Source organism: Mesoplodon mirus (genome assembly GCF_964341445.2).
Source record: "Mesoplodon mirus genome assembly, chromosome: 4".
Taxonomy (NCBI): Eukaryota; Metazoa; Chordata; class Mammalia; order Artiodactyla; family Ziphiidae; genus Mesoplodon; species Mesoplodon mirus.
The window spans coordinates 69,969,789-70,113,967 of NC_138979.1; the positions used below are offsets into that span (position 1 = coordinate 69,969,789).

Sequence of the window (144,179 nt, forward strand, 5' to 3'; positions counted from 1 at the left end):
TGATATTTAAAGGACATTCCATCCAAAAACAACAGAATACACTTTCTTCTCAACTGCTCATGGAATATTCCCCAGGACAGATCATATCTTGGGTCACATATCAAGTCTTGGTAAATTTAAGAAAATTGAAATTGTATCAAGTATCTTTTCTGACCACAAATCTATGAGACTAGATATCAATTACATGAAAAAAAACTGTAAAAAATACAAACACATGGAGGCTAAACAATACGCTACTAAATAACCAAGAGATCACTGAGGAAATCAAAGAGGAAATCAAAAAATACCTAGAAACAAATGACAATGAAAACATGATGACCCAAACCTATGGGATACAGTAAAAGCAGCTCTAAGATGGAAGTTTATAGCAATACAATCCTATTTCAAAAACAAGAACAATCTTGAATAAACAACCTAACCTTACACCTAAAGCAATAAAAGAAAGAAGAACAAAATTCACCAAAGTTAGCAGAATGAAAGAAATTATAAAGATCAGATCAGAAGTAAATGAAAAAGAAATGAAGGAAATAATAGCAAAGATCAATAAAACTAAAAGCTGGCTGTTTGAGAAGATAAACAAAATTGATAAACCATTAGCCAGACTCATCAAGAAAAAAAAAGGGAGAAGATGCAAATCAACAGAATTAGAAATGAAAAAGAAGTAAAAACTGACCCTCCAGAAATACAAAGGATCATGAGAGAATACTACAAGCAACTATATGCCAATAAAATGGACAACATGGAAGAAATGGACAAATTCTTCAAAAAGCACAACCTTCTGAGACTGAAACAGGAAGAAATACAAAATATAAACAGACCAATCACAAACACTGAAATTGAAACTGTGATTAAAAATCTTCCAATAAACAAAAGCCCAGGACCCAATGGCTTTAGAGGCGAATTGTATCAAATATTTAGAGAAGAGCTAACAAGTATCCTCAAAGTCTTCCAAAATATAGCAGAGGGAGGAATACTCCCAAACTCATTCTACAAGACCATCATAATGCTGGTACCAAAACCAGACAAAGATGTCACAAAGAAAGAAAACTACAGGCCAATATCACTGATGAACATAGATGTAAAATTCTCAACAAAATACCAGCAAACAGAATCCAACAGCACATTAAAAGGATCATACAACATGATCAAGTGGGGTTTACCCCAGGAATGCAAGGATTCTTCAATATATGCAAATCAATCAATGTGATACATCATATTAACAAATTGAAGGATAAAAAACATATGATCATCTCAATAGATGCAGAAAAGCCTGTCGACAAAATACAACACGGATTTATGATAAAATACTCCAGAAAGTAGGCATAGAGGGAACCTACCTCAACATAATAAAGGCTATATATGACAAACCCACAGCAAATATCATTCTCAAGGGTGAAAAACTGAAATCATTTCCTCTAAGATTCGGAACAAGACAAGGTTGCCCACTCTCACCACTATTATTCAACATTGTTTTGGAAGTTTTAGCTGCAGCAATCAGAGAAGAAAAAGAAATAAAAGGAATCCAAATTGGAACGAGAAGTAAAAGTGTCACTGTTTGCAGATGACATAATACTATACATAGAGAATCCTAAAGATGCTAACAGAAAACTACTAGAGCTAATAAATGAATTTGGTAAAGTAGCAGGATACAAAATTAATTCACAGATATCTCTTACATTCCTATACACTAATTATGAAAACCTGAAAGAGAAATTAAGGAATCACTCCCACTTAACATTGCAAGAAAAAGAATAAAATATCTAGGAATAAGCCTACCTAAGGAGACAAAAGACCTGTATGCAGAAAACTATAAGACACTGATGAAAGAAATTAAAGATGATATAAAAATATGGAGAGATATACCATGTTCTTGGATTGGAAGAATCAACATTGTGAAAATGACTCTACCACCCAAAACACTACGAATGGCATTTGTCACAGACCTGGAACAAAACATTCACAATTTGTATGGAAAACTCAAAAGACCCCGAATAGCCAAAGCAATCTTGAGAAAGTAAAATGGAGCTGGAGGAATCAGGCTCCCTGACTTCAGACTATACTACAAAGCTACAGTAATCAAGACAGTATGGTACTGGCACAAAAACAGAAATATACATCAATGGAACAGGATAGAAAGTCCAGAGATAAACCAATGCACATATGGTCACCTTATCTTTGATAAAGGAGGCAAGAATATAAGATGGTGAAAAGACAGCCTCCTTAATAAATTGTGCTTGGAAAACTGGATAGCTACATGAAAAAAAAATGAAATTAGAACACTTCTTAACATCATACACACACAAAAAAAAAAAACCTCAAAATGGATTAAAGACCTAAATGTAAGGCCAGACACTATAAAACTTTTAGAGGAAAACATAGGCAGAACACTCTATGAAATCAATCACAGCAAGATCGTTTTTGACCCACCTCCTACAGAAATGGAAATAAAAACAAAAATAAACAAATGGGACCTAATGAAACTTCAATGCTTTTGCACAGCAAAGGAAACCATAAACAAACCCAAAAGACAACCCTCATAATGGGAGAAAATATTTGAAAATGAAGCAACTGACAAAGGATTAATCTCCAAAATATACAAGCAGTTCATGCAGCTCAATATCTAAAAACCAAAAAAAAAAACAATTCAAAAATGTTCAGAAGACCTAAATAGACATTTCTCCAAAGAAGATATACAGATTGCCAACAAACCCATGAAACGATGCTCAACATCACTAATCATTAGAGAAATGCAAATCAAAACTACAATGAGATATCATCTCACACCGGTCAGAATGGTCATCATCAAAAAATCTACAAACAGTAAATGCTAGAGAGGGTGTGGAGAAAAGGGGACCCTCTTGCACTGTTGGTGGGAATGTAAATTGATACAGCCACTAGGGAGAACTCTATGGAGGTTCCTTAGAAAACTAAAAATAGAACTACCATACGACTCAGCAATCCCACTAACGGTCATATACCCTGAGAAAACCATAATTCAAAAGAATCATGTACCACAATGTTCATTGCAGCACTATTTACAATAACCAGGACGTGGAAGCAATCTAAGTGTCCAGCGACAGATGAATGGATAAAGAAGATGTGGCACATATATACAATGGAATTTTACTCAGCCATAAACAGAAACGAAATTGAGCTATTTGTAGTAAGGGAGGTGGACCTAGAGTCTGTCATAATGAGTGAAGTAAGTCAGAAAGAGAAAAACAAACACCATATGCTAACACATATGTATGGAATCTAAAAGAAAGAAAAATGTTCTGATGAATCTAGCAGCAATACAGGAATAAAGATGCAGATGTAGAGAATGGACTTGAGGACACAGGGAGAGGGAAGGGTAAGCTGGGACAAATGGAGAGAGTAGCATTGACATATATACACTACCAAATGTAAAATAGATAGCTAGTGGGAAGCAGCAACATAGCACAGGGAGTTCAGCTCGGTGGTTTGTGACCAGCCAGAGGGGTAGGATAGGGAAGGTGGGAGGGAGATGCAAGAGCGAGTGTATATGGGGATATATGTATACATATAGCTGATTCACTTTGTTATAGATCAGAAGCTAACACAACATTGTAAAGCAATTTTTCTCCGATAAAGGTGTTAAAAAATGAATGAAATTCTGCCATTTGCAATAACGTGGATGGATCTAGAGTTTACTATGCTAAGTGAGATAAGTCAGAGAGAGAAAGATAAGTACTCTATACTATTACTTATATGCGAGTCTAAAAAATAAATGAATGAACATAACAAAACATGAACAGACTCAGAGATATAGAGAACAATCTAGTGGTTACCAGTGGAGAGAGGGAAGATGTTAGTGGCAAGATATTTGTATGGGATTAAGAGATGAAAACTACTGTGTTTAAAGTAAATAAGCAACAAGGATATATTGTGAAGCAGAGGGAAATATCTGAAACATAGAGTCCTAAAACTTCTTTTTCCTGAATTCCAACACACTGAAGCTAGATGAATTGATATAAACACCAGGGAAGACACAGCAACAGATCATTCATGTGCAACCTTCATGCTCACTGCTATGTGGGTCACTCAGAAAGTTCACTGGAACACCTGATGCCATCACCACAGACATTCAAATTACAAAATAGAATATCAATTGAATTCCTTGACTCCATCATCTAAAGATGCTTTGAGCCCAACATGTAGAAGTCTGAAATGATTGCCCTCTGGAATCAGAAACTGAGTTAACTATAAATCTTTATTTTTGTTTTATTTTCATAGTATCTCCACATCATTAAATACTTGAAAATACCCACTACAGCCAAATCTCAACAGATGATTAACCAGATTCTTAATGAACAAAGGGCAACCCAAAAAGAGTTGAAATTAAAATGTTCAAAGGGAAGAAAGAAAAAAACGTCTTGTTGTTTTTTCTTGGACTTGAGGTGGGAAAATGACAAAGATTCTTTGATTGGCCTAACTTTAGTCAGGGTCCTGAACCTACTCCGAGGCACATGTGTGCACTTCCTAGTAATATCTTCAGCAAGAAAGCTTCTAAGTGAGCTCATCAATAGTTCCTCGTCCTCCATATCTGATTGCCCTAAATATCTAATCAGAATTCTTATCCTCCTCCTTCCACCAGGTGATGAATGATCTGCCTGGCCTCTCTTCACAACAATCCAGTTAGATTGGTTTAGCCAGAATGCTCTTTACCCTTACTGTTTCCTATTAGCAATTTTCTAAATAGTGGCCTCTACCAGGCTCCTTGACTATATATTCACACTTACAAATTGTTCATTCATATTTGAAACTGGTTCTATACTGAAGTCTCCTTCCGCCATTACAATAGTTTTTAATAAACCTATTTTTTCTGCTTTAATGACTGTTGAGCTACATTTTTTCTCTAACAGTAGTCAGAGTGAATCACTCCAGATAGCACAGTAAATTTCCTGTTTACCAGTTGATTCAGAGGCATGAGGAGAAGAAAGTGGCCATTTGGCAGTCTTAACTTCCATTTCAGGGGAATCATTGTTTTGTCTACTGGTGGAAGCATTTGTTCCTCTGGAACTAAGACTTCTAGATCAACAGAGCATGAGATTAGAGGAAAAGGAGGGAAAAATTTGCTAGTAGGTTAGTAGAGGTAGGAGGTAATGGTGTCATTCCCATTGCCAACCTTCATTTCTGGACCCATGAATCCAGGGTACCAGAGTAACACCACCATATGTTGAATGTAATTCAGAGCATATACAACCTCTTGGAGAGCCCTGCTACAGCATTCCAACACATTGTCACCCACTTGGCACTGAAACTGAGTCTTCAAAAGGCCCTGTCTCTGTTCTATCAAGTCAGCTGCTTTAGATGGTGGGGGTCATGGTAGGATACTGAATTTAATGAACATGGGCCAATTGCCACACTCCCTTTGCTGTGAAGTGAGTTTTTTAATCTAAAGTAATGTTTTTTGGAATGCTATAGTAGTGAATAAGACATTCTTTAATCTACAAAATGTAGTTTTGGCAGTAACGTTGCATGCAGGGAAAGCAATTTCATACCAAGTATAAGAGTCAGTTCCAGTAAGGACAAAACAATCACCTTCCTATATGGAAGTAGCCCAATGTAATCAATCTACCCCCAGGTAGCTGGTTAAACACCCCACGGAATAGTGCCATATCAGGGACATAATGTTGATGTCCCCTACTGGCAGACTGGACACTTGGCCTTGGTAAATAGAAGTCCAAGTGGCTGAGCCTATGCATGACTTCCATCCCTGCCACTATGGCCTCTTTCTTTATTAACCTGCTAGGAAGTAACAGGGTGGTGAGGGAAAGAGGCTACTGGTATCCACTGTTGTGTCATCCTATCCACTTGATTATTAAAATCTTCCTCTGATGATGTCACACTTTAGTGAGCATTCACATAGGAAACAAAATCTTCATGTTCTTTCCCCATTGAGAGAGAATTATCCATGTACATCTTCATCAAATTTCATTGTCACCAATTTTCCAATTAATTTCCTTTTAAGTCCTTGGCAATAGCACCAAGACATTGGCCATAGCCAATGTAGTGGTACATAATTATACATTACTAATTTCTCCCTTTCAGTAAAGTGAACACCCAGGTGCACTGTCCAAAGTTCTCACTGGGAGGACTTCCTTCTACCATTATCCTTCAGGGATATCTAAAGAAGGGCTGTAGTCCTGCAAACTGTCTACTTTCAGGTGGTGCTTGCAATGGAAGAGAACAATCTGTTATCTAGGCTCACCTCATTTCTTCTTCTGTCAACTGAATTCAGGGAGCTGCTAGTGTAGGCTAGCTTTTTTTTAGGACTTAGTAGTCCTGATAACACCCAATACATGATAAGCAGTCCAGTCCTATGGAAATTTGATGGCCCATGGTCAAGCATTCACTCCCTGGTAAGAATCATAGCAAGCCAAGAGCTGTTCTCTAAAGGAGAGTAGGTATCTGAGGATGACAGCAGTACCTTGCACCAAAATCCTAAACACCTATGCTGCTATTCACCTAAAGGCATTGCCAAAGCCTCCATATAACATCCCTATCTGCCAGTGAAGCTTCAAGAACCATTGGGACTGCTGGACTATATGGCCAAAAGTTGTAGAGGAGTTTTCACAGCTGCCTAGACCTTTTGAAGAGTCTTCTCTTCCTCCAGGTCACACTCAAACTAACAGCTTTTTGGGTCACTCAAAAAATGGGCCAGTGTAACACACCCAAATGAGAAATATATTACCTCAAAAATCGAAAGAGAACCACCAGGCAATGTTCCATTTTCTTGGTTGTAAAAGAGGCTAGATGCAATAAATTATTCTTCACCTTGAATTAGATATTTGGGCATGTCCTACACACTGGACCCCTGGATATTTCACTGAGGTAGAATACCCCTGAATTGTCTCATATTTATTACCCACCATCTGCCATATGAACTCATCTCACAGTACATAATACCTTTCTTTCTCAATCAATGCCGCACCTCAACAGTAAACACCCTGGTAGAATTAGAATTCAACTTGCATTAACTTTTGGCAGTTCCAGTTGTATTTTCAGCAATTTCAGCCCTAAAAGGTGGTAAGTCTGTCTCTTAGGGCACACCTCAAAGCTCTTAGGTCATTTATACAACCCTGAAGCTGAGAATTTTAATCCCTAATCTCATTCTTTTCTTCTACTACTTTGTCCAGCAACATAAGGAGAAAACAACCAACATCATTATATTCCATAGTATTTCAAAAAATGTTTGAGAGTATTATATATAGAGTTACTTAACTCCATCCTTCTTATAAGTGGCTGATTAAGAATATCCAATGTAGCTATTTTGTGTATCTCTAAAAATGTTTCTCAACATGAACCACCAATGCTCTATTTACTGTTGGAAATAGAGTCATCAGAGTCCTTTAATCTAGTGAGATTACAGAGTCAATTCCAACATCCTTAAATTTATTTTCAACTAGAACCACTTTTGGTACCAAAATTTATGTAAGTCAAGGTACACCAGAAAAACAAAACAGACAGGATATGTAGGTAGGTAAGTAGGTAGACAAAAGGACATTTATTATTTGTAAATGTTCAGGCACTTATGGAGACTTAGAAGCTCCACAAACTGTCACCTGCAACCTGGAGAACCAGGAAACCAGTAAAGTAACTCAACTGAAGCCCAAAATCTGATAACCAGGTAGCCCATGGAATAACTTCTAGTCCCAACCAAAGGCCTGAGAACCAGGGACCCATGGTGTAAGTCCCAGAAACAAAAGACCCAAGAGCCAGGAAAAGATGAACTTCCCAGCTCAAGAAGAAGTGAGGGATTTGACCTTTCTTCTCCTTTTTCTTCTATTGTGGCCTTCAACAGATTGGATAATGTCTGCCACATTAGTAAGAGCAGATCTCTTTACTCCACTGAAACAAATATCAATCCCTTCCAGAAACGTCATCACATACACACCCAGAAATAATGTTTTAACACCTGTTTGAGCTTTTTATTAGCCAGGACAAGTTGACACAGAAAATTAACTATAACAAGGTCATCCATGACAACTTGATAACTATAAGCATTGCATTAATCCATAGGTAATTCCAAATAAAGAAAATTACTAGGACAGAATCTACTTGACATGATACAACTTCCTGCACACACACACACACACACACACACACATCCTTTCCCCAGAATAGGAGGTAAAATCTTCAAATAATGTTTAATCTTCTTCTACATATCCCATAACAATTAGTATAATATAAAATTAACAATAGTTAAATATATGATATAAAGTCAATACATCTCATATTGCATGAAAAGGGAATAAGAGAGCATTAAAAAGATATTTAATATATGTATATATACACAGAAACATATTTATAACAAACTAGGGAGAAAATACAATTATAGTCTTCAGTTTTATAAGTGGTCACAAGTTCAAAGCTGGATTTATAATTACCTTCTGCTACTACGCATTCTGTATTTCCTTTGCATCAGAAAGCACATGAGATACTGTAGAGGTGATTTAAACCTTCATTCACGATGGGTCTGGGTTACTACTAGTTCTGCTCTGATTGAGATGTTGTAGTTTCCCATTAACCTTAATGGGAATTGTAATACTAAGAGACACCTAATGGAGATTTTGTATTCCAGACATACTCCTCATCACCTCCTTTATGGAATAGTTTCCCAATCCCCCTTTGGAATTCACAAAACTTCTTTGCTTGACCAAACTTTATCAAGCTCTTGAACCTTCCCCTAGGCCCATCTGTGCACTTTCCTGTAAAATCCTTAGCATGAACCCTGATAACTCAGTTTTGCAAGATGTTTCATTCTCCATGTCTGATCGCCCTCCATATCACCCTCTCATCTTCACCATTCACAAAGTGACCTCTGATCCACCTTGCCTATCTTCAGCAAGAATCCTGTTAGGTTGGTTTAGCCATTTCCCCCTTTACTCTTGATGTTTCCTCTTATATTATTTCATACGACTCCTACCAGTCCTCAGCTGTAAGTTCTGACTCTCCAATGCTGTATTTGGAATAGAGCCTGGTTCTATACTGAGGTCTTGTCCCCTATTGCAACAGTCCTGAATAAATTCTGTTTTTACCAATTTAACTACTCCCTACCTATGGATTGTGTGTGACATTTATGGTGTTACTACTCACATGAGATAAAATTCATCACTGGTCCCTTGGACCCCACACTGAGGACCTTAATAAGCACCTTTGAAGGCTTTGTCTTTACAACTGACTGATTGGTTGGTGATTCATTGGATTCCTTCCTAAACCATTGTTCCAAATAAATATCCTTTGAAGATGGTAAGAACAGATTTTCAATTCTTAAGAGTTTGAATATACTCTAGAACCTGGGTTAGAGTCTCAGACAAACAGAGGCAGGTTTAGAGCATCAAATTTCTCTGTTCATAAGCATAATGTTACCATTAACTAAGAACATGGGAGTTCCTCAGTGTACTTAAAACCTTCTTCTTGAACACTTTACTTTCCTTCTTGTTGTCATGATTTTACTAACGATAACTGGAACTTCAATGGCCACTTTGGGAAACTTTGATCTTCCCAAACTGGTTACTTTAAAACTTCTCCCTTCCCATCACAATTGTTCACTCTTCCGGCTTTCACAGTTTTAGATCTTTCCTCCAGTTTCATTTAATCCTTTGATATGTCACCCTTCTTCAATCTCCTACGTTCTCCTTCTGTCCACCATGTGTGACACTTCCACATTAGCTCCTTACTTCCCTAAAGTCACTTAAATTTTAGGCTACCTACTCTTCATCAAGGGCTCTGAAGGGAATAAAGGAACTCCAAGAGCAATGACCAAAGATAATAAGTGAACAAAGGGCTATTTGCAAAAAGAACTGGTTGTTTCATCCACTCAGTGGGTTTTGGACATATCCAGACAGTTGCTAGATATATCCTCAGTCACTGGGCCAAAATGGAGTCTACAGCCTCCACTAGATTACATAGCAGGACAAAAGAAAATCTTAAGAGTCTCCCCAAGAAATATTGATAAATAATTAACCTTAAATTATCCCATTTGCCAGAATCACAATTCAGATAAAACTATAAAGTGGAGATAAACCAGGGAATTTTATAACAATTTTTACTGACCTAAGGCTAAAATTTTAGGGTAAAAGCTATAAGACATTGTTTTCATGTGTCTGTATGTTCACATAGGTTTATGTATGCATGTATTACCAATTTATTTCATAAAAATAACTTTGGCAAGATCTGTACAGATTGGCTTAGAGATATGTGTTTCTATAATTAAGTATTCCTAAAACTATCAGAAATATAGAAATAAATCCAATTATTTAAAGTTTTATAATCTGAGACCGTCTTTGGTAAATAAAGCTAGTTTTTTAACTTGTTGGTAAAATTAAAACAGGCACATCTTCAGAGTTGCCAGTATTAAATATAAGGCAGACATATATTTCTTTCTACCTAGGTTTATCTGTCAAACAAGCTTAAGTTATCTCTCCTAGGTGGTAATAATTATAAAACTATAAATCCAACCTAAAAATGTACAATGAATTGAATTCCTTGATGCATGTCAAGAACAGGATTTTTAAAAGAAAAAATCAAAGTGAGAGGTACCATATGTTTAATTTTTAAAGTTCTGGGTTTCTGTGATTTGGGGGGTGGAGGGGTACATGCTATATTTGCCGACTTGAAAAATAACTTAAGATGATGACTAGATTTGTTTATTTAACTCAAATATTTCTATGATCAATTTAACTATAATTTTAAGAACAAGTGATTTGAGTATATGTAAGTGGGATAAAAGTTTATAAATGTATCTTTAAACAATAAATGTTTAGTATAGGTCTACAAAAAATAGCTCTGCAGGCGTTTTAGTAACTTGAAACTTTATGTACTAAACTAAGATAAATAATAGATATCCAATGAATATCTAGATCATTCCCAAATAAAAAAAAATTGAAACACAAAATTGCTGAACAATAATTTTTTTCCTTAAAAATTAGTCATTTTAATAATGAAAACATGGATTCATAATATTATACATAAGATCTCAGGTTTGGTTTGATATCTTCATAGCACTTGCTACAATTGTAACTAAGTAACTGCATATAATTAATTTAATGTTTTTATCCTCAGATAGACTATAAACCTCAAAGGCAGGGCTCATGACAGCTAATCTCACCTGCAGTGCCTGGCACAGTGGTTGGCTCATAGTGTGGGCTCAAAAAATCACTGTTGAATGAATGAATGGCTTACTCCTCTAGTCTCATGGTTCCAAAACCTTCTTTTTAATTGTTGGATCCTTTATTCAAATTAAAGCAGATAAAAGAAGTGCTGTTCTGCTTTGAGGGGGCTTAGGGGTTTAGACTCCAGCTTGCTGCACCTTTTCCTTGCCACATACTGTGGTTTTTCAGGCACCAAGTGGAGTCACTAGGCCTCCTCAGAAAATCCTCTGTGAACCACTGAACCAGTCTAACTGCTTGGATTCTTTTCTGTAATATTCGTACCAATTAATCATCTAACGGAAGCTTAAATCGTCTAACTCTGCTGAATTCACTCGGTTCTAAGAATGCCTGTTTCCTTGTTGGACTGCCTCTAGATTAAGATTCTTTATTAAATTAACCTGAAATCTTTTCTTTAGTCTTTAGGACTATCATCTGGGATTGACAAGGACAAGTCACTTTTCTTCCACATTTCAAAATTCTAAGCTCACTATTATAGTTGTTTGTTTGTTTGTTTGTTTGTTTACATCTTTATTGGAGGATAATTGCTTTACAATGGTGTAATGGCTTCTGCTTTATAAAAAAGTGAATCAGTTATACATATACATATGTTCCCATATCTCTTCCCTCTTGCATCTCCCTCCCTCCCACCTTCCCTATCCCACCCGTCTAGGTGGTCACAAACCACCGAACTGATCTCCCTGTGCCATGTGGAAGATTCCCACTAGCTATGTGTTTTATGTTTAATCGTGTATATATGTCCATGCCACTCTCTCACTTTATCACAACTTACCCTTCCCCCTCCCCATATCCTCAAGTCCATTCTCTAGTAGGTCTGTGGCTAAATTCCCTTCTTACCCCTAGGTTCTTCATGACATTTTTTTTTTCTTAGATTCCATATATATATATATGTGTGTGTGTGTGTGTGTGTTAGCACACGGTATTTGTCTTTCTCTTTCTGACTAACTTCACTCTGTATGACAGACTCTAGGTCCACCCACCTCACTACAAATAATTCAATTTTGTTTCTTTTTATGCCTGAGTAATATTCTAGTGTATATATGTGCCACATCTTCTTTATCCATTCATCCAATGATGGACACTTAGGTTGCTTCCATCTCTGGGCTATTGTAAATAGAGCTGCAGTGAACATTTCGGTACATAACTATTTTCGAATTATGGTTTTCTAAGGGTATATGCCCAGTAGTGGGATTGCTGGGTCATATGGTAGTTCTATTTGTAGTTTTTTAAGGAACCTCCATACTGCTCTCCATAGTGCCTGTACCAATTCACATTCCCACCAGCAGTGCAAGAGTGTTCACTTTTCTCCACGCCCTCTCCAGCATTCATTGTTTCTAGATTTCTTGGTGATGGCCATTCTGACTGGTGTGAGGTGATATCTCATTGTAGTTTTGATTTGCATTTATCTAATGATTAACGATGTTCAGCATTCTTTCATCTGTTTGTTGGCAATCTGTATATCTTCCTTGGAGAAATGTCTATTTAAGTCTTCTGCCCATTTTGGGATTGGATTGTTTGTTTTCTGGTTACTGAGCTGCATGAGCTGCTTATAAATTTTGGAGATTAATCCTTTGTCAGTTGCTTCATTTGCAAATATTTTCTCCCATTCTGAGGGTTGTCTTTTCATCTTGTTTATGGTTTCCTTTGCTGTGCAAAAGCTTTGAAGTTTCATTAGGTCCCATTTCTTTATTTTTGTTTTTATTTCCATTTCTATAGGAGTTGGGTCAAAGAGGATCTTGCTGTGATTGATTTCATAGAGTGTTCTGCTTATGTTTTCCTCTAAGAGTTTGATAGTTTCTGGCCTTACATTTAGGTCTTTAATCCATTTTGAGCTTATTTTTGTGTATGGGGTTAGGGAGTGTTCTATTTTCATACCTTTATAGGTACCTGTCCAGTTTTCCCAGCACCACTTATTGAAGAGGCTATCCTTTCTCCACTGCACTTTTCCGCCTCCTTTATCACAGATAAGGTGACCATATATGCATGGATTTATCTCTGGGCTTTCTATCCTGTTCCATTGATCTATACTTCTGGTTTTGTGCAAGTACCATACTGTCTTGATTACTGTAGCTTTTTAGTACAGTCTGAAGTCAGGGAGCCTGATTCCTCCAGCTCCGTTTTTCGTTCTCAATATTGCTTTGGCTATTCAGGGTCTTTTGTGTTTCCATACAAATTTTGAAATTTTTTGTTCTAGTTCTCTGAAAAATGCCAGTGGTAGTTTGATAGGGTTTGCATTGAATCTGTAGATTGCTTTGGGTAGTAGAGTCATTTTCACAATGTTGATTCTTCCAATCCAAGAACACGGTATATCTCTCCATCTTTTTGTATCATCTTTAATTTCTTTCATCAGTGTCTTGTAGTTTTCTGCATACAGGTCTTTTGTCTCCTTAGGTAGGCTTATTCCTAGATATTTTATTCTTCTTGTTGCAATGGTAAATGGGAGTGTTTTCTTGATTTCATTTTCAGATTTTTCATCATTAGTGTAGAGGAATGCCAGAGATGTCTGTGCATTAATTTTGTATCCTGCTACTTTACCAAATTCATTGATTAGCTCTAGTAGTTTTCAGGTCTTTAACTTTAGGATTCTCTATGTATAGTATCATGTCATCTGCAAACAGCGACAGCTTTACTTCTTCTTTTCCGACTTGGATTACTTTTATTTCCTTTTCTTCTCTGATTGCTGTGGCTAAAACTTCCAAAACTATGGTGAATAAAAGTGGTGAGAGTGGGCAGCCTTGTCTTGTTCCTGATCTGAGTGGAAATGGTTTCAGTTTTTCACCATTGATGACGATGTTGGCTGTGGGTTTGTCATATATGGCCTTTATTATGTTGAGGAAAGTTCCCTCTATGCCTACTTTCTGCAGGGTTTTTATCATAACTCGCTGTTGAATTTTTTCAAAAGCTTTCTCTGCATCTATTGAGATGATCATATGGTTTTTCTCCTTCAATTTGTTAATATGGTGTATCACGTTGATTGATTTGCATATATTGAAGAATCCTTGCATTCCTGGTATAAACCCCACTTGATCATGGTGTATGATCCTTTTAATGTGCTGTTGGATTCTGTTTGCTAGTATTTTGTTGAGGATTTTTGCATCTATGCTCATCATTGATATTGGCCTGTAGTTTTCTTTCTTTGTGACATCCTTGTCTGGTTTTGGTATCAAGGTGATGGTGGACTTGTAGAATGAGTTTGGGAGTGTTCCTGCCTCTGCTATATTTGGGAAGAGTTTGAGAAGGATAGGTGTTATCTCTTCTCTAAATGTTTGATAGAATTTGCCTGTGAAGACATCAGGTCCTGGGCTTTTGTTTTTTGGAAAATATTTAATCACAGTTTCAATTTCAGTGCTTGTGATTGGTCTGTTCATATTTTCTACTTCTTCCTGATTCAGTCTTGTCATATTGTGTTTTTCTAAGACTTTGTCCATTTATTCCAGGTTGTCCATTTTATTGGCATAGAGTTGCTTGTAATCATCTCATGATCTTTTCTTTTTCTGCAGTGTCTGTTGTTACTTCTCCTTTTTCATTTCTAATTCTATTGATTTGAGTCTTCTCCCTTTTTTCTTGATGAGTCTGGCTAATGGTTTATCAATTTTGTTTATCTTCTCAAAGAACCAGCTTTTAGTTTTATTGATCTTTGCTATCATTTCCTTCATTTCTTTTTCATTTATTTCTGATCCAATTTTTATTATTTCTTTCCTTCTGCTAACTTTGGGGTTTTTTTGTTCATCTTTCTCTAACTGCTTTAGCTGCAAGATCAGGTTGTTTATTCGAGATGTTTCCTCTTTCTTAAGGTGGGATTGTATTGCTATAAACTTCCCTCTTAGAACTGCTTTTCTTCATCCCATAGGTTTTGGGTCATCGTGTCTCCATTGTCATTGGTTTCTAGGTATTTTTTGTTTTCCTCTTTGAGCTCTTCAGTGATTACTTCGTTATTAAGTAGTGTATTGTTGAGCCTCCATGTGTTTGTGTTTCTTTCAGATCTTTTCCTGTAATTGATATCTAGTCTCATAGCGTTGTGGTCGGAAAAGATACTTGATACAATTTCAATTTTCTTAAATATACTGAGTCTTGATTTGTGACCCAAGATATGGTCTGTCCTGGAGAATTTTCCATGAGTACTTGAGAAAAATGTGTATTCTGTTGTTTTTGGATGGAATGGCCTATAAATATCAATTAAGTCCATCTTGTTTAATGTATCATTTAAAGCTTGTGTTTCCTTATTTATTTTCATTTTGGATGATCTCTCCATTTGTGAAAGTGGGGTGTCAAAGTCCCCTACTATGAATGTGTTATTGTCAATGTCCCCTTTTATGGCTGTTAGTATTTGCCTTATGTATTGAGGTGCTCCTATGCTGGGTGCATAAATATTTACAATTGTTATATCTTCTTCTTGGATCAATCCCTTGATCATTGTGTAGTGTCCTTTGTCTCTTGTAATAGTGTTTATTTTAAAGTCTATTTTGTGTGATATGAGAATTGCTACTCCAGCTTTCTTTTGGTTTCCATTTGCATGAAATATCTTTTTCCATCCCCTCACTTTCAGTCTGTATGTGTCCCTAGGTCTGAAGTGGGTCTCTTGTAGACAGCATATATATGGGTCTTGTTTTTGTATCTATTCAGCCAGTCTGTGTTTTTTGGTGGGAGCATTTAATCCATTTACAATTAAGGTAATTATCGATATGTATGTTCCTATTCCCATTTTCTTAATTGTTTTGGGGTTGTGGTTGTAGATGTTTTCCTTCTGCTGTGTTTCTTGCCTAGAGAAGTTCCTTTAGCATTTGTTGTAAAGCTGGTTTGGTGGTGCTGAACTCTCTCAGCTTTTGCTTATCTGTAAAGGTTTTAATTTCTCCATCAAATCTGAATGAGATCCTTGCTGTGTAGAGTAATCTTGGTTGTCGGTTTTTCTCCTTCATCCTTTTAAATATGTCCTGCCAATCCCTTTTGGCTTGCAGAGTTTCTGCTGAAAGTTCAGCTGTTATCCTTATGGGGATTCCCTTGTGTGTTTGTTTTTGTTTTTCCCTTGCTGCTTTTAATATGTTTTCTTTGTATTTAATTTTTGACAGTTTGTTTAATATGTGTCTTGGCATGTTTCTCCTTGGATTTATCCTGTATGGGACTCTCTGTGCTTCCTGGACTTGATTAACTATTTCCTTTCCCATATTAGGGAAGTTTTCAACTATAATCTCTTCAAATATTTTCTCAGTCCCTTTCTATTTCTCTTCCTCTTCTGGGACCCCTACCATTTGAATGGTGGTGTATTTAATGTTGTCCCAGAGGTCTATGAGACTGTCCTCAGTTCTTTTTATTCTTTTTTCTTTATTCTTCTCTGCAGTAGTTATTTCCACTCTTTTATCCTCCAGGTCATTTATCCGTTCTTCTGCCTCATTTATTCTTCTATTGATCCCTTTTAGAGTATTTTTAATTTCATTTATTGTGTTGTTCATTGCTGCTTGTTTCCTCTTTAGTTCTTCTAGGTCCTTATTAAATATTTCTTGCATTTTCCCAAGATTTTGGATCATCTTTGCAATCATTATTCTGAATTCTTTTTCAGGTATACTGCCTATTTCCTCTTCATTTGTTAGGTCTGGTGGGATTTTATCTTGCTTCTTCATCTGCTCTATTTTTTTCTGTCTTTTCATTTTGCTTATCTTACTGTGTTTGGGGACTCCTTTTTGCAGGCTGCAGGTTCGTAGTTCCCATTGTTTTTGGTGTCTGTCCCCAGTGGCTAAAGTTGTTTCAGTGGGTTGTGTAGGCTTCCTGGTGGAGGGGATTAGTGCCTGTGTTCTAGTGGGTGAGGATGGATCTTGTCCTTCTGGTGGGCAGGTCCACGTCTGGTGGTATGTTTTGGGGTGTCTGTGGCCTTATGATGATTTTAGGCAGCCTCTCTGCTAATGGGTGGGGTTGTATTCCTTTCTTGCTAGTTGTTTGGAATAGGGTGTCCAGCACTGTAGCTTGCTGGTCGTTGAGTGAAGCTGGGTGTTGGTGTTGAGATGGAGATCTCTGGGAGATTTTTGCCATTTGTTATTACATGGAGCTGGGAGGTCTCTTGTGGATCAGTGTCCTGAAGCTGTCTGACCCACCTCAGAGACACAGCACTGACTCCTGGCTGCAGCACCTATAGCGTTTCATCCACTTGGCAACAAACTGGTCCCGACATGCAGGCCCTGGCCTGTTCTAGGTGGATTGCCGCTTTGGCATGCCACAACCTTGCAACCTCATGCCAGACCCTTAACAATAATTTGATGTACTTTTGGAATCATTTTTATACCATATGAAGGAGGTAAATATATTTGACCTGTTAGTAAACATGAGAAATTATATTATGAAAATGCATATACAGAAAAAATTCTGAACAAAATATTAGTAAACTGAATCCAACAACACATAAAATGTTCATAGACTATAATCAAGTTGGATTTATACCAGGATCACAAGAATGGTTCAACATAGGCAAATCAATCAATGTGATATATCCCATCAACAAAAGAAAAGACAAAAAACTACATGAACATCTCAATAAATGCAGAAAAAGCATTTGATAAAAAATTCAACATCCATTCATGTTAGAAACCCTTAGGAAGGTGGGTATCAAGGGAACATATCTCAACATAATAAAATCTATTTATGATAAACCCACAGCCAATATAATACTCAATGGTGAAAAGCTGAAAAACTTTCTACAACATTCTGGAACAAGACAAGGATGCCCACTCTCACCACTTCTATTCAACATAGTATTGGATGTCCTAGCCATACCAAGCAGATAAGAAAAAGAAAGAAAATATATCTTAATTGGAAATCAGAGGTAAAACTGTTATTTTTTGAAGATGACATGATGCTATATGTGAAAACCCTAAAGACTCCACACAGAAACAACTAGAACTGATAAATAAATTTAGCAAGGTATCAGGATACAAGATTAACATACAGAAATCAGATTCATTTCTTTACACCAACAATGAAATATCAGAAATATAAACTAAAAATAAAAATTCCTTTCTAAAATCTAATCAAAAAGAATAAAACATTTAGGAATAAATCTGACCAAGGATGTGAAAGACTTATTTGCTGAGAACTATAATACAGTGATAAAGTAAATTAAAGAGGATTCAAAGAAATAGAAAGATATCCCATGCTCTTGGATTGTAAGAATTAATATTGTTGGGACTTCCCTGGTAGCACAGTGGTTAAGAATCTGCCTGCCAATGCAGGGGACACGGGTTCGAGCCCTCGTCTGGGAAGATCTCACATGCTGTGGAGCAACTAAGCCTGTGCAGCAGAACTACTGAACCTGCACTCTAGAGCTCACGAGCCACAACTACTGAGCCCACGTACCACAACTACTGAAGCCTGCATGCCTAGAGCCCATGCTCCACAAAAAAGAGAAGCCACCATAATGAGAAGTCCATGCACCACAACAAAGAGTAATTCCCACTCACCACAATTAGAGAAAAGCCTGCACTCAGCAATGAAGACCCAACACAGCCAAAAATAAATACATAAATTTATTTAAAAAAAAAGAGTTAATATTGTTAAAATGGCCAAAACAATCTACAGATTTAATGTGAGCTCTATCAAATTACCCTTGATATTTCTAACAGAACTAGCACAAATAATCTTAAAATTTATATGGAACCATAAAAGACCCAGAATTGCCAGAGCAATCCTGAGGGAAAAAACAAAACAAAACAAAAAACATGGGCCTCCCTGGTGGCACAGTGGTTGAGAGTCCGCCTGCCGATGCAGGGGATACGGGTTCGTGCCCCGGTCTGGGAGGATCCCATATGCCGCGGAGCGGCTGGGCCCGTGAGCCATGGCCGCTGGGCCTGCGCATCCGGAGCCTGTGCTCCGCAACGGGAGAGGCCACAACAGTGAGAGGTCCGCATACCGCAAAAAAAAAAAAAAAGATACATGCCTCTCAATGTTCATAGCAGCACTATTTACAGTAGCCAAGACATGCAAGCAAAGTAAATGTCCATCGACAGATGAATGGATAAAGAAGATGTTTAGATAGATGATAGATAGATAGATGTAATGGAATGCTACTCACCATATAAAAAGAATGAAATAATATCATTTGCAGCAACATGGACCTAGAGATTGTCACACTAACTGAAGTAAGTCATACAGAGAAAGACAAATATATGCTATCATTTATATGTGAAATCTAAAATATGACATAAATGAATTTATTTACAAAAGAGAAACAAACAGAAACAGACTCACAGACATAGAAAACAAGCTTATGGTTACCAAATGTAAAAGGGAGTAGAGGAGGAATAAATTAGGAGTTTGGGATTAACAGATACAAACTACTATATGTAAAATAGATGAGCAACAAGGTCCTACTGTATAGCACAAGGAACTATATTCAATATCTTGTAATAACCTATAATGGAAAAAATATGAAAAGTATATATATATATGCAAAATTAACATATAATATATACGTATATATTATATATATGAACCACCTTCCTGTATACCAGAAACTAACACAACATTGTAAATCAACTATACTTCAATTTAAAAATGCATATACATATAGAAAAATATAAAATGATGTATTCATAAACCTGCTACAGAATGATAGTGTATGACAGCTTAAAGTTGGTTACATCTTACTTTTCTCTATAAAAATAAAGGTGTCTAGTGGTTACAAGTTCTAATCAATATAGATAATGACACTCTGAGACTAATAAAGTTAAAGAAAAGAACCTGTGTGTAAGAAATGAAAGATGTGTTTTTGATAAGAAAATGGATAACGAATATCTTTGTTAGGGACAATAAGAGAGTCATTTTGATATAGAGTAGAAAACTGGTTGTTCAAGATTGAGAAACATAAGGAAGTAGGAAAAAAGTGAATGGACACTTTTAAAATTTTGTACAAAATTTGTGAGAAGGGAATTTTGGAAAAGGAATCTTGTCTAGCCGGATCTAGCTAAGATTAGATGGATATATTTATAATGTTTTTTTTAATTGGCCCAAGAATACTATAATGATACAAAATAGGAGTTTAGTTCTCTCTAGTGTTGCAAAACATTTTTCAGAGATTATTAGATGTCTCTAATTAGAAATTGTGTTAAAAATTTTTTTTTTCTTTACCTTTCAAGGAATCAGCCTGGGAAACCAAGATTTTGTATCTTTAAATAATTTCCTGTGCTTCATGTTGCCTTTATCAGGTCTTTAAGTACTTAAGAAAGTGTTAACAAAGATGAACCAATTCTTTTTCTCCCTAATTATCTTCCAGAATTTGAATACTCTTAGTGAATATTGTTATTTCAAGGAAATATATTTATTTACAGATATAAATATAATCTATATATTAGATTATATTATAAATATAATTTATAATATATAAATATATTAGCAGATTCAATAGAACCTGCTATCCTTGTAACAGGACATAATTGGAAACTGACTATATTACCAAAGTATTGACTGGAATGTCATATTTGAGAATGATGTGTATTGAATCAAACATGACAAGATAGATTTAAGTGACTAAAGGGGCTAATGCCTATAATGTTCCCTTTGTAAAACTGGCTTTAACCTGGCTAAATATGTTACCCATTTTAGAGGTAAGGATGGCATCTTAATGGTAGACCCTGGAACCACAGGGCCTACCATTAAGATGCCTGGAACCACAGGATATTTGGGGGAACTCAAGATAGAGGAATTTGCTTAAATCTGTAAGTATTGCCAGCAAAATCTGGTGGTAAGTAATATGCTCTGCTTCCTAGCCTAAAGAGGGGTTTTAAAGCCTAACCTGAGATTCCTTAAGAAAAGTTCCAGCATGCAAATTCAAAATACCAATGTGGCCAATCATTGTCCTTGCTGCCTTAGGTAAATAATTAGGCAAAGTTTAGTAACAGTAGACTTATTTTGAAAACAAATTCATCTGACTTTGATTCTCTCAAATTAAAAAATGTGGTGATTATACAGAGAAAAATTATGTCTCAATGAAATACTCTAATGTACCCTTATGGGTTCAGGCCTACATATTTCGCCAGTCTTTGATAAACCTGAATTCCTCTAGTATTATCCAATCTCTGGTTACAAGTCACCAAATTAATGTTTCCATTTGCTTAAACTGACTTGGAATCAGTCAGAAATAAAGGAGTGGGATAGGGAGGATGGGAGGGAGGTTCAAGAGGAAGGGGATATGGAGATATTTGTATAATTACAGCTGATTCACTTTGTTTTACAACAGAATCTAACACAACACTGTAAAGCAATTATACTCCAATAAAGATTTAAAAAATTGAAAAAAAAAACTGCCCATTTCCCAATCCCTACAAGTTGAATCTGCATGACTTGATATAAACTTCATGGAAATATCTACAACAGATAACAAATGGGCACCCTTTGTGCAAGCTTCTGTGTGAGCCACTCAAAATTTCACCAGAACACTTATGCCATCACCACAGACACTCAAAGTACAAACCAGTAATATCATGTATTGTTTCTGCTGTCCTCACTCCACCATGTAATGATGATTTGATGCCCAAATCTAGACATCTTCTCCACTGGTTGCCCTCTAGAACCAGAAAATGAATTTTAACTTTTATTCTTGGGTTTAATTTTCATAGAAACTCCACTAATTAAATGCCTGACATCTAGCACCAAATAGCATACCCTCCTCTGTCAAGTCTCAACAGATGATTCAGCTGGTCCTTAATGAACAAAAAAAAACAAACAAGAAATGGGCTTATACTGTTTAAGGAAAGAAGAATATCCCCTCTTTCCTTTGAACAATAGAAGGCTGACAAAGTTTCTTTCTTGACCAAACTTTATCACACTCTTGACCTTCTCCTAGGCCCACCTGTGTACCCCCTTGTAAAATCCTTAGGAAGAACCCTACTAAGTCATGTAGAAGAAATATACCATCCTCTTTTCTGATTACCCTTGGTATGTGATGGAGCTTCTCACCCTACACCATCTACCAGGTGTTGTCTGATAAGGTTGGCTTGTCTTCAGCAACAATCCTGTTAGGTTGTTTTTGCCAAAATCCCCTTATATTTGATGTTTCATCTTATTAGTCTTTCATTCACTGACCACCATCAGGCTACTCAGCTATAAATACATAATTGCCTGTGATGTATTCAGATTCAGATTTGAGCCCCCTTCTATATTGAGAGTTCCCCCCACCATTGCAATAGTTCTGGAAAACAATTGTTTTTTTCTACTTTAACACATCTGCAAGCAGATTGGGCACAAGAAGTGATGAGTGGAATCCCATGATGCTGAGCCCATGGATAACTTCATCCTGCCACCATGGTCATTTTGTTGATCCCATTGAGCAGTTAGAGGATTGGCTAGGAAAGAAACTGAACAGCATTCACACGTGTCTTCCTAACCATGTGATTACTGAAATCATCTACTGAGGTGGCCTTAGTGATCATTCACATGGAACACAAATATTTTCTTGTATATTTATATATTGAGAGAGGTTTATCCATATAGTTTTTCCCCAAAGTTTATTGTTACCAATTTTCCAATCATGTTTCTTTCAAACCCCTGACTAACCATTGGTAACAACTTGTGAATCAACATATAATCAAATATCTGGTCATTTAGGTCAACAAACAGGTACATTGCTCAAAGTGCTGCCCATTAGGCAAATTTCCATTCACCATTGTCCCTCTAGGATAACCCAGAGAGTGGCTCTAGTGCTGCAGCTGTCCAGATTCAGGTTGTGCCTATATATTGTGCAGAACCATCTATAAACAAGGTTTTAGATATTTTCTCTTTCTCTGTTAACTAATAGAGAGAACTCCCAATTATGGACTATGTGAAGGCTGAGAATGATAAGGCAATATAGCAGGGATAGGGACCATATTCACTCATGACAATGTTTCATGTAACTTATTTGTGTTTTCTTTGTGGGCCTGGACACACACCACCCATTTGATGATGGAGATTTGCTGTCCAGGGCCAACTTTATGACTTGGTGGGTCAGATAACATTCAGTCATAATAGAGAGCATAGGTCACATGGGAACTTGGTGGCCTATTGTCAAGTATTCAGTCTTATAAACCCAGTAGCAAGTCTGGAGCTGTTTCTCAAAAGTGAGTAGGTATCTTTGCATGATAGAAATACTTAGCTCAAAATCCTAAATGCTTGTGATGCCATTCACTTATAGGAGCTGCCAAAGTCCCAAACAGCATCTCTATTTGCCAGTAAAACTTTATGAACCATTGAGTGTGCTGGAATATATGGCCAGCATTCTGGAATGTTTGCAGAGCCTTCTCTGGTTCTTGGCCTCATTCAACACTAACGGCTTTGGAGGGCACTAGATAAATGGGACATTGTAACACCCTTAGATAAAAAATATTTTTTCTCCAAAATCCAAAGAAGCCCACCGGGCATTAAGCCTGTTTCTTAACTGCATGAGGACCAGAAGCAACAACTTATCCTTAACCTTAAAAGGGATGTCTGAACATACCCCAACCCAGACCACAGGACCCCAGAAATTTCACTGAGGTAGAAGACCTTTGAATTTTAAACAGATTAATTGACACCCTCTGCCACATAAGTCTCTTACCAATATGTCTCGAGTAGTTATTATTGTTCACTAGGTCTAATCAGCATAACAATCAGTGTAATGGACCAGTGTAATATCTTGTGTAAGGGAAGGGCAATCAAGATCCCTTCAAACAAAATCATGACATAGTGCTGGAGGCTTGAGATGCCCCTGAAGTAAGAAAAGGGAGTTGTATTGCTTGCCTTGCCATCTGAAACAAGTCAGCTATAAGTGGGCCTTCTGGACATTTATGGAGAAAAAGACATTTGCTAGGTCAATAACTGCATACCAAGTACCAGGTGACATGTAAATTTACTCAAGCACTGGTACAGCAGCTACAGTTAGAGTAACTACTAGGTCAAGCTTGCAAAAACCCACTATCATTCTCCAAGATGCATTTGTCTTTTGCACACCTAAATAGAAGTGTTGAATGGGGATGTGGTAGGAACCATACCCCTGCATCTCACAAGTCCTTCCATGGTGACATGAATATCTGCAATACTTCCAGGAATTAGTATTGCTTTGGATTTACTATTATCTTAGGTAGAGGCAGTTTTAATGTCTTTCATGTTGCCTTCCTCACCATAATAACCCTCATTCTGCAGGTCAAGAAGCCAATGAAAATATTATGCCATATGCTAATTATCTCTATTCCAATTATGAATTCTAAAACTGGGAATATAACAACAAGATCAACCTGGTGACCACAGGGACCACTGTAAGATCATCTTAAGCTAAAAACCAGAGACCATCTGATGCTCAAAAGCTCCCACTTTGAATGGAGGGCAACAGTAACATTTTGGGTTTCCTAGAAACTATGTCAGTTCAGTTCAGTGTACATGAAAGTTCTGATTATTTTCTTTCTGCCATTGCATATACCTCCACCAAATGCTGTAGGTCCCTTTGGGGAAATCTAGAGAAAGATTAACATGATAAACTTTTGGTACTGTACTAGGGTCTTTCCTCAATGGGACATGGACTCTCCTTCATTGAAGTAATATCTGGGTCTGTAAACTGAGTCAATTCTGGGAATTGATTAATTGGCCCTGACTCTCATTTTTATGATTCAAGTTAGACTATAGTTCACTTGCCCTACATATCAAGGAAGAATTTAGTAGGCTTTCTATTTCTTTCACTTCTAGGAATATTATGTATAAATAGACCATAAGTCTGTGCAATTCAGAATATTCTGATTGCTGCTTTGACCCTGAAACTAAGCCTACTTTGCCTCAGTAGATAAGCAAAGCCACCTTATCACTGCCACCAAAGGATCCAACTACTCCTGTCACATTTAGATTCTCCAATTGAGTAGCTGTGGTTCTCATTCTAAGTTCTGGCCTAAAGAGAAGAACATCATGGACTCTTCAAAGATATTGGAACTCCACTCACTAATTTATTTCACAAAGTATTAGTGAAAGATGTGTCTTCTACACCTTCCCATTGTGAATTAGTAGGTCTTAAATCCCAAATCCACTTTAACATTCTAATGTTCTTAAGCTTTGGAAAATCTCCCTTTTTATTAAACCAAGGGAAATTGGACATATCTGTTTAACTTAAGGTGGCCCATTTTTTGATCCATCTTTCAGCCAACCAATCCCCCAAAATAATATATCCCTTTTTATCTCTCTGAGAATCAATATTAAATGCTTAGTGGCTCCATAGCAATAAATTTGGCCTAATTCAACTTTATGTAACTTCTATTATTATCCAACAGCTTTAATATTCTTTCCCACACACATCCCCCCAAATTCTGATTGTATAAATTTTAAAACTCAAGCAGTTATTTTGAAGTGTAATGCAACTCCTCATAGTCTCACTTTGTACCACACCTTTGGGGACCTCGAATCTAGTCATAGGTGGCAACTGTCTCAGAGGAGACCATTACTTTTTTCTCAGGCAATGTAAGGTCAACTCCCTCAGATTGAGGTGGAAAAGCTGATACCACCGTGAGTTAGGAGTGTGCTATCATTTGGGTGGGGATACCACTATAACTGAGGTTGACAAGGCCACTTTTGCTGGGGTTAAAGAAACCACTTCCATGGGCAAAGAAGACTCATAATAATTTAGGGACTAAATGTTCCTGGCTTCATCAGGGTCTTCCCACAAGTACCCACCCGATTTGCAGGATCCCATTCTTTTTGAGTCAATGTCCTCACTCTAAGAGTAGACACATTTTGAGCCTGGGATTTCAATGTGCCAAATTCAGCAAATTGAAATTTAATTTTCAGCAATTTCAGCCCTGCCTGGAGATGAGTCTCCCTTGGGCACACCTAGAATTTCTTAGGATATTTGTGCAATGTTTGAGATGAGAATTTCAAATTCTTTAGCTCATCATTTTCTTTGACCATTTTGTCCAACTCCATTAGAAGGAACCAACCAACTGTTTATATCCCTTAGTTTTCAAAAATATGTTAGAAATTATCATATATAGAGTTACCTAACTCCTTGCTTCTTATAACTCGTCCATTAGAAGTAGACTCTGTAGATATTTTGCATATGTCTATGAAAAATTTCACACCCTGGACTATCAGTGCTCTGCTTACTACTGGAAATAGTCAATAGCATCTTTAAATCTAATCAGATTCCAGGAACCAAGTAAGTAATTTTGAAAAATAATACTTAAAATTTTGTTACTGTAGAGCCACTCTCCTTACCAAATTCTATATTATGCAGATTTATCCCCAAAACAGAATCAATAGGGTATATACACATATAGAGGAAGAGTGAAACAGAGAGAGAGAGAGATGCATAGACATATGTAAGAGGAGATTTAATACAGGAATTGCTCAGACATTATGGAAGTGCAGAAGTCCCATAATCTGTCATCAGCAAGCTGGAGAACCAGAAAATCTAGGGGAATAAGTCAGTCCAGCACTGAAGGCATAAAAAAAGAGACCACTTGTGTAAGTCCCAGAGCCCAAAGACCCAAGAAAGTAGAGTACTGATATGCTAGGGTAAGAAAAGATGTACATGGAGCTCCAGAAAAGAGATAGGAATTTCCCCTTCCTTTGATTTTTTTATTCTATTCAGGCTCTCCATTTGGATTGGATGATATTTGCTCACATTGGCAATGGAGGATCCCTTACTCAGTCTACTGACTCAAATGCCAATCCCTTTCAGAATAAAGTCTCACAGACACACCCAGAAATAATATTTTACCAGCTACCTGAACTTCTCTTAAGACAAGTCAAGTTGACACATAAAATTATCCATCACATTTCACCCACCCCTTGTCAGCTTGACCCTATACATATAGACTTAAACCATATTAATCTCCAAAAAAAATTAAATAATGAGGTCACAATTCTATCTAACATAATCCAACTATGCTGCATACAATAAAAAATGCACTAACTCCTTCTCCAGATGAGAAGGGGAAGTTCTTAATGAATGTGTACTCTTTATCCTGCACCAAATAATATGATGTAAAATTAACAATATTTAAATGCTATGGTATATAGTTAATATATCTAGTGTTACCTGATAAGGCAATAGAAGAGGATAGAAAATAAAGATATTTGCTTAATATATATTTATACACACACACACAAACATATTCTTAAGAAAATAGGAGAAATATTGATGGCAACAGTATATATACATATACATGTACACACAAAGGTATTCATAACAAAATAAGGAGGACATACTCATGACAATTACAGTCCTCACTTCTCTAACTGGTCGTTAGGTCAAATTTGGTATGTATACCTGCCTACTTTTGGTGGGAAGACCCAAATATACATTACTGAAAGGTCTGGGTAATTACTAGTGTTGCTTGAATCGGGTTGTTGTCATTTCCCATTGATCTTAAACATAGGTTATAGTAATCCTGAGAGACATCTTAATGGGTATTGTATACTCCAGATGTACTTTTTCTTTCCTTCATTGAGTTAGTTGGCTAAATTCCCTCTGGTAGGGACAAAGATTTTCTGCTTCACCAAAAGTTAGGCAAGTTCCTGAACATTCTCCTAGAACCATCTATGCACATCCTCACAAAATCCTTAGCAAGAACTCTGCTAAGATTGTGTAGCAGGAGTGTCTCTTCATATATGTCTGATCATTTTTTAATATCTAATCAGGTTTCTCACCTTCTACCCTCTACCGGTCTATCGGGGATGTCTGATCAGACTGGCCTACCTTAAGGAAGAATTCTGTTAAGTCAGTTTAGCCATAATCCTCCTTACCCTTGATGTTTTCTCTTGGTAATTTTCCATCTATTGATCCCCATCAGGCTCCTTGGCTGTAAATTCCCACCTAGTCTTCCTGTATTTGGAATTGAGCTCAGTTCTATACTTAGGTATTTTTCTCCCATTGCAATAGTCCTGACTAAAATCTGTTTTACCAATTTAATTGTTTTCCATTTCTACTTTATATTTGATACCATGATGCAACTTTGATAGGATCAGTTTATCATTCGAGCCTCAGACACTCATCCAGGACCCTACGTGCACACCTTTGAAGTCTTTTCTTCATTCCTAACTGATTTATCAGGTATCCATTAGTGAGTCTGTCCCCTAAATCAATGACCCAGACCAATTTCCCTTGTAGCTGATAGGAACAGATTTTGAATCTTAAGATTTTGATTAAACTCTAGAAGCTAGTTTAGAGTCCCAGACAAACATGCTGGGTTATAGTTCAAGGTTTTTCTCTTTGTAAGAAACTGGGTTAGTGTCCCATGCAAAGAGAAGCTGGGTTAGGGTTCTAAATTACACTGTTCATAAGTATATAGGTATCATAAGTTATGAACTTGGGAACTTATCAGTGACTGGAAGCCCCCTTCTTGAACCCCTGCTGTTAATGTGCTTTGCCAATTGTGTCTGTTTCCTCTCTTGTTGGCATGATTTTACTAAGGATAATTTGGAACTTTAATGGCCTCTTTGGGAAAAACAATGTCTTTGCAAACTGGCTCCTTAAAACGCTCCCTTCCCAACACAGCTGTTCCTATTTTCTCCTTTTACTGCTTTAGCTCTTTCCTCCAGTTTCCTGAATCCTTTACTACATCCCCCTTCAAACCCTTCAAACCCTTACCTCCTCCATCCCTCCGTGAATCCTGCCAGGTTTTCTCATCCTACCTCAGCTCCTCAGCTCCCTACAAGTCACTTGAATGTTAGGCCCCCTACCCTCCATTGAGGGTTCTTAAGGGACTTAGGACCCCCACAAGCAACCACCTGAGGCTGAATAAAGAACAAGATGTTATTTGGAAATGGAACAAGAATTTTGTCCACTCAGTTGGGTTTTGGAGACATCCAGACACCTGCTAGATATCTACTTAGTCACTGTTCTGAAATTTGCTCCACAGCCTTTAATAGGGTATATATCAGGGAAAAAGAAAATCTTAAAAGTCTCCTCCACAAATAGTGGTAAACATGAAGTCTTAACCTGTCCCATTTGCCACAAAAACAATTCAGATAAAAATATAAAGTTGAGATAAGCCAGTGGCATTATATAATTATGTTTTATTGACTCAAGGCTGAAATTTTAGAATGAAAGCTCTGAGATGTCTGTTTGCATCTGTCTGTATGTTTATGTATGTATGTGTGCCTGCATGAATGCATGAGTGTTATATATATCTTACATTCTTCTACTTCTGGATATTACCAAATTAATTTATAAAATCTCTTAAGAGAATTATATTAAAATTGGCTTAGAGATAAATGAGTGCTTCTATAAATTAAGTATTTCTAAAAGATTCTCAGCTCGGCCTTCCCTGGTGGCACAGTGGTTGAGAGTCCGCCTGCCAATGCAGGGGACATAGCTTCGTGCCCCGGTTCAGGAGGATCCCACGTGCCGCGGAGCGGCTGGGCCCGTGAGCCATGGCCGCTGAATCTGCGCGTCCGGAGCCTGTGCTCCGCAACCAGAGAGGCCGCAGCAGTGAGAGGCCAGTGCACCGCAAAAAAAAAAAAAAAAAAAAAAAAAAATTCTCAGCTACATAGAAACTAATCCAACTTTTTAGGTTCACATGATTTGGGATACTCTTTGACAAATAAAGCTAGTTTTAAAAAAATTGTTGGTAAAGTAAAAACTGGCCTATCTTCAGAGTTGTCAGCATTAAATATGACATGCAATATTTTTGTACCTGAGTTTAGATGTTATCTACCTTATGTTATTTACCTTACGTTTAGAAAACATACACAGTCAAACAAGTGTATGTTATCTACACTACATGTTTAAGATTATAAAACTATAAATCCAAACTAAGAGCAAAATTTACAATAAAAATGAATTTTTGGTACCTGTCAAGTGTGTTAGTAAGTTTTTACAAAAGAAAAGTAGAAAGGAAGAACCATATGTTAAGCTTATTAGGTTCTCTGCTCTGAGATTCTTTTTTATTGTTACCTAAATTGTAAACAAGAAAAATAACTTAGAATGATGACTACATTTGTTTGTTTAGCTTATGAAATTTTCATGATCAATTCAAACATAATTGATAAGCACAAATGATTTAAATAGATGTAAGCAAGCTAACATTTCAGTAATTGTGTTTTATAATATAATTCTCTTTTATACTCTTCCATTGGCATTTATTTTTCATAACCTCAGTTTTTTTGAGATATAATTGCTATGTAACATTGTATTAGCTTAAGGTGTACTACAAAATGATTATAAATATATATGACTACCACAAAAAGTTTAGTTAACATCCATCTCCTCACATAGTTAAAAAGTTTTCTTTCTTATAATGGGAATTTTAGTTCTATATGGTTAATTATAGATATAGATAGATGATAGAGGATAAATAGATAGATAGATAGATGATAGATAGATAAACTATAGTCACCATGCTCTATATTATATTCCCAGAACTTATTTATCTCATAATTAAAAGTTTGCACCTTTGACCTTTGGATATTAATCCTTTATCAGATATATGACTTGCAAATATCTTCTCCCATTCTTCACGTTGCCCTTTCACTTTGTGAATGGTTTTATCTTCTGTGCAAAACATTTTAGTTTGATGTAGTCCCACTTCATTATTTGTGCTTTTTTTCCCTTTGCTTTTGATTCAATATTAAATATCATTTCCAAGGCAGATGTCATGAACATTACTCATGAGTTTTCTACTAGGAGTTTTATGGCTTCAGATCTTACATTCAAATCAAGTCAAATTATAAAATTTATAAACATACTTATCAATCATTGTGATTTTTAGTATCTTATTTTTATAACATGTTTTATAATAATTATGTTTTATAATATGTCTACTTAAAAATAGTTTCACTAAGCTTGTTGGTAACTTGAAACCTTAAAGCTGTACTAAGTTAAGACAAAAAGTGTGTAATCATTGAATAACTAGATGGTATTCAAATAAGATAAAATATTAAAACATTAATTGCTGAACATAAGTTTATCTGCACTTGTCATCTTGTATTATATAGTATAGAGGAGCTTAACATGTTTGGATCTATTTTTGTTTCTGGTTTTGTTTTCGGTTTATTTGTTATTTTTATTGAAGTATAGTTGAGTTACAATGTTGTGCTAATTTCTGCTGTACAGCAAAGTGATTCATTTCTACACATACATTATTTTTAAAATTCTTTTCCATTATAGTTTATCCCAGGAGATTGGATATAATTCCCTATGCTATACAGTAGGACCTTGTTGTTTATCCATTTTAAATGCAATGGTTTGCATATAGTAACCCCAAACTCCCAGCTCATCCCTCTACCTCCCACCCTCCAATTTGGCAACCACAAGTCTGTTCTCTATGCCTATGATTTCTGTTTCTGATTTGTAGATAGGTTCATTTGTGACATATTTTAGATTCCACATATAAGTGATATCATATGGTATTGTCTTTCTCTTTCTGACTTACTTCACTTAGTATGATAATCTCTAGTTGCATCCATGTTGCTACAAATGACATTATTTTGTTCTTTTTTATGGCTGAGTAGTATTCCATTGTATATATGTACCACTACTTCTTTATTTATTCATCTGTCAATGGGCATTTAGGTTGTTTCCATGTCTTGGCTATTGTGAATAGTGGTGCTATGAACATAGTAGTGCATGTATCTTTGTGAATTATAGTTTTGTCCAGGTATATGCCCAGGAGTGGGATTGCTGGATCATATGGTAGTTCTACTCTTAGTTTTCTGAGGAACCCCCATACTGTTTTCCATAGTGGCTGCACCAATTTACATTCCTACTAACAGTGTGTGAGGGTTCCATTTTCTCCACACCCTCTCCAGGATTTATAGTGTGTAAACTTTTTAATGATGGCCATTCTGACTGTTGTGAGGTGGTACCTCATTGTAGGTTTGATTTGCCTTAGTGATGTTGACCATCTTTTCATGTGCTTACTGGCCATCTGTATGTCTTCTTTGGAGAAATGTCTATTAAGGTTTTCAGCCCATTTGTTGATTGGATTTTTTGTTTTGTTGTTGTTGAGTTGTATCAGCTGTTTGTGTATTTTGGAAATTAAGTCCTTGTTAGTCACATCATTTGCAAATATTTTCTCCTATTCTTTAGGTTGTCTTTTTTAAAAAATGGTTTCCTTTGCTATGCAAAAGCTTGTAATTTTGATTAGGTCCCATTTGTTTATTTTTGTTTTTATTCCTATTGCCTTGGGAGACTAACCTAAGAAAACATTGGCATGTTTCTTGTCAGAGAATGTTTTTCCTATGCTCTACTCTAGGATTTTTATGGTGTCATGTCTTATGTTTAAGTCTTTAAACCATTTTGAGTTTATTTTGTTGCATGGTGTGAGGGTGTGTTCTAACTTCATTGATTTACATGCAGCTGTCCAACTTTCCCAGCATCACTTGCTGAAGAGACTGTCTTTTTCCCATTTTATATTCTTGCCTCCTTTGTCAAAAAGGCACACACATAGGTGTGTGAGTTTATTTCAGGGCTCTCCATTCTGTTCCATTGATCCATTTGTTTGTTTTTGTACCAATATCACACTGTTTTGATTACTGTATATTGTAGTATTGTCTGAAGTCTGGGAGAGTTATGTCTCCAGACTTCTTCCCCACCCCCCTCAGGATTGTTTTGGCAATCCTGAGTCTTTTATGGTTCCATATAATTTTTTTGGATTGTTTGTTCTACTTCTGTAGAAAGTGTCATGGGTAATTTGATAGGGATCACATTAAATCTGTGGATTGCTTTGGGTAGTATTGCCAATTTAACAATATCAATTCTTCCAGTCCAAGAGCATGAGATATCTTTCCATTTCTTTGAATCCTCTTTAATTTCCTGTATTAACGTCTTGTAGTTCTCAGCATATAAATCTTTCACCTCCTTGGTCAGGTTTATCCCTAGGTTTTTTGGGGGGGGTTTTGGTGCGATTTTAGAAGATATTGGTTTTTTTCATTCCTTTTCTGATACTTCATTGTTAGTGTAAAGAAATGCAACTGATTTCTGAATGTTAATCTTTTATCCTTCTACTTTGCTGAATTTATTTATTAGATCTAATCATTTTTGTATGGAGTCCTTAGGGTTTTCTATATATAGTATCATGTCATCTGCATATGGTGACAATTTTCTCTCTTCTTTTCCAATTTGGATAACTTTTACTTCTTTTTCTTGTCTGACTGCTGTGGCTATGTCTTCCAATACTATGTTGAATAGAAGTGATGAGAGTGGTCATCCTTGTCTTGTTCCAGATTTTAGCAGGAAGGCTTTCAGCTTTTCACTGTTGAGTATTATATTAGCTGTGGGTTTGTCATAAGTAGTTTTTATTATGTTGAAATATGTTCCTTCTACACCCACTTTGGTAAGAGTTTTTATCATGAATGAATGTTGAATTTTGTCAAATGCTTTTTCTGTATCTATTGAGATGATCATGTGGTTTTTTTACTTTTCTGTTGCTGATGTGGTGTATCACATTGATTGATTTGCCTGTGTTGGACCATCTCTGTGACCCTGGGATGAATCCAACTTGGTCATGGTGTGTGATCTTTTTTATGTGTTCTTGGATTAGGTTTGCTAATATTTTTTTGAGAATTTTTGCGTCTATAATCATCAAAGGTACTGGCCTGTAATTTTGTTATTGTTGTTAATGCCTTTGTCTGATTTTGGTATCAGAGTGATGATAGCTTAATAGAATGTTTTGGGAGTGTTCCTTCCTCTTCAGTCTCTTGGAAGAGTTTGAGAAGTATTGGTATAAGTTCTTCTTTGTATGTTTGGTAGAACCCCCCAGTGAAGCCATCTGGTCCTGGACTTTTGTTTGTAGGGAGTTTTTTTAAATTACAGATTCTATTTCACTTCTACTGATAAGTCTGTTCAAATTATTTATTTCTTCTTGATTCAATTTTGGTGGGCTGTATGTTTCCAGAAAGTTTTTCATTTCTTCTAGGTTGTCAAATTTGTTGACATATAATTGTTCAGAATATTCTCTTATGTTTTTTTGCATTTCTGCAGTATCAGTTGAGAGTTCTCCTTTTTCATTTCTTATTTTATTTATTTGGTTTCTCTCTCTTTTCTTCCTGGTGAGCCTAGCCAGAGATTTGTCAGTTTTGCTTACCCTTTCAAAGAACGAGTTCTTCATTCCATTGATTTTTTTCTTTTTTTTTTAATCTCTCTTTTATTTATTTCTTCCCTGATCTTTATTATTTCCTTCTTTCTGGTGACTTTAGGTTTTATTTTTTCCTCTTTTTCTAATTCTTTTAGCTGATATGTTAGTTTGTTTACTTTAGATTTTTCTAATTTTTTGAGGAAGGCTTGTGTTGCTATAAACTTCCCTCAAAAGCTGCTTTTGCTGCATCCCATAGATTTTGTCTGGTTGTGTATTGTCATTTGTCTGAAGGTATTTTTCTTTTTAACATCTTTATTGGAGTATAATTGCTTTACAATGGTGTGTTAGTTTCTGCTTTGTAACAAAGTGAATCAGTTATACATACACATATATCCCCATATCTCTTCCCTCTTTCATCTCCCTCCCTCCCTATCCTACCCCTCTATGTGGTCACAAAGCACCGAGCTGATCTCCTGAAGGTATCTTTTAATTTCCATTTTTATTTCCTCATTGACCTGTTGCTTTTTAGTAGCATGTTGTTTAGTCTCCATGTAATCATTTTTTCTCATTTCTTTCCCTGTGGTTGATTTCTAGTTTCATGCTGTTGTCATCAGAGAAGATGCTTGAAATAATTTCTATATGCTTAAATTTGCTGAGTCTAGTTTTGTGCCCTAGTATGTGGTCAATTCTAGAGAATGTTCCATGTGTACTTGAAAAGAATGTGTATTCTGTTTTTTTTTTTTTTGGAGGGGGATGTAATGTCTTAAAAATATCAATTAAGTCTAACTGTTCAATTGTATCATTTAGGATCTCTGTTGTCTTCTTGATTTTCTGTCTAAAAGGTCTGTCCACTGATGTGAGTGGGGTGTTAATGTCTTGTACTATTATTGTATTCTCATCAATTTCTCCCTTTATGTCTGTTATTATTTGTTTTATGTACTTGTGTGCTCCTATATTAGGTGGATATATGTTGATGAATGTAGAATCCTCTCCTTATATTGATCTTTTTACCTGGGTCTATTTTTAAGCATGAGAAATTGTACTGTGAAAAAGTCATATGCCTCTAGAAAATTATGAAATGTTGTATTTATAAATCTGCTACAGAATGATAGTACCTGCCAGGGAGTTAATAATTGCTTACATCCTGGTTTTCTCTGTATAAAAAGGAGAATATTGGTTAAAAACCCTAATCAATGCATGTAAATGAAACTACTAAGACTAATAAGGGTAAAGGAAAAAAATGTAATGCAGAGAAAGTAAGGCATGTTCTTAATAAGAAAAGGTATGAAGGATGTGTTTTTCTAAAGAGAAAAGGAGTAACTTTTTCCTAAAGTGAAAGAATGAATGGTTGTTCCAGGAAAAGAACAAAGATAAAAGTAAGAGAAAAACTGAATAGACATGAGGAAAAATAAGTTGTGTAAGGATTATGAGAAATAAGTCTTGGTAAAGGAATTTTATTGTGTGTGCTCAAATCTGACTAAGATTGGGACAATTTTTTTAATTAGCCTTAGAATTAATACTACACTGATGCAAAACTATATTTGATTCTCTCTGCTAGAACATAAAGATTTTTATATTATTATTCTCCTCTTACTAAGAAATTGTGAAAAAGTTTTCCTTTACTTATTAAGTATTCTGACTGGGAAACCAATACTTTGTGAGTTAAAAATAATTTCCTTTGTTTTATGTTGTCTTTATCAGGTCAATGATTACATAAGAAAACTATCTTCTCAATATTAATAGAACCGAATGTTTTACAGGTCTGTAACTTTCTATATTTGTCTTTGAAATCTTCAAAATGGCACTTTGGTTAAATGGATACAGTTTCACAGTGACCCATTATCCTATTTAATCAAGTGTTCAAACTTGACATTTTTGATAACTTCCCCAAACCAAATTCTAAATGGAGTCCTTTTTATTTCAAACTAACTTTTATATTTCCCAGAGTACTTCTGGAAATTATCAAAAGATATGTATCTCACTTTATAAAAGGGATATGCTCAATTAATCAATTTTAATTGAAGTATAGTTGATTTACAATGTTGTGTCAATTATTACTGTACAGCAAAGTGATTCAGTTATACATATATATATATTCTTTCTAATATTATTTTGCCATTATTGTTTATTATAGGATATTGAATATAGTTCTCTGTGCTATACAGTGTGACCTTCTTGTTTATCCATTCTATATATAAAAGCTTACATCTGCTAACCCCAACATTCCACTACATCACGCCTCCAACCCCCTCTCCCTTGTCAACCACCAGTCTGTTCTCTATGTCCATGATTCTGTTTCTGTTTCATAGAAAGGTTCATTTGTGACATATTTTAGATTCCACATATAAGTGATATCATATGGTATTTGTCTTTCTCTTTCTAACTTACTTCTCACTTAGTATGGTAATCTCTAGTTGCATCCATGTTGCTGCAAATGGCATTATTTCACTCGTTTTTATGGCTTAGTAGTACTCTACTGTATATATGTACCACTACTTCTTTATCCATTCATCTGTCAATGGACATTTAGGTTGTTTCCATGTCTTGTCTATTTTGAATAGTGCTGCTGTGAACATGGGGGTGCATGTATCTTTTTGAATTATAGCTTTGTCCAGGTGTATGCCCAGGAGTGGGATTGCTGGATCATATGGTAATTCTATTTTTATTTTTTTGAGGTACCTCCATACTGTTTTCAATAGTGGCTGCACCAACTTACATTCCCACCAACAGTGTGTAAATGCTCCCTTTTCTCCACACCCTCTCCAGCATTTATAGTGTTTAGACTCTTTAATGATGGAAAATCTGACTGATGTGAGGTGGACCTCACTGTAGGTTTGATATGCATTTCTCTAATAATTAGCAACATTGAGCATCTTTTTCTGTGCCTCTTGGCCATCTGTATTTCTTCTTTGGGGGAATGTCTATTTAGGTCTTCTGCCCATTTTTGTATTGGGTGGTTTGTCTTTTTGTCATTGAGTTCTATGACCTGTTTATAAATTTTGGAAATTAAGCCATTGTCAGTTGCATCATTTGCAAATATCTTCTCCTAGTCCATGGGTTGTCTTTTCATTTTGCTTATGGTTTCCTTTGCTGTGCAAAAGCTTGTAAGTTTGATTAGGTTCCATTTGTTTATTTTTGTTTTTATTTCTATTGCAACAGGAGACTGATCTAAGAAAACATTGGTATAATTTATATCAGAAAATGTTTTGCCTATGTTCTCTTCTAGGAGTTTTATGGCATCATGTCTTATGTTTAAGTCTTTATATGCTCAACTAATTAGATTCATTTAGCATGTTAAGCAGGAAATATTAAGAAATAAGTAGTGATGATAAACCTTTTTATGTTATATATGTGGGAGGATATATATATTACTAATACAGGTATTTCAAAATTTTATGAAGTTCATAGAAACCTGTCAGTACCATTGTTGTCCAGCTATTATGCTTAAATGTTGAATGCCAAAGAAATAATTAATTTTCTTGTCCATGAACTCTCATCAGAAGTTTAATCTTGGCCTTTATAAGTCATTTGCTATTCACATTTTTTGTTTCAATTCCTCTAAGTCTTTAAAATCAGCTATGGGTATAAATGCTTATGATAGCATAACTGTAATAACTTTGAGACCATGACTCTGGACTGAGTAAGAACTTCCAGAAATAATAAAGAAGATATTGTATTCAGAAACTACTAATCTAAGATCTATTAGAACAAGAATTAATTACATGGGACTTAATGAACTGATAAGGATGATTATACTTTTTAATAATTTTGAATAAACATTGCTTTTTTTTTAAGTTTTTCATGTATAAGGAAAACTTTTTTCTCTTAAGCTATTTAACTTACTGAAATTTGGTAAAGTAGAACTTTGTGAACAAACATGAAACAATTGCTTTTTCTCCCTAACTCCTCCAGAATTTGAAGACTCTTAATGAGTATTCCTATTTTTATGACAATATTATTATTTGCCTAAGTTCAGTAAGACTCTGTTATCCCTATAAAAGAACCCAACTTGAAACTTTGGTTATATTACCAAAGCTTTGAATGGCAGATCAAATTTGAGAATAAAGTGCATGTAATGAGACATGACCATACAGCTTTAAGGAAGCTAGGTTGACTTTAAGGAGCCAATGCTTATTACCACCCCACTTGAAAAAAAAGAAAAACACAAAAAAACAAAAAACAGCCTGAACTTTTCACATAGGGTTCTCTACCTTAAAAGTCAGTATAAATGTCACTTCCTGGCAGGATCAGAAATCTCAGGATAATATTTGAATCCCTAAAAGAGAGAAATTCACATAACTCTATAGGTATTGCATGAAAAAATCTGATGGCAAGTTTCTGACTTGGTTTCTTAGCCTTGAGAGACTGAAAAATCCAGTCTGAGATTCCTTATGAAAAGTTCCAAAAAAACAAACACAATTGACCCGTGTGGTTAGTCACCATCTTTGCTGCCCTTATGTAAACAATCACACTAAGTTAAATGAGTCTGGACTTATTTTGAATAAAAAAAAAAGCCTTACTTTAATTATCTTTGATTGAATAGTGATAACTATAGAGAGAAAAATTATGTTTCAATGGAAATCTACAATGTACCCTTGTGGGTTCCATGTTGCACATTTTACCAGTCCTCTACAAATCTTAAGTCATCTAGTTTCCTCCAGTATCTGACAACAGCTCTCCAAATTAATGTTTCCATGTTTTCTCCTTTCTGACTTGGAATCATTGAGAACTAAAACTTCCCTTTTCTCAAAGTCCTTGAAGCTGAAGCTCAATGACTTGATGTAAATGTCAAGAATATCACCACAACAGATTTTATATATATAGGAAAACTTCCCACTTGTTGTTGTGTGGGCCACTCAGAAAGTTCACCTGGAGACCTGATATCATCACCATACTCAAACTGCAAACAAGGAAATCCATTATACTGATACTATTGTACACACCACCACCTAATAAACATCCTTGAACTCAACATCGAGAAATCTCAACAAGCTGCCCTCTAGACTCAGAAATTGGGTTTTAAATGTCAATCTTTGTGCTTTTTTTTTCATAGAAACCTCCTATTACTAAATGTCTGACAGTTTGCACCATACAGCATACCCACTACTACCAAGTCTCAACAAATGATTAGGCTGGTGCTTAAATGAACAAAAGGCAACTAAACAAGAAATGGACTTATATTGTTCAAAGGAAAGAACAATGTTTTTCTTTCCTTCTTACAATAGGGGGAACTGACAAAGATTCTTTGCTTAACCAAACTTTAGTCAGGCTCCTGAACGATCTCATGGTTCCATCCGTATACTTCTTTCAGCAATAACCCTGCTAATTCATATAGCAGAAGTCCCACATCCTCTATATCTTCTTGCCCTCAGTATCTAATCAGGTTTCTCATTCTCCACCATCCTCCAGGTGATTTCTGGTCAGCCTGGCCTGGCTTCAGCAATAATCCTGTTAGATCTGTTTAGGCAAAATTTTCTAACAGTTGTTTTATATTAGTAATTATTAATCCACTGACTCCCTCAGGATCTTTGGCTATAAATAACTACTTGTCCATACTGTATTCAGAATTGACACTGGTTCAACACTGGACTATTTTAACCTGTTACAGTAGTCCTGAATAAATCTGTTTTACCACTTTAACTATTTTCCAGCTATGGATTTTCTCTGACAGTAGTCACAATCACCCTAACCTGCATCAAAACTCCCTGCCTTACAAGTTGATTCAGAGACATGAGGAGCTCTGTGTGGCCAGGTTTCAGTCTTAAACTTCATTCAGGGGAATCGTTGTTTTATCTCCTGGTAGAAGCGTTTCTTCTTCTAGAACTAAGGCCTCTAGACCAGCAAAGCATAAAAACACGGGAACAGGAAGCAAAAATGGTGTCGCTCCCATTTTCACCACTTGATACCTGAAACTATGAATCCTTGATATAAAAGAAACAGCATCATATATCAGAAGTTTATTCAGAAAATATACAGTTTCCTGGAGAACCTTGTTACAGAACTGCAAGTAGCAGTGTCACCTAACTATTGCCACCTAACTACCTCTGTATCTGAGTCTTTTAAAGGCCCTTACCATTCCATCAAGCCAGCTGCTTCAAAAGTGTAGGAAATATAGTGTGACCAGTGAATCCCATGAGCATAAGCTAATTTTCATACTTCTTTTGCTTTAAGTGATTTTCTTCACCTGAAGCAATGCTATGTAGAATACCTTGGCAGTGGATAAAGCATTCTGTAAGTACACAGATGGTTGTTTTGGCAGAAACATTGTATGAGGGGAAGGAAAATTCATATCTAGATTAAGTGTCTATTCCAGTAAGGACAAAAAACTGCCCCTTCCATGATGGAAGTAGACTAATATAATCAACCAGCCACCAAGGTAGCTGGCTAAACACCCAGTAGAGTGGTCCTACATGAGAGACTCAGTGTTGCTATCCAATGCTGACAGATTGACACTCAGACTTGCTGAATAGAATTCCATGTTTCTAAGCCCACGCATAACCTCCATCCCTGCCATCATTCCCTCTTTGTTCACGAGCTCTTTGGGAAATGACAAGGGTGGCTGGGAAAACAGGCTAACTGGTATCCACAAAACTTGTCATCCTGTTCACTTGATTATTGAAATCTTCCTCTGTGAGGTTACACTTTGGTGGGCATCACATGGGACCCACTCTTTTTTGGCCCAGTGAGAGACATGTCCATATATTTCTTCCCCAAACTTTATTGTCAACAGTTTTCCAAACATGTTCATTTCAAGTCCCTGACCACTGATCCAAAACATTGGCCAGAGCCCATGAATCAGCATATAATCACATGTCTGACCACTTCTCTTTCCAGTAAAGTGAATAACTACATGTACTGCCCCAAATTCTGCCCATTGGGTGGGTTTCCCTTACCCACTGTCTGTCACAGATGTCCCACAGATAAGCTGTAGTGCTACAGCTGTCCACTTTCTGGTGGTACCGCCATATCATGCAAAACATCTGTAAACCAGGTCTGCATCTTTCCTTTCTCTGTCACTAGATAAATTGTATGGAGCTTCCCATAAGGCTACAGGTAAAGGATGAGAGAGGGGGATATTATATAGCAGTAGGGACAAGGAACATTTGGGCTACAACTTCCTGTAACTTACTTGTACCTTCAGTGCCTGCCCAGGTCTGATCATGTATGTATTACTTCCATTTGATAACGCAGTAATCCTGTGCATGACCAACTTTATGACTTCATGAGTCAGATAACACCCAGGTCATGATGAACAGCTGAGGCTGCATGGTAACTTGATGGCTCATGGTTAAGTTTTTTTTTTTTTTTTACTTTATTTATTTATTTTTGGCTGTGTTGGGTCTTCATTGCTGCATGCAGGCTTTCTCTAGTTGCGGCAAGTGGAGGTTACTCTTCACTGCGGTGCACGGGCTTCTCATTGCGGTGGCATCTCTTGTTGCAAAGCATGAGCTCTAGGCACATGGGTTTCAGTAGTTGTGGCACGTGGGCTCCACAGTTGTGGCTCACGGACTCTAGAGCACAGGCTCAGTAGTTGTGGAGCATGGGCTTAGTTGCTTCACAGCATGTGGAATCTTCCCGGACCAGGGATTGAATCTGTGTCCCTTGCATTGGCAGGCAGGTTCTTATCCACTGCACAACGAGGGAAGCCCCTGTGGTTAATCATTCATTCTCTGAAACCAAATGAAAGACGTTGGAACAAATCACAGCCCATTATGAGGGGCAATGACAACCGCTTATTCTAAAAGCCTGCCCCTCCCAGGTGGGCCACCTTTGGGCTTCAGAGGGATTGGAGTCAGCCTGTGATGCCAAGCTGGGCCTCAGTCTTAGCTCAGATCCCTTCCTGCCCCCAGGTTCCTGGGGAGCAAGGATCTAGGACTATAGCCCTTGGAGCCTTAGCCTCCAGGATCCCTCCTTCCTACCCAGCTCTCTACAATCCAGTGAACCATGGGTATAAATTTTGCCAGCCTCTGGACCCAGTTCCTGCTGCTGTTCTGTAACTCAGGAGGAGGAAACATCTCAGAGGGGCTTCAAAGCCCTATAGTCAGTCCTCCATGCACTGTCTCCAACATGATACTAAAGCAACAAATGAGGGGGACTCGGTTCCTCATTTTTTGACTGGAGATGCTTTTGGAGCCTGGTGATGGCCCATGGTTTCTCCACTCATGTGACTGCATTATCAAGAAAGACCTTTGTTTGCCAAATAAAGATTTGACTCTGAGGGAAAAAAAAAGACCAAGAGTTGCAAGAGTTGTTACTCAAAAGGGCAGTAGTTATTTGTGGATGATAGCAAAGCCTTCCTCCAAAATCCTAATATCTGCACTGTGATTCACCTACGGATCTGCCAAAGGCCCCAAACAGCATCTCTATCTGCCAATGAAACTTCCAGAACTATTAGGTCTGCTGGAATATATGGCCCAAGCCACAGAGCAGCTTGCACAGCAGCCTAGAACTGTTATAGAACCTCTCTTGTCCTGGACCCCACACAAAACTAGCAGCTTTTCAATTCACTTGAAAACTGAGCCAAAGTAGTAACCTCAGATGAGGACTAAGCTGCCTCCAAAATCCAGAGGAGCCCACTAGGCACTATGCCTCCCTCTTGGTTGTGGGAGGGGCCAGATGTCACAACTTATCCTTCATCTTGAAAGGGATACCTGACATGCTCAACACCACTGACCCCTAAATATTTCATCAAATTAGAAGGCCCCAAAATTTTAGTCATATTTGTTCTGCACCCTTTGACACTCAAAAGTATATCAAGTCTAGTATTGTACTATTCCCACTCACTCTGTCTAACCAGCATATTATTATCATTGTAATAGAACAGTGGGATATCTTGTGGAAGGGAAAGGCAATCAAGATCTCTACAAACTAACCTGGGATATAAGGATGGAGAGTTGATAAATCCATGAGGTAGGACAGTGAAGGTGTATTTTTGGCCTTACTGGTTAAAACCATATCTGGTATAGAAGCTGCAATTGGAGCTGTCTGTAGGTTAAGCTTGTGATAATCCATTGTCATTCTCCAAGTTCCATCTGTCTTTTGCACAACCAAATAAAGAGGTGAATGGGGATCACCACTCCTGCATCTTTCAAGTCCTTCATGGTGACACAAATCCCTGCAATTTATCTAGGCATGTTGTATTGCTTTTGATTTACTATTTTCCTAGGTATACGCAGTTCTAATGGCTTTATTTAGCCTTTCCCATCATAATAGCCCCAACTTCTCAGGTTCGGGAACCAATGTGGTGATTTTCTCTACTGCTAAGTATGTCTATTACAATTATACATTCTAGAACTAGGGAAATAACCACATGATGGGTCTGGGAACCCACTGTGAGACAGACCTGAACTAAAATTTCATTGGTCACTTGACTCTCAAAAGCCCCAACCCTGAGTGTAGTGCCACAGTGACATTTTGGGTCTCCCAGTAACAATGTCAGTTCTGAGCCAGTGACCTGTAGTCCCTGAATTGTTTAATTATTTGCTTTTCCCCAGTACACAGTTACCCTGGTAAAAGGGTATCAGTTCCTTTGGGGAAGGCTGGCAGTAAGATTTTAAGAATACTCTTTAAGTTTTGGTAGTGTCAGGGTCTTTCCTCAGGTGGATCTGGTCTCCCTTTCATTCAAGGGATTCTGGATCTGTAAACTGGTTCAAGTTTGGGGATTGGTTAAGCGTTGACTTTATATTTTTTGTGATTCAAGTTACACCATTGTTTGACTTAGACCACTTCTGCTTAGACAGATCAAGTAAAGATTTGGTGGGTTTGCTATCTCTTATACTTAATGTAACACCATGATTAAATAGCCAATACCATAGGCCTGTGCCAGACTATTCTGATTGCTGCTTTGACTTTGCTGTTTTCTATAGAGTAACTTTGTATTTGCTTTTGACTTTGTATAGAGGAACTATACCTACCTAGAGTTTAATGGTTGGGCAAAGCCCCTTGGATCTGATTACTCCTATCACATTTAGATTTTCCAGTTGAGTGTCTGCAGTTCCAAAAGCAAGGTCTGGTCCACAGAGAAGAACAGTCATGGTGCTCATCATGGATGCTAGCATTCTACACACAAATATATTTCTCAGTGTATTGTTGAAAGGTATGTCTTCTGAACACTCCCAGAGTGGTGAGTAGAACTTAAACAAAAAACCCACTCTAACATTCCAATCTCCCTAAGCTTTGAATCCTTTTATCTACATTGAATCAAAAGAGATCTGGCATTTAAATTTCACTCATAGTGGGCCATCTTTTGATCCACGCTTCAGCCAATTATACCCGCAAACTGTTAGAGCCCTTTCCAAGGACCCAAGATGCAACAATAAATGCAGAATCTCTGCTTAGTTGGCCCAAATCAATAAATCTGGTCTGACCCAACTTTATCCTACATTGTTAACCAGTCCCACACTTATTCCATAGTTTTCTGCTTGTGTAAATTAGAAAACTCAAGGATTTGCTTTGGAGTGTATCACACCTTCTCAAGGGTTATGCTTTGATCCTCATCTTTAAGGACCTGCTGGGACTTGAGTCTAGTCATAGGCGGCAACTGCCTCAGGGAAGACCGTTATGGTTTTCTCTGACATTTCAGGGTTAATCCCCTCAGTCTGAGGTGGAGAGGCTGATTCCTCTGTGCACAGGAATGCTGCTACCCACTTGGAATGGGCATGCTGCTGCCACTGAGGGTGGGGAGACCACTTACACTGGCAACAAAAACTCATCAGAACTTAAGGGCTCAATGCCCCTAGCTTCATCAGGGTCTTTCCACACACCTTCATGACACATTACATGATTCCATTCTTTCCCAATCAGTTCCTTCACTTTAATAGAAGACACCCATTGAGCATGGGAGTTCCACTGGTCTTGAAATTCAGCCAATTACAGTTCATTTGCAGCAGTTTCATCCTTACCAGGAATAAAGCTCTCTGACAGGGCACACTGACAAGCTCTTAAGTCATATGCAATGCTTGAGTTTAGAATTTGAATCCCTGAGCTTATCCTTTAATTTGTCCAAAGACATTAGGAGAAATCAATGTCATCATATTCCTTAGATTTCCAAAGTGTTTGAAAGTGTCATATAGTTACTTAGTTCCTTGTTTCTATAAGTGGCTAATTAGGATTATCCAATGAAAATATTTGTGTATCACTATAAACTGTTCAGACCATGAAACATCAGTGTTCTCTTTACTACTGAAAACAATTATTAGTGTCTTTAAATCTAATCATAATTAGAGAGCCACTTCTAGAATCCCAGAACCAATTTAGAAAACACTTAAAATTCTCTTCCTCTAGAACCACTCTCCATACCAAAGTCTATATTAGTCAAGTTTCTCCACAGAAATCGAAGCAAGTGTATATATATAAAAAGATCTACATAACAGGAGATTTATTACCTGTTTAGCTCAGGAGTTTATGGAGGCCAAGTTGTCCCATAATCTTCCATCTGCAAGATGGAGAACCAAGAAAGCCAGTGGTTGAATTCAGTTCTAGCTCAAAGGCTGGATAATCAAGAGTTGTGATCTGAAGGCAGGAAAAGATGGAAGCTCCAGCTCAAGAAATGTTGCCCTTCCTTGGCCTTTTTATTCTAGTCAGGCCCTGAAGGGATTGGATGATGCCTGACCACACTGTTGAAGGGAGATATCTTTATCAGACTACCTAATCAAATGCTAATCTCTTAAAGCAACACCCTCCAGACATACTTAAATATAATATTTTACCAGCTATCTGGGCATTTCTTAGCCCCGTCAAATCAACACATAAAGTTAAACATCACACTTATTCTATTTAATTCTATGCTAATTCCATTTAATTAAATATCCAAACATTTTGACATTTTTAGAGGACTTTCCGAAATAAAATTATAAATAAAATCTTCTTTACTTTGAACTGACTTTGAGATTTCCCATAGGGCCCATGGAAGAACCCAAAGGATTTGTTCTCTCACCTTATAATAAGAGAGATATTAAACTAATTAGATTTATTTGATATATCAAGTTGCATGGGAAGCATTGTCAAAAAAGAGAGACAACCTTTCCTAGGTTACATTTGTATGCATAAGTTATTATTTCTGAAATTGTATAAAATTCCTATAAATTTGTCAGTGCTCTCACTATCTATGATATTTCCTTATATAATAAATCATAATTTTAAGTATTTAAAATATTATATATCACAAAACAATATTTTATATCACAAAACAATAAAATTTCCTTGTCAATTGTGTTATTTGGAAATGGACACTTATCAGATCTTTAACTATGGCTACTTCAAGTCTTTTGTCATTCACAGAGAGTGTTGTTTTACTCTGATGCTTTCCTAGCATCTGGTTGAATCAACTAGCTACAGGTTAGAGTACTTCAACAAAAAGAAACTGTCTTGGAAACCAAAGGAAAAGAACTATGTCAGGCATGCTGGTATACAGGCTTCGGATATCATTATTTAAATAAAGTTGATATCATAACAATGTGCTAAGTCAGAATTTCTGAAACTCTAATATTAAAAAGTTAATATGTTCATAAAGCTGCTAACCTAATGTCAAGTAAAACAAAATTAATTACATGAGACCGGGTAAGCTGATAAAAGTTAATTATACTTGTTATGGTTTTTGTTTGAAATATCACTGACTCTTTAAAGTTCTATGTTCTAGGTGTAAGAAAACCCTTTTTCCTTTTCTCTTAAGCTATCTATGACACATAACAATGTAGTAAATTATATTTTTGTAAACAAAATTGAAACATTTATTTGCTCTCCCTGCCTGATTCCTCCAAAAATCAGAAACTATTAAGTATTCTTATTTTCATAGTGATACAGTTATTTTCATAGATTCAAGAAGAATCTGTCCTCCTTGTGATAGGACACAGTTGAAAACAATGGTTTTATTGCCAAGGCTTTGACTAAAATGTAATGTTTTAAAATGATGCACAAAATCAGACATGACTAGACCGTTTTAAAGAATTAAGTTTGACTTTATGAAGCCGATGACTATAAAGCCTGCTCAGGATATATGGCTTGGTACTTGGCATGCAGGCTTCCTATCTTTACAAATGAGTTGGGGAGGTTACTTCCTGGCAGGTCCAGGAAACTTAGGGTATTTTGGAGACCTCAAGCAGAGAGAATTCACTCAAATCCATAGGTACTGCTGATGAAATCTGATTGACAATTATTAGCTTGGCTCCCCAGCTTTGAGAGGCCTTTAGAAGTCCAATCTGAGTTTCCTTATAAAAAGTTCCACAAAATAAATTTAAAAGGCCTCTATAGTCAATTACCTTTCTCACTTTCTCAATGAACTTATGTAAATAAGCCAAATTTAATGAGGCAAAAATTATTTTGTAATCAAGAATAACCTTACTTTGATTATATCTGATCAAAATGAGTGATGGAGACAAATCTTATGGGTTTTTTTCATAGTTACATTTTTTTGTGGTGAGAACATTTAAGATCTATTCTCTCAGTAAATTTCAAGAATACAATACAATATTGCTGACTATAGTCACCATGATGTACATTAGATACCCAGAAATTATTTATCTTATAAGTGAAAGTTTGTACCCTTTGACCAACATTTCCCCAATTTCCCCACTTCCCAGCGCCTGGCAACTACCAATCTACTCTCTGTTCCTGAGTCAACTTTTTTAGATTCAAGATATAAGCAAGATTATACAGTATTTTTCTTTTGGTGTCTGACTTATTTCAAACAGAATTAATATCTTACAGAATTATCCATGCTATTGCAAATCAAGGCATTTTTTTCTTATTTACATTTAAATTTAAAAAGTATAAACCACCCTTTTGTATAATAAGATCCTAATCCTATTTATTTTATTTGAGATTTTATTACCTTCCTGTAAATAGAACAGAATTCTGCCATCTTACACATTTTGTCAGCATTTATCAAATCCTCAGTCCTTCTAGTTTCCTTCAACATCTGGCTATACTCTCCAAATGAATGTTTCCAACTTTTCTACCTCCCTCCTGGCTTGGCATCACTGAGAACTAAAACCTGATGGCCAAGATCATTATTGTGACTCCGGTGATCTTGTAGCTGTTCTTTCTTCCCAGGATATGGAAAAGTTCAGCAAGCAGAAACTGAATATCTTGATATAACTTCAAATAACTCATCACCACAACAAATCATGTGTTGGTAACCTCTGTTCTGAAACTGCTGCTACATGCATGGGCCATTCAAAAGTCCACTTGAAGTCCTGCATTTTCCATGCTCTGTTCCAGAAAACAACCAACCACGACTATGACACTGATATTTATGCCATCACCACAAATGTTCAAACTATAAGCCAAGAAATCCATCATATTACCACTGCTGTCCTCACTCCAGTATCTAAAGATGCTTAGAGCTCAATGTCTAAAAATCTTCTCAACCAGATGCCTTCTGGACTCAAATACAGGGTTTATAATCTTCTCCAAACATTAATCTCTTTTTCCCCTTTCTGTGTTCATATAGATGCTCTCATTAAATGTCTGACTATGCACACCATCCAGCAAATATCATTTGCTACCAAGTATAAACATATGGTTCAACTTGTCCTTAATAAAAAAGAGGTGATTGAAAGAGAAATAGTCTTATACCGTTCAGAAGAAAGAAGAATGTATCTTCTTCTACCCAGGTTCCTCTGAAATCTCTTCTTTACTAAGTCTGAACATTGGCCTATAAAAACTTGAACAAATAATAATATAGTTCCTAAAAGCTTAAGGTAGCATTCTTATGAGGACTTAAACTCTTTTAAGGTGCTTGCCTGAGAAAACCCAAGGCTACCAAGAGAATTTTCTGTTTGTTCCAGCCTATACCTGAAGGTAGGCCTCCCGCCTCCCCATCTCCCTGTCTCTGTGGGAAGGTAAGAGTGCCAGTTAACAAACTCAGATGGGTTTCACATGGACCAATCCCTTCCTGCTTTTTGTAATTTTTCACTTTCCTGACTCTACTGAGCCCCCTCTCATGCCCCTCCCTATTCCCTCATTCCCCCCCCCTTTTTTTTTTGGCCATGCTGTGTGTCTTGTGGGATCTTAGTTCCCCCACCAGGGGTTGAAAGACAGTGAACGCACCAAGTCTTAACCACTGGACCAGCAGGGAATTCCTTCATTTTCCTTTTAAAATGTCCAGTCACTTCTGAGCAAACCCAAGTGGAGTTCAGTTCACACTGGATTCTTTTCCTTATAACAGTAGTGTGTTTCTGACTAAAATCTGTCCTCACCTTTTTACTAGCATCCAACCTTGTTTATCTTTGACATATCTTGCTACCTTGCCACAGGCACCTATCAGAATGTTACTGTTTTATGTATCAGTTTCACATTTTTTAAACTTTTTAATTGAAGTATAGTTGATATACAATATTATATAAGTTACAGGTGAACAATATAGTGGTTAAGGTTATATTTCATTTACAGTTATTATAAAATATTAGCTATATTCCTCATGCTATACAATATATCCTTGCAGTCTATTTTATATATGTTTGTACCTCTTAATCCCTATCCCTATATTGCCCCTCTCCCCCTTTAATTGTTTACTTTAATTGTTGCCTTTTTTTACCTTATCTGCAAACATGCTCTCAAAGGGTGACTCAAATTTGTCACCACTCTTCACTTATATGTAAATGACCACAAAAGTGTCACAGTATTGAGTTGGGGGTTAAAAATAAATTGTGGGAGTAGGTAGATTTGCAAATACTGAATTTACAAATAATGAGGATCAACTGTCTCAAAACAATATGAGGTGTGAACATTAGTTTCTGAAGTAGCATAATGGGCAGTTAATTCTCAACAGGTGAATACTACATAACCATACAAAATCTATGGGATGCAGCAAAAGCAATTCTTAGAGTGAAATTCATAGCAATACAGGCCTTCTTTAAGAAACAAGAAAAATCTCAAATAGACAAACTAACCCACCACCTAAAAGAATTAGAAAAACAAGAACAAACAAAACCTAAAGTCAGCAGAAGGAAGGAGATAATAAAGATCAGAGAGGAAATTTTAAAAATAGAGATTAAAAAACATTAGAGGGACTTCCTTTGTGGTGCAGTGGTTAAGACTCCACACTCTCAATCCAGGGGGCCTGGGTTCGATTCCTGGTCAGGGAACTGGATCTCATGTGCATGCTGCAACTAAGAGTTCTCATGCCACAACTAAGGAGCTGGTGAGCTGCTACTAAGGAGACTGCAAGATGCAAAAAAGGAGCACACATGCTGCAACTAAGGAGCCGGTGAGCCACAACTAAGAGCTGACACAACCAAATAAATAAATAAATAAATAAACAATAGAAAAAAATCAATAAAACCAAGAGCTCATTCTTTGAAAGGGTAAAAAACATTGACAAACCTCTGGCCAGTCTCACCAAGGAGAAAAGAGAGAAGACCCAAATAAACAAAATAAGAAAGGAAAGAGGAGAAATCACAACTGATACAGTAAAACTACAAAAAAAATAAATAAATAAGAGAATACTATGAACAATTATATGCCAACAAATTCAACAACCTAGACGAAAAGGACAACTTTCTGGAAACATACAGCCCACAAAAATTGAATCAAGAAGAAATAGATAACTTGAACAGACTGATCACTAGAAAGTGAAATAGAATATGTATTAAAAAAAAAAAACTCCCTACAAACAAGAGTCCAGGAACAGGTGGCTTCACTGGGGAATTCTACCAAACATACAAAGAAGAAGTTATACCAGTCCTTCTCAAACTCTTCCAAAATATTGAAGAGGAAGGAATACTTCCAAAACATTCTATGAAGCCACCATCACCTTGTTACCAAAACCAAAGACACTAACAAAAAAGAAAATTACAGGCTAATATCTTTGATGAATATAGATGCAAAAATTCTCAAAAAAATATTAGCAAACCTAATCCAAGAACACATGAAAAAGACCACACACCACAACCAAGTTGGATTCATCCCAGGGTCACAAGGATGGTCCAACATAGGCATATCAATCAATGTGATACACCACATCAATGAAAGAAAAGACATGATCATCTCAATAGATGCAGAAAAAGAATTTGACAAAATTCAACATCCATTCATGATAATAACCCTTACAAAAGTGGGTATAGAGGGAATATATTTCAACCTAATAAAACCTATTTATGAGAAACCCAAAGGTAATATAATACTCAATGGTGAAAAGCTGAAAGCCTTCCCACAAAAATCTGGAACAAGACAAGGATGCCCACTCTCACCACTTCTCTTTAACATAGTTTTCACAGTCCTACAATAAGAGAAGAAAAAGAAATAAAAGATATCCAAATTGGAAAGAAGAGGTAAAATTGTCATTATACGCAGATGACATGATACTATATATAGAAACCTCTAAAGACTCCACACAAAAACTACTAGAACTGATAAACGAATTCAGCAAGGTAGCAGGATACAAGATTAACATAAATAAATCACCTGCATTTCTTGAACTAACAATGAAATATCAGAAAGGGAATGTAAAAATCAATACCTTTTAAAATTGCATCCATAAAAATAAAATACTTAGGAATAAACCTCACTAAGGAAGTGAAAGACTTATATGCTGAGAACTACAAAATGTTAACCCTAGGAGGCATAACCCTCCCAGACTTCAGACAATACGCTACAAAGCTACAGTAATAAAACAGCATGGTATCAGCCCAAAAACAGACATATAGATCAATGGAAGAGAATAGAGAACACAGAAATAAACCAACATACCTATGGACAATTAATCTTTGACAAAGGAGGCATGAATATACAATGGGGAGAAAACAGTCTCTTCAGCAAGTGGGGTTGGGAAAGTTGGACAGCCGCATGTAAATCAGTGATATTAGAGCACATCCTCACACAATACACAAAAATAAACTCAAAATGGCTTATAGACCTAAATATAAGACATAACACCATAAAACTCCTAGAAGAGAACATAGGCAAAACATACTCTGACATAAATTGTACCAATGTTTTCTCAGGTCAGTCTCCCAAAGTTATAGAAATAAAACCAAAAGTAAACAAATGGGACCTAAGCAAACTTATAAGCTTCTGTACAGCAAAGGAAACCATAAACAAAATGAAAAGACAATCTATGGACTGGGGGAAAATATTTGCAAATGATGCGACCAACAAGGGCTTAATTTCCAAAATATACAAACAGCTCATACAACTCAATAACAAAAAAACAAACAACCCAATAGAAAAATGTGCAGAAAACCTAAATACACATTTCTCCAAAGAAGACATACAGATAGACAATATGAACATGAAAAGATGCTCAATATCGCTAATTATTGGAGAAATGCATATCAAAACTACAATGAGGTACCACCTCACACCAGTCAGAATGGCCATAATTAAAAAGTCTACAAATAATACATGTTGATGAGAGTGTGGAGAAAAGGGAACCTTCTTACACTGTTGGTGGGAATGTAAATTGGTACAGCCACTATGGAAATCAGTAGGGAGGTTCCTTAAAAAAAAAATAAAAATAGAGTTACCATATGATCTATCAATCTCACTCCTAGCCATATAGTCAGAGAAAACCCTAATTCAAAAAGATACCTGCACCCAATGATCATAGCAGCACTATTTACATTATCCAAGACATGGAAGCAACCTAAATGTCCATCACATCAACAGATGAATGAATAAAGAAGATCTGGTGTGTGTGTGTGTATATATATATATATATATATATATATATATATATATATATATATATATATATATATATATATATGTATATATAATGGAATATTACTCAGCCATAAAAAAGAATGAAATTTGCAGCAACATGGGTGGACCTAGAGATTATCACACTAAGCAAAGTAGCTCAGAAAGAGAAAGACAAATACTATATGATGTCATTTATATGTGGAATCTAAAACACTACACAAATCAACATGCTATGAAACAGAAACAGACTCATAGACCTAGAGAACAGACTTGTGATTGCCAATGGGGAAAGGGAGTTGGGGAGGGAAGGATTGGGAGTTTGGGATTAGCAGATGCAAACTAATATATATAGGATGGATAAAAAATAAGGTCCTACTGTACAGCACAGAGAACTATATTCAATACCCTGTGATAAACCATAACTGGAAAAGAATATAAAGAATAATATATATGTATATATATGTATAACTAAGTCACTTTGCTGTACAGCAGAAATTACACAACATTGTAAATCAACTATACTTCAGTATTTTTTAAAGGTGAATAAAGATTTTCAGTGTACAGAGTAAGGAAAGGAAAGAACATGCAATTGGAGAGGAAAATTTGCAAGTGTAATGAGACCAGGAGGAGCATGGCGCACAGACAAATTCCAAAAGGATCAAAATGCTCTGTTCATAGAGTTGTTAATGAAGGTTTGGAGGAGGAGATGAGACCAAACAGGTAAGGTAAATTGATGTCATTTTACCTTGATGCAATTAGGAGAAACTGAGGAATCATAATGTAGGAAAAGGTCTAATAACATTTTTCAACTTTAGGGTGGTGTTACTTAAATGCTAAATTGTGCCTAATTGGGAAAAGGGAAGATGGCTATAAGGGAATTTTTGCATGTGTACGAACAAAATTTAAATGGCAACCATGTGGCATGTACTTTGTTATATTTAGTGGATGAACAGGTGAATGAAAAATACAGCTTTCCTCCTGTCATCAATGGAGTGGAACTCAGATAAATGAATAGGCAATTAAATTGTGGGTAGTGACAGGGTTCAGGATACACTACCCCAAAATACAGTATCCTGGTATATTGAGCATTTTAAGCTGAAGTAATTCGAGAAAGGAAATTTGCTGGGAGGATTCTCTGACCTTCTTCCCTGAAGCAGGTGATAGGAAGGCTCAAGTGAAATGTCTATTTAGGTCTTCTGCCCATTTTTGGATTGGGTTGTTTGTTTTTTTGTTATTGAGCTGCATGTAAATCTTGGAAATTTATCCTTTGTCAGTTGCTTCATTTGCAAATATTTTCTCCCATTCTAAGGGTTGTCTTTTCCTCTTGTTTATGGTTTCCTTTGCTATGCAAAAGCTTTTAAGTTTTATTAGGTCCCATTTGTTTATTTTTGTTTTTATTTCCATTTCTCTAGGAGGTGGGTCAAAAACGATCTTGCTGTGATTTATGTCATAGAGTGTTCTGCCTATGTTTTCCTCTAAGAGTTTGATAGTGTCTGGACTTACATTTAGGTCTTTAATCCATTTTGAGTTTATTTTTGTGTATGATGTTAGGGAGTGTTCTAATTTCATACTTTTAAATGTACCTGTCCAGTTTTTCCAACATCACTTATTGAAGCGGCTATCTTTTCTCCACTGTATATTCTTGTATCCTTTATCAAAGATAAGGTGACCATATGTGCATGGGTTTATCTCTGGGCTTTCTATCCTGTTCCATTGATCTATATTTCTGATTTTGTGCCAGTACCATACTGTCTTCATTACTGTAGCTTTGTAGTATAGTCTGAAGTCAGGGAGCCTGATTCCTCCAGCTCCATTTTTCATTCTCAAGATTGCTTTGGTTATTCGGGGTCCTTTGTGTTTCCATACAAATTGTGAGATTTTTTGTTCTAGTTCTCTGAAAAATGCCAGTGGTAGTTTGATAGGGATTGCATTGAATCTGTAGATTGCTTTGTGTAGTAGAGTCATTTTCACAATGCTGATTCTTCCAATCCAAGAACATGGTATATCTCTCCATCTATTTTATCATCTTTAATTTCTTTCATTAATGTCTTATAATTTTCTGCATACAGGTCTTTTGTCTCCTTAGGTAGGTTTATTCCTAGATATTTTATTCTTTTTGTTGCAATGGTAAATGGGAGTGTTTCCTTAACACATGAAAGAATGCTCAACATCATTAATCATTAGAGAAATGCAAATCAAAACTACAATGAGATATCATCTCACACTGGTCAGAATGGTCATCATCAAAATATATAGAAACAGTAAATGCTGGAGAGGGTGTGGGGAAAAGGAAACACTCTTGCACTGTTGGTGGGAATGTAAATTGATACAGCCACTATGGAGAACAGTATGGAAGTTCCTGAAAAAACTAAAAATAGAACTACCATACGACCCAGCAATCCCACTACTGGGCATATACCCTGAGAAAACCATAATTCAAAAAGAGTCATGTACCAAAATGTTCATTGCAGCTCTATTTACAATAGCCAGGACATGGAAGCAACCTAAGTGTCCATTATCGGATGAATGGATAAAGAAGATTTGGCACATATATACAATGGAATATTACTCAGCCATAAAAAGAAATGAAATTGAGATATTTGTACTGAGGTGGAGGGACCTAGAGTCTGTCATACAGAGTGAAGTAAGTCAGAAAGAGAAAAACAAATACCGTATGCTAACACATATATATGGAATCTAAGAAAAAAAATATTAATGAAGAACCTAGGGGTAAGATGGGAATAAAGACACAGACCTACTAGAGAATGGACTTGAGGATATGGGGACGGGGAAGTGTAAGCCATGACAAAGTGAGAGAGTGGCATGGACATATATACACTACCAAACGTAGAATAGATAGCTAGTGGGAAGCAGCCGCATAGCACAGGGAGATCAGCTCGGTGCTTTGTGACCTCCTAGAGGTGTGGGATAGGGAGGGTGCTAGGGAGGGAGAGGCAAGAGGGAAGAGATATGGGAACATACGTATATGTATAACTGATTCACTTTGTTATGAAGCAGAAAGTAACACACCATTGTAAAGCAATTATACTCCAATAAAGATGTTTAAAAAAATAATAAAAAATTTTTAGAATGAAGGGTCAAGTGAGAGGTTCCCTCCCCACACTGGGAGGAAAGGAATATTCTTATCTCTGAAGAAGGAGAAACACCAAGTGGAATGAATAGGCCTTGATAAATTTCCAACTCTTTACTACACTTCGCTCATATCCTTTTGTCCTATCACATTTTCCCATGCTTTTCCATTCTTCATCAAATCTCCTGTAAAAACACTGAGGTTTAACCATTTCTATGCATCCTCATTTCCTTATGGGCCCCTGTATCATGTAAAACAAATAAATTTGTATACTTTTGTCTTGTTAATCAGTCTTTTGTTACAGAGACCCTGCTGAGAACCTAGAAGGGTAGAAGGAAAAAGATATTTTTTTCCTCCCCTGCAGTAGGAATGCTGTGATTTGGATTGTGCACAGCACTGGAGGATTTCAAAGGGTGTATGGGCATGCAGTCTAGATTTAAGTGGTATGGGAAGGCTTCCTGGAGGAAGAGACATATGACAAGAGACATAAAGGGTAATTAGTAGAAACTTAAGGAAGGTAGAACAGGGAAGACAAAAATGGGATTCCTGTTCAAGGTGGGTAACAGGCTATTAAAAATGACAAAATATTTGAGGTACTGTAGGTAGAGAATATTTCATCTACCTGACAAGTTGAATACATATGCTGGGGCTAGATTTTGAGAATGACACTTCAATTACTTGATTTCATGTTTTTTTTTCTTATGCATTCATTAGCTACATTTGACATCTTCCTAGTAGGAATGCCATTGGTGTGAAAGTAAATTGAAATATTTTGGTTTCTTGGTGTCTCAAATGTTGTTAAAGTAAACCCTTGGTTTTAGAGAAAGAGTCTGTGCAGGCATAAAGGTAGAGGGTTTGACAGAGGAAAAAAAAATCCTAAGGGCCAAGAGAGAGGTCACAAGGAATTATGGTCTATAGCTTGCACCATTCTCTTCATTCACTTAGACTTTCCCATGCAGGATCCCAAATTAGTTCGTGAATATTCCATGTATTACAAGTTACTCCAGTGCCTTCATCATTTCAGAAATGGAAACTTCACTTGGTTTATAGGATTCAGGGTTGCAGCGCCATCTGGCAGCAATAAAATGAGAGGCCAAAGTCAGCCTCATTGAAAAGCTCACAGAGGGTTATCAGTAGCTGCTGGGGATAATGCTGAGTCATGATGGAAGGCATAAAGTCTCAGAATGCTGAAAGAAGAAAAAGTCAAAACAAGGAAAAGATGGGCACAAGAACCAAAAATAACTGTGTTCATTTGAGCAAGAATCTTTCTTTTTTTTAACTTTTATTTTAAAACTGAAGAAAAAACACAATTCAGAATTAATCACAGTAAAAAATTTGGGGAAGCCTGGCTCCATATCCATTTATTAATGCCACTTTCTATAGTTAACTGTTGTTAACGTTATTGTGAACCTTATTAAGCTGACTGATTTCATTTACAAACATGGGCATACAGGAGTGTGCTTCCATGGACACACATACATAGTTATACTTTATTATAAAACCTGTGCAATTGTGTTTGTCCTGTGTTAAATTCATCCTTCCATAAGTGTGTGTATTTATGCATGTCATTTTCCTCAAAAGTTGCAAGATGGTTCATAAGATGAATGTAATTTCATAGCCTAAATCCTTGGTAGATTGTTTTTTAAAAAGGTTTCCAACCTGACTGAGAAAAAAAATGACTTTAGTTTCACCTTGTTGGAGGTTCTCTAAGTGAATTATATTCTCATGATTGTTTTTCTTCTTTTGCTAATTTTTCATCAGAAGAGGTCTAGTTACTAAATTTGAATTCTTCTTTCTAACAACTGAAGTTTTTTTAGCATTTTATTTTTCCAGGCTTTTCTCTATCCACTTTTTCTCTATAGCTCTTTGAAATCTTTGTAATAGAGTCCAAATTATCAGATTTCCTACCATGCTTGAAAGGGTACTCTTAGGTCTGAAGTTAAGATACTTTCTTTGTATTGAAATTGTAACATTTGATTTAACTTTGCCATTTTATGCTCTTAGAAACGTCTTGAGTATTTTCCCCCAAGCCAACCGATTAGGTTTATTATGCTGAGATTTAGTTAAGATTTTAATTGAAATCTGTTCATTTTAAGCCAATTTGCACAGCATCTGAAAACTTAAAAGAGGACAAAACCTTCTTGAAGTCTGTGATTTTCTTTCAGTATGTTGGTACATAATAAATTTTAATTTATAACACTTTTTCGGAAGAGTCAGTTTTATGGTACCTCGCTTTTGAATTGTGTTAATTTGAAATTCTTATTTCTGAACCATCTGCAGGATATCAGATAGTGGGAAACCAGAGACTATGTGGCCACTGTCCCAAAGCCTAAAGGGCAGGGGCTGTGGTCTCGGTTCCATCAGCGATCCCCGCCTAGCACTGCTGCCAGCAAGAAAAACACTACTTGTCTGCAAGCTGGGTCACTTGGCACCTGAGAAGGTCCAGGGACTGGCCAGGAGGATTGTGTCCCGCAAGGTACCATCCCGGGAATAAACTCGTGCTGGGGGACAGAGCCAGGTGAGACTTCCCTCCGCCTCCCGGCCTCTGTCTTCCAAGCTTCTGTGGGATCCTTCAGTTTGGGGAATTTCCATCACAGACCACCAATACTGCTCGCCTAACTCCCCTACTGGTTCTCTCCTGGGAGGAGGCGGGGGGTCGGGGGGGATTCTTGTGTTGTGATTTTAGAATTTTAGCATGTAATCAGCCTTTACTTAGAAAAATAAAGTGCTATTTTTATATCCATATACTTTTTATTTTATAATTATGGTCTGTAAAAAGTCGCTTATAAACTTATTTATAATATTGTTTTCATTTCTCTTTTATCTAATTTAACTGGTCTGCATTTTCAGTGGGAATACCACTTTAACAAAGCTAAATTTTAGGTTTTGTCTTGCATTCTTGGGTATTTCCTTTTTAAAAAATTCCATAAACTAACTCAAGAACATTTGCCTGGATGGGAAAAATATTTCACCCGAGTTTCAAGATTTATGTGAAAAATGTGAATTTTGATAATTAAAAATGTTCTTTGACATGTTTTCTGTGTTTTGTCAACTTTTGAAATAAATAAGTCAGAATTCTTTCCAAAATAACTACTGATCTTCGTTTATCTTCACCCCTACTCTATGCATCACCACTCCCTTTCCTTCCTCTCACCAGCTTGCAGTGGAGCACATTTTGCTGCCTCAACATCATTGCCCAATGGACCCGTTTCTCCACTGCTGTTCTCCTTCCAGCTTAATTGCATTTTACAAAAATATGGCAGAAACTTTTATATGTCGCATTCCACTACATAAATAAGTCAATACTTCAAACTACTACAAAAATTATGAATTCCTTATTTCCTTAATGTTAATTATTTGGAGGTTGACTTTAAAATTTTTTTTAAGTAATGATTGAAAACATTAGGACTACTGGAAAATTAAGGGGGAGGCAAGGAAAAATTCCAACGCAGTAAAACTACTAGTGTCATAGTTAGGAATGATCTTCAAATATTTCCAGTCCTTTTTTTTTTTTTTAAAATAATTGGAGACATGTTGGCTGTATGTATGTATTTTTTTCCACCATGTAGACTTTATTTTTAAGGAGTGCTAATGTTACAAATTGAAAGAATAACCAATTCAAAAATTAGGAAATGAAAGTCCACCTCAGCCTTCTAAGTTCTGCAGGTAAACCTTGCAGCATGTGAATTTTGGTTTCCTTCTGCTCAGATCTACACTTAAGAGATGCCCTCATTGAATGTCTCTATGTATAGTTCATTATATACATGTGTATGTATTATACAGTTCATTCAGTGGCAACAGTGTTAAATTAGCCGGTAGCAGCATGTATTTGTTCAGGATTTAATATGCCAAGTTTGTAATATAACTAAAGAGAGGAAAATTTCCTTATATGTTCCCTTTTTTTGTTGGGGGGGTCAATGATTCAATTCCTTCTGAATCAAACACTTCTTAAAGGGGCATATGTTTTACGGTGGTGTTATGCTGTCTTAATTCTTTAAAACTTGTATTTTTGGACTCTTCTGAGGGGAAATTACTCATTACTTGATGAACTTAAGTAATTAGCAATTCCAAAAAAATTTTTTTTCTGGCCAGTGTAGCCTGCTTAGAAAGCTAAAACCATTAGAAAAGTTTCACTCGAAGATCCGCGCTTACTAAGCCCTTCCCGTGCTAGTCTTTACCAGCGAGAACAACCGGCACCGCAGCCCAGAGGAAATACTTCGTTACCGGCGCGGCTGGCTTGCCCGCGGGGCACTTTGGGAAGGTGACGTACCTAATGGGGTGAGGGGTGACCGCGGAGGTGTACCTTGTCTGTGTCTGCACGGTGTGGCGCGGGATGTCGCTGCAGTAGGCGTCGCTGCACTTCTCTGTCTTCATTTCCGCTGCCCAGGGAAACCAACACGTTTCATAATTGGGTTTTTTGTTCCTTCGTTATTATGTTCAGGATTTAGTTTTTTAAAACATGAATTCGCACCTACACACTTAGAAATGTACCCTATATAATACAGATTTTAAAAGACCTCATTTCCCCTTTTTATCTCTTATTTTCTTCCTTTAGTTTTGACATTACAAAATGTGGTTTAAAGAGAGCTTTGGATTTTATACAGAAGGATATGAAAATATTTTGCATTGATTCTATGGATATAGAAATCATCTGTGGGCAAATATGTGTGCCTTCCTTTTAAAATATTATTTTGTGCTGTTTTTAATATATGACAAATGTTTTAAATGTATTTCGGTAAACTTGATGGTTGAGTTCATTCTTTTGTTTTTTATTTTAATGAGACTCCTTTTATTTAAAAGAAAAAGAAGTATTCAGAGTTTTCTTCTGATTCTACCAGTCACTTTTCTAAGGAAGTATTCCTGCATACATACAGCAGAGACAAGAGCTTCTTAAAGAAAATTGCCACAGTATCATTTGCTTTACCTTTAAAGATCATACAGGTTTTGCAGATCATTATATAGTTTCACTTTCGTGTGTGTGTGTGACAGAGAGAGAAAGAATGGAGGAAATTGAACTTCTATAGTTTCCTCCTATCTGTATCTCCCCTTTCCAATGAACACAAAGCACATTTTTACATACTTTCAGATTTATACACTTGTATTTTGAATGAACTGATAGATTTTCTCTTTGTAATTCTCAACTTCAGCAAAATGAAGCTGAATTTCCTCTGGATATTTTGCTGCCCCTTTTTCCAGTCATGGGTGGTACTTTCTCTTATGTAAGTAGAAATCTTACATATCTCTAGCCTCTCACTGATTACCATCCACTTGCATGCACACCCTGTCTAGTCCATCACCTCCTCTATTTGTTATGGATGCTTAGAAAACTTTTCTTAATCTTAGAAACATATTTCATATTGCTAAAGCAATCATCATTTCACTTAAAATTTAATCACACAGTTTAGCCCTTTCCTCATTTTTAGATATTTGCTTTTTTTTTTTTTTTTTTCCCCCTGTGGTTCTGCTTGAGTCTTCTGTATCTCTGGCAAGGCAGTGATTTCCCCACTTGAGTGTGCATCAGCATCAACTGAGAGCTTGTTAAAACAGAGTGCAAACCCCCACCCAGGTTTTTCTAATTCACTTGGTCTGGTTTGGGGCCTGAGGATTCACATTTCTAACAAGTGCCAGGTTTGATCTGAGGACCACACTTTGAGAGAAGTAATAGTTCAAACAGTGGGACTGGGGTTCACTAACTTGGGGAGGAGAAAATCACTAAAGTGCACCAAGTCAGAGTGCAGAGCTGAAGCCCAGTTTAATATTGGACTCAGCATGTAAGCCAGTTTCTTTTTGCTTGTCCTTGTATTTTGAAGAAACCTTTTGTGCTTAACATACCTACCAGTATTACTGTTATGACAACACATGTGTGAAAATATACTTTATTTATTTTTTATTTTTATGTAGGTGTTCTGCCTTTACAAATATCAGTGTCTACCCCTAGAATACCCAAATATCTCAGTTTTTGTGGTTGAGTACTGTAATATCCTGTAAATATATCCTAAGCAGGTTTGTTTTCAACACTAATGGAAAACACCAGTGTCAGTTTTTGTTGTTGTCAGCAGTTGTATGTTTGCTGATTATTTATGACCTGAAACAATATATTTCTTCTTAGAAGACTTTTTTTTACATAAGGATGCCTTTTTTAAACAAAAGAATAAATTATGGCATTTCTATTGAAAAAAATGAGTATGCTTTACATACTCAAACTTTCTTAAGGCAAAGGGGGGAGGGGTTTTAGTCATAAACCCAACTCTGGAGGCAAAGGACTTGTTCAAGATCCCACAGCAGTTTAGTTAAAATTAGGAGTCTATCTACATCTGTCTCCCTGGCAAGTAAGCCCTTAAGCAATATGCTAGACCTTTGTTACTCAAAGTGAGGTTTGTGAACGAACAGCATTGACATCACCTGGGATCTTGTTAGGAATGCAGATTTCAGCTCCCACCCCAGGCTTACTGAATCACAACCCCCAGGGTAACAAGCTCTCTGGTGAATCCTATGATCACCAGACTTAAACTGCCTCCCAAATCTCAAGTCCCAGAAGCAGAGTTAAGCCCAGAGAGCATTTGGATGGCTAATGCTTTGTAGTTATGTTCTAAGTCAGCTGCTGTTTAAGATTTGGTTTGGAGAGTTACCCAGGTGTGGGACCCTTTCAAATAGACAGGGATGTAAAGCCCTAGAGGTATAGTATCTTCTCTTTCTACCTCAGGACACCTTCTAACTGACAGGGCAGAGACATCCCATGATTTGCCTGGTGGGGAAACTCACAAGTTCTGGGAGTGGTGTATATCCAAAGATGGTTATGATATCCCAACCGTGCAAGGCTCTTCTGACAGGATCACCTTCATGCATGACTGGATCTGACTCAAAGCCAGTGGAACCGGAACTAGCACTGCAAGTTGTATTTGTGAAGGATTCTGAAGCACCCAGGTTTAAGAAACTTGACATCAAGCAGGTGAACTGAGTTTGACCTGAGGCTTACTCAGGAATCAGTAAGGAAACAGGTGCATGCTTTAATATGCTTGGAAAACGCATGTCCTGAAGGAGTTGTAGACCCTCCCGGAGAATGTTGCTGCAGAGTAAGCTGGGAATCATTTTCTGTTTGCACTCAAGAAGAGTCTTCCTTCTATTAGTCTAAGGAGAGCCCGACTGATTATTAAGGTAAGCAACAGTGATGCAGAATCCTAAAGCATGGGGTTTAATTGTAATACAGATGATGTGCAGGATCAGTTTTTCCAAGTCATCCTGTAGTTAAGGGGCTCCAGCCAGAGAGATGAGCTGAACTCCTAGGGAAGTGAGTAACCCAGGGCTTGGTAAAAGACATGTATGTTCAGCCCTTGGCCTGTGATCATGTTAGAACTCAGAACCTGCTTCCATTTTCTGGTCAAGTGACCAAGGCTGATAAGAAGGTAGGCACAGCCATCCAGACCAACTCACAGTGGTCCTCCTTGGCACATTAAAACCGTTGCACTTTTGAGCAGAACCTAGGATTATTGGGGTTTGAGTACAACAGAGGATGTGAATGGACCCAGTACCAGCCAACATCTATTGAGTACTTGTTCTGTATTGGTCACTTGTTCTTGCTCGCCATGGAATATTCCATTTTACAGATGATAAAAATGTCATACAGGTAATTCCCTGGCGGTCCAGTGGTTGGGACTCCACTTCCACTGCAGCGGGCCTGGGTTCAATCCCTGGTTGGGGAACTAAGATCCCACAAGCCGCACAGTGCGGCCAAAAAAACAAAAAAAGTCATACAAAGAGGCTAAGTGCCTTATTCAGGCCTACACGCAAGTGAAGAAATAGAAGATGCATGACTCTCCTAAAATTACTGTGTATCCCTTCCCAATCTTGACCTCCTCTTCCAACAGAGGTAAATCCTCCATGCTGTTCTTTATAATTTTATCCCTTGTGATTACATATTTAAGCTATAGGAATACAGTTGATATAGTTTTGCCTGCTCTTAACTGTATATATTTTGTCTTTTTTCACTTAATATTATGTTTTCAGTGTTCATCCATTTATTTGTAACTACAGTTGTTCATTTTCATCTCCAGATAGTATTCTATCATTATCCATCTGTATCTATCACCACTATACCTATATCTCATACCACTATATATGTATAGATGTGTATATATACATATATACTTATGAATATTTGTGTGTACATAGTAATGTTAAATATATGTATATATGTATGAATGATACCATTATATCTATATCCCACAGTAGATGTGCCCCTTCTATACCTGACTATTGTTTGGGTCATATGAAGTCTGCAGTTTTCACCAACACTGCTGCCATGAATATCTAAATATGTGTATCCTTAAACCCTAGCACTTAAATGTAAGAGTAAACCAGACACGTTCACTTAGCAATGTGAAAACTGACAAATGACAATTGTTATTAGATACCTACATGTCCAGCAGGAGGTTTTGGTGAGGATTGAGGCCTCTGGTTTAGTTATGGTGATTTTCTGGCTACTTAAATACAAATTCCATTAGTTCCACCTATCTCTTTATTAGACTGTGAGAACAATAATGGCAAAATTCATATGATTATTTTCTTGGTTGACTTAAACAGGATTCTGTGTATGAAAGCTTATACTGAAGTTATTCAGGATTGAGGCAGGAAAAGCTAAAATTTCAACCTCTTTTTTCTTTTCATCTATGCCTCTAAGCATATGGTACACATGTTAGTTATTTGTCTATAAAGGGCTCTTGGGAGAAAGACATTTTCCAGTGTTTTATGTAAATCACAGAAGAAGTATCTGTATGCCTACAGATTTTGTAATTCTTCGATTCTCAAAATTAGGATTGCTAGCTCCCCTTGTGTACCTTCCACACTCTACTGGCTCCACATCCCCTTTCCTCTGCTACCATTTCTGCAAATGTACTCCATGAAACTTCCAATATTGTACTCTTGGAGTCTTCCTTTCTGTATTAATTTTTCCAAATCATTTAGAAGGACGTTTGAGAGAGGAGTGGGGCTAGAAACTGTAATCCACGTGAAAGTAATGGTGCCTCAGCATGATAAACCAAATGTGGCAAAATATTTAAAATTAGTGAATCTGGGTAAAGAGTAAATAAGAATTCTTTTTAATACTCTTGCAATTTCCATGTGTTAAGATTGTTTCAAAATGAAAGTTAAATAATAGCATGGGTATACCCATTTGTTTAAAATTTAAAAAGATAAAATTTATGTAAACTTATATATGAGTAAAATTCCTCTAGGAGTGTACACAGACACTGGTAACACAGGTGTTGATGTAAGTCTTGGTGTGGCAGGCTGGTAAAGGAACAGGGATCTAAGTATCATCCAAACTAACATACTTCTGAAAGAAGGGGCTATTCATAATCATTCCAGGATAACGGTTGTAAACTGAGTCTTTACGAGGCAGATAGAGATATATGGTCATCAGAGGTTAAAAGCAGACTTATCACTGTATGTCGTTTTGTGCATTTGATTTTTTTAAAAAATATTTATTTATTTATTTTGGCTGCAACGGGTCTTGTTGCGGCATGCGGACTTCTTAGTTGCTCATGCTTGAGGGATCTAGTTCCCCAACCAGGGATCGAACCTGGGCCCCCTGCATTGGGAGCATGGAGTCTTACCCACTGGACCACCAGGAAAGTCTCACATTTGATCTTTTTAAACTATGTGAACATATTAGCTATTCAAATACATAAAAATAGCATAATTAGATAAGGAACCACTTAAATATTCATAAAAATAATAAGCATCAGGAACTGGCTGAATTATTGGAATATCCTTAGAGTTAAGAGAATTAGGTAGATCTGTTCTATGAGTACTCAAAAAGTATAAATCTAAATATCTATACTTGTTTCAGAACCTAACTTTTTCTCACAATAGAAAAACCTTTTATACAGTACAAATACTTTTATACTTACATAACTAATACATACATATTCTACGTATTTAAATTTTTTTAAACAAATGGGTGTAAGTACTCACTTGGGCAACACATGTATTAAATACATGGGTATACTCTAATCATACTATTTTTATTTTACTTTTATTTGGAAACAACCTTAAAATTATAGAAATTACAAGAATATTATTAAGAACTCTAATTTACCCTTTACCCAGATTCACTAATTTTAAATATTTTGCCACATTTCATTTGTCATGTCCCCCTTTCCCACTATGTGTAAACTTTTTTGTTTGTTCTGGCCAATTTGAGAGACTGTTGCAGACATCATGCCACGTATGCATATATTCTTCCTAAGAACAGGGATGTACATTTATATACCCACAGTACAGTTATTAATTCAGGAACTTTAACATTTATGCAATTCTTTAATCTACAGTCTATATTCCAGTTTCTTCAGCTATCCTAATAATTTTCTTTATAGCATTTTTTTTTTCTGTTACAAATCTAGTTTAGGACTATAGATCTAATCAAGCTGCCATGCCTTTTTAAGATTATCTTTAATCTGGAATGGTTCCCTAGCCTTCTTTGATTTTCATGTGGTTATTATTTTTGAAGCATACAAGCCAGGTATTTTATAGAATGCCCTCTGTGTAGGTCTGTCTGAAGTGTCTTCAAGACTGTGTTACCTTGGCAGAGAAATATGCCAAGGAATCTTTGAAGGAAGAAGATGAATCAGATGATGATAACATGTAACAGTTACTTCATTTACTTCTATTTTAAATTTCTAATACAGTTCCATGTAACTGTTTAGCCCTTTGGATTATTACATACCCACTGACTAATTTTCATTAAATTTTTGTCTTGTAATTATTAAAAAAAAAAAGTTGTCAAGCTTTATTTAAGTTGCAATCATGATGCCTTTTTGGTTTGCAAGAAACAACTTTTTACTATCATAGTCCAAAATGATGTTTTATAACTACATCATTCCTTCAGTATTTTGTAGTTGACATTCTATAAGAAAGGACTTTTCTCCCCCATCCTCCCATCTTGCCCCCCACTCATTTCTTACAATGTGGAAAGGTATTTAGAAGCTAAAGTCTCAGTACTACTAATAGATTATTGCTTTTAGGTCATTTCAGATATATAGACATAGCTATGTATATAACTATAACTATATATAGTATATATAACTATACGTAGTTGTATATAAGTATATATAAACATATAAAACTCTGTATGGGGTTGTGTATTTTTTTCAAGTATTTATAATGTGTTCAATCCCAATTCAGTCCCACAGGATTTTTCCTTGCCTTCTTCCATTCCCTATTTGTATCACCTCCTTCCACATTGACAACCCTCTCTCCCAGTGTTGTCTTCTCTCCTCCTCTTTCTCCCCTTCCTTTCCTCTTCTCCATTCCCCTTCCCTCCCACTGGTTGTCAGGCTGGAGGAGCACAATGCATGCATCAAAGATTTAATATCAGGCTTTGAAAATGTCACAGAAAATGAAAACAGTCTTCTGGAAAGTGAGAAGGGCTTGATCCAAGAGGAAGAGGAATAATTGTAGGCACCCAGAGCCTCGAGTGACCTTGGCTCAGGGGCAGCTGCAGGGACCCTGTACCACCCTCGCGATGGTGGCAGCCTATTTGCCTGAGCCTTGCGTGGCAGAAGAAGCCTCAGACCCTGGGCTGAGTCCCAGCCAACCTTCCTTGATGCTGCCACACAGTTTCCTATGAAAGTCATTTTGACATTTTCTTCCAAGCTATGTCCAACATTTCTTTTTCTGTTGGATAGTGAACACGAGGTCTGGGTTCAAGCAGTGATTTTTCTGTCAGTATAAGAATCTGCAACAGGAGAAAAATCATATTTTTCAAGTAAAGAAAACAAATTTCAAGTTTGCCTAAAGAAGAGAATGAAAAACCTACTTCTTTAAGATTGAACTTTGGGGTTCTGAGTAAGGAGGTCTCTGAGTAAATGTTGAATAGGTGACTTACTGGTTTTTAAACTTTCCTTGGTGGAATGGAAAATTATATTGCTTTATGAAAGAGAGGGAAGGATATTTTATGCATAAATATTTTTCTTTTATTGTGCCCATGTCCTTAGTTTAAATTCTTAGAAGATAGATTACTATCTTCATGAATCTATGAATCTATGTCTTGTTATAGTTATACATTAGTGGAACTGAGTTTTAACATTTTTAAAAGCTGTTTTGTAATTGAAAGTACATTGCTACAAGCTAATTTTTTAAAATGTATTTTTAGTTATTTTAATTACAATTGCATAGTCTTTGATTACCAGGAACTTCACAATTAGTTTTGCTTCCACTTTGTTTCTTAGTTTTTAAATTAATTAATTAATTTATCTGTCTATCTATCTATTGGCTGTGCCACGTGGCTTGTGGGATCTTAGTTCTCTGACTGGGGACTGAACCCAGGCCCCTGCGGTGAAAGCACTGAGTCCTAACCACTGGACTCCCAGGGAATTCCCTGTTTTTGTTTTTAAATTAGAGTGTTTTATTTACAGAAAAGTCACAGAAAAGAATTACAGAAAAGTCCAGAAAAGGATTAATACAATTTTATGAACACAATTTTGTTGGTAATAATTAACAAAATCAAGAGTAGTTTAATATATAATATCATGTGGTATATAATAAACATTAAAATAGTTTTCATTTTATGAAAGTTTATGTTTATCCATTAGTTTTCATGCTAACTCTATCCATTAGTATTTTATATTCCATTTTTTAAACAAATCTAAAACTAAGGCAGTATACATGAAACAGATTTGATAAATATTTTAAAGTTTTGCTATCTTCTGTATCAGATACTACTTTAATTTTAGAACCATCTTCAAATAAAATGGTCTGTCCATTATAATTCCTAAATGAATGAGTTAAGCATCAAATGGATGTCAAAATACGTAAAAGAAATTGTCATAAAATTTAAATGGAAAATATTACATTAGCAATATCATAAATTAACAAAGAACTTTTAAAGAGTATTGCATGAAGTAAGGTACATTAAATGTTTTGTAATGATTAGGTCTAGAATATTTTTCACTTTCATTCTTGTTCATATAGTTTAAAACACTAAAACACTGACTTGAATGAAAGAGGACTATATTAAAATGAATAAGATTGCAGCATATGCCATTTTAAGAATAAAAGAAAGATGAAGTGCTTTGATTTTATGTTCTCCATTCAAGTAGTCTTCAGTGTTTCTGTTATCTTTGAATAACAAAAAGGATTCTTTAAGTACTGTGTGGGAAAAAAAAAGACCATCTTTTTACTCATAGAAGAATTCTAATCTTATTTGGATTGAATCTTCTAGATGTTTCAAGGCAATTCCTTTAAGTAATAGCAGTTCATTATAAGGTGGCCAAAAGTAATCACTAATTTTGACATATGGATCATGTGGGACATCAAATAATCTATTTATATGAATCTCTAACATTTCATGTAATGCTATCAGTTATGCAGTTGATTTTTTAATGTTTTTCTTTTTTTCTCCATATTTTTATCATTTTTAATTTCTTTTTAATTAATTTATTTTCAAAAATTTTTTGAAGTATATTTGCTGTATAATACTGTATGTTACAGGTGTACAGTATAGTGATTCACAGTTTTTAAATGTTATGCCTTATTTATGGTTATAAAATATTGGCTCTATTCCCTGTGTTGTGCAATATATCATTGTAGCTTATTTTATCAATAATAGTTTGTGCCTCTTAATCCGATACTCCTATATTGCCTCTCCGCCCTTCATTTTCCTCACTGGTAACCACTAGTTTGTTCTCTGTATCTGTGAGTCTGCTGCTTTTTCTTGTTGTTGTTATATTCACTAACATTGTACTTTTTAGGTTCCACATATAAGTGATATCATACAGTATTTGTCTTTCTCTGTCTTATTTGACTTAGCATAATACTCTCCAAGTCTATCCATGTTGCTGCAAATGGTAAAATTTTGTTCTTGTCCATGTATATATGGAACAAAATATATGTTCCATATATACATACAATGGAATATTACTCAGCCACTTTATCCATTCATTTGTTGATGGACACTTAGGTTGCTTCTATATCTTGACTGTTTTAAGTAATGCTGCTATGAACATTGCAGTGCATGTATCTTTTATAATTAGTGTTTTTGTTTTTTTATGGATATATACCCCGGAGTGGAATTGCTGGGACATATGTTAGTACTATTTTTAGGTTTTTTTGAGAAACCTCCAAACTGTTTTTCACAGTGGCTGTACCAATTTACATTCATACTGGCATTGTATGAGGGTTTTCTTTTTCAAGTCCTGGCTAACATTTTTTATTTGTGGGTTTTTTTTGTTTTGTTTTTGTTTTTTTTTTTTTTGTATTTTAGCTGCACCACATGGCATGAAGGATTGTTCCGCAACAAGGGACTGAACCCAGACCTCTGCAGTGAAACAGCCAAATCCTAACCACTAGGCCACCAGGGAACTCCCTTATTTGTGCTATTTCTGACGGTAGCCATTCTGACAGCTATGAGGTGATACCTTTTGACGTGCATTTCCCTGATGATTAGCCATGTTGAGCATCTTCTCATGTGCCTGTTCGCCATCTGTATGTCCTCTTTGGAAAATTGTCTATTCAGGTCTTCTGCCCATTTTTTAATCAGAAGGAGAAATTAAGGAAGCAGTCCCGTTTACCATCACATCAAAAAGAATAAAATACCTAAAAATAAGCCTACCTAAGGGATCAACATATCTGTACTTGGAAAACTATAAGGCACTGATGAAAGAAATTGAAGACAGCACAAACATGGAAAGATATACTGTGTGATTGGACTGGAAGAATCAATATTGTTAAAATGACCACATTACTGAAGGAAATCTACAGATTCAATGAAATCCCTATCAAAATACCATGGGTGGGACTTCCCTGGTGGTCCAGCAGTTAAGACTCCATGCTTTCAATGCAGGGGGGCCAGGTTCAATCCCTGGTCAGGGAACTAGATCCCACATGCCACAACTAAGGGCCTGCATGCTGCAACTAAAATGATCCCGCATGCCACAACTAAGAATCCAGCACGCCACAGTGAAGATTCTTCCTGCTGCAACTAAGGCCTGGCACAGCCAAATAAATAAATTAATATATATATTTTTTAAATGCCATGGGGGCTTCCCTGGTGGCTCAGTGGTTGAGAGTCCACCTGCCGATGCAGGGGACATGGGTTCGTGCCCTGGTCCGGGAAGATCCCACATGCCACAGAGTGGCTGGGCCTGTGAGCCATGGCCACTGAGCCTGAGCATCCGGAGCCTGTGCTCCACAACGGGAGAGGCCACAACAGTGAGAGGCCCATGTACCACAAAAAAAAAAAAAAAATGCCATGGGTATTTTTTACAGAACTAGAACAAATAATTTTAAAATTTATATGGAAACACAAAAGACCCCAACTAGCCAAAGCAATTTTGAGAAAGGACAGTTTTGGAAGAATCAGGCTTCTTGACTTCAGGCTATACACAAAGCTACGGTAATCAAACGGTATGGTACTGGCATAAAAACAGACACATAGGTCAATGGAACAGAATAGAAAGCCCAGAATTAAACCCAGGTGCTTATGCTCAATTAATCTACAGCAAAGGAGGCAAGAATAGACAATGTTTTTCTTTTTCAATTTTCTATCAGTTACAGGAAAATGGTCTTCTCAAAACTCACCCAAGGTAATCAAGAGTTTCTCCCTAAATTATTTTTTTAAACATCTTTATTGGAGTATAATTGCTTTACAATGTTGTGTTAGTTTCTGCTGTATAATAAAGTGAATCAGCTATATGTATACATATATCCCCATATCCCCTCCCTCTTGTGTCTCCCTCCCACCCTCCCTATCCCACCCCTCTAAGTGGTCACAAAGCACTGAGCTGATCTCCCTGTGCTATGTGGCTGCTTCCCACTAGCTATCTATTTTACATTTGGTAGTGTATATATGTCAGTGCTACTCTCTCACTTCATCCCAGCTTACCATTCCCCCTCCCCGTGTCCTCAAGTCCATTCTCTATGTCTGCATCTTTATTCCTGTCCTGCCCCTAGGTTCATCAGAACCTTTTTTTTTTTTTTTTTTTTTAAGATTCTATATATATGTGTGTTAGCGTATGGTATATTTTTTCTCTTTCTGACTTACTTCACTCTGTATGACTGACTCTAGGTCCATCCACCTCACTACAAATATCTAAATTTCGTTTCTTTTTATGGCTGAGTAATATTCCATTGTATATATGTGCCACATCTTCTTTACCCATTCATCTGTCAATGAACACTTAGGTTGCTTCCATGTCCTGGCTATTGTAAATAGTGATGCAATGAACATTGTGCTACATGACTCATTTTGAATTATGGTTTTCTCAGGGTATATGCCCAGTAATGGGATTGCTGGGTCATATGATAGTTCTATTTTTAGTTTTTTAAGGAACCTCCATACTGTTCTCCATAGTGGCTGTATCAATTTACATTCCCACCAACAGTGTGAGAGGGTTCTCTTTTCTCCACACCCTTAATTCTTTTATATTAAGCATTTTTGTTTTCAGCTTATTAAAGGTTCACAATTCAGAAAAAAATGTCACTATGTGATGTTTCATTGTTTACTATATTAAGAGATTTCAGTATCTGTTGCTGTTCATCCAGCCACTATTTTTTCTTTATCTTTTCATTCTTTGACATTACCATTCTAGACAGTACCATTTCTAGATCATGTCTTAATTTTTGGAACTCTTCTTTTCCTAATGTTACCAGAACATCTTCATTCAGTGGGATTAATTTAGGAGTTCCTTTCTGCCACTGACTAATTCCAATGGTGGTCAAACATTTCACCGACATAATTACTGATAACTGAGCATTTGAATCAGTGAATGTCTCAGTTCCAGCAAGCAATGTTTTATTCTGACATTCTTCCATATCATTTCATATTTCTTCACCTTCTTTGGTAAGTTCTTCTTCAATATCTCCAGTGTCTTCCACATCTGTAGTACAGTCTGTATCTTGCTGATTCAGTGACTCGCGCTTATGATTTTCTTAGCCTTATGATAATTTTAAAAGTGTTGGGACCTTGGGCAATCCCTTAAACCAGTGGTCCCCAGCATTTTGGCACCAGGGACTGGTTTCATGGAAGACAGTTTTTCCACAGACCGGGGTGGTGAGGAGGATGGTTCAGGATGGTTCAGGCGGTAATGTGAGAGATGGGGAGCAGCAGATGAAGCTTCGCTGGCTCACCCACCATTCTCGTCCTGTTGTGTGGCCTGGTTCCTAACAGCGGGAGGTTGGGGACCCCTTCCTTATACTATCTGTGCATGAGTTTCTTTATCACTCTATTCAGAGAATGTGCTAGAGAATAAAGGAGTACTTGAAGGGAAGCTCTCAAGTTAATCAGTTTCCTCAGTTCCCTACCACTTTGTCTTTCCCTCTTAACAGGTGGGTTTCTGGAGCTGTCATTGGTGTAGGAGCTAGATAAGAGTGGCACTTGAGGCCTGGCTGGACTTTGGGTATTAAGGTTTCTGCAATTCCCAATTCCAGCACATAGGAAGTTTTCCCCCATACCACCAAGCAATTCTCTAGGTGTCCTGCAATTCAACTCAATTCTGATATTATCTATCCAGTGATAGCATCAGATTCCACAGGTTAAGGACTCAGTCCCACAGAACTGCTCCCTTCTGCTTCAAATATCAATCACAAGTTTAGGTTTTCACCTGTGTCTCTGATCAACTGGCTAAAAATCAGAGGTTCCTACGATCCCCTCCTTGGGTTCAATTAATTTGCTAGAATGGCTCACAGGACTTAGGAAACCAATTTACTCACTAGATTATCAGTTTATTGCAAAGGATATTAAAAGTTAGGAATCAGCAGCGATAGGAACAGATACCTAGAGTAAGGTCCTGAACAAAGGAACTTCTATCCCCATGGAGTTTGGGTCCAGCACTGTGGCGTATGGAAGCGTTCTAGTTCACAAACCAGGAAATTTTAGAAACCCCATCCTTTCGTTTCTTTTTGGAGTCTTCATTATATAGGCATGATTGATTAAATCATTGGCCACTGGAGATTGATTTTAATTTCAGCCCCTCTCCCCTCCTCAGAGGTCTGGGGATGGGACTGAAAGTTCCAGCTCTCTTATCAGTTGGTTATCTTGGCAACCAAGCCAGCCCCCACCCTTCCCTACCTTCCAAGGTCACCTTATTAACATAACAAAAGATATCTTTTTCAGTCTCAGCACCAGAAATTCCAAGGGTTTTAGGAGCTCTGTGCCAGAAAGAGGGACCAAATATATACTTCTTATTCTAAGTTGCAGTATCCAGTTCCCGAGTGTTGCAGGAAAGAAAGTGGGGCCAGAGAGAATGGTAACATCCCAGGTCACATCCAAGTCCCTGGGATAGCCACCGAGTGTGGGTTCTTGGCTTCACACAGGAAAGAATTAAAGAGCAAGCCATAGTAAGATGAAAGAAGGTTTATTTAGGGAGATACATACTCCATAGAGTGTGGGCCATCTCAGAAGGGGAGAAGCACTAGGATACAGGGTTGTCAGTTTCTGCAGGGGTGGGTAATTTCATAGGCTAATGAATGGGAGGATTATTCCAACTAGGGGTGGGGATTTCTAGGAATTGGGCTACCACCTGCTTTTTGGTCTTTTACAGTCATTGGCCTCAGAACTGTCATGGTGCCTGTGGGTGTGTCCTTTAGCTGATATATTACAATGAGCATATACTGAGACTCAAGTTCTAGTGGAAGTCAATCATCCACCATCTTTGACCTAGTTGGTTCTAACCAGTTTATGTCATATTCTCAACGGCTATCATTCTTTTAAAGGTTGTGCCCTGCCCCTTTCCTATCTTACCAGCAGTAAGGGGTCTCTTCTTCAGGGCTGGGGCTCCATATCCTGTGTACTGCCAGGAAGCCCCAGTGGCAAGTTGCAACCATTATGGCACTCTCCTCAGCCCACCATTTACCACCACAGAGCCATTGCTTCTGTTTTTTAGTTTTGCCTGTTGGCCCTCCTCTCCTAAGCCCCTGTCTATACTAGCAATGATGCCAGATACACTAAATGGTTTCTAGTTTATTTCAGTCTTCTTCTTTGTTAATTATACTGTGCCTCCCAGCAGTAAGAGTCAATGATTCCATAATGTTGATTGAACGTTTACTTTTTGTCAGCCCATTTGTGGAATTGTTGGCAAAACAGCTATGACTCTTGTGGGGAGCTAGTTTGGAAAAGAGACAGGGCAAACAATCAGACAACCTGCTGTCTACGAGAGGACAATGAGCTAAGTGCCTGGTGTTTAGGAGCCTAGTGGAGGGTGATCAGGAAGAGATTCTTAGGAAAGGCAATAATTGGGTTGGGGCTCAGGGGTAAGCCTGTGGTTTGGAAATAGAGGGATTTGATGGAAGTTCACAGACAACGAAACTGAACACATCAGAGGCATTGCCAAAAAGCAAAAGACCTGCCTCACAAACATGGAAAGAGAAGGGAGAGCAAACGTTTGGGATTTAACATGTGTATGAGCCCCATAGGGCAGAGGGAACATGGCATGCATTGAAGGATTTTTATCAGTGTTGTTCTCTGGTGAGATATGGTAAGTCTACAGGATAATTGGAGAAACAGAAAGAATGGATCATAGAGATACATTTGGGACTGATTCAAACTGTACTCATTTATATTGAGTGTCAGCAAAGTACAACCTGTAGCCAAATCCAGACCTCTGCCTTGTATGTATAAGGCTTGTGAAATAAAATTGATTTTTATATTTTTAAGTAGTTGAGAAAAATCAGAGTACTATTTCTTCAAATTTCAGTGTCCATAGTAAAGTTTTATTGGAATACAGTCATGCAAATTTGTTTACACATTGTCTATGGCTGCTTTCACACTACAGCAGCAAAGTTGAGTAGTTGCTACAGAGACCTATATCTCTTAAGGCTTAAAATATTTACAGCTCTTTACAGAAAAGGATTACTAACCTGTAATTTACAGAATTAAACTATTTTTGTTGAATGCCCATGTCAAGGCAGGCTATCAGTTATTCATGTATATGTTGTAGGGGATCACAAGTTAAGAAGACAAGAGCCCTTTAATTTTAGAGCTTCCATTTTGATGGAAGTTAAATTTTACTTAATAGGTGGGTTTATTTGAAATCTAGATAGAAATACTGGCATACGGAATGTGCTTTATGTTATGGCATCTCTGCCTCTGAAAACCTCCTGAGAGACTTCCTGAAGGTCATGCTGTCCAAACTGAGACAAAGATGGAGAGAGGTTAGAGGCCAGAGGCAAGAGTCTGAGCTGAAATTCGGATGTGATAGGACCATGGAGGAATGGGGAGTGTTTCTGTTACCAGATTCGTCGACTGAACCCATGCTGGGGTCCTAGCCTGGCTGAGACCGCTTGTCTCAGCCAGGGAGGTTCTTTTTCTGATCGGATCCACGCAGTCAATAATGAAACTGGTGCTGAGACTGAACAGCAGTGGCCAAAGAATGGAGAAGCTGGAACCTAGTTCACAAATCAACTTCTCAACCCAATTCAGGCAGAGACAACAAATATATAGGAGAGTCAAAATAAAAGGGAGGGTTTTGGAAAGAGTGGGAGGGATATTCATGAGTTATCTGAGACAGGTGTGTGGTTTGCACCCAAAACTGACGCAACTCTCCTTTTTAGTCCTTGTGTGGAATTTTCTGGTTGTTGTCGTGGCAATCATCAACTGTTCTGGTGCTGGTGGGTGTGTCATTTAGCTAATGTGTTAGTGTGAGTGTATAATGAGGCTCAAGGTCTACTGGAGGTTGAATCTTCTGCCATCTTGGGCCTAGTTGGTTCCAACCAGTTCTTGTCATTTTTTCTCTATGCAGCTTCCTCCTGAAACTTAGATTAAGTGTAATTGGTTTCCATTTGAGAGAGTGGCAGGGGTATGATTCTTGGGCAACAACCTTGGTAACATTTCTTGTCTTGTTTGTGAAGTGGAAAGCATTTTTGGAACAGGGTAGGGAAGGGAGAGGAGACAATGAAGGATCCCAAGGAGAATGACCCATGCCAAGTCATCTGGATTGGAGATCTCTTTGTTCTAAACATGTCATTTCTAGCATGTGTGGCCTATTTGGAGTAAACACAATCAAGGGAGGTTCTAAACAGGAGAGCTTTCAGTGCGATGGTATCTGAAACGTTGCCCTCAAATAAGGTTAGGTATTAGAAAGCTCTTCCTGCTTTTGAGAAAAGTGAACTCTGGGTGTTCACTCTTTGGGACTAAGGCAAAGAAGTATTATAAATTGTGTGGCTTATATTCTTTCTCCTTTTTGCAGCCTTCCTGCTCCTTCCCACTGAAGATTCCCATGAGTGGCCTCTGAATTGTGTAATTAATGAACCTCTTGCTGAAATATACACTTACTTATATTCCATGATTTTGTGTAAAACTTGTCTTTAAGAATCAGGGACAGCTTAACATGCCCTTTGGCATCAAGATCTGGGAGGCCAAGTTTGGTGTCTTATAAACTTTCAGGGAACCCAGATTCCTGATATCTGGTAAGAAGGGTGGTGCTGAAATGTGAAGGTGTTGGGAACCAGAGTTTCAGTGGCGGGGAGATGGATTTTGATCATAGTGCACATTTGGACCAACGGACTAGTGATGGTTGGGGCCAGGGTAGTGGGGACCAAAGAAATATTTTACTTATTTTAAATTATCAACAGAATTTATTGTTGATACAAACATTAATTAAATATATTTTACCAATAACTTATAAAGCAATTGATAGAACCAAAACAATTTCCCTGGAAAGGTATAATACTGACTTTTTTTGTGTTTTTTAAAAATTTGCATCTGGACTTGCTTTTCATGAATGTAATAATTTGCTTACTCATCATAATGCTAGGCACTATTTTCTCTTTATTGTGGTAAAATTCATGTTACATAAAATTTACCATTTAAATGTACAGCTCAGTGGCATTGTGTGTCACATTGTTCGGCAATCATCAACCATACATCTCCAGAGCTCTTGCAAAACTGAAATGGTACCCACTAAACACAATTCCCTATTACTCCCTATTCCCAGCCCCTAGCAATGACCATTCTACTTTCTGTCTCTATGAATCTGACTCCTCTAGGTATCTCATGTAAGTAGAATCATACAATATTTGTTCTTTGCTGTCTGGCATATTTCACTCACATAATGGTCTGACATTTCATCCATGTTGTAGCTATGTGTCAGAATTTTCTTCCTTTCCAAGGTTGAATAATATTCCCTTGTATGTACATACCACATGTACGAACCACATATGGTATTTCTGTTTTGTTTTGTTTTTTTCCGCAGAAATAGCATAGAGATGAATCCATAGCAGATGCACCATTTTACCTTCCCAAGGGCAAGGCACAAGGGTTCCAGTTTCTCTACATCCTTGCCAACACTTGTTTTTTTTTGTTTGTTTTTTTGTTTTGTTTTGTTTTGTTTTGTTTGCGGTACGCGGGCCTCTCACTGCTGCAGCCTCTCCCGTTGCGGAGCACAGGCTCCGGACACACGGGTTCAGCGGCCATGGCTCACGGGCCCAGCCGCTCTGCGGCATGTAGGATCTTCCCGGGCCGGGGCACGAAGCCGTGTCCCCTGCATCGGCAGGTGGACTTCCAACCACTGTGCCACCAGGGAAGGCCATTTTTATTTTATTTTATTTTTTAATATAATAGATATCCTAATGGGTGTAAAGTGGTATCTTGTTGTATACTGATTTTTACTGATTGGTATATCTTCTTTGGAGAAATGTCTGTTCAAGTTCTTTCCCCATTTCTTAATCAGGTTGCTTTGTTGAGTTGTAGGAGTTCTTTATATGTTTTGGATATCAGTTTATAAGATTGCAAATATTTTCTTCTATTCTGTGGGTTGCTTTCTTCACTCTGTTGATTTGGTACATAGAAGTTTTTAATTTTGATATACTCAAGTTAATCTATTTGTCTTTTGTTTCCTGTGCTTTTGGTGTCATATTCAAGAAACTGTTGTCAAATCTAATATTACAAAGCATTTCTCAATGCTTTCTAAGAGATTTATAGTTTTAGCTTCTAAGTTTAGGTCTTTGATCCATTATGAGTTAATTTTTGTGTATGATGTAAGGTAAGGGCCCAACTTCATTTTTTTTTGTTTTTGCATGTGGATTTCCAATTTTCCCTGCACCATGTGTTGAAAAGACTGTGCTTTTCCTATTGAATGGTCTTTGCACCCTTGTTGAAATAATTTGACCTATATGCAAAGGTTTATTTCTTGGCTCTCTATTCCATTGGTCTATATGGTTTGCATTCTTCTTTAAAAATATTTTTTAGGCTTTACATTTCAAAATCAGCATTCCTAGTACAGCATATAGGAATAAATACAGTGGGAAAGATTTTTTCAAGTTTTATTCAGAAATAATTGCCATACATCTCTTTATAAGTTTAAGATGTTATAGCATGATGGTTTCATTTACATATATTGTGAAACGAAGATTTTTTAAAATATTTATTTATTTATTTGGCTGCTCTGGGTCTTAGTTGCAGCATGTGGGATCTTAGTTGCGGCATGCGCGATCTAGCTCCCTGATCAGGGATGAACCTAGACCCCCTGCATTGGGAGCATGGAGTGTTAACCACTGGATCACCAGGGAAGTCCCTGCAAGGAAGATTGTTAATTACGCTATTCTGACTAGGAATCCCTGACAACTTTTGTGATGTAAGTCAGGTGACTAACATAGAGATCGGCAAACTTTTTCTCTAAAGGGCCAATTTATTGGAGAGACAGAGATTTATTTTAAGAAATTGGCTCATGTGATTGTGGAGGCTGGCAAATCCAAAATCTGCAGGGTAAACTAGCAGGTTGGAGACCCAGGGAAGGGTTGATGTTTTAGCTTGAGTCCAAAGGCCATCTGCTGGCAGAATTCTATCCTTCTTAGGGTACCTCAGTCTGCTTTTGCTTAAGACCTTCAGCTGATACAATGAGACTTACCTACATTATGGAGAATAATCAGCTTGACTCTAAGTCTACTGATTTAAATGTTAATCCCATCTGAAGAATATTTTCACAGCAACATACAGGTAGTGTATGTATACAGGTAGTGTTTGACCAAATATCTGGGTACTGTGTCCTAGTCAATTTGACACATAAAATTACCCACCCAGTCAGATAGTAAATATTTTTGGCTTTGTGGACCAAATAATTTCTACTGTGTAGGGGAGGAAAAAGCTTTCCTCAATCTTCCCCCTGGCTGGGTCTGAAAATTAAACTGACAAAGGCATGCAAATTTATTTATGACTTAAAAAAATTTTTTTTGGCAGCACCGCGGGGCTTGCTGTATCCTAGTGCCCTGACCCGGGATGGAACCCCGGATCCTCGGCAGTGAAAGCATGGAGTCCGAACCACTGGACTGCCAGGGAATTCCCCATGCAAATTTATTTAATGTGAGTTTTGTGTGACACGGGAGCCTTCATTTCTAAGGAAATTAACACCTGTAGAAACAGACCTTCAGTATTTTTATGCTAGGTTTGATGAGGAATAGGCAGTTGTGTAGAAATATGATAGGTCAGAGAGGATGAGTTTAGTGTAGAAAACTGGGGGAAATTTATTAAAACCTGTTTGTTCTGATTCTTCTTGGCATCCTTTTGTCTTTGGAAATAAGGATGGTCCTTCCCCCAGGGTATAAGGGAGGGCGTATCTCACATGAGCCTTTTATGACTTGTTTCAGAGGAAGAGGGTTGGGAGAAGATCAAAGTGACCTTCCTGCTTCTGCCATTTTCTCAAACACCTTGAGCTTAAAATATTCAATATGCCAAGGTGCCGTATGTTGGGGTACTATGCCCTTAACCCCATCAGTTGTAACTACTCAACTGTGCAGCTGTAACCATAGGTAATATGTAAACAAATGTACAAAGCTGCTGGGGGATAATAGAAAAAATATATATCAGTCTCTACTCCCAGTTCCTGGCATAGAACTCCTAAAACCTTTTAAATTTCCTAAGTAATAAGAACACTAGGAGCATCTCTTTTTCTAATACTTGGTCTTTGACCTCATCCTTGTCACAGGGCTTCTAAATCCCTTGTAAATTCCTACATGATAAGAACACTTGGAGCATCTTCTATTCTAATGAGGTGACTCTGGGTGGGCTCCTGGGTGGCTCCTGGTCACCAGAAAGACAAAGCCATGCTTAGAAGCTTGGAATCGGTCAGCCCCACCCCTCACCTCTCCTTAATAATTGACCATGCCTACGTGAGGAAGCTACCATAAAAATCCCCAAAGTACAGTGTTCCAAGAGCTTCTAGGTTGGTGAACATATCAATGTACTGGGAGGGTAATGCACCCCAGGTTCATGGGACAAAACCTCCTATGCTTGGGACCTCCCAGACCTCACCATAAGTATCTCTTCATCAGGCTATTCAGCTGTATCATTTATCATATCCTCTAATAAATCAGCAAATGTAAGTAAAATTTTCCCTAAGTTCTGTGAGTTGCTCTAGCAAATTAATTGAACTTGAAGTGGGAGGAGGTTATAGGAACCTCCAGTTTGTAGCCAAGCCAGACAGAGTGTCAACTGGAAAAAAAAAAAAAAAAAAAAGCACAACCTAAAAGTTGAGAATTATGTTTTATTCAGCAGATTTTCTGAGGACTTAAGCCCAGAAGACAGCCCCTCAGATAGTTCTGAAGGACTGTTCCCCAGAGGTAAAGGAGGAGCCAAGATATATAGAAATTTTTGCAAAAAACAAACAAAAACTCCCCCAAAACCAGGTAGTGGGAACGTTAAAAGACTACTGTTAATTAAAGAAAAACCAGCTATCTCAAGTTAATGAAGTTAACGCTTTTCTTTTTTTGGGAAGATGTAAGAATTTGGGGTCATTGAAATCATTCCTTTGATATGCACCTTAACCATCTAGGGCCATCATCCTGTTTTTCTCCATCCTGAATCCCCTCAGGGTGCACAGTTGGGGGCGACTGCTGTGGCTGATGGCTTCATGGTGGCAACATCCTTTGTTTACTGATATGGCAGTCTACATTCTCTGTCCACAGAAGTTATGGGTAACCTGGGGACATGTTCCTTGCATTTGGAATCTGATGTGGGGTGGGAGCAGTCTTGTGGGACTGAACTATGGGAACTGACCTGTGGGATCACACTATATCGAGGTGGTTAGTGTTAGAATTGAGTTAACTTGTAAGACACCCAGCTGGCATAATGGATAATTTGCTTGTTGTAGAGAAAACCCCACACACATTTGGTGACAAAAGTGTCAGAAGTGAAGTATTGTATGTGAGTCTGGTAATTGTGTAAGGCTAAAGGAGAAACACACAGGAGTTAGGGACCTGGATTTATCCCTACTCAGGGAAAGTCTGGGTTTTTCTTTTTCTTTTTGTAATAAATTTATTTATTTATTTATTTATTTTGGCTGCATTGGGTCTTTGTTGCTGCGCACGGGCTTTCTCTGGTTGCGGCGAGCAGGGGCTACTCTTCGTAGCGGTGCGCAGACTTCTCATTGTGGTGGCTTCTCTTGTGGAGCACGGGCTTTAGGCGCACAGGCTTCAGTAGTTGTGCACACGGGCTCAGTAGTTGTGGTTCGCGGGCTCTAGAGCACAGGCTCAGTAGCTGTGGCACAGGGGCTTAGTTGCTCCGCGGCATGTGGGATCTTCCCGTACCAGGGCTCGAAACCGTGTCTCCTGCACTGCCAGGCGATTCTTAACCACTGTGCCACCAGGGAAGCCCGTGCTTGGGTTTTTCTATTCAGGTATGTTCTGCATGTACTTTATTCCTGTATACTGTAATTTGAACTTCATATAATTTTCATGTGTCACAAAATAGTCTTTCTTTTGATTCCCTCCCAAGTATTTAAAAAATGCATAGGCTGTAGGTGGGATTTGATGTAGTTATCTGAGAGTTTAGAGAATTCTTGTCCCAAAGCCTGGAGACACAGTGAGAATGTGTGCAAAATTTGTAGATGGAAGAGTTTCTTTTTATTCCTTGTGTCCTGTTTGACCATTTTCTAGAGGAGTAGGTACTTTCTTCCTCTGTTCAGCCTCTTCCTGAGTTGGTCCTGGGATTTTCCAAGAAGGATGCTAATAGGATAATCTCCCTCCTGCAGTTCCCAGGGTTGGGGAGGGATCCTGCAGCAAAGATTTCTCTCTCCTATTCAGCTTTCTTGTGAACCAATTGTGCATGTAGTGAAAGACTGCCACCCAGTGCCTTAAGGAGCCTAAGGGGGCAGTTTTGGGGCTTTTGTGCTGTTTTCTCTTTTTGCCCAGCTCTCTGCTTGGGCTTGAGGTTCATATATGTGGATTTGTACACATCCTTTGTGGAATAAAAATTATAAGGAAGAGAGCCATTACCCCTACGAGACAGTCATTACAGCATACGGTAGTGGTTAAGAGCAGAGGCACAGGAACCAGGGTGCTGGGCTTGAATCTGGGTTCAACCACCTGTGAACTGTGTGACTTTTGAGTATGGTTCTTCACTGCTCTGGGTCTGTTTCCTAATCTGTAAAAGGGTTGGAGATTGGAAATAACTTATATGGTTGTTATTTGGACTAGTGTTAAAGTACTTCCTAATGACTGGGCATCCTTGCACTGTTTTTCTTTGAGGTTCCCTTTTCCTTATTGATTTCTGTTAAGTTCTTGATGTAGTGGGTAGATAATTCATTATCTAAGTATATAGCAAATATATAGTATATATAGTTCTCTTGTCTTTTTTCTTTTAACTTTGTTTATTGTGTCTTTTGCCAGACAAGTTTCTTTGAACAACTTTTTCTGTACCCTTTACTTTTTATTTCATACAGTTCATAAATTCGAATTACAGGAAAAAATCTTTTAAATTAGAATTACAGAGAATTTTTCAGTGGGATGTCTCCCTTCTACCCTTGTCTGTGCGCCTTCTTCTCCTTTATAGGCGGCCATGTTAGGATATTTTTGTATATCATTTTCTGATCAGTTTTATTACCTTAATCAACTTTAATTTCAGAGTAGTTTTATATTTACATAATTATTTTGAAGGTAGTACAGAGAGTTCCCCTGTACCTCATACATATATTCCCCTATTATCAATGTCTTTCTTACATTAACATCATATATTTGTTACAATAATGAACCAATATTGGTACATTATTATTAACAGAAGTTCATACTTTATTCATGTGCTCAGTTTCTCCATAATGTCCAGGATCTCATTCAGGATAATACATTTAGTACTTCTGTCTCAAGGCTCTTCTTGGTTGTGACAAGACTCAGAAAGTTTCTCAGCCTTTGTTTTTGATGCCCTTGACAGTTACGGGGATTACTAGTCAGGTATTTTGTAGAATGTCCCTCAATTGGGATTAAAAAAAAAATTGATTTATAATGCACATACCAGAAAACCTACTTTTTAAAAATTGCACAATTCAGTGCTTTTTAATATATTCTCAATGTTTTACAACCATCCCTACTATCTAATTCCAGAACATTTCATCATTCTGTAAAGAAACACTGTAACCATTAGCAGTCAATCTCCATTTGCCCTTCTCCCATTTCCTGACAATCGCTAATCAGCTTTCTGACTCTATGGATTTGCCTATTTTGAACAATTCATTTAATGGGCTCATAAAAAATATGGCCTTTCACTTAGCATATTCAGCGTTCATCCATTTTGTAGCGTGAATCAATACTTCATTCCTTTTAATGGACAAATGCTATTCCATTGTACATTTATGCCATACCACATATTTTGTTTATCCATTCATCAGTTGATAGACATTTTGGTTGTTTCCACTTTTGACTGTTATAGCAGGGTTGCTATGAAAATTCATGTACAAGTTTTTGCACAGATGTATGTTTTCATTTATTTTGGGTTATATACTTAGGAGTAGAACTGTGGGGAGTCATAGGGTAACTTTATGGTTAAATTTTTAGGTACTCCCAAACTCTTTTCCTGAACTACACTACTTTACATTCCTATGAGCCGTGTTAGAAGGTTCCAGTTTCTCCACATCCTCCTTAACATGTGTTATTGTCTTTTTGATTATAGCCCTCCTAGTGAGTGTGAAGTGGCATCTCAACGAGCTATTCATTTGCATTTCCCTAAAGACTGATGATGCTGAGCATCTTTTCATGTGCTGATTGGCCATTTATTTGCCAGTTTTTGGTGAATTATCTAATTCAAATCCTTTGCCCATTAAAATTTTATTTTGTCTTTTTAGTGTTGAATTGTAAGTCTTCTTTTATCAGCTAGTATATGATTTGCAATTTTTTTTTAGTATTATGCTGGTTGTCTTTTCATTTTCTTAATAGTGATCTTTGAAGCAAAAACTTTAATGTACTTGGGATGAAGTCCAATTTATCTTTTTTTTGTGGTTGCTTGTGCATTTGATGTCATATCTAAGAAAGCATTGCTTAAGTCGAGGTCACACAAATTTACATTTATGTTTCCTCTAAGAGATTTACATTTTACTCTTACATTTAAGTCTTTGATCCATTTTGAGTTAATTTTTGTATACGGTGTAATGTAGTTCAGATCGGTTTTTGCAGACGCCAGATTCAGTTGTATACAGAATAGTTTTAGTACAGATTTTATGTTCTTTAAGCTCATATCTTTGAGTGTTTGAACTGGGATGTCTCGATTTTTTTTTTTTTTTTACAAAACGGAATGATTGGGAGACGTCAGGTTCTAGCTGCACAGTCCTTATATCATAGCTTGCTGGGAAGTCTCCTTTTCTGTATATTCACTACCAAACTGCAGGATATGCTCACCAGGCCTGTAAACTGATTTAAAATATCCGCTTTCAATAAATGAGTGAGCCAAAATGGCTGCTGTCTCTAGATCGTCTGTAAGGTCAGGGATCCTATCATGCCTTCCCCGGCATCCAAAGGCAGCTTCTGAATACTATAGAGCAGTCAAGAAATTAGGAGAGTAGTCAGACTTGTCAGAAAGAGCAGGCTAGAAAAGGGTGGAGATGAGTCCGGAAACTGACAGTCAAGTACATTAGAGCTTAGAGTGAAGTTTAATTTTGTTTTATCTTAATAATAATTTTTAATTCTGAAAGTAATTAATGATCACTGTAAAAATATAAACATGGTAAAAGTTAAAAAGCAAAACCAAAAAAATCTAAACTGCCACAGCCAAGAGGAGTTTAAAGAAACATGACTACTGAACATAATATTTGTGTTACCTTTCAACAGGAAAAGGATACTGGGGAAAAACCTAAGGAAGTCTGAAAAAGGTACGGACTTTATAAAGTTCACAAAAAATAAATACGCAATTCCCACTCCCCTGGGTGGAAGTACCACTGTAACATTTAGTGCGACTCTAAGAGCCATTAATTGAAGGCTGGTGGTGGCTCCTGGAGTCCCGCCACCCCTAAGGCCCCCGTGCGTTGATCACCTGGGGTCCGAAAGATACCATCCCCCAGTTTTTCCTGTCAGGTAGGGCGCCGGTGCACCTGCAGGGCTGCGGCACCGCTACTGCGGCAAACAGACGCGCATGCGTGCCCAAGGTCCGGTGCTGAGGGGGTTGCCGCGCAGGCGCAGACAAAGCCGGCGTATTTCTTGGTGCCGCCCCGGCAAAGGCCGCGTAGAGTGGAGCTGCTGCCGGAGATGCCTAACGGTGTGTTCTGAGGAGCGGCCAGCGGCGCGATGGAGCGGGCCAGGTCAGCTGTGTGGTGTCTTCCCTCAGAGGCAGCATGGGAAACATTTTTGTTTTCATGATATACCAGGCTTCCAGAACTAGAAGTATTTCAGTATTTATTGGGGATCTGGGCCCTCAAGTTCTTTGTCCGGAGGCCGGATAGGGCACCTTCTGGAGGCTTGGGGCTGGGCTGACCCTCCTCGGAGGTATTCTGTCCGCGTCTTGTCAGGTCTTGGTGCGTCTGCACCATCCTTTCGCGTCCCCTCAGACCCTCTCTAGGGTGGTCCTTTGTCCTTGAGGTCCAAGGCCGTGACCGCGGGTGGTGAGGGTACATCGCGGTGGCCACCGCGGTGTGTGAGGTGGGGGAGGGTACAAGGGGTGGGGTAAGTGGGGCCGCAGTACTGGCCAGGGGGCAGCAGGTGCTGTGTCCGCGGAGGCACTGGTGTGTGGCAGTAGTGGGAGGGGGTGGTTGGGGTGGCTCCCGTGGCACTGATATGAAGGGGGCGGCGGGGTGACCGCGGTAGCTGTGGCGGGGGTGATTGGAGGGGGCGGCGGAAGTGTGGAGGGGTGGCCTGTGTTGCCACGGTGTGTGGGGACGGCGGGGTGACACCGATGACGGGGGCCGCAGGGTGGCGGTGGGGCCGTGACAGGGCTGGGGGTCTCGCGGAGTGGCCCTCTGGGCAGTGGTAGAGGGGGTTGAGGGGGAGGGGCAGGGGTGGGGGTGGGCAGTTGGAGGCGGCCATTAATTTGAAGAAAAGAAAACGTTCAATTTTCTGTGACTAGTGGTGCTCTTAGAATTTGAATACTGTGGCGAAACTCCTACCCTGCGCCTCAACTGAAGGGGTGGCTGCAGAAATGTCTGGTCCTTATATACTTAAGTCCTTTATATTTCTCACATTTGTGGGTTTGGTGTAAGATGAGGGATGTGATGTCCACAGCCTGTTTAGTGCATCTTGCGGGGGGACCTGCCAGGTTCTGGGATGTGACGTGTAGGGGTGTTTCTCGTTCGCATAGGTTTTCCCTGCGTTTGGAATGAGAATTTCGAAGGCCAGCCCGGGAGTGCGCGGGGGCCGGTGTCGCGTCACTGCCATTGTGCAGCTCCACGAAGATGGCTGCTGCCGCAGCTGTATGGGTCTGCGCAGGCGCGAGGGGTGGGGGTGGGGGTGCTGCCCCTCCCCCCAGTGCCGCAGTGTGGGAGGGGCAGCTGTGCCACTTCTGCCTGGCAGGGGTGTCAGCCACACCCTCTGCAAAGCGACGCTCTAGGTAGAGGAGGCGGGCCTGGGTGGGTGGCTGCCGCGTCCTAATGCCGCAGTAGGGAAGGTGTGGGTTCAGGGTGCGCAGGCGCAGCAGTGACGACACCACTTCCCCCCTGCAATGGGGCATGCTGCGGGGGAAGGGGTTTGCGCAGTCTTTGCTGTGTGGGGCGGCCAGCCACCTCCTTCACCTGTGTGCCCAATCCCAGTTTTCTTCCCTACTGTGCTGCAGTGGGGGGAGGGGGAGGGGAGGAAGGAGACAGGTTTGCTCAGCCTCTGTCTGGCGTTCCACCATTTCCCTGAAGTGCCGCAGTGGAGTGGGGAAGGTGGGGATACAAGAGATTTATACAGGGGGCAGTTTGTACATTCTTTGCCTGCCTGGAATGGCAGGGCAGCCGCACTGTGCCCCTGGTTTTCTGTTACACTTAAGGGAGAGGCAGGGGCCTGGAGGGCAAGAGAGGTGAGGGCATTCCGGGATTTACTGTGCTACTTAAGACAGCCTCCATCACCGGTGCAGGAGCTTTTCCATTTTTGTAGATTCTCCCTAGGTTGTATTGTGAACAGTCTTAGTTGTTCGCCACATTCAGGTGGCTTCAGTATCCCTTTAGACAACTCCCGTTCCTATAACCTCTGATTTCAACTTTCCAGGTTATATAATTCCACAACTGCATCTCTTTTAAGTGTCTGTCGTATTTCTTAATCAATGGATATTCCATTGGTGATGTCATCTTTATAGATACTTTCCTTAAATCAGGGGGTCGCAGCTCCTCCAGGGCTCCTAGGAACTGAGGGCCGAGTTGTGCTTGCTCAAGGAGAACTGGAGAGAGAAGGTAGAATGGGTGTATGTGGGATTAGTGAATTCTTGCCCTTAATCGGATTTTTAAATTAATGGTTTCGTTCCATCATTTTTGAAGTTGGAGCTGCTGTGAATATTTGCTGAAAAAGGATAATTAACAAAGTAACTATTCCTGTATTACGTATTCCACTACTTTGACTTTTGAGGGGTTATTTTTAAGGACTTTCTTTGCAGGATTTTGATGTGCTTGCCTTTTTTTTTTTTTTTCTCGTGCATCATAAACAGTACGCCTGGTTGTGTGCTAAGTTAGAATGTAATTAAGGAAAATGTAAATTCAGAAGCCTGGGAAGCTTTGTTCTGGAATTATTTTCGAGTAGTTTGAAAAATAGCAGGAGTCTGGTATTTTGCGATACTTATGATTTGCACCTATTTTTTTTTCTGCTTGTAGGAAGATAGTGCTTCAAATATGAACTTCTGATCATTTGGCCCTTTGCAAGATGAGTGTGCATCATTCCTGGTCCGCCATTTTGTAGTCTTGCCCTCGGGCTCAGGACCTCAATATGGCGGACCCTGTGGAAAGAGCTGAAGTTTGAAGGTCTCTCTCCTGCCTTGTGAATATTTGGTATAGTACCACGGCTTTTTGAGAATGGGGAGGGAGTGTGAACGCTTTCTGAAGTTTAGAGCAAGGACACTTAGTCGAAGGACTGTGTGTTGTTTTCTAAAGCAAGGTACGTTGAGCAAGAGTTGTTGATGGTAAAGGCCGCATCCTTCACTAATAAAGGTTTGGCAGAGAAGTTTATTTTCTGGTTCCTGAATGCTGGGTGGCTCAGAATTCTTGATGATTCTATAGCGTTTTTTTTTGGAGGCACTGATCGTCTTATGTTTGTTGGAAGATCACAGACTGGGATTACCTCACATTATCTTAGTGGTTTTTATTTCTCATTCTTGAGGTCCTAGTCATTGAGTTTATAACTGAGGTTTTTTTGGGGAGAGGTGTAAGGTATCCTAAATATTTGATAGAATATTAGGCCGTTAGGAAAAATAGTGTGATCTCACACATTTTCTTTTCAGTGCATTTCCAGATTAGTATTTTTTTTTAATGAAAGTGATTTTGGAGCAAAAAATTAACATTATGTACATATAACAACATTTTATTTCCTTAAATGCTAATTTCCTGAAATGTTCACTTTTGATGAAATCCTATTTATGGATTTCTTTCTCATTAGGTACTTTAGGTGTTGTCACATTGCCTAATCAAAGGCCAAGGAGATTAGCAAAGTATATTCAGTACTTTTACCATTTAAAAATCTGATATGTGATTTTTTTAAAAAAATGGTCTTTTCTAATGCCTGATTAGAACATTGAAGTTTTTGAAGCAAGAAAACAATTTGGGGTTATTGGTAAGCTATTTTGTTTTGGTTACTTTGCATAATCTTAAACATGAATTCTAAAAGCACAGGTTCAGGGAATTATCTTTTGGGATGTGTCCTTTGAATTCTGCCTTTGAAATACTACATTGCATGACTTGTGTAAAATGCCTTTCTCTCCTTTCTGATTTGACATTTTAAAATTTCAATTTCATGAGTGGTTCCTGTAGTTTCTAATCTGGATGACCCAAGTAGATTTCATGTTCAGATCCCTTGAGCAGACATTTCGTGCGCTGTTCTGAAGATTATAATGTCAGTGGCTATGTTTCTTTTTTTTAAAACAGTTTTAAAATTTCTTATTTTGCAAATCCTAAGAAGCATTTGCACAAGAGTTTGCTTAGACATTTTGAAATTTAAATTTTATTCTTTATTCCACTATACAAAATGATCTATCATAGTAAAATATTTTTCAAACCATTTTTAGAACCAACGTTGTTATTTTTTCAGGGATATGTAGGTATGGGTAGTATGCCTGTATATAAATGTATCTCTGTAAGTGTATAGTTTTATATCTGTATGTGTGAATATATGTAGGAATACACAATTTTGCTTAATTTTTTGATAGTTTTTCTCCCAAGTTTTCTGACGTCAGGGATGCTAAAGGGAGAAAGTGGTTTTACGATAGATTTTGGCTATTGGTGGATAAAGATATTCTAAGATTTCAATTTTACTTTTTTTTCTTTTCAGTTTTATTGAGATATAAGTGACATACATCACTCTACCATGTTTTAATTAGATTTAATTAGGTTAATTAGAGGAGTTTAAAAACTCCATCATACTAAATAGAGTTCTAAATATAATCTTTATTTACTTATTTATTTGGTTGCCTTGGGTCTTAGTTGCAGCACATGGGATCTTCATTGCGGCATGCGGCATCTTTCATCACAGCGTTCAGGCTCTCTAGTTGTGGCGTGGGCTCAGTAGTTGTGGTGAACGGGCTTAGTTGCCCTGTGGCATGTGGGATCTTAGTTCCCTGACCAGGGATTGAACCCGCGTTCCCTTCATTGGAAGGCAAATTCTTAACCACTGGACCACCAGGGAAGTCCCTATAATCTTTAAAGAAATGGTTATTTCAAAAATTGATGAAATGTATGAAACAAATCCTCTTTCTGCTTCAGGGACCGTTTACATCTGAGACGGACCACAGAACAGCACGTACCAGAGGTAGAAGTCCAAGTCAAACGGAGAAGAACAGCCTCACTGAGCAACCAGGAGTGAGTACAGTCAGCGTTGAGAACCAATTTAGGGCATTTTCAAATTGGAACAAAGTATCCTGTGATCAGGGGCTTGAAATGAATTTAATTAATGAAGGAAGCTTGTGCATGTTATATTGATATAACAAAAAAGCAGTTAAATTATCCTTAACCATGCCATCCTAACTTAACTCAACTTTTGTTAAAATTTTAGTAATACGTATTTCCCTTTTTTCCATATATGTGTGGGTGAGTGATATCTTCATAAAATTCTACATCTTTCAACATATTTATATTAAAATTATTTCTGCTGTATTTATATTGTTACTGAGTCACTTTTTCTGTGCTTGAAAAATGTTCTGTGCTTTGAAGAGTTGTTAATTTATGTATTCATGCTTGCTCTGCAATATTTAGAATTTTATTTTTAGTACATTTATCCAGTTAAAAACTTGTATACATTTTTTCCCTTCATTTATTTAGGATATGCATATGTGTTTCTAGAAGGGACATTTCAATTAAAAATATATTAACATTTCTAATGACATGGTATATAATTGAGTCTACAGTTAATGTGCATTTTGTCATTACCACAAATCTTGACAGTATCTGTGGGTAACATCATTTTTCTTTCCTAAAGCTGTTATTTTTCAAAATTATAAGTATTAGTAATATATGAATATAATCTCTTCTTAAAACACATAATTTTGAGATAAAAAGTGAGTGCCTACTTCAGTATACCACTAGTCCATTCCCCTTCTCTCTCCAGATATAATCCTCAGGTACTTTGATCTCTATTGTTTCAAACCTTTTCCTGTGCATTCATGCGTACACACATGGGGTGAGGGGAGGCATCTTTGTGATTTGTTTGTTTACATACATGAGATTTATTCTGTAACAATGTGCCTTGGCGATCTTTCCATGTCGGTACATATAAAAATACCTTATTTTACAAATTGCAGAATATGGGTGTTGTAATAACAGTTACATTTATCATTAGCTTACTGTTGGATATTTAGGTTGTTTGCTTTTCTTAGTTATTACAATGAAGGTAAGAGCAGTCAGTCTGAAAATTAGTATTGCAGTTGTCCCTTGAATAACAAGGGAGTTGGGGTGCAACCCCTCACATAGGCAAAAATCCCCGTATATCTTTTGAGTTCTCCCGAATTTAACTGCTAATAGCCTGCTGTTGACCAGAAGCCTTACTGATAACATAAACAGTTGATTAACACATATTTTTATGTTAAATGTATATCTACATATATTTTATGCATTCATGACATACCTAACTTTTTCCTTTTTTGATATTTCTATCCTCTGTGGTTTGTCCGCAAGTTTTTTCAAATTGTCACAAATCTCCAAAAACTTTTCCAATATATTTATTGGAAAAAAACTCAACATATAAGTAGACCCACGCAATTCAAACCCATGTTCAAGGGTCAGCTGTAGTTATTAATATTTATTTGTATTTTATTTCACTTCTTCAAATATAAAGCTTTTTACAGAAATTATTGTAAAAAGTGGATAACGTTTTGCGTCTTATTTTTGTTATTTGTTCATTTTATATGTGGAAAAATTTCAGTATATTTGCACGTTTAAAATTATTGGTGAGGCGAAAGATTTCTCCATTTTCCCATGTTTATTTTACTTATTCTTCATAGTTCATTATTCTTTCCTTTGTTACATTTTCGTTTTGGAAATTACTTTGAAAAAGAATATTTAAGAATGAATATTTTATATAGTTTGTCCTTTATAATAGGCATTTGCCTATTTTCTTTTATATGGTAATGTCATTTTTCCCCTTCAGTCTCTTGTAACTTCAGTTTTTAAAAGTGCCGTTTTTTCCTTCCCAGAGTCTCTAGAAATATCTTGAGGTAGTTTAGAGATTGGTGGAGGTATGGGTGGAGGGGATTTCTTGGGGGAAGATATTTGTTAGTGGGTGAAGGTTCTATCATATTTGTTATATTTTATTAGAGACTTTATCCAGTGCAGCATCAATGTGGACCAGTATAACAGATTATCATATCCTAATCTTGTAAAATACTGCTTTAGGTGTCATTAGTTTGTCAGTATCTATGGAAATATTTTGTTGCTTTTGAAGAAGAAATAACTTCATTTTCCTGATGTCTGTTATGTATATTATGTAAAAATACTAGAGGGTGCTGCACTAGGGGAAGAATCTGAGGGGAGTTTTGAGTTAGGAAAATAGTATAATTTCCCCAGCCACCTTTATCCACTTTGTGAGTGGATTATAGGAACAGGTAAGCAGTATTGATATTCTCTAAGCCCAGCTTTAATCCTGAGTCATCTAGTTAGCATTAACTTTGGTGTGATCCCAGAGGCCCACCATGAATAACAAAGATACTGCTATCACTTGTTAAACTCACAGGATTAGAGGTTACCTCCTAGCAACCATGGACAAAGTTCAGCCTAATTATTTATTATATAACAGAATGTTAAAAATGTTACTTAAAAACTACAGAAAATAGCGGAAAACCTTTTATCACAGTCCCATTTTCAAATCCAGCTGCTGTTGAATATTTTCATATATATATATACTTATCAACAAGGGCAGAATTGGCTGGTGATTTTTTTTTTTTTTTTCGTGCTTGTATTATTAGCCAGCAACTGTGTAACCTCCTGCATTTCTTATCCTCAGGATCAGATTCACAGCCAGATGACTGATAGGTAGGAATATGTTGAGCATTTTTTTCCAGAATTCTCTGATGACTAATAGATGGTTGTTTACATAGTTTAAGAGCTTAAATAGCCTGGGCCCTGGAAGTTCTTTGTTTCAGGTAGTGACTTCTTGTCAGCATGAATGACAGCCTTAATGTCTCCCTGAAAATGCCTTAACAAATGCCCACCTCCCTCCTTGGGGGTTAAAGAATTGTTTCCAGATTGGAAAGTAAGTAATGGATATTATACTGATGGTACTTTCACAGGGCATTTTAAACAAAAAGAGCTCTTTTTTTTTTTTTTAAGTTCCTTGCTAGTATCCCCCAAGAGGGTAAGTATCCCTCAGTCCCAGTAACTCTGTGTGGAGTCTCCTGTTTTATACTTTCTTCATAAGGTAATGGCATGCTCTGACCCTAAATGAAGGATCTCCTTAAATGTAAGGGTCTCTGTGTTTTCTTTCACATTGTTATCTATATAGGAAAATGTCTTTTCATTTATGTGTATTGTGCTCTTGTCATAGGTGTCACCTGTATCCAAGGCGATCTCAGCAGCAGCAGCAAGTACCTGTGGTGGATTTCCAGGCGGAACTGAGACAGGCATTCTTAGCTGAGACACCAAGAGGTGGTTAAAGCAGTATTGGAACACCCAGGTAGCTGATTCCAAGAGAGCAAACAAAACAGGTTAGAGCTGATGCAGTCATGATCAAGAATAAAGAACTAATTAAAGGGTAGGGTGTTTGGAGGTCATTTAATTATTTGGGGTATGTCCAAGGAAATTTTTTTTTCTTAAAGGCTTCATACAAATAAACACATAGCAGAAAGTTTAAAAAAGTAAAAGCAGGATCTTAATGCTTTTACCCTGATACTTGTCATGTATTACTTTTCAGACATTGTATAGTCCTTGCTTTTTTAGGTAGTTTTTTTTTTTTTTTTTTTTTTTGCAGTACGCGGGCCTCTCACTGTTGTGGCCTCTCCCATTGCGGAGCAAAGGCTCCGGTCGCGCAGGCTCAGCGGCCATGGCTCACGGGCCTAGCCACTCTGCGGCATGTGGAATCTTCCCAGACTGGGGCACGAACCCGTGTCCCCTGCATCGGCAGGTGGACTCTCAACCACTGTGCCACCAGGGAAGCCCTAGGTAGTTTTATTCATATTTAACTTTTACTGATTTTCACCTTAACATGAAAAATATTTCATTATAAATAGCTGCTGAATATCCTGCTAATATGTTTTATAATTTCTTTTTGTGAGAGACTTCATTTTTTCTGCTGGTAGTTTGAAATAAAGCTTCAGTGAATTGCTTTGCATAAAACTTTAGATAGGATCATTTCCTTGGATATGCAGATGTAAAAATAAATTGAGTCAAGGAATTTGAAATTAAGGTACATTTTCTGAATTGTATTATGAATTATTATATTAGTCTATTGTAATGAAAAAATATAGTGCCAGTTTCATCTTCATTGTTTATGTTAATTGTATATAATTTGTTTCTATTGAATTATAAATACACATCACATCCATTAGCAAATGAGAAGCTAAGTATTTCCCATGCTTATTTACTAATTATTTTTTTGTTTTATCTTTTTCTTACCTTTTTTTACCAATGTGTTTGAATCAGCTGACAGTGTAATAAAGCTATAAATCTATGATTTTTCAATGTTAAGTAGATGTATTTACAGTGTGTCTTGTGTTCGTTGCTTAGATTTTTAGGAAAACACTATTAATTTTGATTTAATACTTTATTTTTCCTTTCCAGCTTTTTAAAAATTAAGATCTCAATCCAAAGGGTTTAATATATACCTTTTAGAAACTATGAGAGGAAAGGGGTTTATAGATGAGTTTTCTTCTAGATTTTCTTTATTTCTATTTTGAAATATGACCCCTCAACTCAAATTAATTAGGCCTGTTTATGGCCATCATTTCAAATTTTAAAGCAAAGGGAAAACCCTCCCCAGCTGAATCCTTTACCCAGCATTCTCCAGTAATTGATTGGATTTGATTGCAAGACAGTGGAATTGATTCCAGGGGATAGAATCTGATCATTGTCCTCAGCTGTTCCCCAGAGTAAGGGCATTTTTAAATGAGTAAGTGTGCATAATTGACTATTTTTAACCAAGAATTTTTTGGCTCCTCAGTGCAGTTTACATACTCTTGTAAGTGCCTGAGTAAAGTATTATTTAAACTATAAATTATGATCTGTAAGTAGGGCCATCCAATTTTCTGAGTTTCAAGTGCTCGTTTCATCTAAACAGTACTAGGTACTAGGATTGTTACAGAGCAGGAGTTGGTAAAGTATCTGGCCCATTTATTGCCTGTTTTTGTAAATTTATTGGCACACAGCCATGTCTGTTTATTTACGTATGGCCTGTGGCTGTTATTGGCAGTACAGTGGCAGATGTGGGAGTATTTGTGACAGATTGAATGGCAGGCAAAGCCTACAATATTTATTATCTTTCCCTTTAAAAGAAAAAGTTGGCTAATCTCTCTCTTAGAGAACCACTTTCAAAGATGAAAACACTAAGGTGGAGCCAGTAGGGGAGTGGTGATAATATACAGTGTGGTGAAGGGAAAGGGGTTGTAGAAGGAGAGTATATGAAGTAAATATTCCAGGGTAGAGAACCAGATGAATTTCTGGGATAAGGGTCAGGTCTAAGACTAGTGCTAAATTCTGCTATACATGTAAATGGGTAAAGGTGTTTTAACAATTGATATGTTTTCTTTTTCATTATAAAAATCTAAATCATGTGACTGATAGCCAAGAAAAATGGAAAGAAAACCACAGACTTTATAAACCCATGTTTCAACCGCAGCAGCATGAGGTTGAATTTTCTTTCATTTTGCCCTTTTGCTTTTCTTTTGAAAATGTAGTTAATTGTAATCATGCTTTTAAACTATTCCACTTATATGTATATCATTAATGTTCCTTCATTTTATTACATAGTCCTCACAATTATCATTTGTAATGAATAAATGATGGTCCGTTCATGATTTACTTTTCCTTTGTACTTGTGTTTTTTCCCCTAGTTTGCTATGCTGTTATGAATATTAGTTCTATATTTTTAAGATATATTTGGTATTTTTAATTTATTACGGTAAGGATCCAATTTTCGGCTTAGGGTATAAATACTAGTATGATTCTTAAATGTTTTGTTATGTTGCTTTCTAACAGCATCATAAGCAGTGTTGATTTGCCATCAAGAATACTTACTAGAGTGATAATTTCTTAGTACCACCTTTGTTGTCTTTTTTCCCCTTTGATAAATAAACAGTTTCAAAAAGGGAAACATTGTTTTCCTCTGGTTTAAATGGCATTGCTTTGTGGATTAGTAGTTTCCACTTATTTGTGTTTTCTCATGTTAGACTTTTTGCATTTTTTTTTTTTCTGTGAAGGGTCTGTTATTTAACCAGGAGAATGAACACTATTACCATTATTCTGTGACTTCTCATTTCCTACATGTTGCTTGGCCAAGTCTGACCATCATATCCTTTGATTTAAGGAAGCTTTATATATTTATGTAGTTTAATCATTTCAAACTCCACACTTTTCAAAAGTTTGATAACTTCCTCCTCTGAGGAATCCCAGGATGTTTTTGGTCAGGGACTCTGGGCCATTTATTTGCTTATGTGCACTTTCTTCAGGATATTTGCCGTAACTGCTAATTCCTTAATGCAGTGTGATATTGCTGCTCTTGTCTTCTTCCTCATAAAGCATTTTGTTCTCCTTTACTGTAGAGATACATTTGATCCTTCTACAAAGTGATAATATCTCCTTTCCCTTACAAGGGTTCATGATTATGGTGTGCTAAATTTAGGGACGAGAGATAATTGTTCCTAAATATCAAGTCCCTCTCATTAAGGGAAGCCTTTCTTAACCTCCCCAGTCAGTCAACCCCTATTCTGAGTGAAATGTATATCCTATTATGCAAATTATTTTATACATTTACATCCCCAGTTCTGAGGTCTCCAGTTCTTTAGTCCATGACTCAAATCACCAGATGCATTTTTATACTCGATAACTGGGTAACAAGATAGTGGGTATGGGAGGGGTTTGGAACCTCAAACAGGTTAGATGGACAGACACATGCCTGACTGGCCTTCCTTTTTTGTTCTTATCCACTATACCAGGAAATCTTGTTTGCATTTGTTGATCTCTTAATAGCTAAACTCTATGAACTAGGGCTGATGAGGTATGTGTTCACTGAAAGGCCAAGCGGGATAAAACATTTGAAACGGGTCGGATTGGGAAATCTCAACTCTAAAATCTGTTTGGCACTTGAAGGTAAAAGCCCTGTCTCTGAATTTTAAACTTTTACTGGAGAGGTGACTACAAATTCCCACCTTAAATGCACATTTGATAGTGGTTTCCATTATATTAATCTTTACATCTGAAATCTTTTGTGATTACATTTCTTTCCTTTAAATGAAGTTTTGAAAAGCTACATCCAGCTACATCTTTTTTTTTCCCCAATAATCACTGTGTTGTGGCTCATTGTCCGGTAGCATGTCTCCATTGTTGGTAAGGGAGTGAGCTGCAGTAGTAGTGTCCTGTTGAACGTTTAGCTGTTTTTATTCTTTGAGGGCACCAATGGCAGTGTAAAAAGTAATCTTACTATGAACTTTGACCATTATTTGAAAGTCCAAGACAGTTTACTTTTTAAAAACAGCTTTCTTGGTGTATAGTTCCTATACCATAGAATTTATCCAGTTATAAACAAGTGCTTTTTAGTAAATTTACACAATTTTGCAGTCACTGCCACACATACTCTTAGTATTTTCCATTACCCAAGTAAGATCCCTTTGTGCCCATTTAATTCATTCCCCATTTCCACCCCTAGTTCAGACAACCACTTAATTTACTTACTGTCTCCATGGGTTGATGAAGACCTTAAATCTTAGGTATGTTATCATAAAAATGGAAATTGCTACTGATTCAAACATACACCAAGTATTCCTGAATTTATAGTCTGCTTTATAGAGAATCCTGTCAGAATCAGAACATCTGAATTATAGGCGTTAATCTTCTCATGTGAATTTGGATTAGAAACTACATTTATTGGGGGGGAGGATTGACTTTCAGGAAAAGCTGCACAAAGGATGCATGGCAGTTTGCATGTGGAGAACAAAGCTTGGCAGATATTCTGAGTAATGATCAGTTTATTCTATTAGAAAACCTGATACCCTCCAAGTTCTCATAAAAATGTATTGAACTGCCATCAAATTTTGTTAATTATAGAGAAACATCCCCTCTGCATTTTACCATCCTTACTGAATTATTTATTTTATATCATGATCTCTTCTAATCTAGTGTTATAATTCCAAATGTATAATGGTATCCTCACCATTCTTTTACTTTATTGTTTTGATGTTGCCATAGTTCATAACCACTATTTAAATGATTTCATTTTCACATCCTAAAATAGATGATTTTAAATGTACTTAAGCAGTTTACTGTTTGCAAATTTTCTCTATTGAAAAAACAGTGGAGACAACAAGCTTACTGGAAATGTTTGCATTGTTAAAAGTACAATTATACCAGATTCTGTTCATGATACTGAGTTACTTTTATGCATAAATCCAAATTCCTATTCAAAAGGAACATAATTTGTGTGTTTCCTTTTAAATGAGTATAATTAGCAGTTTGAGATCCTTTACCAGTTTTGGCTAGGTTTGGTTCTCATACTTATTCAAAGCATTTTCTTAAGTATATTGGGGGAAATGAGAGTATTGTTCTAATGCTTGTTTCTTTGATTACTAAGAAAGTTGACCGAATATCCGTGTAAACATTTAGTAGTTGTATGTCCCCTTTTAACAAAGGACATCTTAGGCAGGTGTATGATAATATATTAGGTTCTTGGTGAAGGGAGATTTCCTAGCTTATTTTGAAGGGACTTTGGCTTGGGGAAAGGGAACACTGAGGTAGAAAACATTTAGGTGTTTCAGCCAAGGAGCAAAAGTTTAGACTAACTCAGATGGAGAAACTTAAGGATACCAAAATGTTGAAGTTGAGATGACTTGGTGTTAATTTGTGACCAGAGAATGAAACACTACCTTAAATAAGGATGGAAAGAGAAAATAATACATTTTGGGAATGGAAAATGAAACTAATTTTTGAAACATTTAAGAATTTCTGTGTAAAATTAAATTTAACCACCTGTTAACTCTGGGTGTGTACAATGTGGGAGTTAAGATGATGGAATAGTGATATTTGGTGTTTACTTGGTGGGTATGAGAGCATGAGGGGATATTTTTGAATGTCTCTTATAGTGCTTTTCATGCAAAATTGTCTACCTGTTTTAAAACATGGTAGATTGCAGTGCAGCTAGATCATGCTTTCCTCTGCAGGCTCCATCTACTATTCGAAGCTTCCGCCCCAGCTTGCATTGTTTGTAGGAGAACGTGCGTCATACCTTTATCTGTAGCCTTCCCTTAGGTCTTAAGGATCCTGAAACTTTCCTGTGGACATTGGATTTGGTGGAACAGCAATCATGGTAAGATGTATATTAGGGCAGAGGGGTGAGAAGCTAATGTAAATGCCCAATATAATAGATTTCCAGAGTGTGAGGTGTTTGGGGGTTCTTAATATGGAATTAATCTATAGAGATAACACTTCATTTCATGGAATAACAGCTGGTGAAGACCTATGTCTGTTGTCCTGTCACAGTGGTATAATGGTTTGGGAAACATCTTAAGAGGAATCTTGCATTGTGAGGAAATACAGAAGAGAGTTTTTGGTCATAATTACAGTGGTAAGGGACCGTCCTGCAGATGAGGGACTCTGAGGTCAGATTTCAATAGATAAAAAGACTAATTTATAAATGGAGGGTCCAGCAAAACCACAGCCAAGGGAAAGGCCTTGGCGGAATCAGCAGGGAAAGAAAAATAGAGGGGTTTGGGGCTTTGAGGCTTGATTGGTACAAAGGAAGGCTGTCTGTAGAGAGAAATACAGCATCCTAACCCATTTTGTGTTTCTGTTTAAGTTTAGCTAATCAAGAACATGTATTCTTAACTGGAAAGATATCCAAAGGGACTGAAAATTAGTTTTTGAGGAATGGGAAGAATGTTAGATTTGACAGTGGTTTGTAGTCTTCCAAAGGGCCACAGTATGTAAATAGATACAGTATTTCTGCATATTAAAGTTTCATTGGAGTGGGCAATTAGGATGAAAATCTTTTAAAAAGGTGCCTTAGCGGGACAAAAAATGAAAGAAAAAGTTTGAGGAACACTGATCAAAGTTCTGAATGATATGGGTTGTGGGGTGTGGTGGAACTAGGACAGAGACCTTTAAAAGGGAACTGAAAAATGATACATCATATTTGCATTGGGTCGATGGGAGTTGCAAACTCTTTGATGGAGATAGGAGTTTCCCACCATTTGGCTAGGTGTCTAGAGGAAAACAAATAGCCAACAGCGTAAAGTATTCCGTATGAGGGTGGAGCTTGGGATTAGAATTGGGGAAAGGACAGGGATTAAAACGATGGAATACTAGAAGGGAGAACTGGGTTTGGGAGTCTCTATTGGGGAGGAAATATATTTAGGGTACTGGAAAACTGCATAGGGAGGGATTCTGAGAAGCAGAGGGTTCCATAGGGGAGTATAAATGGCCCTGGGTCCAAATTTGGTCTAGTATCTTAAAGGTATGGAGAAAAGAAATGGAAGCATGATATTTTTGTTAAGGAAGCCAGGTTTGGATTGGTATGGGAGTGGGGAAGAAACAGGAAAGGGTTAGAAAGTAGCTGCAGACAAGCTGATGACTAACTCTTCTCTTACTCCTTCCAGACTGTGGGAAAGAGCAGCAAGATGCTGCAGCACATTGACTATAGGATGAGATGTATCTTGCAAGATGGCCGGATCTTCATTGGCACCTTTAAGGCCTTTGACAAGCATATGAACTTGATCCTCTGTGATTGTGATGAGTTCAGGAAGATCAAGTAAGGCCATTTGGGTTTGGGCAGTGGGATACTGAGGGAGAGTCTGAACAGTAGTGAGGGTAACTGAAGGAGGTAGGGAAAAGGCAGGACTGGTCTCTTGTCTAATGTCCTGGCCTCATCTCTGAATTGGATGAATCTCCTAGTATTAAGAGTCAGCTGTATCCACACTACTGTTTTAATTTTGGAAATACAATTATGAACTAAACTGGGAATAAGACTGTATGTTATAATCAAAATAACAAGTTATATTTTATTTAGAAAATTGAGAAATGATCAGTAACATTAATCTGCAACATTCCTTCAGATTGAGGGAATCTTAAGAATAACAATTACTCTTCATGGTTGAGGAGTTGAGATGTGAATAGAATAATGCAGGCTGTGTCTAGCAATTGTTCGGCCAGCCTCTTTGCATGCCCCTTGTTTTGTCTGAATCCTCATGGTCAGTGTTGGTTTGGTCTCAATCCCTAATCTTGCTTATTTATCTTTGTGATTTGCCCATGCTGTTTCTTCAGAAATAACCTCTGTGTGTTTGTGCCTTACCATAGGAGGTCACCCTCTTTGCACCTGTGATTGGGGAGCTTCCTTTAACGATAAGAGCATGCCACTTGCTAGATCGCAGGGACATTCTACTTCCATTCAGTTGACTTTTCATTCAGAGTATTTGGGTCAGTGCTTGTAATATCTTCAGATGTTCAAGATGGCTTTGTTTCAGGCTCCTGGCATAATTTACAAGGCATCACCCTTGACCATTGGCTTTATTTCTTCTGTTTCCACAGTTAATGATATACTGTCCAAAAATTTATTTTGACCACTTCATTTAGGGATTTCAGATATGAAGAGAAAGGTGATGATGACCTTTGCCTGCCTGCTATAAGTCTGTTCTTCTCAAATCTGAATAGAATTAGTAACATATTCCTGTCCTTCCCTTTTTATTCATTCTTACTCGTCTTCCTGCATACAAAGTTGGATCATTTCAGAAATTCTAGGATGGTGAATGCTTCAATGTTACTTTTTTGTTTAAATAATTTGCCTTTTTACTGAAAAGAATTTTTAAAAATACTTACAATGTTGATGAATACTAAAGACATTTGATGAATGCTTGAGGTATATTCTTAATTTGTTTCACTCTTCAGTAAGTTACAGGGATAATCTCACCTAAATAATGCATTACCTATATAGTATGTGATATAAGCCTCATGCATGTATGATTTTTGCTGGTGACAGATGAAGAAATTAGAATCACAGAGGTTAGAAAAAAGTTTTCAAAAAAATTTCCCATGGTTATATAGTATGTGGTAAGTCCAGGAATAAACAGGAGTCTGTTATTAAAAACTTTTTGGTATGCCGTCATCGCCTCTTGCTGTTCCCATCCCTTATTTCAGTTGTCTGTCGTCAGTATTTACTTATTTAGTTAAAAAATGATTGAAATCCCATCTTAACGTGAAAACTTGAGGTTTCAGTTTTGCCTGTCTTTAAAGTCTTAGCCAGTGGCGATCATTTTATAATGTGTAGAAATATTGAATTACTGTGTTGTGCATCAGAAACTAACATAGTGTTGTAGGTCAATTATACTTCAAGAACAAACTCATAGAAAAAGAGATCAGATTTGTGGCTACCAGAGGCAGGGGATGGGGGAGGGTGAGTTGGATGAAAGTGGTCAAAAGGTACAAACTTCCAGTTTTAAGATAATTAGGTACAAGGAATGTAATTAATGTACAACATGATGAATATGATTAACACTGCTGTATGTTATATATGAAAGTTGTTATGAGAGTAAATCCTAAGAATTTTCATCACAAGGAAAAACATTTTTTTCTTTTATATCTATAAGACGTGTTAGATATCCACTAAACGTACTGTGGTAATCATTTCATGAAGTATGTAAGTCATTATGCTGTACACCTTAAACTTACACAGTGCTGTATGTCAATTATATCTCAGTAAAACTGAAAGAAAAAAGTAAAATTCCAAGTTTTGCAATCAGTACTATTAGAAAAACAATCCTAGCTACGTTATTTGCATCTGTGTTTCACAAAGAAGAAATTAGTTTTGCTGTAGTATAACATTGAGGGAACATTCTGGAAGATTGAAGTGTAAAAGGAAAAGAGCCATTCACCCTTATATATCAGTTGAGTCTAGTTTTGTTTGTCGTAACTCATTAACTGTTTGAGCGTGAGCATCTGAGCATTAATTATTGTCTTCATTGATACTTATCTATAAAAATGTTAGTGACCCATAACTTATCATACTAAAATTTTCTTCTGATTTACAGGCCAAAGAATGCTAAGCAGCCAGAGCGTGAAGAAAAGCGGGTTTTGGGTCTGGTGTTGCTGCGTGGGGAGAACTTGGTTTCCATGACTGTGGAGGGACCACCCCCCAAAGATGTAAGGAAGATGTAGGACAGGACAGAACATTAATGTGGAAGCACATCACATTATTTGAAATATTTGCTAAATCAGGGTACAGCAGAGGCACAGTATAGTGTGCCTTTGTCAAGTAAAACGTGCCTGGCACTTGATGTAAGTTCTTGCTTGTCTATACTGGGAGATTAAGGGTTTTCTGATGGGTTAGTCTACCTGCTGGCTGCAACCTAGATAAGGGTAGGAGTTGGTGATTTATTTCCTCTTGGAAGGGTCATGAAAATATATGGACTCACAATTTGACAAATGTACAATTTAATCTGTAGGATGCCTTCCATGATGCTATTTTGAATACAGAACTAATGAGATAGGTGATAATGGGAAAATGGTGGGAAAGGGGTAGTTTTTTAGGAATAAGATTATTGATAACTTTCATAAATCATTTGATTTCAAGCTATTATTTTTTTGTTTCAGACTGGCATTGCTCGGGTACCACTTGCTGGAGCTGCAGGAGGCCCTGGGGTTGGTAGGGCAGCTGGCAGAGGTGTTCCAGCTGGTGTTCCAATTCCCCAGGCTCCTGCTGGATTAGCAGGCCCTGTCCGAGGGGTTGGGGGGCCATCCCAACAGGTGAGCAACCACAGGTTTTTATATTATTGGGAGAAAGTGCCTAGAACCTGAGGCTGAGGAAATTGAAAAATCTGAGCGTGCATACTATACTATGTAAGCAGCGTATGCTGTAGAGGGAAGAGAGGTACAGATGTACATTAGGAAGACAGTAGATTAAAGCCACCATGATAACAGTAACTCACCACTGTTGGTGAGTGAAGAGGAATATGGATGGATAAACCGGAGTTGAGAAAATGCAAAAGGGCTGATTAGGTTAAAAGGGGGCATGTTCAGTTTAAAGGAGAATGTGATAGTGTGCCAAGATTTTTTTAAATGAGAGTAACAGGAGAAGTGCAGAATTGCCTTAATTTTTTGTTTAATAGTCCGTGATCAACTGCTTATTTTCTGTATTTGAATGATGCAAGGAAGTGCCTTACCTTTACTGTCTTTCTAACCATTCCTTCTCAGGTAATGACCCCACAGGGAAGAGGCACTGTCGCAGCTGCTGCAGTTGCTGCTACTGCGAGCATTGCTGGAGCCCCAACTCAGTATCCACCAGGGCGTGGGACTGCACCTACACCTGTTGGTCGAGCAACTCCACCTCCAGGTAAGGAATTGATGGACAAGAACTAAAAGAATTTGATTCTTAGATATAGGTGTGGATCTGTGAAAAAATTGTATCATCTTGAGGAGTGATGATGAAAAATAAGAAGATACTGAATTAAGGCCCAGCCTAACTACCTAACTAGGAAGTTGGAATATGTTTTCCACTTTTGGACACTGATTTTAAATGAAAGGCTATGGACTCTTTTGAGTTGGGATGGCCAGCATGGCAGTGGTCAAGGAGAAATTGTTTAACTCTACTTAGTACCAGGCTTATTTCTTTAAATATTATCTTGTGTTTAATGCTCCCATCTTAGCTGATTTATGAGGCCTTTATTTCTGCCATTTTTCATTCTAGGAATTATGGCTCCTCCACCTGGTATGAGACCACCCATGGGCCCACCAATTGGGCTTCCTCCTACTCGAGGGACGCCAATAGGCATGCCCCCTCCAGGAATGAGACCCCCTCCACCAGGAATAAGAGGTTAGTGGGTATACATATTCTCAGTGGTGCTATCCAGGCCCCTGAATATTTATGTTTTTCTGTTATTTTATGATCTCATGGAATTTTGCTTTTTCTTTTCAAGGTCCACCTCCCCCAGGAATGCGTCCACCAAGACCCTAGGATACTATTGATCCTTCTTAGTCACTTTTTTTTCCTGCAATGTGTCTTGTGAAATGTGTGGAGTGTTTGTGAGCTTTTGTCTCCTCTGCTGCATTAATATTAGCTAATAAATGCATAAATTAAACTGTGAGGTACTGTTGTACATTTTTTTGCCTTTTGTTTTTATTTTTGAGGTCAGGGTGAAGACTGGGATTTTTCTGGTCTTGAAGTTATTTTGGATTAGGTAAATCCTGTTAACCAACTCATTTAAATAATTTTCTCTTTAATTCTTATGATAAAATGGTCATGATACTTTTTTCAGCTTCATAACTTTGACTTTGTGTACTGACTGGTGTCAGGTAATAACCTTTACACGTAAGGAAACTTGACCCAGGGGGTTAAGTGGTTCATGTAAGATTGACACATAGCCCTCTCTACTATGCCATACATACTTGAAGGAAAGTAGGGATGTGAAGAAAGGCCTTGTAAGGCCATCTGTGGAAGGAAACTGGTGTTGAATTAGACTTTGTTCATTCAATCAAAGCATTTGGAATAGGAGGGTACTCCTTTTGCTTGAAAGTTTACCTCCGTTGATGAGCTTTTTACAGTGCCCTGTGCCTGTGCGGTCAGAGAGATGACACTCTCCTGGAATAATCATCATTCCCTACTAGTGAGTATTTACTTACAAATTTTTAAATGAATGGCAGAGCATGGGTCTTGGAAGCTGGGGAGACTTCATATTTGAGACAAGTTGTGTTACTTAAAGATAACTTACACTCTGAAATACAGTTGACACTTTTTTTCTTTTTAATTTTACTTTTTGGCCGTGCCACACAGCATGTAGAATCTTAGTTCCCTGACCAGGGATTGAACCAGCACCCCCTGCATTGAAAGCATGGAGTCTTAACCACTGGACTGCCAGGGACAGTTGACACTCCTAAGTACAAATTATGATTATATCCAGCTGCATCAGTTAGTGATGTATGGGAAGTGTTCAGAGAAGTAAACATTATCTTCCAGTTAAATAGTTAAAGAATGGCCAGATATCTAGATCTAGTTAGAATTGGTTAGGGAACAATGAAATCACTTTTAAAAGGAAGAGGTAGGAGGTTTTAAGCTTTACGGCTAAGGTTTCAACTAGACAATAAGGGAGTCCTTATTGATTGTAGGAATTAGCTTGTAAAATACCACAGTTAGAGATTGGTAGTAGCTCCTTAATAATTTAAGACTGGTAGACTGATTGTGTCTTCTCCTTCGATGTTTATCAGCAGAGGTTATATTTGTGTTTCCTTTTCTAGCTTTTAAATCATAGCCTTTCAAGTAATAGTCTCTGGAAGAAAAGGGGCCTTCAAAATGACTACAGTTGCTGGCACCAACTTTATGTGGTCGATCCCAAAAGTAGTTTTTAAGATCAATGGCCAATAGGCAAGGAACAAAAGAAGCCAAGCCTTCCTTGGTTTAGGAGATTTTTATAATACATATGTGATACTTTTTTCAGAGTTTGTGAATGTTACAAAGGAACTGTGGTTATCAGAGCCCCAGGCATCTGGATCATTGTAGACAAAACCATTCTCTTAGGATAAAATTGACCCTAACATATATGACAGATACAACCTTCAGTTTTTAGAGCAAGAGTATGTAAAGAGCCTTATTTTCTGAGCGGCCTCCTCACTGGATCAACTTCAAATAATTTGTGGTACTCTTTTCTGTTTTTGGAGGGAAGACATTCATCCTTGTATACATCTGCTGGCATGCATGGCCTTTAGATTTTGACATGAGTGGTCACACGGAATATTTAAAGAAGACACGTTCTCTAGTATTCTTAACTAAAGATGGCCTCTTTTGCAAGTTAGAGGTGAGTGATGAGAGCTCTATATTCTGCAAGATGCTTATTTCTAATGGCTGTTTTTGTTTGGTGATAATAGTATTCTTCTCTGCCTAGAGCTTCCTTGAATGTTTTTGAGGGCTCTTAATTGTGGAAAATATACTAAGAAAACTTGGGACACAGATATGCATGTAATTACATGTCGGGTATAAGGTAAGTGTGGATATTTTGTTATGGATTGCTAATTCAGAGCTTCTGCAGAGTTCCATTGGGGTCATGTACCAGTATACTCAGTTTGCAAACATTCATGGAAGTAAATACTTGAGAATTTTTCCTGCATTCCTGCATTTAAATGAATACATGTTTCATCTAAAACATGGTTGGACAACAACTTCCTGATTTCCTGTTCACATTTATTAACTGTGACTCCATAAATATATACACATTGCATAGCAATACATATTTTCAGCGTGGTTTACAGTTTCAGTTAGAATTCTGGGATATAATAGTTACACTACCTTAAATAACCTTTATGTTTCTGAGTTATTTGTGGTATTCTGTGCTTATGTGATAGGTAAACTGGACTTGGTGTAAAAGCATGTCAGATGTGACATAGTTCCCTGCCTTCATAGACTGATTGTTACTTAATCATGTAATCCTGTCAAATTTTAAAGTCCTGTAATTTTTTCCAACTTCATTGATATCTAAGTGATAAATAACGTTGTATAGTTTTAAGGTACGCAGCATGATGTCTTATAATGTGTATATATAGTGAGAAGATTACCACAGTAAGTTTAGTTAGCACGTCTATTACCTTACATAGTTACCACTTCTTTTTATTTTTTGTGAGAATATTTAAGATCTACCATCTTAGCATATTTTTAGTATACAATGTAATATTGTTAACTAGTCACCATGCTGTACATTAGGTCCCTAGAACTTATTCATCTTATAATTGAAAGTTTATTGCCTTTGATCAGCATCTCCCTATTTACGGAATTATGTGAAAATGGTAGTACTTGTCTAGAATTTTCAAAATCTTATAAAGATCAGAAAGAAACACTTTATTGTACTAATTTCAAATAAAACTTTTACTGAGTCAGTTATAAGCCTCTACTGTATCATGAAATTTTCAGATACATGGTATTCAGTTTATGATACATTGCCAGATTCTGTTTTACTCATCTTTGCATTCTAATTCCCTTGGGACTGGCCATAAATATAATAATGTTCAGCATTTTTATTTTCTTAAAATAAAGCAATGCATGTTATCATGGTTTGTTTTTCTTTTTGGTCTTGAAACCTTTTCAGTCATATGCAGTGCCAAAGGAAGAGAGAATTTGGTCACTGAATTTTCTGAAATGTCATTGTGGTTCCTACCCAGTAGTGTTGCAACGAGGCTAAAAGTCGTATGAGCTGCCTTTAGGACAGAAACAAACCACTCCTTTTGTGGACCAAACCACAAGGTAAAATAACCTTGTTTAAAGAAAAAAGTAAGAGTGTATTGCAGAGGCCTTGGCTAGGTTTATGATGACACAGGACCTTGTCTGAATATGATGATTTCAAAATTTGAGCTTAAAAGGACACTCTGAAATCCAGTCAATGTGCCTCAATAGACTTTTCAGAGGACATTATTCTTGGTAGAAAATGTTGGCTTGACATGTGAAAACTGAATAGCTAGAAATGGCAGGTGTAGTCATACATTTTGCCAGTTCTTCAAACAACCCTTTTTTTCTTTTCATAGATTTTTCTGAGCTAATTATTTTCTCTTTTTTCTTTTTTTATATATACATATATATACATATATGTGTGTGTGTGTGCCCACACACACTGTTCAAAGCAAAAATGGGAGCTCACCCTTGGATCTCAGAAGGCACATAGGTGGCGAGATGGAAACAAAGACATATAAAAAGGAAGCTGCCACTTCTTGGATCAAACATTGAATGACAGGGTTCTAGGTGTCTAAGCTTTGTCCAGAAAGAATATTTATGGAACACATATGAAACGCAATGAGTGTGGTAAGTGCCCTCAGAGGGGTGTTGGTGTTTAAGGATAGTTTTTTTTTTTTTTTTTTTTTTTCTTCAGTTGCCTGCAGTTGGTCAGTGCGTTCAGAGCCTATCACAGAGTAAATGTTTAAGAAATATGACATTACTGATTTTTTAAAATGTTATTAGATACTTTACAGTTACTTCTTTTAGTGAAATATCTGAAATTAGAATCTAGGGCTATCTAATATCTAATTTCATACTCTTAATACTCAGTAGTCTCAGTAGTCAGTTTGACCCTTATCTGGGGATAGCTATTTAGTGTATACCAGGATGTGTTTCAGAAAAACTAAATACTTTGTCATGAAGTTTACAATGTATTTATAGGGATACATAAATACTTTGTCATGAAGTTTACAATATATTTATAGGGATACATTTTAGTCACTTTTGTTGGAAAGTGGAAATACAGTGCTGTTTGAGTTCATAGGGGTGAGAGTACCTCTCTTGCTTAGTTACATGGTGAAGGCCTACTAGAAGGGCAGTATTTGAAATCCAGTTATGTTTGTTCTAGATGTGAATGTTAATATACAGCTTCAGGTGTTCACATGGCCAGTCCATTTTTGCCAGCAGTGAATAGGAGCCTTTAGTACAGGGGAGCTTCTGGGTTTTTGCTACAGGCTACTTCATTCAACTTCTCAAATGGTAGATGAAGAAACCTTGTTTCTGTGACTTCTGCCCTTCAGTCATAAAAATGACCAATAAACAAAAATTTCTAGGAAGCCGTAGATGTTTTAACAAATATTTCTAAGAGTAGATATGATCTCAGTGAATAGTGTGTTGATTTCCTAGATGTGGTAACTTCTACCTATTACTTATACTTTTAGGGTAAGGTTTATCCAGTTTATATTCTGTTTCAGTCACTGAACTATGCATAACTTGAATTACTTTGCATTTAGGCATATACATTTTATTTTAAGCATCCACTTCTGGGTCATTTTAAGTGGACCATAAACTGGCAATACCAATAGATTTCCAGGTGTCCTGTTTTCTGGGGAAATTTCATCAAATATGTTATAGCTTAGCAGTAAATAAATATCTGTTGGCCATATTGGTTATTGAAATCTAGTACTGTTTTCTAATGATGGTTCTCTGTAGTGTTAGTGTTATAATGAACTGTCCACTTTACTTATGAAATCTGAAAATTAGTCACTTTATTTGGGATTCCTCTAGGTTTATAAGTGGTAAAGAGTATAAAATATGAGTCAAAACAGAGTCATTCCCCATGCCATAGCAACTGAAGAATGAACCCAGACTTGAAACAAGGAGACTTCATTTCCATGGCTTGGACTGAATAAAATAAGAAATCACAGAGGATTTTTAAAAATTGTGATATGATTACTATGAGAATAAGTTATTGCAGTGATACCAATTTTTCTTTTGTAGGATGGCAGAAAATTCAGGCATTATATTTTTCTAATTATCTTTTGCATAATGTGTAACGCTCTCTAGAGAACTTGGCTAGACACTGGATTTGAATTTTAGACGGGGCGTTTTCTCTACTAAAAGAGTGAATTATGGCCCTAAGTGATGTCAAAGTAACAATACAAATATTCCACCCCCCAAAATCGCTGAAGTCACAATGAAGAAACTTTTATAAAAGCCTTGAGTTACTGAATAATATTTTTGTTTGCCTAAGATTATAACATGACAAGTTTTGGAAAAATGATTACAAGAATGTGCATAGATAGAATAAAACATTAATGGTTCACTAGAGGTCTTGGTGTCATTATGACTGTTCTTTTTCCAAGGCCTGTCATAAAAGTTGGCATCTAGTAGGTTTTTGATGGATAGTAATTTTTGTTACATTGTTGTCTTAATTACTGGTAGAATCAACACATGAATGAACAAAAGGTACAAGAAATTTGCCTTATAGTATAGGCAAAATTTGGCTTCCAGTTTAACCTTTATTTTCTGTTTTTTTTTTTTTTTTTTGTAAGGGTTGAGTCAAGAAACAAGGAAGTCTATTGTGCCACAGCCTGGAAGCAGGGAATTGGGTGGTACTTTCTCCCCTGCCCCACCGCCTGCACTGTGTGGCTTATGGGATCTTAGTTCCCAGACCAGGGATTGAAACCAGGCCCTCAGTAGTGAAAGTGTGGAGTCCTAATCACTGGGCCGCCAGGAAATTCCCTGGATGGTACTGCCTTCAACTCACTTATGTGAGAGTGCCAAATTTCGATTTGGGGCTTTGGTGGAAAGAGAAATTGTTGTCTCTTCTTACGGGACACCTTTCCCTGTTTAGTCTAGCTCACTGGAGAATAAATCTTCATGTATAGAAACAAAAGGCATATCTTTATTTGAGTTTATTTCTAGAGCATACCTCTTAGAAATCAAGAGGGCATAGTTGTTGAGGCATATACAGCAGAGTTTACTTATTAGTGGCTAACAGAGTACTTGACCACATAAAAGTATGTGAAAATTCATCTGTGATATTATTTAGGTTGGCAAGATATATTGATTATTTATTCTCTTGGTTTTTATAATGCACCTTAAACATTGTCCTACAACTCATTGTAAATGAAAAGACTTTGAATACTTGTTTTTGAAATGACAAACACATGTACAGATAATTCAAAGAAAATAATGGCAAATAAATGGGAAATATCTCAAATTCATAAACATCCTTTTAAAATCATTGTGTAATATATATTTCACTATCAATTTTACAGAGATTTGAAACATGATGTCAACTAGAAGGTGATTGGCTATCATTCATGGACATGAATGGAGCCTAAGAAAGATGGACAAAGGATTTCATCCAGAAACTTAGAATCTTTTTGCACAATAGATACTCCAATATAGATGGCTGTTTTGGAGCTACCTTTCATACTGAAACTTCTAACTGGTCCCCTTACTTCTAGCTTCAGATTCTCTAATTGATCTGTCTGCCATAGCAGTCTTTGGGAAAGATGACGAAACCACATCATGTCCTTCATAAATCTGCGGTTGACATGTTTTAGAAGTGTTAGAATTAAGCAATAATCAGAGAAGAGGACAAAGATTATATAAACTGATAATATTTACACCATCTTTTGCCACTGTCAAAACTGTAAATTTTCCAGTTCTAGTGGCTGAACATTTGGATTCATAAAATTTAGACACTCCTTTCCTCTTACCCTTTGGTCCATAAGAATCTCAAGAAATTTGCACAGCAAGATACAATGTGATTGCAACCCAGGATGATTTTAGGGTAGTTTCGCAAACCGTTTTTCTGTTAACATAGTTGAACAGATTTTTCTGGAGTATCCTGAACAATTGTACTTACGGACTGCTACGGAAGTCTACACCTCATACCAATTTAAGGGGTTTTGGGCCAGGGCCCTCCTGTAGAGACATTTTCTAGATCTTTTAATCTGTATTGATTTGCCTGATCCAGCAGCATCAGGACAGCATCTCTCATTCCAGGTTTCTCTCCCCAAGATTCAAGTGTGTGAAGGGTATCTACTGAATTGGAAATTATTTCAGCTGGGTAAAACTTGAAGTATTGGCTAGTCTGTACAAACTCAAGTAAACATAAGCTAACCCTGTAGGAATATGTGGATAGGAAGGGGGAAGGACAACAGATCTTGAGTTTAGCTGGAAGCTGCACCAGCTCTAAAATTACAGACAAAATAGAAATTTATACTGGCCTGTACTTCATCTTGGCTCTTTTATATTTGCATTTCATTGGCAATCTTGGGATTGGTGGGGTGGAATATTTTCCTTGCCATGGAATATCAACTTGCCTTCGAAAGTTACCAGTAAAAAGCCCTATATATGTGGCATTTGTATGCATATGTGATAAACCTTATTTTCCCCCACAGCATTTTAAAACAACTTGAAATCTAATCCCATTAACTAATTAACTGGATATGTGTACCTTACAAATTTATTTAAATACTTAGAAAAATTGTGTTTGGGTAATGGTATTGAAATTAAAATACTCAGTGAATGATGAACATGTGTGAACTGTTCATTGAATGTTAGGAGATGAAGAGAATGAAATTCAACATGTAATAGATTATTGTATTTTATTCTTTCTTTGCTTAATCTTTTGGAATCTAATACTCAAGTACAGAGGCCTACATTTATAAACAAATATTATTTTTAGATACTTTTTAAGATGAATGTTGTAATAATATAGCCTGTTTCCTAAGGAAGTTTCTAAAAACATGTTTGGTAAAATTATCTTCTGGAAAAGACTTAAGAGAGGGATTCTGAGGACATTTTGTAAGCTGTACACAATTCTGTATTGCTTATGGATAGCAGAAAAGAGAAGGACATGGGAATGTTTAATACATAATCATAAAAGCGAAGGCACTAATTACTGTTTATATGCATTTTGAGAATACTGTGTATGAAATAACCAAATATAATTGCTTTGTGATATTTCTTAATATATTGCAAATGCTAACAAAGAGTTTGCTAATATATGTAGAATAATTATTTTTAATACATGATTATAGAAATAAGGATTGTTAGAATAACTCTGAATGATGTACGTTTGAAATCATTTGATTGGATTATTGTGGTGGGTTTTTTGGGGGAGGGGGATTGTTCTGTATACAGTTGTTACCTAAGAAATTTTATTAAGGGTGCTCTATCTGGTTGTAGATGTTATCCTGTAAATGATTTTTATGTTAAAATTTGTATGGTATGAGATTGCCTTATGATGGAATTTTTGCACAGGAGAAGAGCTTCTATGAACACTTGTATGATCAGGGTTGAGTGGGTGTTTTTTATTGCTTTGTATATAATAGAAAGACTACTGTGCTGTACCATCTTATCAGGCATAGAGGTGGGTGACATTTTGGGCACTTCAGTTACTAGAATATAATGTTAGTTACTGAGGAATTTCTAGACCGCTTTGTATTAGGTAAATAAAAGCTAATTTAGGAGATAGAAAATTAGGGGGTTTTGGAGGGTTGTGTGTTTATATGCATATGCACAGAGACAGTTCTTAAACAGCATCCGGGCTTTACTCCATGCTCAGATATGTTGGGCATCTACATATATTTTATGAATATTCTAATGTTAAACACAGGTAGAATTTTTTTCGTTTTGCCAGTGGAATTGCCTATCAGTATTAATTAATTTCTGGTAGAAATTGTTAAACAGTTTGTTATAAACAATGTTATAATGTTTTCTTGTTTAACCTCTAATTTTCTTTTTCTTTTTTTTTAACCTCTAATTTTCTACATGTATAAACCTCATTGTAAATACATACCAATCTAATAGGATAGAAATATTTTTGTTTGCCAAAAAAAATGTTCCATTTAGCCTCTCATTGTGTTCATTGGATCACTAGACTCAATTTTTAGGTTGTGAGAAATACACTGTGTAGTATTTAATATAAATATATAATTGTTTTATGATAGGATTCATTATGGCGAAAATGTCACTGGACTGCCTTTATTTATAGTTTTCAGATATATTTGTGTACAAATAGAACACAGCTCTTTGTATATCTTATAGAAAGCTCCACATGTGGTAAAATAGCATAGGTTAGAAAAGTTTTCATTTGTGAGTGGAATTTGACTTTTAATGAAAATAGTGAATTGTTGTTTTAAAGTACTTATTTCTAGTTGTATAGGCAATTTGTAAATTTTTATGGATGATGTTAGTGATGGTATATCACACCTGAGTTCATTAAATAGTGGGCTGACCAAAGGAATGTTTTTGTATTATGTGTATATAATAGACACCATTATTATGTTTTTTAGGTATAAGAGCTATAATTTCTGCATGTTTTATAAAATATTAACTATATAGAGTGAAAATTTTCGCTAATTATCAGACTATCTTAGCAAATAATTGAGCAGCTAAAGGGGTGTTTTTATAGATGGTTGTTAATAAAATAGAATGTATAATAGTTTTGCTTTAAACTTTTAGTCCTTGATTTATAGGGATTTCTTAACATCTACATATGTATACATATACACACACATGAATACATGCACGTATGTGTTTTATAAAACTAGTGATATTAAAAGTCATAGAATGGAATTATTTTTTGGCCTAAACAATTATCATTTGGCCTTGAGGGCAGATGATATAGGAAGTTTTAGTTTATGAACTTTATTTAGTTGCTGGAGGATACTGTGAGGCTGCTAGATATGTGGTAAACAAATGTTGGTTTTGTTTTTTTTTAAATGACATCTGCCTAGGATTTGCTGAGTAGGCTTATATTTTGTGAGTACCAAACTGATAGACAAAGGTGAAAACACTATTTTGGTAAATTGAATTGCTAAACCATGTCTATTTGGGATATATTTGGTTGCTCGGGATTGTATTATTACTTTGTTTTCTGTATAGAAGATACGTGTTATTTCATGAAGTAATTTTGGATATATAATTTCTGTCAATTTTGGAAATACCTTTTCACTTAAATGTTAAAGTTGTAATCATTGATCATAGATATAGTAGAGTGAGCATCTTCATTAATTAGGCTTGATTTTTGAGGGTTTTTATGTTCTTGAGGTTTTGTAATTAGACATTCTTTGGTTAAAGTGTAGAAATCATTGCCATTCATATTTTTAAATATGTAAACTTGTACAGTTTTTCTTATTCCAATCAAATTTTTGAGTTTTAAATGTTGGGACAGAGCAGGGAAGCATTTGCTGTGTGTTGAACAGACAAGCTCTTCTATAACAACTTCCTAGGTATTTAGGAACTCCCTCTCCATACACACATATACACACAATTAATATATTAATGTTGAACTAATGGTGAAAAATGTCTGTTACCAATAGAAGTGTTACATGACCCCTATGTGTTTATACTTGGTATGTATGGGAGGGAGGGAATTATTAGGTAGTTGTGTGCATGTAATCAGATGTTCATTTTTTATACCATATAATTCAATAGATGTGCAGAAATTTCTGTCATAGTTTTGAACATATATTTACCTAAAATTAATAGCACATAAGCTTTTTTATTCTTGTAGAAATGAAATGGTACACTAAGTCTCACTTAGCTGAGTGACATTTAGACTTCTATGTATGTAATTACATTACACATGTTCTTTCTAGATATAGACATTTCTGATATACATATAATTTTACCTCTATTTGTTGGACATGTAGGTATAACTTATTTTCCCAGATGTGCTGAGGTTCATGATGAAATTCATTTTTCTAAAGAACATTTTATAGAAATGTTTCTGTGTTCATTTGTTACATGGCAATAACCAAGACAATTTTGTAAGTAAGGGATAAGAGAAATAATTTAGTTTTAAACATCTGGTATTTCTAGATGTACTGAGAGTCTCAAAAAGTATAATTTTGTAAAAACTTTCATTGTAAATGTGTTAGTATTGATACTGTTGTCTTTTAAAATCAACATGGCAATGAAGTTGACAAACAGGCTCTTGGAGCTATGCAAAATTTATCATATTAGTTTGGTTGTTAAGAGGAAATGTTGACAAGATTATGCATTTACCCTGTTCTCATATAGAAGAATTTGACATTGTATCAAGTATGTATATTTAAAACTTACACCATGTAAATTCATTTGGTGATTCTGAATGTACCGAGATTCCTGATATAGTTCATTTATATTATTATTATTTATTAAGACTTTTTATTAAGGGCAGTTTTAAGTTCACAGAAAAATTGAGGGGAAGGCACAGAGATTTCCCATATGCCCCCTGCCCCAACACATGCATAATCCCTCCCCCATTATCAACCCAGCACATGTATAATCCACCCCTATTATCACATTCCCCCATCAGCGTGGTACATTTTTTATAATTCATGAGCCCATATTGACACATCACATCATAAATCACCCAATGTCTGTAGTTTATATTATGGTTAACTCTTGGTGTTGTACATTCTGTGGGTTTAGGCAAACATATAATGACATGTATTCATTGTCATCATATTTTAATGGCCCTAGAAATCCTCTTTGCTCCAACTACTCATCCCTCCCCTTGTATTTTTTTTTACTTTGTTTTCTTTTTTTCCCCCTTAATATTCAAATTAATAAATGGCTTTGTCAGAGAGATTTTATACTACCTCCTGGAACTATACACAGTTCTGTATGTGTTCCCTTGGTTGCATGACAATATTCAAGACAACTTTGTAAATAGGCAGATACGAGTTTTTAATTTTTATCATCTAGACTTTCTAGATGTATAGAGTCTCACAAAGTATAATTTTGTAAATAATTCACTGTAAAGTTTCATTGTTTTCTTATGTCTCAGCAGTGAAATTGATGGAACTGTGGATTTCTTGAGCTGTATACATATTTCGGGATCTGTTGAGTTATGGGAAAGCAAAAGTTAAAAGGGTATTTTTTCACTTTTGCATTCTCATCTAAAAGAAAATTTTACATTTTAATCATTGTTTAGTGCTTGGATTTTTATACATTAAAAAAGCCAAGTCATAATTTGTAGTTGTGTTGCTGATAGGGCATTACATATTTTAATCAGAGGAGATTTTATTCTCTTTGAATTATACAGTTTTGTGTTTAATTGGACTGCATGACAACATTCAAGACAACCTTGTAAATAACAGTAAATTTATCATTTAAAAATTAGTTTTTCTAGATGCATGGAATTTCACGAAGTACAAATTTGTAAATATCTCATTGTAAAGTATCATGAGGTGGCTTCTATAAATGTTTTAGCAGTGTAATAGGTAACTAGTAATTGGCCTTTTAGGGCTTTGTAACATGGTGTTTATGTAGTGGGTTTTTGGGGATAGGGGTACACAGATTGTCTCCATATCTTCAGATTTTTAGGTTCTCATGTTATAAGAAAAGATTAGATTGTATACTTTTAACAAACAAAGAAAAATGCCCATGGGGTTTATTTTCATCTTTAGGAAGAAAAAGGAAGACATGAGAAGGGAATTGTCATTTTAAACTGCAGGTATATTCATAGTTATATAACATTGCTGAAGTAATGGTTATTTTGCTATGCTATGAAAACTTACTGTTTGCAAATTTATATATGTATATGCATATGCATGCATATTATAAATGTATATGCATGTACATATGTAAAATTAGTTTTAGGGGTATAGACATGATAGTGTTCTTTCTCATTTATTAGCTTATTGCTTTACTTGTTTTTTTTTTAATGGAAATAGTATTTCAGTTGTAAGCTTAAACGTGTAGAAGCCCACTTCATGTTATATCTAAATGAATGTTAATTTTTATATAAAATGTTTAACCAGCATGGATTTTTTTTAATGTTTACATATATACATCTGTATGAGAACAGAATTTCCATGATTATGAATATTTTATTTTTCTAAGAGCTTTTGAAAATTTTCTGGAGAGCAGTTAATTTGTATGTAACCAATGTCAAAAGTATTCTCAGTTGCCTATAATGTAAATAACGGAAATTTCTTAGAATCCTATCCAGTATTATCAATCAGTACATCTTTTTGAACAACAGTTTGGCAATGACAATAGAAATTTGAGTGTAAAATTTTTGAAATGATGTAATCTGCTGATGGGATTTTATGTATTCCTACTCTCAAATCCATATAGAAGTATGTTATAGATCAAGTATAACAAATAATTTGAATGTATGAAATACACATTATTAAAAGAACCACTGTAATGATAGCTAATTCATACGAATATTATTCAAACACTGAAAAAGTATTCTGATATTGAAGGGTGTTTTAAATTGATTTTTTAAATTGTCATTTTTGTACAAATATCAACTAATTTTGTGTGCTGAGGTGTGTCCATATGCCTCCGGTTTTTCTATTTGAAATATTAATGGCTAATGTTCCTTGGGAATGGGATTATTCAGACATGATAATGGAGTTAAGTAATGCTTACTCATTAGTGTTACTACAATAGTGATTATTTTAGCATTCTTTTTGAAATTTTTGTACATGTGTAAGTTAAATACTAAAACATTGTTTATATATTTGTGTATTGCTACATGACAATCTAAAATGCAAATGTGAATTATTGAATAGAAAGTTGTCTGGAAAAACATGACAAAATTTTAACATTACTGTGTAAAAAGATCAGAAAAGAAGGTATGCTGCCACTTTCTGCCTTTAAAACTTTAAAGGTATTTCAGAAGCAACATTTAAACAGCAGAGGAAATTTTAAAGATACAACCAATTTGTGCCTGTCTTCATCGTTACCTATTGACATCTCGGGAGTTTTGGGCTGTTGTATCCAACTTTGTATTCCCAGTGACTGTTACAAATAGTTTTTGAGTGATCATGAAGAGCGTGTGACTTAGATACTAGTGCTAGTGCGGCAAAGAGTTTTACACAGTGAAACAGAATATTGGACTATCCATGGAAAGAAGGGAGAAGATGGCATTTGAGGTAGGTGCTAAACAGTTATATTTGGGTTGACAAACACAAAGGGTAATTTTATAAGGCAGTGCTATATTTGTGGCATATTGTAAGGGGGAGGAATCTCTTGGGCTAAACTCGAATTACTCTTAGTAATGGGCATAATTGGAGAATGGATTGTTTTCTTTTACGGTAGTTGAGTCTGTCAGAAGGATTTCAAATAGGTCTTTATGGCTTTTTAGATTATTCGGAATTGGCATAAAAGATGTTTCAGTAGTCTCAATGTTTGTGCTAAAGGTACTCTGAAAAGGTGAAAAAGTAAAAAAAAAAAAGTCTCTTTGGGCAGTCATATTTGCTAGTTTAATTATTTCCATTCACTATTCCTGTCAGTTCTAAAGTCAAATATTGTATACTTCTCAGGTGAACATGATGAAAGAAAGACATAACATGAAGATAACCTGAGGATGTCTGACATCATCAGGAACATTCTTCCTGTGAAGTTCCTTAATTTATAAATCTCAACTGTAAACCATAGGTAAGAAGGTTCTGGATCAAGACATGCTGTATTAGGATGAGATTTTGGCTAGGTTCAGGAAAATAACACTGGGGGAAGACTTTGTTCTTGAGTACCTTTGAGTTACAAACATTCCTGAGAAAATAAGTAAACCAGTTATTTTAAAATATAATTTTATTAAAGATGGAGTCCATGAATAATATAGGTGGTTACTTATGCCTTCCTTCAATTAATTTACTTATGACAACATGATAACTAATATTATAAAGGAAATGATCAATATTTTAATAATTATAAATTAGAGAATAGACCAACTATTTTTGCATGTGTAGTTTTGTGGTATGATAAAGAGAGAAGTTCATGGCAACCTAAAAAATATACTGATATAGAAGAGTAGTAGTAATAAAGTCATGTTGAACTTGGAGAGTTGAATTAGCTATGGGATTGATTAATGAGGAACTGTTACTAAGCCTTAACTGAAATTGTAACAAAGTTCAACATGAGCCTCCATTTACCTGCTACTTCAGTGTTTGGTCAGAATGCTATATATTTTACCTTATAATGTTTCTTGTTTTTCCCTATAGGGAGATGATAGTTCCAAGAAAAGACACTTTTGCCATCTTTGTTTTTAATCTCAATAATTGGTACCATGAGACTTGTTGCAGTATTCCTCTTTTCAAGTGTTCATCACTCCCATCCATCCCTGGGCCCAGGAGAACCCCTTGGCGATAACGATTGTGTAAGGACACTTTGAGTGCTCATTTCATTCAGGGAGGGGCACTTTGATAGACAGGAATTGATTATTCTGCTTTTCTTAAGCTTGGTGGATTTTGGTGGCAGCTAGTGGATATTGTTCAGGATAACATATGAGTAACAAATTATCCTAAAACTTAGTTATGGATAATACATTATTGTGTTATTTCCATGGATTCTGTGAGTGAAAATTTCTGACAGTGTTAGAATGTCTGTGGGATCAATTGGGAAGACCCAATCCAGTAATTGAGAGTGATTCAGACCACTGGAGTCCTCTGGATACTTTTTCACTCACGTCTGGCACTGGTTTTAGATGACTTGGAAGGTTGGGCTTAGCTGAGGCTTTCAACTAGAGTACCTTCACACAGCCAGGTTGCCACATGAGTCATAAAAATACGTGTTAGAGAGCCTTGTGAAAGTGGCATGGCCTTTCTGAACTAGTTTCAGAAGTCATGTAGCATCTTTTATGCCATATTCTGTTGGCTAATGGTGCCATATGGCCAACCAAAATTCCATAACATGGTGAGATAGTGCCAAGGTGACTGCAGACCCAGACAGCTTGTAAAACCAGATGAAAGAAGGCACAGTAGGTAAGAGCTACAAATGTGGTGCTTCAGTAGTTTTTGGTTTGTTTTCTTTTTGGGAGGGGTGGTCCTTGATTTTCAGAATTCCACTTCTCTCACACTCAGAATCCCTTGCAGATAATTTCCGACAAATGTCTTATTCATTGCCTGGCATAAAATAAAGTCTTACTGAATTGTTTTGTGATTTGAGGAGTAAATTAGGCAAAAGATAAGAAGTTAAAAGTGCATGGTTTTTGGATTAAGTCAGTTTGGGGAATGCAAAAGGAAAAAGGCCCAGGTGCAATATGTTGATACCAAAAGGTACAATCTTAGAACTACAAAAGCTATGGAACTGTTAAAAAAAAGAATGAGTGGAGACAGTTGTTGATGAAATCAATAATGTTATAACACATACTGAATCCCTGCTCTTAACACACCAGGAGTTTTTCCCTTCATTTTTTACTGTACCCCACAGGAAGGTTAATAATTCATGGGATGTGCTATGAAGAGTGAATGCTGACAAATTCCTTAGACATTCTTTCTCAGAGACCCTCATTGCCTACCTGCTGTCCATGGGATAACATTGAAAGTGAAAGTTTTAATCAGAAAATGTTTCTTTTTTCCTCAAGATAAATCATAGCTAAATAGAAGATTAATGTTTTTTGGGGAGGTACCTACTCAGCAATTTTGATGGACCCTGGAATAATGAATGGGTCAGGAGCCAAGTCTTTTCCTAAGTTCCATTGTAGTCTCTATATCTTTAATATAGTTACTGCTTTTCTTGTCAAATGGACTAAGCTCCTTGGTTATTTTCATTGCAGTGTTTAAGCATTGTTATGTTTCTTATACGGAAATGTATGTAGATTGCATGATATCATGAGTGAGTGATCTGGAGATACAAGAAACCATACATAGTAAAAAAGAAACACAGACAACATGAAAAGAAAGTTTGAAGGATCAGTCCATTTAGCAAGATGTAAGAAGAAAGACCCCCAATATCAGGTTTCTCATTGTTAGAAAATTCCAAAATGAATTTTGATCCACCTGTTATTTCTTCATAATAGAATAGCTGTTGCATCATGAAGTATGCTACTAAATTTTTCCCATTTTTTTCCCTAATGTGTCCTCTCAGGTGATGACTGAATAGGAAAAACTGATGCCATTGCTTCTGCCACCATCTTCAGTAAAACCAAAGACAGTCTTCATAATGTACAGAGATTCCTCATTGATGTGTTGCAATGGACACTCCCTGTAGATCACAAAAACAGGCTGAGAAGGCTGAAGATTCAAAGTGACCTAAAGGGTGATATTGGAGAGAACTGTAACCAGGCATGTTGACTGTTTTCATTGTTGCCATTGGACTAAATCTCAGGAGCTTGAATGATGGAGGCATTATTACACAGAGAAGCTCAGGATGGTATAATTTCAAGGCTTCATTACAGTGCTCCCATAAGTATTAGGTGCAAATTTAAAAATTTTTCATTTATCACAGGGAAATTTAAAATTGACTCATAAAAAATCATCTTTTTCAAGATTTCAAAGGACATGGAAATTTGTGAAGTATAATATTTTACTTAAATGCCTTTTTTCCTCTTCTAATTCTGCCACCTCTGTGTTATCTACTATTAATGAAATTTTGTGCACATCCTTTTGGGTGTATTGATAAATTAATATGCAAGTTATTTTTGGGGGGTCTATATACTAGCTACAAATTTTCTACACAGTAAACATGGTTTATATATAAATTGTAAATTTATCCAACTAATTTGTTGAAATAATTCCAATGAATTGGAACTGCTAGGACTAAGGGTATCCAAAATTTATAGTTTTGAGTCCAAACTAGTTTTCCCTACTATACAGACAGGACTTCATCAATCTTGTTCCCCAGTGTTTATGTGGGTATATTTCCTAAAACTGTACAAATGTTACATTTTTAATCTTTGGTAATATGGTATTACAAAGAAATTGCTTTTCTTTTGTTACTGTTCAGCTCTGTCATCTTCATATATGATTAATCCTTACTAGTCATTTGTGTTATTTCATTTTCTTCTGTTTTTTTTTTCCCATTCCATTGATATATCAATGTCTTTGTTACTGGTTTCTAAGAACTCATTTTTTATTAAGGATGTTAACCATTTGTCATGCAGTGCAAATGAAGTACCATATTTTATTGCCATCAGTTTACTATGGTGTTTTGTATTTTGGTTGTGTATTAAAATATAATCATGTGCTTTATGCCTTTTGAGTTTTGTGTTTTTCTTAAAAAACACGTTTGTATTAGTATCATTTCTTGGTCTGTATTTTCCTTTTTGCATCAAATATTTTGTCATGTTATTTCTCTTTCCATTAATCATTACTGTAGTTTTAAAGCATTACATAGTCAAATTACTCACCTTAACCTAAGTAGTTACCACTTATTTTTAATTCTACCATAATCATATAGAAATTCTGACATATAATTGACTGCATTTCTATTTATTGATTTGCCTTACCTTCTATTGATACTTTAAAATTACTGTTGAGTCTTATCTATTCCATTGAGTTCTATCTCATTTCTCTTCTCTTTCAGAATATTCCCTGTCTGTACTTGCATTTTTTCTCTCAGTTGACGCTTAAAATTACTTTGCAAGTTGGAAAAAATAATGCAGTTTTTATTTCATTTGCAACAAATTTAATAGATTAATTAGGAGAGAATAGATCTCTTTAAAATTGAGTCTTCCTATCAAACAGCAAGGTATGTCTTTCTATTTTTTTTATCAAATTGTTATGTTGGGATACTGCTAGTTTAGTTTTTTTAAGTTCATTCCCAGGCATTTCATAGTTTTCTTAATGTAATGATGGGGATTGTATACCTAGTTTATTTTCATATTGATATAGCAAAGCCATTTGTATACTTTTTAAATGCAGTTTCATCAAAATTCCAAAATTATGGTTTTTTTTCACAATTTGTAAGTACTTCTGGGTCATTTTAGGAATTTTTCTCTCTTTAATTAAGGATTTTTCACCAGATTTGGTGACAGGTTTAATAAAATGTCTCGTGTTTTACAGTTGATATATTTGCCATTATAATTATTGATTAGACTAAAAATTGAATTTTTCTAAAAATGAACGTTTTACATCCAGGGTCTATGTGAACTAAATTTTGTTCATTTTTCTATTATATTCTGCCCTATTATAGTCATTATAATTTTAATTGCACTTTCTGAAAAGATAATCCTAAACAAAGAGCTTTATTTTGTTCTATTTTTGTTGGAATTTTATATTTGGTTTATTGGCTCTATCAAAACTGTTTCGAGTATTTTTTCATGAAGTGGACTGAAAACAATTAAGAAGTATTAGCATTATTTCATTTTTAATTCTATTTTGATATAACCTTGTACCTACAAAAATGTAGCAAAAGTAGTACATAGGTTTCTTTTGTTGCTGTTCATTTGGGTTTTTAATATTTCCCAGCTTCTTATATTAACATCTTATGCGGGATACATTATCTAAAACAGGAGACATCTATTGATGTACTACTATTAACTGATTGTTTTATACATCTAAAGTGAGATCCAACATTACATATAGTTGTCAAAGTCTCCTTTTCATGATTTTGACACTCGAAGGATCTACAAATATTTTAACCATGAATGTCTCTCAGTATAGGTTTGTTTGATTTTTTTCTTTGAGTTTGAGGTTATATACTTTTGGCAAGAATACTACAGAAATGTTGTAGTTCTCAGTTCATCACTAGGGATCACGTAATGTTGATAGTGCCTTATGACTAGCAATGTTACTTTGCTTACTTAGTGTTGTAATTAATAAGTATCTTTTGGGAAAGATAACGCAAGTACTGTTTCTTATCATAGTTGCATATGCTAATTTTAGCATTTATTGAGGTTTCCTGTCAAATCATGATTTTAAAAAAATTCTGTCAATCCTACATTTTATTTATTGGAGTGATCCAATTATTTGGAGCTATCCATTCTTCTCCATTCAGTTTTTCAGTTATTCATTTCAATGTAGACTCATAGATATTTTCTTTATCCTATGGATAAAGATGGATATCCACTACATTACTGAGTTTTTTTTTTTTTTTTTAATTATCCCACATCTGGCCTCTGTGTCTTTTTAACGTGTTCCTATCCTTTCTCAAGCACTTACTTTCTGGCCATGTAACAGTGTCCAGGTTCATTTTGTTCTTATCTTGCTCTAGCCATTTCTCCTAGGATCCCTGGTTCCTTACGGGAAATAGATAGTGTTTGGAAAGAAAGATATGTGTCAAAAGTTCAGTTTTCTTTTATGGCTGAATAATATTCTATTCTATGTATATACCACATTTTATATGTTGATGAACACTTGGGTGTTTCCAGTTTTTGACTTTGAATAATATGGCTAGTGGCTATCCACATTGAACAGTGACACTATGAACATTGGTGTACAAATGTCTGAGTCTCTGTTTTCATATCCTTTGGGTATATACTTAGGAGTAAAATTGCTAGGAGTGATGGTAATTCCATGTTTAGCTTTTTGAGGAACTATCTTAGCTTTTGTTATGAAAAGCTTCAAAGACAAATGAGAGCATAGTAAACTTTCATGTATATAGGAACTAGATATTTTGCCATATTTTGAAAATTAGAAATACAGTAATATTTCAGTCCTGAATTTGTATATGTACAGATCATATTTTTAAATAACTACAGTGTTATATCCCTAGTTTTATTAACTAGAATCCCTTAATATATTTTAAAATAAATCCTTATGTAAATTTGTTAGTCGTTCCAAAGATATCTATGATAGTTGAAAGAAAACTGAATCCAAGCTGGGACCATACATTTTTATGTAGGCCACTTTTATCTTAGTTTTGGCAAATTTATTAAGTTATTATCAGTATTCAACCTCGTTATTTTGATATAGGACATTTCCCTTGCTTTTTTATGTGTGTGTTAAAAACTTTTAAGATTTGATCTTTTGTAATTTATTTCATTTGGGAGGATTTTAATTTTCATGTTTGTTATATTCTTAATGATTTTATCCACTATATTTTAGTGTATTGAATGCATTTTGGTGAGCTAATTGGTTTAGGTTATTTCTGCCTTGAGATTTTCTCTATCTATCTGTCTCTATCTCATATTCTCTTTCCCACATACATATACTTGTATATATTTATAGACTATGTAAATACCTTTATAACATATATATATATACACTTACATTTATATAGATCATAACAGAAGTACAGCCCATATTTGTAGCTGTGTTAGGGGTGCTAGGAAGGATGCATATTCTCCAGTGTAGAGTTCTATAAGTGATTGTTACCATGGTTAACTGTAAACTTGTTAGAGATCTGTGTCTCTATCATTCTATTCTGTATCTCTATCATTCTATTAGAGATCATTTTAGTCTTACTAAATTGACTTGCTATTGATTTCCTGACCTTAATTTTCTTTTTGTTTCATTTCATGTAGAATATTTGATCATGCTTTCAATCTTCCATGAGCTCTTAGCTCATGGGATGTCTTAAAATATGTCCCAAATAGAATCTGATAATGCATCTTCCATTTTCCCATCTTCTCATTCAGGAAATAACAACTAAGATCTAGTTTTCTTTTATTTCTTCTGAATGTATTTTGTTACCTCAAGATTTGGGGACACCAATCTTTTTAAGACATACCATCATGCTGCCTCTTGAAAAATATAAAATGTAATCATTCCATATAGTATATCACAGCAGGATACCTAGTCCCACCTATGAAATATTTCTTGATAAAAATTCTTATTTAAACTTCTGTATGTGTTTTTAAAATAGTTGTAGTGTTCAACTCAGCAGTTGAAGAATTACGCATTCCGTCTCCTTTGGTTTGTTAATCTGTGGTTCTGCAGCATCCCTTGGTTTTTAGTTTTTTTAATGTCATTTCCCTTTGGAGGAAATCAGGCTATTTTCCTTTTAAAACTTGCATTTCTATATTCTGGACATGGTAGATGACATGCTACCTATGGTGGTATTTGATATTTTCCTCAATTTTCTATGGTATTTAGATTTTAAATGCCTTATCAGACTGGTTTTATTCATTCTTTAATCATTTATTTTAGGACTGTTTCCAATTACATCACATCATAATTCATTATAAGGATATTATCACATCATAATGTTTGTATATCTTTCTATGATGTCAAGAATCACTCAGTATTTAATTTTGGCATCAGCTTTTCACTTAAAAAATCATGGCCTTTATTCATTATTTCATTAATAGTTACACATTTGCTCTAAATAAGTGATAAGAAATTTCTTAATTTAAATAGGAACTTTGTACAACTGTTAAATTCTTAATTCAAATGGAAACACAGGATGAATCCTTGATTCTTTCCATTTAATTATCAGTTATAGGATAATGAATTTGATGTCCTATCAGTCTCCAAAGATGATTAGTATAAATTCATGTACTGTAGTCTAAAGACAGAACTGCGTAAACTTGAGTATTTAACAGTTGTACTGCTAATATAATAATGTTAGTATGGCAATTAGGAAACCCATGTATACATACAGACAAAGGATAATTCTAACCAAATTTGTATTCAATTTTTAGAATTCACTTGTACAGCTTGTAGTTAGGATATTTTTTCTCATCCTTTATAAAATTCATTTTTATTCTATTCATATGTGTATAGCAAATAATGCTTGGTTTTTATTTACCTTTTAAATGCTTTTTATTTACCTTTTTGTGTTCCTTTCTCTATTTTACAAAATGTTATGTTTCCATTTGGTTACCTTTACTTACTTTCACTATCTCATTTTGGAAAGATGCACAATGTTTTTTTCATTTAGCTCATATACTTTAAAATAGTCATATATATTTAGCTTTCAAAGAATTTGTGAATGTATTATTTTTGACATTTTTTGGCTTGAAGGTCGAAGACAGTAACATGTTCTGTCTTACTGTTCATGGGGATAAGGAGGTGATTTGCACTAATCCTGTATACAGACAGATATGTGAGGTGTTCATGTATGCCAGAGATACATGAACTTAAAAAAATTATCAGTAACTCACTTCCAAGTGTATAGTTACGGAGCAAGGACAACGCAACTGCAATAAAAACTATGTAATGTAAGGTGTTGAATGTAAGACACATAGTAGTAACTGTTCCTTAGAAATTTAAAAATTGCACTGGGAAGATACTGTGAGCACCCTTTGTCTTGGGGTTGGAGAATATTTAAGTAAGTCTTGAGGGAAACTCTTGAGAGATACTTGTCCTTTATTCTTCCTGGCCCTATCTAGGCCTCTGACACATTGTTCCACTCCTGTTATCCTGCTTAATTATTTCTAAGATAAGCAATGTGAGAAATACCCTCCAGGGTTGCTGCACAGCTTTCTCTACTCTGAGACAGAAAGTATAACTCACTCTAAAATGTAGCATAAATTTTTTTTTTAATGTAACATGCCAGTGTTGTTTATTTTCCAAGTGTTTAGATACTTTCCTTGTGTCTTCCTTGATTTCTCATTTGAATCCATTGTCAGAGAACACACTCTGTTTGATTTCAATTATTTTAAATTTGTTTAGATTTGCTTGTTTTGTGGCTTGAGCTGTGGTCTGTCTTGGTAGATGTTCCTTGGGAACATCTGCCACGATTTCATGGAGCACACTATGGATGCCTACTAGATCCTGTTTGTTGATAATGTTGTTCAGCTTTGTATATCCTTGCTGATTTTCAGGATAGTAGCCTATCAATTGCTCAGAGTGGGCTGTGGAAGTCTCCAACTATAATTGTGGATATATACTAGCATTTCTGTACTTGTTTGTTACAAGAATCGGTTCATATTACACACATGCTACATCATGCTTTTCTCACCCAACAATGCCTTGTGAAAATCTCTTCCAGTCAACCATAATAAAACTATTCACTGTTTAAAGAAATGTAGCATGCCTGAAATGTGTCACGGGCAGAAGACTTTAATAGGTTGCATATGATTCTCCTTCATCTCTTAACCTGTGTTGATCATAGAATCAAGTGTTGGAGCAGAGGTGCCACAAAAGGAGAATATCCTGGAACAATAAGCTGTAACATGGAGTAGAGGTCTTTTCATGCATGAAAAGTAATTGTTTTGTTAAGCCAGTGAGACTTTGAAGTTGCTTTGACTTTGATTAATATAAAGGGATAAAATGCAGACAAGAATCCAAGGATTGGTGGATGAATGCATAGAATGGAGAGTTGGATTGATGGTTTAAAACTTGGTTGTAGGAGTGGATAGATGGAAGGAAGGGTGTAATAAGGAGATTTTCTACATAATCAAGCTTATGTGGGTTTAAGAATTAGTGGGTGAAATAATGCAAGGTTGGATATTTGGAAAGAAAGAAGGTTGGGAGAGATGGATGCTTTACAGGATTTAGGGTACAGTAATGAATGAATGAATGCAAAATTGGCTGAATGTAAGACCAAATGGAAACTAGAATATATATGAGTGGATGGCTGGATGCAAGAATCAATTAATGTTTTGGAAACAAACAGTTGTGTATATGGATTGAGGGACTCAATATTCAGTGAAGGTGTAGATAGATAGATACCTAGACATCAGAATTTGAGTGGATTCCAGAATGGAATGTTAGATGCATGGATCATTTGCGTGTTTAGATTGTCAGAAGCAAGAATGTCTGGCTAGAATAATGGATGAATGTAGGGATCAATGCATATAGATAGATTGATTGCATGAGTGAATAGAGGTATCATTGATGGTTTCAGGGTGGCCTGCTAAGTGGATTGATGCATGGATGGATTGATTCAAGTAGGGATGGTACAATAATTTCATCATTGGGAAAACAGACATAAAATAATAAAATCACATATTTAAAGTTGAATGAATAGATGGATGTACTGTTGAGGAATATAGGCTAATTTATTGTTATTTTAAATTTAATTTAATTTAATATATTTTTGGCTGCGTTGGGTCTTCGTTGCTGCACACGGGCTTTTGTTTGGTTGCGGTGAGGCAGTGAGTGGGGGCTACTTTTCGTTGCGGTGCGCGGGCTTCTCATTGTGGTGGCTTCTCTTGTTGTGGAGCATGGGCTCTAGGCACAGGCTTCATTAGTTGTGGCACACAGGCTTAGTTCCGCAGCATGTGGGATCTTCCTGGACCAGGGCTCGGACCCGTGTCCCCTGCTTAACCACTGCGCTACCAGGGAAGCCCTTTTATTTTAAAAATTAGAAAAGTTTAGTGATTGTATTCAAACAGTGTGATAGTAAATAAGAAAAAAAAAGAAACCAAAATCCAACTGTAGTGAGTTCACAAGAGTATTTTATCTAATGATGATTTTTTATATTTTAGTAAGTTGGATTCTTTTAGGTAATTGATCAAAGAGCCAACTTTACCTTCTGTATATTATGTTGGTCATGGTATGTGTCACAATTTTCCCATATTTCCCAACGTTTTAACTGAGGTGTTATCAATTTAAGAAGTGAGACCTTTTCATGGGTCACTGCCTGACATTTCTATAATCGATCCAAATATTTGTACTTGCTTATCATTTCTATGGATTTTATTCTTCAAAAGTGCTGGTAAGAATTGTTAATGCCAGTGTACTCTTTGTTCCTTTTTTGATCAGTTTTACGTGAAATCCAATTTATAGTATTTTAAACTCCAAAAACATGAATTCCATAAAGCATATAAGATTGTCAAATTGTGATGTGATTGCCAATTAGATGCAATAGAAGACATAAAAAGGCTCTTACATTTTGATATAGTATTGGTACATAGATCAATAGATTTTGATTTACTTCTCTTATCTCCTCTCACCATAGAATTTGATATTATCTAGACAGGCTATAATCTCTGTACATTCAGTAAGTTTTACCTTTATTTAAGTATTAAGTGTTTTGGAATAAAGGCATTAATGGTAGCTGGATAGAGGGAGACAAGGAAGGACATCAGGCAGGTAGGAAAATGTGAAAGGGGTATATATAAAAAGACATCAGAAAGCAAAACAATTAGAAACTAGAATTTGCTGTAGATCATGTGGGTCTTAATGATAGTTGAATTTTATTTCCAGATGTATTAATTGTGGTATTACTAACATTGTCAAAGGGTAGGTAAGGTGGGTGGACAGGAGGAGTTAAGGAATATTCCAGTATTAGTGTGATGGAAGGAGGTTCTTAACACCCTTTCACTTGATGAGTGAATGAAGATTCTTCAAATATTTTTAAGCTTTTTTTTCCTCTCCGTCCTTTTCTCCCTCCCTCCCTCCCTTCCTTCCTTCTTTTCTTTCTTTCTTCCTTTCCTTTTTTTCTTTCTTTCATAAGCATCTTTCATACGCAAGGGACCAAAGAGATTTGGGCTGTAGGTAAGAGCATTAAGGCCTATATTCTTATTTTTAAGATAGCCTGTTAGTTATATTGATGATGAATTGATTCTTGTTTGAGTTACTTGACACTATATTTCTTTTTCATCAAATCTGTTATGTGGCCTATGTGATCCTTGGAGTTTAACCCCAGATTTTTGAGTTGTCTCTTGTTAGTGAAAAACAGTTAATGAAGTCACGAGTTGAAATACAAAGAGTTTTCATCCAGTTATCACCATCAGAAGTTGCACAAGCAGGAAGAATGCAGATATTGTGATAATGGGTTTTCATTTTGGAAAGATTTCCATGAAATACTATGGAATTTACAGACCACATTATTACCTTCTACTTGTGCCATTGTCTTTTTATTTTATTTTTAACCCTGAACTGGTCTATAAATTAGCACTAAGTTACTTAGGAAATGGTGTTTCAAAGAATGTATGTGTGATTGAATGGCATGGAAATAATTTTGAATAGAAGATGGGTACTGAGATCACAGTAAATGGACTGAGGAAGGAAAATTATGGTTTCATCATTTTCATACATAAACCTGGTTTTTGTAGCCTGGAGATATTTAGCGTCAGGGTCATGGGAGTTGATTTCTATCGAGTACCAGTAAAATCTTGACTCAGAGGTGATATCCATCTGTCACGAGGCATAGCTATGTGATAACCTGTTGTTTATTTTCATTTGCAGTCTCTCCCTCTGTACTCTTCCAGGTGGTGAACATGTGGACAAGAGGATCATAGATATCTTCTACAGTGGTTCCATCCACAGCATCACCCAAATGCTGTCATTATTTCCCCCTTTCAGAAGCTTATTGCATCTTTGTATCCCAAAGGGCACAACTTTCATATGTGTCCTCAGGAATAGAAGTGACATGCTTTTGAAAAGTAATTGCCTGGAATGTTGTTCATATTTCTCTGTGCTCTGAGTATATCTTGTGTTTTTCTTTATTGTTGTATTTACCTCATTACATTTTTTTATCCATGTTTTATTTTACAAATGTGAGATTTGTGTCTGATAAATGTAATTAATGCAACTCCATGGACACCTTGGTTGTGCCCCAGATAATAATCAGGCTTTCTCACGAGCCCAGTGCCTCCCATATGCCAGTTCTGGTATCATTTGTAAGATACTTTGTTCCTCGTTTGAATCATGAACCCACAGTTTTTAGAGTGGTCCCAAACAAGAACCTCTTAAAACATTTGCAATACATGCAACAGGCCATCTCCAGTTTCCCTTCTTATTGAACCTACTAGTTCTCATTCTAGAACAGGATCTGAGTCTGACTGTAGTTGTCATCTTCCCCATACACAAATTTAAGATCTGGATGCCATCAGAACTCTGGTTGTGTAAAAGAGAGCCAGACCCTTGCATTGACATTTTGAGCCATGATGATGCAATCTTGTAGAAAAATGTTTCCATAATTTTCTTGGCTACACTGGCATTTTCTTCTTTGGGATTGGGGTAAAAAACTCATGAGGTTTTCCTTTAATCCACATTACTCTGATTTTCACTTGTTTTCTGTTTAACCTAAGTGGGCTTAATATAGATGGCTGTGTTTACTGGAAGTTTTGTCTACTTCTGGAATGTCAGATGCACTGTCATCAGGGAACTACTAACTGCATTGCCCAACCTGTATCACTAGACAAGCCTGACAACTAGTGCATTGAAGTGGGGCCACCAAGAATGAAGGGTTATTAAACAACCTAAAGCAAATTGTAGTCATTCACCCTTCAACTTCCATTCCTACTTTCTAGGGGTGAGAAGAGTTAGCTATTTGTGGTATAGTGGTCAATAATTTGTCTAAGCTTATATAAGTTTATGTTGAATTTATTTTACAAATATGCCATCATTATGGTATTTGTTGTTTAGCAACTTTATTTTTTTCTTTAATATTTTGCAGACATTTTCCAAACCAATAAATATAGCTTATCTGCAGACTATCCATTGGCTGTATAAGTACATGTTATAATGGGTTTATCCATTTCTGTTTGGAAATGCAGGTGAACTATTTGTTTATGTTGATGCATATAATACTATAATGTATGTAATTTTATATATATAAAATTGGTCTCCTAATTCTATGATAGATTTTTAGATGTGGTATTGTTGGATCATCAATTCTGCATACTTTACTTTTAGTAGATATTGTGAAATTGCTCCTGAAATGTTTTCTAGGCCAGCACACGTATATGGAGTAATGGCAGTGCTAATTTTCATAAAAACTTGTACATGATGGATGTTATCAGTCCTTTAAGATTTTAGCTAATCTAATAGGTGAAAATAGTAATGGCATATATATGGAGTAATGGCAGTGCTAATTTTCATAAAAACTTGTACATAATGGATGTTATCAATCCTTTAAGATTTTAGCCAATCTAATAGGTGAAAATAGTATTTTTAACTTATGTATAAACAGTCAGTGGCCATGGATAAAAAGGCCAAATAGTGATGGATTATTTATTTATTAAAAAAGCAATAGTCCGTGTTTCCTCTAATCACAAGAATTTTCAGAGGTAGAAACCATAGACCACTTCTAAATGCAGTGCTTCTTGGGGGTTCACAAACTTCCTCAGTATATCTTATACCAGTGTTTATTATTTTTGACTGTTTATTTTTGAAATTATTTTAGATTTAGAGTTGCAAGGATCATACAGAGAACCCCCGTATACTCTTCACCCAGATTTTTCTACATTCCTGTGTTCTTTCTCTTACTTTTCCTCCCTCGTCTCTCCCTCTTTCTTTCATTCTTTCCCTGCCCAATTATTGTTCTTATTTTAAGAATTAATTGTAACTTCCAGATATGTGTCTATAAACCAAAATACTTCAGCATTCACTTTCTAAGAGCCTGAGCATCCTTTTAAATTAACTTGTTACAGTTTTCAAAATTATGAGATTTATCAGTAGTACAAATATATTACACTGATATACAGTCCATAGATGTCACCAGTTCTAGTAATGTTCTTTCTGTAATTTCTCCCCCTTTCAGACCCAGAAAAGGATCCTGTGTTGCATTCAAGTGTCACAATTCTTTAGTCCCATTTAATGTAGAACAGTTTCTCATTCATCCTTTGTCTTTGATGACTTTGGTATTCTTGAAAAATAATAGCTCATAGTTTAAAAGATTCCTTAAATTATTTTCTCACATTTCCTCATGAATAGGTTTAAGTTAATGTATTTTTGGCAAGAATACTTCAAATTGATGTGTCTCTACCTCAGTGATTCACATCATATGGCAAGTGATATCACTTTGTCCTATTATTGGTGACATAACTGTGATTGCTTGGTTCAATTGGTATTCACTTGGTTTCTCCACTTTAAAGTTAACCTTCCTTTGTAATTAATAAATGTTCTGTAGGGAAATCATTTGAAAGTATGTAAATACCCTATTTGTCAACAGACTTTTACACCATAGTTTTAGCAGTCACAGGTGATTTTTAGCAGAATCAATGGTGATTTTTCAAACTTTCTGTTACTGGTTTATGTAATGTATATTAGCTGGTGTTCTGCTTTAAGGAGGAGTTTGTATATCATGGCTTGTGAGAAATGGTCAACAAAATATTTTCTAACTGAAAATACTGTGTGAAAGAATGAGATGGTGACCCACAGTACAAAAAAAGGGAAAGGGTTATCTAAAGATTTAATGAAGTTTATGCCTAAACTAGGGAGTGGAATGTGAGTGGCATGTAGAACTCTTTAAGAGGTAGTTGGTAGAGGTAGAAGGGTGTGTTTTTAGTAGTAAGTCCCAACTAGGGAATGCAACAATACCATCATTATTGGCAAGATGTTCAACAGTTTTCTTGGACTGTTATTGTTTTGTTATTGCTTTATTAGGTTTTCATAATCCTTTATAGTGTCTGAGATTGATAGTGAATGAACTCCAGCCCTCTGTGGTGCTGCGTATAGATGATACAGACTGCTACAGTGGTTATGTTGCCTAACATCTGTATGTCCCTAAATTTTGTTCTATGTTCTCTGTAACCAGGGAAACTTAAGCAATCTATAATCATAATCCCAAATTTTATTCTAGTTAAATAATATTTCCAGAATAAAGATATGCTGAGTTTTGAAAAAGTGACCTGGTTGAATTGATGAAATGCTCTTAATCATCCTGAATATGATGAGTTTCAAAATCTGGCTCATTGTTGCTGAGGTGCAGTCCAGGAATGGAAATGTCATACGAGAGTATAAATTATAAACCAATGCAGTATATTTACAGAGGCATGAGGATGACCTCAGCCTTTGGGTCAAAACAGTGATATGAGTATTTCCTGCTCCCTGTTTCTAACTTTGTACTTAGTCTCTGATGACAGGCTTGTAGTGGAGGCTCAGTAAATATTGTCCTTACGTGCTTGAAGAGGAAAATGGAAGTGAAGCCAGAATTACTGATTATAAACAAATGAAGTATGAACTAAATGAACGTGCAAATAAACAGGCAAATGAATTTCCAGTAAAGAAACTTGTCATATAAAGAAGGTGAAACAATTGAAGACAGGGACAAAGGGAAGTTTGTCATCATTTTAATATAAATATGGTGCTTTCACATATAATAAGTGTATCTTGGAAAATTTGAAATCAACCTGGCTAAAACACATCCTCCTCTCTTCCATGAGGCCATGTATATATAGATAGATTATTGTTTTGGTGTTAAGACTTTCTTTTAAAACCATATTCGTATATTCAACCTCAGTCTAGCAAACCCTTAAAATTTCCATGGTATGAAATCTTTAAAAAATAAATAGAAAATCACAACAGAAAAACATGTTACTGTTTAATTATTCTCTGGAATGATAATGAAACTGTGCTGCCAAACACTTTTTAATACAGGAGGAAAGGTAGAGTAGTTCCAAAGAGAATTCAGTCTCTCTAATTTAAAAATAAATGGAATGCCCTTACCTTGGAGAAGAGGACAAGGGGGCAGCATGACTGGGTCTTTTTCCACGAAGAAAGGTACTTTCAAGACAGCATCCATGAACATGAAATGAAGATACAAAGAGTAAACACATGGATGACCACAGTACACAGGGACTCCTCATTAAAAAAGAGGCCCAGCATTTACTTGGAATCTCTCCAATCAGGATGGAGCCTCTTCCTCCCATATGGAGCAGAATGAGTTAGACCAATGAAAAGTTTAAGGAGAAGATTGTAGCCCTTATTTCTCCCCATATCTCTTGAGTTTTACTACTCTCTGATAAATCATTTGTGCAAAAATCCAGGACTGTGACTTTTCTGGTATTTGGTTTAACTAAGACAGGGCACTAAGTTAATTCCAAGTCAAAACTATGCAGTTGGTTAAAAATACTGTCTCCACATTTATTTGACCAATTTAAATATTCTCTGCTATATTCTACCTAGTTCATTATATGGGATTATAAAACAAATCCTGTTACCTTTATTTTAATTTTTCCATAAAAAAATTCTAAAATTGATGTTTATTTTCAAGGATTATAGACCCTAAAAATTTATTCCTTCCCATAATGCCTAATTCAGTAGGACTCTGGGGTTTAGAGGGGAAATTGGGGATTGAGGTATTACTTTGGAATAATCAATAGAAGACTGACTTATGGCCATGGGGAAGGATGAGATGTAGGCATGGAATATATGTAGGAATAGGAATATATTCGCCTGAAGACTGTGCCTTTTATGTTCTAGCATTTAGATACTGAGTTAGTAAGGAGGATCCAATAAAGGAGATCGTCAACAGTGGCTAGAGTCATTGATTGAAAACCAAAAGATTGTGTTGTCCATGGAGAGAAATGAAGACTGCATTTCAAAAAGGAATACCAGGGATAGCAGGTGGCTTTTGCATGGCACTGAAAGGCACAATTAAGTTTGGAAATGAAGAAAGAGAAAATCACTGATTTTTAGTAAAAGTGCTATATGGAAAGGGATGGTTAAGTAGTACTTTTAGTATCAGCAAGGCCAATTCAAAGGATCCTTCTGAGTCAACAGTTTGCCCTGTAATACTGTTACCAGTGTCAGTCTGGTACACACATGCTGATAGCTTGTGAATTGATTGCTTGAATCATGAAAAAATGAAGATGCATCTCAGTTGTACAGGTTGAGATCTACTTCAGAATTCCACATTGTATGCATCCAGGATAGAACTGATAGTCTTTGTTACAAGTCATCAGTATTGCCCTGATAACTTTCATGCAACTTTATCTTTTCAGTTCCCATTTATGTCTATCTGTTCTTGCATCCATTGGCAATGGTAGACTATCTCATTAAGGCAAGATTGCACAATAGTTCCAGAGATTTTGGCTTTTGTGGGATATTAAGCAAAGACTTGAAAAAAGGAATGGGTGAGGGGCCAAGTGAAAGAAAAAGTAACAACCTAATCATGAAGAAGTGAAAAAGGATGGTGCTAGGAATCAAGGGAATAAAGTCAGATGGAATGTACAGTAGGTAGATTTTTGAAGGAAAAAGCTGCAAGGGCAAGACCAAGGTGTGCTGAACCTACATTTTAGATAGTAGCTCTAGAGGATAGTAAATGTCAATAACATCACTAAGTCAAGGAGAATACAGGACTGTGGAAAACGATCTTTCCCATTTGAGTCTGGAATATTGCCAGAAATTTATTTTATAACTAGTGGTTTGGAAATGAGCCTGAATTTTTTTGGTCCAAACTGCCTAAATTGCTACCATTTAATACACAACACACATTATGTCTCTAACATTTCAGTTGCTAAATTTTGTTTTATTTTTGTGTCTGTTTAAATAGACTAGAAATAATGAGCTCCTTTTTGTGTGTGTCTGTTTAAATAGACTAGAAATAATGAGCTTCTTTTGACAGGGATATTTTCCTATTCATATTTAACTTTCCATTCATTATCTTATAGAGCCTACCATGTAGCAGATGTGTAATTTTAACTGTGTTGATTAAACTCCTTGTTTAGTGTTTGGGTGAGTGAAAGTTTGATGATTTAGCCAATAACTTAAAGGGCAAGGAAAGTAAGAGTTTATAGAGCTTCTGCCTGAGGCAATTCTTTGAGGATGTTTTTGGGAGTGTTCTGGCCATGAATGAGGAAATTATAGATTTTATAGCTTAAGCTGAGTTGGAATGTGCAAATATAAATTTAGTACTGGGGAATCGAGCATCTGCTGGATTAGACTTTTTATGATGAAAATTACAGGTTGAGTTATAAATCCCTATTAATAGTTGTGGAGTAGTATAATGCAGCCCTTGTTTTCTTTCCTGCTTGTATAGCATATGCCAGAGGTGTCCCCTTTTTTTTTTTTTTTTTTCCCCTACCGTTTTCTTTTAAACAAAACAATCCAGAGAGGAAGGTTTATAGATAGTAGACTTTTTCCTCTGGATAGAATCAACATATTTTGCAGTATTGTCCTTTTTATGTACCGTATGTCCCTAAAAATATTCATTTTCTCTGTAATATAAACTTTTCTATTTTTAAAGCTACTTTGAAAGTGAAAAGCTGATTTTGAGGAGAGACTGTACAGGTCAATAATAAGACATTAAATTGTAGAATACAGTCCATTATCAATGGTTTTCAGTCATAAGAAGGAACAACATAGTACAGTCTGTATGGCTGATTTCAGTGAGAACTTTCAGTGTCCCCATAATACAGTATTTACATGTCTTCGAACTTCCTAACTTGAAAAAATTATTCCCTTGTGTATCTGTATGCCATCAAGTATTATGGCTTTTTCTTCCAAGTATGATAGTTATATTCACTTTTGTGACCCAGTTCACTTGTTTAGTGTTGAAATTCGAGGAATGCTGAAGGAATGTATACTGTTGATAAGTGGGGAAGGATGTGTGTCTCAAATAGGAGACCAAGAAATACAATAAGGAAAAGGAGGAGGGGATTGTATGTGAGGCTTTCACCACATTACTCTTAGGTTCACAAAGTCCAAAAGATTAGGAATACTCACCTTTATGGAGATTGTGAAGAGTGGGAAAATGCCCTATCAGCAGCAACCTGACCAAGTTGTCAGAGAGTGTTGATTTCTAGAAGGACATTGAAACACTAGGTGAATAGGAGATGTACCTCCTCCTCTTGCTTTCCTTTTAGCTTTTAATCAGTTATTCTGAGTAAGTTTAAGAATTCTGAGTTTCTTACCTTGAGAAAAAGTACTGCTGTTGATTCACATTGGAGTAGTGATAGCTTCAACCAAAACCCAGTTAAATTGTCTAGTTGATTCATGGTTATCAACATTCATAATATGAATTCATAATTCATAATTCCCACCCACATCCCCTTCTCTTAGTGGAGAAAATGCTGGTTTGGAGAGAGTATCTGAATGGATCATGATAAAATGGTAAATGTGGGATGAGAGAATTGTTGAATGGCACTCAGATCTGAAGTATCTCAGGATTGTTCAATATGCCTTAATGTAAATAGCTGTAAGTATTGAGTCCTATTTGCTTTGGCTCCCCACTTTACCCTTAAATGTTGTATTTATATCCTTATCAATACGTGTACCAATTTTGATTTATTTTATGTCTTGTCTCCTTTTCCTAAAATGTATATAATGAGCTCCTACTTGACAGGGATTTTTTTTCTATTGTCTTATGCTGCAATGCCAGAAAATGAGAATTTCATTGAAGTTTGTTAAATAAACACATTTATGAAGGAGTGAGCAAGAGAGAGTCATAAATAATGAGAGAATATAACAATAAAGGAGCGATAGTGTTATTCAGATAGACATGTGATGTTATTTGAGTAATTTGGGAATCTCTTGTGTTTGACAATGTTGAAAGAAAAGAACATAGAGTTTAGTGATTTTTTTTCTGAAATGTAGGCATGTAGATATTAACTCTTGGGTTTATTTTAAAATAAGCTATAGCAAAAACCATTAAACTATCTGCATTTGGGAAATCAGAAAAGGATCACTCTCTGGGGCCTCTCTCCTATGTTGGTTCCATGTAAATGTTGTATAAATCTCAGTTTGTCATGTCTCCCATCTTGCTAACTCTTTTGAATTTGTCTAGGAAAGGAGAGAAGGGCACCACTGATAGTACTATGAGTCTGTCTTCAGATTTACTGGTGTGCAGGGAAATGAACTCGGTGGATTAGGAAGTGCTCTCTTTTGCCTGTAGAACCACAAGGCTTAGTTGTTGTGCTAGTTGCTACTACTTTGTTTGATACTGTTTAAAAAATCTATATTTCTGAAGTTTTTTTCCCTTCACACTATATTATCCCACCTTCTATGTTTTCTTCTAGGAGTATTATGATTTCAGATATTACATTCAGGTCTTTAATCCATATGGAGTTGATTTTTGTATATGGTGTAAGATAGGAGTCCAAGTTTTATTCTTTCATCTGTGACTGTCCAGTGTTTCCAACACCATTTACTGACACAACTATCCTCTACACATTGTGTATTCTTGGCTTCTTTGTTGAAAATTAGTTGACCATATGTGCATGAGCTTATTTCTGGTCTCTTTATGATGTTCCACAGATCTACATGTCTGTTTTTATGCCAAAACCATACTGTTTTTATTACTATAGCTTTATAATATAGTTTGAAATCAGGACGTGTGATACCTCTGGCTTTGTTCTTCTTAACACTATTAATTCTTCCAATCCATGAACACAGCAGAATATCTTTCCATTTATTCATGTCCTTTTCTATTTATTTTATCAATGTACTATCGTTTTCAAAGTATAGATCTTTCACCTCGGTTAAATTTATTCTGAAGTATTTTATTTTTTTCAATGCTATTATAAATGGAATTTTTTACTTAATTTGTCTTTCTGATAGTTTGTTGTTGGTATATAGAAAGAGAGTTGACTTTTTGTATTCTGCAACTTGACTGAACTTGTGTATTAGTTCTAACAGTTTCTTGGTGGAGTCTGGAGTTTTCTATATATAATATCATGTCATCTTCAAGTCATGACAGTTTTACTTCTTTTCCATATTAGATTTCTTTTATTTCTTTTACTGGCCTACATTGGCTAGGGCTTCCAATATCATGTTGAATAAAAGTGTCAACAGTGGGCATCCTTGTCTTGTTCCTCATCTTATAGGAAAAACTTTTAGCATGTCTCTGTTGAATATGATGTTTGCTGTGGACTTGTCATTTATGCCCTTTATTATGTTAAGTTATATTCTTTGTGTACCTTGAGGTGTAATGTTAGTTCGTTTGAGATTTTTTTTTTTCTTATTGTAAGTGTTTATCACAATAAATGTCCTTCTTAAAACTGCTTTTACTATATCCCATATGCTTTGGTATGTTATGTTTCCTTTTTTATTTATCTCAAGATATTTTTTTGATTTCTCTTTTGATTTCTTTATTGGTTGTTCAGGAGCACATTGTTTCATCTACATATATTTTTGAATTTTTCAGTTTTCTTCTTCAGATTTCTAGTTTAATATCTTTGGGGTCAGAAAAGATGCTTGATATAATTTCAGTTTTAATTTATTAAGACTTACTTTGTGGCCTAACATGATCTATTCTAGATAATGTTCTATGGATTCTTGAGAAGAATGTTTATTCTGGTACTGTTGAATGGAATGTTCTATAAATATCTATTAAGTCCATCTGCTCTTATCTGTAGTATAAGTCTAATGGTTTTTCTTAGTGATTGTTTCTGTCTGGATGATCTATACATTGTTGAGAGTGGGGTATTGAAGTTCCTTGCTATTAGTGTATTGCTGTGTAATTTTCCCTTCAGATTTGTTAATATTTGCTTTATATGTTTAGGTACTCCTATGTTGGGGGTCTAAGTATTTACAATTGTTATATACTCTTGATGAGTTGACATTGTATATAGTGACCTTGTTTTTCTCTTCTTACAGCCTTTGGCTTAGAGTCTATTTAGTATGATATGAGAATAGCTATTCTTGCTTTGTTTTGGTTTTCATTTGCATGGAATATCTTTTTCCATCCCTTTGCTTTCATTCTATGAGTGTTCTTAAAGCTTAGGTGAGTCTCATAGGCAGTAGGTAGTTGGGTCTTTTTTTTTTAATCCATCTATCCAGTTTTTATGGCAGCCACCTGAGGGACAGGCCCCAATATCACCTAGCTTCTTCTTTTTTTTTTTATTTTGGCCAGGCCACGTGGCATGTAGGATCTTTGTTCCCCATCCAGGGATCAAACCAGTGCCTCCTGCATTGGAAGTGTGGAGTCTTAACCACTGGACAGCCAGGGAAGTCTGCTCACCTAGATTTTGATTGGAGAATTTAGTCCATTTACATTTAAAGTAATTATTGATAAGTATGGACTTATTATTGACATTTTGTTAATTGTTTTCTGGCTGTTTTGTAATTCCTTTTTTCCTTTCCTCCTCTCTTGCTCTATTTCTTTGTGATTTGATGATTTTTTTGAGTAGTAGTGTGCTTTGATTCCTTTCTTTTTATCTTTTGTGTATTTAGTATAGGCTTTTGCTTTGTGGTTACCATGAAGCTTACATAAAACATCTTTTATGTACAGCAGTGTATTTTAAGCTGATAATAACAAATGCATACCAGTGCTCCCCCACCCCTACATACTATGTTTTTGATGTCACAATTTGCATCTCTTTACATTGTGTATCCAATAACAAATTGTTGTTGTAGTTATTTTAATATTTTTGTCTTTTAACCTTTATTCTAGAGTTTTCAGTGATTTACCCATCACCATTACAACATTAGAGTATTCTGAATTTAACTATATATTTACCTTTATTGGTGAATTTTTTACTTTCATGTGTTTTTCTTCTTCTAATTAACATCCTTTCATTACAGCTTGAAGAACACCCTTTAACATTTCTTAAAAGATTGGTCTAGTATTGATGAACTCTTTTGTTTGCCTGGAAAACTCCTTATTTCTCATTTAATTCTGAGAAACCAATTTGCTGGGTAGAGTATTCTTGGTGGTTTTTTATTTCAGCACTTTGAATACATCATCACACACCCTTCTCGCCTCCAAGGTTTCTGCTGAAATATTTGCTGATAGTGTTATGGGGTTTCCCTTGTACATAACTTGCTTTCTCACGTTGCTTTTAAGATTCTCTCCTACTCTTTAGCATTTGACACTTTAATTATAATGTATCTTGGTGTGGGTCTCTTTGGATTCTTTTTTTTTTTTTTTTTGATATTTTCTGAGATTCCTGAATCTGGATGTGTCTTTTTTCTCCTA

General features: G+C 36.3%; 2 protein-coding genes, 1 long non-coding RNA gene and 1 pseudogene across 5 annotated transcripts; 3 read left to right on the forward strand and 1 right to left on the reverse strand.

Moving 5' to 3' along the window:
• Positions 1-69,090: 69,090 nt before the first annotated feature.
• On the reverse strand, positions 69,091-72,762 carry LOC309802858 (centromere protein K-like; annotated as a pseudogene). The gene is made up of 4 exons: positions 72,460-72,762; positions 72,321-72,368; positions 71,412-71,515; positions 69,091-69,269 (listed from the first exon to the last, which is right to left on the reverse strand). The product of its transcript is annotated as a centromere protein K-like (transcript).
• A 13,538-nt stretch (positions 72,763-86,300) lies between these two features.
• SNURF (SNRPN upstream open reading frame) lies at positions 86,301-100,168 on the forward strand. 2 transcript variants are annotated; one of them, XM_082618098.1, is made up of 4 exons: positions 86,301-86,398; positions 90,971-91,066; positions 94,242-94,370; positions 100,060-100,168. In XM_082618098.1, exons 1-3 carry the CDS (start codon positions 86,385-86,387, stop codon positions 94,348-94,350), a joined length of 219 nt encoding a protein of 72 aa, XP_082474224.1. In that variant the 5' UTR covers positions 86,301-86,384; the 3' UTR covers positions 94,351-94,370; positions 100,060-100,168. The 2 variants fall into 2 exon arrangements, with proteins under 2 accessions (XP_082474224.1, XP_082474223.1); XM_082618097.1 differs by lacking the exon at positions 100,060-100,168 and having other exon boundaries at positions 94,242-100,053.
• SNRPN (small nuclear ribonucleoprotein polypeptide N) lies at positions 100,075-105,963 on the forward strand. The gene is made up of 7 exons (XM_082618096.1): positions 100,075-100,205; positions 101,494-101,645; positions 103,918-104,029; positions 104,480-104,632; positions 105,080-105,218; positions 105,573-105,698; positions 105,802-105,963. Exons 1-7 carry the CDS (start codon positions 100,203-100,205, stop codon positions 105,837-105,839), a joined length of 723 nt encoding a protein of 240 aa, XP_082474222.1. The 5' UTR covers positions 100,075-100,202; the 3' UTR covers positions 105,840-105,963.
• A 12,840-nt stretch (positions 105,964-118,803) lies between these two features.
• LOC309802426 lies at positions 118,804-124,003 on the forward strand. Its single transcript, XR_014293793.1, has 4 exons — positions 118,804-119,974; positions 120,365-120,479; positions 121,043-121,197; positions 122,907-124,003. It is a non-coding gene; the product is annotated as an uncharacterized lncRNA (long non-coding RNA).
• Positions 124,004-144,179: the final 20,176 nt, after the last annotated feature.

Coding starts and splice junctions, on each gene's coding strand:
- SNURF (XM_082618098.1), top strand. Junction 91,067..94,241: donor GCCTCACTGAGCAACCAGGA/GTGAGTACAGTC, acceptor CTCTTGTCATAG/GTGTCACCTGTATCCAAGGC.
- SNRPN (XM_082618096.1), top strand. Junction 104,030..104,479: donor AGGGACCACCCCCCAAAGAT/GTAAGGAAGATG, acceptor TTTTTGTTTCAG/ACTGGCATTGCTCGGGTACC. Junction 105,219..105,572: donor TCGAGCAACTCCACCTCCAG/GTAAGGAATTGA, acceptor TTTTCATTCTAG/GAATTATGGCTCCTCCACCT.